The sequence below is a fragment of the Arachis hypogaea genome, chromosome 14 (genome assembly GCF_003086295.3).
Source record: "Arachis hypogaea cultivar Tifrunner chromosome 14, arahy.Tifrunner.gnm2.J5K5, whole genome shotgun sequence".
NCBI classification, from domain to species: domain Eukaryota; kingdom Viridiplantae; phylum Streptophyta; class Magnoliopsida; order Fabales; family Fabaceae; genus Arachis; species Arachis hypogaea.
This window is the reverse complement of record NC_092049.1, coordinates 136,954,769-137,098,947: the sequence shown is the minus strand read 5'-3', so window position 1 is coordinate 137,098,947 and position 144,179 is coordinate 136,954,769. Positions and strand designations below refer to the sequence as shown.

General features: G+C 32.8%; 9 protein-coding genes across 13 annotated transcripts; 3 read left to right on the top strand and 6 right to left on the bottom strand.

The window, feature by feature from the left end:
• Nucleotides 1-5,068: 5,068 nt before the first annotated feature.
• LOC112744473 (probably inactive leucine-rich repeat receptor-like protein kinase At5g48380) lies at nucleotides 5,069-8,118 on the bottom strand. Its single transcript, XM_025794117.3, has 2 exons — nucleotides 7,081-8,118; nucleotides 5,069-6,343 (listed from the first exon to the last, which is right to left on the bottom strand). The coding sequence occupies exons 1-2, from the start codon at nucleotides 7,993-7,995 to the stop codon at nucleotides 5,420-5,422; spliced, it is 1,839 nt and encodes a 612-aa protein (XP_025649902.1). The 5' UTR covers nucleotides 7,996-8,118; the 3' UTR covers nucleotides 5,069-5,419.
• Nucleotides 8,119-48,607: 40,489 nt separating this feature from the next.
• LOC112744472 (uncharacterized) lies at nucleotides 48,608-52,119 on the bottom strand. 2 transcript variants are annotated; one of them, XM_025794116.2, is made up of 4 exons: nucleotides 51,909-52,119; nucleotides 51,059-51,531; nucleotides 49,991-50,597; nucleotides 48,608-49,343 (listed from the first exon to the last, which is right to left on the bottom strand). In XM_025794116.2, the coding sequence occupies exons 1-4, from the start codon at nucleotides 51,993-51,995 to the stop codon at nucleotides 48,879-48,881; spliced, it is 1,632 nt and encodes a 543-aa protein (XP_025649901.1). In that variant the 5' UTR covers nucleotides 51,996-52,119; the 3' UTR covers nucleotides 48,608-48,878. The 2 variants fall into 2 exon arrangements, with proteins under 2 accessions (XP_025649901.1, XP_072071273.1); XM_072215172.1 differs by having other exon boundaries at nucleotides 48,814-49,346.
• Nucleotides 52,120-60,584: 8,465 nt separating this feature from the next.
• On the bottom strand, nucleotides 60,585-65,784 carry LOC112740675 (uncharacterized). The gene is made up of 4 exons (XM_029291903.2): nucleotides 65,521-65,784; nucleotides 64,905-65,383; nucleotides 62,254-62,860; nucleotides 60,585-61,166 (listed from the first exon to the last, which is right to left on the bottom strand). The coding sequence occupies exons 1-4, from the start codon at nucleotides 65,608-65,610 to the stop codon at nucleotides 60,711-60,713; spliced, it is 1,632 nt and encodes a 543-aa protein (XP_029147736.2). The 5' UTR covers nucleotides 65,611-65,784; the 3' UTR covers nucleotides 60,585-60,710.
• Nucleotides 65,785-66,376: 592 nt separating this feature from the next.
• Nucleotides 66,377-68,995, bottom strand: LOC112744471 (uncharacterized). Of its 2 annotated transcripts, none has more exons than XM_025794114.2 (2): nucleotides 68,939-68,995; nucleotides 66,377-68,566 (listed from the first exon to the last, which is right to left on the bottom strand). In XM_025794114.2, the coding sequence occupies exon 2, from the start codon at nucleotides 68,536-68,538 to the stop codon at nucleotides 67,069-67,071; it is 1,470 nt and encodes a 489-aa protein (XP_025649899.2). In that variant the 5' UTR covers nucleotides 68,539-68,566; nucleotides 68,939-68,995; the 3' UTR covers nucleotides 66,377-67,068. The 2 variants fall into 2 exon arrangements, with proteins under 2 accessions (XP_025649899.2, XP_072071263.1); XM_072215162.1 differs by lacking the exon at nucleotides 68,939-68,995 and adding an exon at nucleotides 68,713-68,850.
• An 8,442-nt stretch (nucleotides 68,996-77,437) lies between these two features.
• On the top strand, nucleotides 77,438-84,696 carry LOC112744469 (thioredoxin-like fold domain-containing protein MRL7 homolog, chloroplastic). 2 transcript variants are annotated; one of them, XM_072215161.1, is made up of 6 exons: nucleotides 77,468-78,051; nucleotides 79,464-80,641; nucleotides 82,718-83,675; nucleotides 83,772-83,856; nucleotides 83,952-84,063; nucleotides 84,314-84,696. In XM_072215161.1, the coding sequence occupies exons 3-6, from the start codon at nucleotides 82,813-82,815 to the stop codon at nucleotides 84,418-84,420; spliced, it is 1,167 nt and encodes a 388-aa protein (XP_072071262.1). In that variant the 5' UTR covers nucleotides 77,468-78,051; nucleotides 79,464-80,641; nucleotides 82,718-82,812; the 3' UTR covers nucleotides 84,421-84,696. The 2 variants fall into 2 exon arrangements, with proteins under 2 accessions (XP_025649897.1, XP_072071262.1); XM_025794112.3 differs by lacking the exon at nucleotides 79,464-80,641 and having other exon boundaries at nucleotides 77,438-78,051.
• A 15,283-nt stretch (nucleotides 84,697-99,979) lies between these two features.
• LOC112744467 (uncharacterized) lies at nucleotides 99,980-101,267 on the top strand. The gene is made up of 2 exons (XM_025794110.2): nucleotides 99,980-100,093; nucleotides 100,710-101,267. Exons 1-2 carry the CDS (start codon nucleotides 99,980-99,982, stop codon nucleotides 101,175-101,177), a joined length of 582 nt encoding a protein of 193 aa, XP_025649895.2. The 3' UTR covers nucleotides 101,178-101,267.
• Nucleotides 101,268-103,584: 2,317 nt separating this feature from the next.
• On the top strand, nucleotides 103,585-108,625 carry LOC112744466 (translation factor GUF1 homolog, mitochondrial). Of its 2 annotated transcripts, none has more exons than XM_025794109.3 (12): nucleotides 103,585-104,003; nucleotides 104,445-105,195; nucleotides 105,619-105,775; nucleotides 105,893-105,947; nucleotides 106,161-106,228; nucleotides 106,301-106,405; nucleotides 106,488-106,559; nucleotides 107,128-107,241; nucleotides 107,420-107,560; nucleotides 107,643-107,702; nucleotides 107,901-108,102; nucleotides 108,311-108,625. In XM_025794109.3, exons 1-11 carry the CDS (start codon nucleotides 103,674-103,676, stop codon nucleotides 108,064-108,066), a joined length of 2,019 nt encoding a protein of 672 aa, XP_025649894.1. In that variant the 5' UTR covers nucleotides 103,585-103,673; the 3' UTR covers nucleotides 108,067-108,102; nucleotides 108,311-108,625. The 2 variants fall into 2 exon arrangements, with proteins under 2 accessions (XP_025649894.1, XP_025649893.1); XM_025794108.3 differs by having other exon boundaries at nucleotides 108,307-108,625.
• A 52-nt stretch (nucleotides 108,626-108,677) lies between these two features.
• On the bottom strand, nucleotides 108,678-111,294 carry LOC112744468 (WRKY transcription factor 72A). Its single transcript, XM_025794111.3, has 4 exons — nucleotides 111,074-111,294; nucleotides 110,329-110,799; nucleotides 110,136-110,249; nucleotides 108,678-109,729 (listed from the first exon to the last, which is right to left on the bottom strand). Exons 1-4 carry the CDS (start codon nucleotides 111,122-111,124, stop codon nucleotides 109,007-109,009), a joined length of 1,359 nt encoding a protein of 452 aa, XP_025649896.1. The 5' UTR covers nucleotides 111,125-111,294; the 3' UTR covers nucleotides 108,678-109,006.
• A 21,588-nt stretch (nucleotides 111,295-132,882) lies between these two features.
• Nucleotides 132,883-137,515, bottom strand: LOC112744465 (plant cysteine oxidase 2). Its single transcript, XM_025794107.3, has 5 exons — nucleotides 136,710-137,515; nucleotides 135,102-135,220; nucleotides 134,195-134,354; nucleotides 133,733-133,951; nucleotides 132,883-133,434 (listed from the first exon to the last, which is right to left on the bottom strand). The coding sequence occupies exons 1-5, from the start codon at nucleotides 136,927-136,929 to the stop codon at nucleotides 133,310-133,312; spliced, it is 843 nt and encodes a 280-aa protein (XP_025649892.1). The 5' UTR covers nucleotides 136,930-137,515; the 3' UTR covers nucleotides 132,883-133,309.
• Between the last annotated feature and the right edge of the window lie 6,664 nt (nucleotides 137,516-144,179).

Below are 144,179 nucleotides of genomic sequence, written 5' to 3'. Positions count from 1 at the left end.
TAGTGACTCCAAATTTGATCGGTTCGTTTCGATTTTTTATCTTACGATCCAAATATCAGATCGGACTAATATAAGATTTGGTTCACCAATTTTTTGGTCGAACCAACCGATCCAATTTGATTTTAATAACTATAATTTTTTATAAACTTTTTTAAAAATTTATTATTATTTAATTAATTTAAATACATTTTGTAATTTTGCTAGAAAATCGTAACAACAAATAGTACGATTCCTGAATAAAGAATAAAACTCATTACTCTTGTGGCGCTTTATATAAATTGTGACAAGACATATATGTAATGAAATTTTTAGTTTGGCACAATCTGATAAATATAAAATTTTTTATTTTATTTAATAAAAATCTTATTACAATTTGTTTATTATTTTTCTTAATATGCTTTTAAGTTCTTAACAATTATTAACAAAAAAAATATTGTGGTAGTTCTTAATTTTTCATAAGAATTCTATTAACAAATGTGCTAAATAAGAACAAATAATAAGTATATAGAATATAAAATATTTGTTTTAATTAACCTTTTCTACAACTCTGCTCACCCTTTTTGTCTACTCATTATCTGCAAAATATAAAATATAAAGAAAAATAATGATACAACGCCCTGCAACCATCTTAAACATATAATTTAATAAGTCACCAAAAAAAAAACATATAATTTAATAGAAATTTAATTATTCTCTTGGTGTTTATATATAATTTTACTAAATTTGTATATAGAATTTTACTTTCTTTTAATTGAATTTTTATATAATTTTTTATTTTATAATTAGATTTTTTTATATCAAAAAATTTAAAATTAATAAAATATTTTTTAAAAAATATATATGCTTAAAAATCTAATTAAATTTTTAATTATAAATATTTTTAATTTATAGAAAAATATTAAATTAATTCTAATATTTTTTAGATTAAAAAAATTTAATTATAAATTTGATAAAATTATAAAAATTATAAAAATAATTATCCTTTTAATATATTCAATGTCTTTTGCCTTTTGGGAGAGAAATGCGTCCCTAGCTACATCGTACTAAATAATATTTTTTTTCAACAAAAATATAGTAAAACAACATTTTAAAATAAAAATATCAGTTTTTTAAAAGAAAATAAAAATACTCTTCACTTAGATATTTTCGAAAAATAATTATTTCTTTTTAAAAGATGAAAGAAAGCACGACTGGACCAGCAGTTTCCTTTAATATCACACATGAAGTATTCAAATCTACCAAAAAGTTAAAATAAAATAGAATTTTCATGTTTCTTTTTGGTACAACATCAAGTTTTCATGTGAGAAAAATAAAATCAAGCTAGAATTAATCATTTTATTTCAATTTTCATCCATATTATCATGCGAAACCGATAGTCATCATTATTCCACTCATCAATTATTGAGCCAAAAACATAATTGAAGAGTATGCAACAGAAAAAGTTATCTATTTTTTATTAGTTTACTTTGTTGAGTATTATTATAACAGTAAGTTATATTTTTATGTTTCATATCATAAACAAATATGCTATAAAATAATATAAATAAATTATTCTAATAATTTTTTTAGTATTTAAAATATATTCTTAAATAAAATATATAAAATATAATTGTTTTAATGAATTTACTTAATATGTTATAATTTTAATATCATAAAAAAAGTAAATAAATTTTAAAATAATTTATTTTCATGCATGTACTTATAAAGATTTTTTTGTTATTATAAATATTAAAGTATTTTTATATGATAATACGTATGAGCATTAAGAGAAAAAATATTTAAAAAGAGGAAAAAAGTTTAAATTTTAAAAATTTAAAAAAATTATTTAATAAAAAAATTAAAAATAATATTTATCTCAATTTAAAAATTATTACTTACTTTTGAATTTAATAATTTAATTATTTATCTAAAATAGTTAGTTACTCTATTTTAAAAATAAAATTATATAATATATAATAACTTTAAATACTTAAAACCATCAACTTTGTTAAAAAAAGTTATGTTTGCTCTCTTTTAAATTTGTCCCTGCTTCAAAGAAATCATTTATTCAAAATGAATGACTAATGTTATTTTTATTCTGTTTCTTTTTGTTTTTGGGTTTATATTTTTTTATGAAATTAGATAAAAATCTATTGAATAATTAAAATTTTTGCTGGAACATTTTGGTTTTGTTAAATATAATTTTTTTTAAATGTGTTTCATTTAATTTAACAAAACCAAAATTTTTCAGCACAAATTTTAATTATCCAATAAACTTTTATCTACTAATTTCATGAAAAAATATAAATTCAAAAATAAAAAATATAATAAAAATAATACTAGTGATTAGTTTTAAATAATTTTTTTTAAAAATAAAAAATCTTTATTTTTATTATTATACAAGTTAAATATAAGAATATATATATATATATATATATATAAATAAAAATTTCAGAAACAAAAAAAAAAAAAGATTTGGGTGGTAATACCCTAACTCTTTATTATTATTATTATTATTATTATTATTATTATTATTATGAAAAGATATTATTGTTGTTATTATTATTTTAATTTATTATTTTATGGACCAATTTTTACCAGCTAGATAATATTCACAAAAAATCTAAAGCTAAACGCTTAAGGTTGGCCATGGGTAGGTAGGGTAGGGTTTTGACCTTACCCTAACCCTACCCGCGGGTTGAAAATTCTATTAAAACTCTACCCTACCCTACCTGCGGGTTGAGAATCTCTCAACCCTAACCCTACCCGCACCTTAAAGTTCTAAACCCTACCCTATCCTACCCTACCCGCAGAAATATCAAATTTTTTCAAAGTAAATATAAAATTCAATCATTTCAAATTTTATACATATTAATAACATAAAAAAGTAACAAACTAATGCTCTAAATTACTAAATTAACTAACTAGTTTAGTGGTTGTTCACTTATTGTAAGTCATTACATAAGAGAGGTTGTGGGTTTAACTCTCACTTCCTTTATTATATACCTAATTTTTATAAAATATGTGTTATATTTGAGGTGCGGATAGGGTAGGATAGGGTACACCCTAAACCCGTACCCTACCCTACCCGCAGGTATACCCGGACCATACCCTACCCTACCCGCAGCGGGTAGGGTATCCTACCCTACCCGCAGCGGGTAGGGTATCCTACCCTATTCGAACGGGTTGGACCGAGTTGGATACCCGTAGGTAGGGTATGAATTGCCAGCCCTATAAACGCTTGACAAAACCAATAAAACCCAACAAATAAATTATTATCATTAAAAATAAATTAATCTAATGTAATTAACATTCATGATGTTAACATTTTTTACTCACTCTATTTTAACAAAGAACTTGTCTACAAATATAAAAACAATGCTAACTCGTGTCATCTTTGTTTTAGTGCCACGCCTCTTCAGCAGATGAGGAAAAATTTTATCATCAGCACAGTAGCATTACCCATTTTTTAAATGCAATATACAAGAAGGATAGAATATATTTAGCTCTATATATACTGTTACATTTTTGCGCTCTAGTTATACCCGCTTCATTCTGTAGCGTTAGTGGTTTAATTAATTTTCTATTCGCAGGGTTAAGAAAGTTATCAAATGCTATAGATTTCAATAATGTTTTGTAAACAACTCAAATCAAACAATTATGTAGACAACTATATACATATATAAGAGAGAGAGAAACATGTATGTATAAATATAGTAGAACAGTAGAGATGTGTATCGAGTCAGAGAGATATCTCTCTCCTTTTTTATTAGTTGTCGATAAGAAATGTTATTATAGTATTTCCCTATAATTTTTCTAAAAAATAAACAAATAATGCATACGAGTAAAAATAATTGCATTTCACTTTAGATTGGCTTTTCACTTGATTTTATTCGTCGTTTTTGATAAATTAATACATATATGTCAATGTACCAACTACCAAGTGCTCCATAATTTGAAATTAATTAATTTCAACTAATGAAAATGAAAATAAATCATATTATTGTACTGCGCGTATCATTACAAACATAGACACATATCCAAGCGTTATATAGCTAGAGAATTTGGTTTTTATACCTAGATGGTAACAGTACTAAACAGAAGAGTAAGAGGAACCGTGAAAGTAATGTTTATTAATTACAGTAAAGTATTGTTTTTGTCTCGTTTAAATCGTCATATTGTATCTTCAATGTTATCCTGCCATTAATTACACATCATGAACGCTTTAGTTTGAGTTTTAAAAATTTCTTCTTGAAGTTAGAATACAAATATCTGGGATAGAATCAATGATCTACTCCGAAAAATAGCTCATCAAATGTTGAAACTAATTCCTACAACATTTACATAATTCACTTTTCTAGGGACATAATTGAATCTAAACACAAATAGTGGGTATAATATTAAAATCGAACACATCCAAATAAGACCTAATTGAGAATAAATACATCCAAGTGAGAATAATTGAAAAATATAATCTGATTTGTTAATATAATTGATAGTAGGATAACATTGAATCACTTTTATAAACGTTAAGGATACAAATAGAACGATTTAAACGTTAGGGACACAAATAGAATTTACCCCAAACGTTGGGACAAAAACGATACTTTACTCAATTAATTATTAGAGATGACAAGCTAAGGGGTATTAATTTGTGTGTGTAGTAAACTAGTAGTAATTATTTAGTACATGCTTGTGTTGATCCAATCCTCTCTACTTTATTATAAGAAAGTAAAAAGTAGAAATATGTATTATTGATGTAATTTTTTTCTGAATTATTTTATTATTGTGGATTAAAAATTATATTAAAGTTATGGTAAATTATTGTTGAAATATTCATATAAGTGCGGTTGTTTGGAACATTTGGTTAGAGCGGAATAGCAGAATATTCCAGAGAATAGAGACAAGTGTTGAAGGAGTAAAAATTCTGTCCTTCTTGAGTTACAAGGAATGGTGTAGAGTTGATCCGTTTGGTTGTTGATGGCAATGTCAGAGATGACAACGGATTACAGCTTTTATTTATGTTTATATTTTGTTTTGATTGTCCTTAGTTCTTGGTGCTCCACTTTATTGTGTTGAGCTACCTATGTTCAAAAAAAATATTCATATAAGTAAAAAACATCCTAAGCCAATTAATAGTGAGATTTAAACATACAAATTGGGCAGAGTTGAGAAAGTGGAGGGAACACTAAAGAGAGAGATCCTGAATGTGATGGTGCTATGCCTTCTGAGTTCACTGATGGAGTATTGCAAGATCCAAGAACAAGTTTTACATCAAATGGGGGCCAAAATAAAATAAAATATTATATTATATATTAAAGTAGCTTTTTTTTTTTGGTGACTATATTAAAGTAGCTTAAAATACCTGTTACCCTAGGTTACCGTATTATTTTGTTGAAATTTAAAAAAAAAAAAATTATACACAATACGACAACTATGGTTATAATTCATCACGGTCAGTAGCAGAAAAACTCTCTGATCGCGTGCAAGTGTTAGAATCACCGCAAAGTTCATGTACCTCTTCCCATAGACTGCTCATTTTGTTGTAGACTTGAACCATTGTTGGTCTTTGTTCTGGAAAAGGCTGAACACACTCGCAAGCAATCTTGATGAGCATAAACGCTTCACTTTCAAACCCTTCACCAATAATAAACTTATCAATTGCACTATAAAAACTTGAAGGATTAGGAGATAGATTAGCATTGTTACATGAACTCTCCACCAATTCCTCATATAATTTTCCCGTGACCAACTCAAAAATTACATTACCAAAATCATAAACATCCTTCTTCCCATCCTTGATATAAAACGACATGCCTAGACTCTCATGGTTGTTGGGGTTCAAAAACTTGGCATCTCCAAAATTGGATAACTTGGGTTCAAAATTCTTATCTAGCAAGATACTCCGTGAACAAATATTCAAGTGCACCACATGCAGATTGCATAAATGATGGAGCCAAGATAAGGCTCTAGCCACACCTAGTGCAATGTTAATCCTCTGTGGCCATGTCAATATCATAGCCTCAGTTTCCAAAGGGTGCAACCATTTCGAGAGTCTTCCATTTGAGAAATACGGGTACACCAGAATCCTTTCATCGTTTTCAATGCAGAACCCAAGCAGGGGAACTATGTTTCTGTGTCGGAGCTTACCTAGAATCCTTATTTCTATAAGAACTTGTCTCCCAAATTGTTGAGAATCAGTTAGTTTCTTAATGGCTAGGTGCCAACCGTTAGCCAATGTTCCCTTGTACATTATTCCCATCTTTCCAAACCCAATTGCATTGTTTATAGAAAATCCGTCCGTTGCATCATTTAGTTCTTCAAACTTCATAGTGGATGTTAATCTTTCCAGTAGTAGAGCTATCTGTGAATTCAACTCACAACTATCAATGAAATTATCTAGATAATAAAGCTATAGAAATTCACTTAATTTTTGCATTCATGAAATGTAATGAAAATATAGTAGTCTAGTATATCTCTAAATTCAACCGATAGACCTCAAGTCATTTGGTTTGAGTTGATTCAGTTTATTACTAATCTTAATGTTTGGGTCAGTCAAGCAGCATCAATAATGGGTGTGATCAAATCAATATAAAAGTAAATTAAGACCAAAAGGCAAAATAAAAAAAGCAACATTAACAATCTCCGCCTCAAGTGTGAACTAACACATCGAGCACATCAACTCCCCATCTTCTTGAATACTCCTTTAAAAGAGAACATAAGATGATAAGACACCACATCCAACTCAAAACCTTAAAATAGTAAACTAATAAGTCTCTCATCTTATAAACTTCTCAATCTTCCTTGCTTTCTTCAATGTGAAACTAATTTCATACACTTATCACACTTATAACATTAATAGGGCTGCACTCATGTAGGAAACTAACATGATAAATGTATAAGTAACTAATTTCATTAAGATAAAGAACATAAGTAGAGTTACATAGCTTCCTTGTTTAATTATTGTAAATAATTAAGATTGTCCAATTTCCAAACAAAGTTGAAAGGAAAAAAAGGGAAAGAAGACTACAATATAAAATATACAGATTACAGAGAGAGTAAATAAAGTGTTGAGGAAAAGAAATGGAAGAGAAGGAATACCTTTTGGCTTCCTTTCTCCTGCAATTGAGGCATCTGATCAGCTTCTATTCCGAGCTTTCTCCCTGTGATGATGGAACACACATATTTGACTAGTTCTACACCTTTATTGTGTTTGATCCACTTCAATAATTTTGCCCAGTAACTATTTGAAAGGAAAAAGATGCACGCAAGAAGAAAACTAAACGATGATGCAAAACCAACAAAAAGGCCATCCTTGAAGGATTGGTCCATGATAATAAGCCCTCCTCCTCCGTCGAAGGAGCATGGTTCCAAGGGCCCTCCACAAAGCCCCCTATTCTTAGCATAGCTAACACTTACCGAACCATATGCCAAGTTAGGCACTTCCCCTGACAACCTATTGTTGTCAAAAGACAGTGTTCGAATCCTGGGAAGCGCCGCAAGTTGACCCGGGATTCCACCAGTGAGCATGTTGCCATCAAGCTTGAGAACATTCAGGTAAGTGCAGCTAGCGAGAGATGGTGGAATCTGTCCGCTGAAGTTGTTATTGGAGAGATCAATGGAGACAGCGAAAGGGAGTAATGTATGAATATCAGAGGGGAGAGGTGCCCATAAGCTGTTTGATGAAAGGTCTAAGGCAGTTAATGAAGTGCAATTATGAAGTCCCCGCGGAAACTGGCCCTTCAGCCTCATGTTTGACAGGTCGATTCCTAGCACTCTGTTTTCATTGGGATTCCAGCAACTAACACCCACAAAATTACAAATAACACCTTCGGTTTTGTTGTTGAAGTCCCAGCTAGCTAAGAAATTATATGGATCTTCCAAGGAATCCTTGATGGATTTTAAACAGAATATATCTGTTTCAGTAGCATGAATGCAGAGCAAGATTTGGGTGAAGATGAGAATAGTAATAGTAATTCCCATTCTTGTTTTAGGACTCATACTTCCTTGCTTCATTTTGAAGATTTCAAATGGTCATATTTAGTAGTAACGTAACAAGAAGTTAATTAGTGAAGATTTCATCTTGGTACTCTTTCTTCCTCACAACTACTATATTTTATTATTTTATGAGTTTCCGCATTCTGACTCTTGACTCTTCTTGGTATACTTTATCCCATTCATTTTTTAGTAAATTAAGGAAATATCAATGTTATATGGTTTTTTTTCTAATTTAGATTATGGTTATTTCATTATAAATATCAGTTTCCTTTTTTTGGATGATATGTTCGTAATTTCACGGAATTGTAATTGTGTTTAGTCCGTGTTATTTTTAAGAGTAAAATAATAAATAAATCTTGAAAATTTATATTTTAGATAAATTAATTTTTAAAAATATATTAATAAAATCTTTTATAATAATAAATGTGAATAAATTAGTTTAAATTAAAATTTTTGTCCTAATTATAAGAATTAATTTAAAAATAATATATCTACACTTATTATCTTAAAAAATATTTTTAATTAATTTATTTAAAATATAAATCTTTAAAATTTTATTTGTGAATTTACTCTTTATATTATTTGGTACCTAAACCTTTCGTCAAACTAGTTGATTTGTCTCCAGTAGACTTGAAGTACAGAAGTAGCATGCATCAATTCAATTGATAATTTATGACAGGAGGCAGAATAAGTCCACACATGTAAAACTCACATTCATTGTACATGCAATGTACCATCTCTTGCGTAATTTCATATTTAATTTAACTAACATAACAGAAAATGACGTGACAGTGTGCGAAAAATTCAGTGCTCTTGTCTCATAAAATAGAACATTAAAGAAAGACGAGAGAGATTTTAGAATGCATTTAATTTGTGTCTTTTTTGTATTTTTACTTTTAATTTATAAAATAAAAAATAAAAACACAAATCAAAATATCAAATACACAATTAAAAAAGACAATACATTTGGGCCGGACATTCTAGCTAAACGATTTCCTCTTTTGTGGTCTAAGGCGAAATTTGACCTTTTAGTTTTTGGTCAACAAACCAAATTCGTCTATATACAAGAAACATCCAAATGGATTGGATTGGAGATCAAATTATGATGAAGCTTTACAAAGCAAATCTCGACCTCCTCCTTTTCTCAATCAAAGCCCAATATTGGTTAACTACCAAAAAAGCCCAATATTGGTTGTCCAAAAAAGAATAATTGATCCAATCCATCTAACCTAAAAAAACACAGAAATAAAAATATCAGAAGGAAGGTGAGCAACATATGGAATTTTATCTTTACTTATTTCATATAAATTATTTTTAATTTAAAAAATTTAATTTTAATGTACTATCACTTGTTTTATACAATCGTTCAATTATATTAGTTCTTTCGAATAACTATTCATGTGATTAACATAAAAAATAATTACGTAATTAAATACACATGTAAAATTGTTTTATATTAACGGTGTATTAAAATCAAATTCTTAATTTTTAAAATTTAGATCCTCTAAAATAAAAAAGATAGTAAAATAATAAAGTAAAAAATTAGTCATCATTAATTTTGTAACTTCAATCATATCTAAGTTCCATTATATTAATTTAAAATTGATTAACTCTATACTTTCTCATTTTACCAATTCTCTCGCTTTAAAAAATTTTGAACCTTAATTAATTTTAACACTAAAAATAAAAGGTGTATTAGAATATAAGAAACAAAATCAAAGCTAAGTGATACATATAGTATTTTTCCGGTACAATATAATTGTTATTTTATTAAATTAACTCAGTTTTACAGTTTCGTTTATATTAAAATCAACCTTCAATATTAGTTATTATATATTTATATATGTATAAATATATATATTATTTAATTTATTTTTAATATATATTTTATATTCTAATATATATTTTAGAGAAAGTCTAGAGAATCAGCAGATTTTGTGATTTTTTAACCATTAATTAGCCATCAATGATGTTTTTAATAGTATGAGATTACATCTAATGGTGTAGAATCATTCAATTTCTTTTTGATGGTTAAGTGCTGATCATAATTTAACAAAAATACTGCCCCTAACACTCCTCATATATATTTTAGGTTTATACTGTTAGTAATTAATATTAATAATTATTAATTTTAATAGACACATGCTATAGTTGCAATAATTGATATATATATATATATATAAGGTTGACAAAACACAACGCGTCTTGACTCTGGATATGTAGAGACAGACTGATGGTACTATATATAATCTGTTAATTAAAATTGTAGCATTGACGACTAGGAAAAATGTTAGATGATTAATAATTTTATTTCTTTTCTATATATATTTTTGTTATATTTGAATTAATGCTAACAAAATTTCTATTTAATATTACTAAAAGTGTTGACCCATGTCATTTCCTTTAAACAGTGACATGAATAAAATGCATCTGTTGTGCTAAGCTTTAGAAATAAAGTGGTTATTGAAATGAAGAGAATGGTAGAAACGAAGCGGCAGCGCAAGTATATAAAAAGAAATCCATTATTAATAATAGATGGAGCAAAGCAGCGCAAGTATATAAAAAGAAATCCATTATTAATAATAGATGGAGCAAAGCAAGATAGGTAGGAAGAGAAGAAAGACGAAGCAGGAAGATAGAGATGGAAGTAAAGTATTAGAAGAAAACGATGATTACATGAGTATAATTAAGCAGCAAAGAGTAGCGGCAACCACTATCCTAAGCCGCATTTTATTTAACATTTGAAATCACCGTAACCATCACCATGCTAACAAGCATACATGATACATGCATTTAGTTGGCAGTTGGAGGCCAGTGGCCGTGATGAGGTGGGTGTGGATGTGGTTTGTAGTAACCGTCAGTCTGCTCATTCTCCGCTGGAGGGTGGTGACCGCCGTGTCCACCACCTCCATACGGTGGCTTGTAAGGACGAGGCTGATGGTGTTGTGGTGGCTTGTAGTACCCATTAACCTCAACCTTCTCTACTTGCTCCTCCTGATGGGGTGGCTTCTCGTGTGGTGGTTTTTCATATGGTGGCTTCTCATGTGGTGGCTTCTCAAAGGGTGGCTTGTCGTGTGGTGGTTTCTCGAATGGTGGCTTATGGTATGGAGGCTTCTCATAGGGTGGCTTTTGGAATGGAGGCTTGTCGTGAATAGGTTTAGGGTATTCATCAGCAATGGAGACTGCTGCAAAGAACAATGCAAGTAGCAACACTGCAAGTGTGTATTTGAGAGCCATGTTTGTTTTGGATGCTGAAACCAGGGAGGAGGGAGTGGGGTTTTATAGTGGTTCCATGGACCATGGCATGCATGATGACGTCATGGCACTTGTCATCTCTTCATTCTTTAGTCTCTTAAGTCCAATTGCTAAGATTTTTAGTGGAATTTATTCAGACTTTGACAGAGACGGATGTCTGTTGGGTCATATTTTATCTTATGTAATAACTAAACCTTTGGACTGTTAGGAATAAGCTGCACCAGTCCAAATCTTTGACTATTTTGCTCAAATCATATGTACCAACTTTATTAGAATCATAGGTAAAATTCGTCAAAAGTAATGCATATGCTTTTGTTTTCCGTCGTCCACGAATAATTATTTGTCGCCTCGGCTACGCATCATACCGTTAGTGCCTTCTATTTTTATCTCACAGAATGAATAACATTAGAAAAAGTTCGGAAAAAAATATTTTATTTAAATAATTTTGATAATATTTTGGCAATCACTGTTACTAGACATTTAACATATTAAATATATATGTAAGATAATCCTCCCATGCGAACAAAGTCAATATTTGTTAATTCCTAGTCTTTAAATAAATCCATATATAATCACATCAAAGGATGGCACGTCTTAAAAAAGAAAAAATTAATTGGATGTCATATAATATAATCCTATTTGAAGATGTCTTATTAAGCTAATTAGTATTATTTAGCATTTTTTATGATTTAAAATCTTAATGATATTTTTACTTTTAATTAATATATTCGTTTTTTATTATTAACTTATTACTATTAATTCGACTTCACCTGGTTTTCATAAAAAAGGTAGAAACTCAGGTGAAGTTGATATCTGAGAGCCGTTAAATGATTTGACTGACTTGACTAAATTTTCATCTAATGGCTCTCAGGTATCAACTTCACGTAAAGTCGACTTCATCTGAGTTTTCACCAAATAAAAATTATATTATACTTAATGCATATAGTATAAGGCCAATTCTATAATGCCTATGAGTTGGTGTCTAAATTTTGCCTAACTTACTTTTTGTAGTAAATTTTAATTTTTTTAAAAATTATTTATTGTTATATTTTTTAAATTAAATATTATTTTTTAACTTTTTTTAATAAATAGGCACCACTTTTAAGCACCATAATATTCAGCATAGTATAATATTACAAAATTTTATCACTTTTAATTCTATCAACTTTATTTTGCACAAATAAAAAAAACTTTTACGTTATTGAGAAAAACTTCTTTGTGCCTCTCTGTTTGTAAACCAAAGCAAGAAACAATCTTTGTAGGGCCGCTACCGCCACACTACTTCACAGGATAGCGGTGGCTCTCTCTTTCTTCTTCCACCTTCTTTTCAATGCTTTTTTTTTTGTGACTAAATAGAAAAGAAAAAAAAAAAAAGACAAAACCAAATTAATTGGCTAGGGTCATATCTAAATCTATTAGATGTTGAAACTCACTCCATGGTTGGCTCCAATTCGAGTGAATGTCCGCGACAGAAGCAGCTGCTTTAGCCATACAATCTGCAACACTATTTGCAGTCCTCTGAATTAAAAGAATAGAGACTCTCCAATTCCAATTCATAACCTCCTGTATATGCTTTGCCAAATCTCATTCCGGAATATCCTTACCAAGCATTCTTTGGTTTACCAAGAAAAGAGCTTCTAAACAGTCTGTTTCACAAATAACCTCACGAAATCCACTCTCCCAAACAAGAAGTAAACCTCTCCAAATTGCATACAATTCAGCAAAAAGAACACTGCACACTTCGACTTTCCCAGTGCAACCTTTCAACCAACATCCATCAGGATTGCGAATGATACAACCAAAACCAGCATAGCCAGAAGGAGCAAACCAACTAGCATCACAATTCAATTTAACAGAATAAACTGGAGGTGGAACCCAATGCAAACAAAGTGAAGGAGGAGACAGAGATTGATGCATAGCAAAAATAGTGTGAAACTCCCTTACTGAACTACGAATCAAACTCACCACTTTACTAGCACTCCATGAATCATCTATATTAAATAAGTCATGATTTCTGCTTCTCCAAATCCACCAGATGGTCGAAAAGAAAAGAAAAACATTTTCACTCATTGCACCTCTGTAGAGCCAATCATGTAAATTCGAGTTATCTGAATACAGGCTTAAAAGGTTCCAGACCTCCTTGGCACTAGGGCACTCCCGAAGACAATGAAAAATTGATTCAGAAATATTCTGACGCCGATGACAGGTGCTAGATAAAGCTAAACCACGACCCAAACGAAACTCTGCCGTAGGAACAGCATTATGATGACTGAGCCAAATCAAGAACTTGTACTTCTCAGGAATATGCAGTCGCCATACCCACAACCAATTATCATGCTCATTCCAGTCAAATTTTCTTTTGGCTAGCCAACTGTACCCACTCCTAGCTGAGTAAAGTCTAGAAGATGCCACACCCCACGACCAACCCGAACTCTCTCCAGCATTCAAATCTGGATTATAAGCATTCAAACGCTATTTGACATCTTCTGGAATGATAGAGAAAATATCATGGAGATTCCATTGACCATCTTTTCAAACGTCTCTAATAGTTAAATCAGAGTCAAATATATGTACAAAAGGGACATCTTGAGCAATTGGGCCCTCAATACTCCAATTGTCAAACCAAAAAGATTGATCAAGTGACCCAACGCACCAAGAGAAGGCATCCTTAAGAGCACCAAAAGCCTTTGAGACACTCTTCCAAACATGAGAAGCATTGCAAGGGACAGTGCCATCTAAAACTCCCTCATTCCTCAGATACTTCGCCCTCAATAGAGCAACCCAAGACTTGTCCTGACAATGAAAAAGTTGCCACACCAATTTACCAAGTAAAGATATATTAACACACGCAGGATCTCTAACACCCAGGCCACCAAATTTTTTTTGGAGTGATCACGGTCCTCCAATTAACAAGAGAAAGACCTTTACCATCAACTTGATCCTTCCAAAGGAACTGTTTCATCATAGAAGATAATTTATCGCAAACCTAATTTGGAAAAAAAAGATACCTGCATATGATAGACGGAAATGGATGCTGCAACAGAATTGATCAGGCAAAGTCTCCCTACTTTATTTAGAAGCCGTCCTTTCCAATTAGCTAATCTTCCCCTCACCTTTTCAATCACCGAATGAAAAGAAGCCCTACTGGTACGGGAATGATTAAGGTTAACTCCAAGATATCTTCCTAAGTCCAAAGCAAAACGTATTGAAGAAACACTAGTAAAAATATCCCTTCTACGAGCAGTCACATTTTTAGAACAAAAAGCTTTAGACTTTTCAAGATTCACTTTCATGCCAGATGCCTTGCAAAAAATGTTAAGAGAATGCATGACCATTTGGACCTGACTCTTTGTAGCCTGACAGAAGAGTAAGAGATCATCTGCAAGCATCAAATGAGAAAATTTTGGGCCACCCCTAGTGACAGAAACTGGTTTCCACACACCCTCGACCACCTTATGAGATATATAGCAAGCAAGTCTTTCCATACAAAGCACAAATAAGTAAGGAGACATTGGATCGCCCTGTCTAAGCCCCCTTCTAGGAGCAAAACTATCTAATCTATTCCCATTCCACATAATAGAAAGAGATGATGCACGGACACAAGTCATAATCAAATTAACAGTGATGATTGGAAAACCAAAAGCAATGAGAGTACTCTCCAAAAACCTCCAATCCACCCTATCATAAGCTTTTTCAAGATCAATTTTAAAAGCAAGAGTACCTTTCTTGGATTTTGTGTGCTTCATGAAATTCAGAATTTCTTGGGCCACAATAATATTATCAGGAGCACCACGACCCGGAATAAAACCTCCTTGTAAAGGACTAACAATATCTGGAAGAAAATGCTGATGTCGGTTAGTCAATACTTTGGTGATAATTTTATAAACAACATTACACAAGCTAATAGGCCTGAAATCCTTCATAAAGGTAGGGTTATCAATTTTAGGAATAAGCACAATCAGAGTTTCCATGATGCTAGGATTTAAGAACTCTCCCAAAAAAACACTCCGGACAATATTCCAAATCTCAGTGCCTGCTATCTCCCAATATTCTTTAAAAAAATAAGCTTGAAAGCCATTTGGACCAGGAGCCTTAAAAGGGCTCATACTGAATACTGCTGACTTGACTTCCGCAAAAGAGACAGGGTCAATTAACCTAGCACAAGCCTCAGTGCTTAGAGTGGGCATCGGAACATCCCCTAAACAATCAACCTCAACCTTTTCCGTTGTACCAAAGAGATTCTTGTAAAAAGAGAGGGCTTCTTCCTGGAGAATATCTGGATCAGTAGACCAAGATCCATCTCTAACATATAATCCATGTACTCTATTATGGTTTCTACGCACCAAAGTCTGAAGATGAAAGAATTTAGTGTTTCTATCCCCATACTTGACCTACTGCTCTCTAGATTTCTGGTACCAAAAAAATTCCTCTTGCAACAAAAGCCTATTATAATCTTCCCTCAGTTCAGCTTCTTTAATTCTCAGAGATAACACATCGGTAACCTCTAAACGCCGTTGAATCTGATCAATCTGATATTCCAGCTTATTTTTTCGCACAAAAACATTTCCAAAAATCTTTGAGTTGAAGTCCAAAGAAGCCTGTTGAACCATCTTAAGCATTTCGGTAACGCCTCCAAACTCTTGATTTCAAGCTTTACTAATAACATATTTATAAGAAGGATGTGTTGCTCACGTAGCTTGGAACCTAAAAGGACGTGAACCTTTCACTCTGGGGCTACCATGTCAACGAACTAAAATAGGACAATGATCAGAATGAAGCCTGCTAAGAATTTCAGAATAACCCTCAGGAAACATTGTCATCCACGCCTCATTAACTATAGCTCTATCCAACCTTTTAGCCAAGTCCCTGCCAGCCTGAACTGCTCTATACCAAGTATATCTCCTACCAGTCACTTTAAGATCAAAGAGCTCACAGTCATCTAGAGTAGTAGCTAATAGACTAGCTCTGTGAGAAGAAAAATAAGCACCTGTACTCTCATCTGGTGCCACAATCTCATTAAAATCACCAACGGCCATCCATGGTCTATTATGGCCTGAATTAATAGAACACAAATGATCCCAAAGCATACATCTTTTTTCGAATTGAGGACTCCCATATACTGCACTACAAAGCCAAACTAAGTTACACACACTCACTTTCACTGTGATACATTGGTCAATTTGATCAATAACCACACAAGAAGCATTAGCAATAGAAGATAGAAACTAAATGCCACCCCTGTGTCCTACTGCTTCCTCAATACTAACACAATGAAAACCCAACTTATCCCAAAAATTCTTCAAATTATTAAACATGGTATGAGTCTCAAAGAGAAAGAAGAAAGATGGTTTATATATTCTCACCAAATTTTTGCAATGCACACGGGCCATCTTGTTAGACGCACCCCTCACATTCCAGGCTATGATATTGAAACTATCCATAAAAACAGCAAAAAGGGAGCTCCAATAACAAACCCGAGACTCAACATGATGTCCCTGTCTTCGACGATCCTGCCTTTAATGGACTCTCAAGTTGCAGCCCAATTTTCTCCGTCGAAACTTGCACCATACCCGCCGTCGATGCTCCATCCTTATCTACTGATGAATTCTGCAAAGAGTTTGGGCGAGGACGCTTTGGAACAGTGTCATTTGTTGTCTCACCTTACTGCTGATGATGAACATTATGCCGGGTTCCCGAAGAAGCCACACTAACCGGTTTTCCAATATTGATGCCCCTGCTTAATTTTACTTTGGATCCAGTAGCATGTGTTGTACGTTGGTGATTAGGCCTAGTCCAAGTATTGGTAGCCTTGTTAGGAGTCTTCTTTACTTTTGGTTGGACCTGATGGGTGCTAAGAGAAGGCTTTTGACCCATTTTATACTTTCCTTTCCTAATCACTTGAGTCCAACCTTCCAAATCCTCTTGTTGTGCATGGTCTACATGAACAGCATACAAATCACTCTCCACCAAATTCGAGACAGTAACATTTACAGTCTCATCTCCAAGATTCTTGCCAAAATAAAAACTTGTCTTTTCCACATGTACTGAATTTTTTGAATTTGAGCTTTCTGGCTGCTTTGCTACATCGCTGATCACCTTGGCATTAGTTCCTCCTACTGCATTGCTGTCAGTCTTGCACACCTTCATATCATGACCAAACTTGAGACAGGAGCCACAAATAAGGTGAAGACTTTCATATTCAACCTCATATTCAACACCTTCAACAAGAATCTTCTTAGTCACTGGCAATCCTAAATCTATCTGAACACAGGCTCAAGCATATCGTCCTCTTTCAGCTAATTTTGTTGCCAAATCAACCTTAACGGGAATGCCAACTGCAGCCGCAACACGGAGTATTGCATCTTCTTGGTAGCACCAAATTGGTAATCCGAAAATTCTAATCCACACTAAAGTTGCTCCAAAACAGTTTTCACTTGATCTAAACTCTTGATCCCAAGGCTTCACAGCCACATAATTTTCCTCGATCATCCATGGACCTCCTAAGAGAACCTTTTCTCGCTCCTCAGCTATATTAAACTTCACAAGAAAGTAGTCAAATCCCACGTCCAATAAATCAAAACCTCCCTTAATCCTCCATATCGTTTGGAGTTTATGAAACAATGCAGTGTAGCTATAATGTTTACCTAGCACCTTAATCATTATAGCATCCTTATAAGGTTCTGCCAAGCAATTCTTAGCTTCTTGGGTAAACGTGACACTCGGTGGCAAGAGATCTCCTTGCTTCCCAGAAACTACCGCAATGTTATCTCCCGATAAAGTTTCAACAAGTGAAAAAGTTTTAGCAATCTTGGAACCCACAACTTTGTCCCTGAAAGAAACCTTCAAAGACTTAGAAACCCCTCCCAAAATATGATCATCCTTTTCCCCTGATGCAATCCCTCCCCCGCTCTCCTCCTTATCTCTTCCGCCGACATTATCGGCTGCCTCACCGTGTTTCACCCTTAAAGTCTCTTCCCCGCTCACTCCACCGCTCATCTTCGATTTTCAATGCTCTTTGTAAAGAAAATTAAAATTTTGGAAATAAAAAATATGTAAAATGTAAAATTTTAATAAAATTTAAATTGTAAAATCATAAAATTTTAAGTATACATTTTATAAAATCGATTGATTCATTTAAAATTGTAGTATCAACAAATTTTAAGAATTAAATAAAAAATTTTTAACTATTATGCTCTCACCCCCTCCTCCATTTGTTCTACCTCTATTTCTCTCCTTTACTATTTCTTCCCCTTTTTTCACCCCTCCTCCATCTACTCCAACCTTCTCCATCTCCTTTTATTCCCTTTCTTTTCTCGTCTTGTTCCTCCATTTTCTCCTGTTTTTCAGTCTAGTTTTAATACTTTGTTTGTTTTATGGTTTGGTTATGTATTTTTTATCTTTGTTTAATTTTAATAACCCTTTATAATAAATTTTTCTCCTCTTTATTTTGTGTTGTTTTATTTTCTGTTTCTTTTTTATGAATAGTTATGGTTACGGTTCATCTCTAAATAAATATACCAAAGATAATATTTTGTTTATTGAATATTTTCATATAAAAAAAGATTTTAGATTTATTTAGAAAAGAAATGAATAATATTATGTATTTAATTTTTTTATTAAATTAAATTTAACTAAGTTAAATAATAAAATTTAAAATAATATTAGTTATAACTGATTTTTATCATGTTAGATTAAATTTAATTGAATTTGGTTAATAAAAAAAGTTAGATCTATAGCATTATTTAAAAATAATATCTTATAATATTATTGCACTAGCTACTTTTAATTTTGTGTAGTTTTAGAAATAAACTAGATTATATTTTATCTATGTTTATATATATTAAAATTATATGGAATTGAATATATATTGGATTATATATGATCACTTTCCATCTTAGTTTAATATGGAGAATATATATGTAATTTTCTTCTTTAGATATAAATGTAAATTTCTTTTTGTTATTTGTAAGTGTTGTATGATTATTTTATGAATGAAATATTTGTTCCATAGTAAAAAAAAAAAAAAAAAAATACTCTGATATGGTTGGAAATATATATATATAAACATTTTCTATCTGAAACCTTTCTATCATGGAAAAGTTTTATTTGCATCTATGATTTGGTTAACAGTTGCTGGAAACTATGGGACTTGTTAATGTACTAATAAAAAAAAGGATTTTATAGGGTTTTTATAAATAAATATCTATCTGTAGACAATATTATTCTCTAATACAAGCTTGTTGTAATGATAATCTTGATAAGTATTATTGAACCTTCTTTGTTTAATTTCAAAGAGAGAATACAAAAATATATTTATATTTGAAAAATTAATACGGAATCAATATATGCTCTAAAACATAAATTAAATATTTTCTAAATAAATCTAAGAGGACATGCATAACTGTACGTTTCGTTTCTCTATTTTTATATTTGTCTCCAATTTCTAAAATAAAAAAATTCAAGCACAAATATTTAAAAGTTAAAACAATAATTTGTTGGTAAGATTTTATATATTCGTTTTGTACTATATATATACAAGTCTTATGTCTCACCTAATGGGTAAAATGTCTATACTAGTAGTTGGGTACGAGACAAGATGTAATTAACAAGATCTATATTGAGCAAGAATTTTTTGTCCACGTGCGTTGCTGGTTTGCTCCGCATCCACCTACTAATTATTCTACATTATTCATTCAAATCATTCATTAACTAAAATCTCATCCATCTCTCATATAGTAGAAAACTCCCACACGGAACTCCCAAATAAATTAAGGTAACTCAATAATAGTTTGTTCTCACTTTTTCTTTCTAGAAGTAAAATAGGGAGTCAAACTTTTTCTATTTGTCTAAATTTAAAAAATAAAATAAAAGAATTTTATAATAAAAAAAATTAACTAATGTTAACTGTTTAAAAATTATTTTTTTAACTTTTTTCTTTCGAAAATAGTTAAACAACCAGAAACCCAGTGTCAATTTGCCAAATTCATCAAAAAGGTTGATAGGATGAAAATTTTGAACTCGTCGACTTCGTAAATTTTGGTGTGTTGGGTTATTTTTTTAGGATTATAAGAATATATACAAAAGTAAAAAATTAGAATTTTTAAATACATCTTTTTTTTATTTTGTTATTTATCTTTTATTTAGTTTTTTCTTTTTGTGATTTCTTAAAATAAAGATATTTTTTGTTTTTTTATCACAAAATTTTATTCCTAATTTTATGTTATATTGTGTTGTAATTTTTTGTTTCAAAATTATTTGTTAACTGAAAATTAAGTTTAAAAGGTCTTTTTTTTTTATTCTTTGTAATAATTTGAAAACAACAATGCTAGGAAATCAAGAAGGTACCAGCAAAAAATCAGCCAAATACCTTTAGATGAATCTAAAACCTCTACGTGACTATGTGGATGGTGCTTATGTTAGGTATTAGGATATTTTTTCTACTAAATATCAGAATGTTTCTTTTTCATACTAAATGGATGTTCTTTTATATATTTTATAAATTTTTTTATATACTAAGAATCGGAATTGTTGGAAGTTCCGTGATTCTCGCCCCTATTTCTCCAACGTATCATTCAGAATTTTAATTTAGGGGGAGAAGCAATTAATATCAAATATTATAAATTAAAAATAAATAAAATTAATTAAATATTATAATGGAAAACTCTTTTGACGTTGAAAATTTGTGTTATAATTTATTTTTTTTATATCTAAAATATAATTAGATTTTTATTTATTATATTTCTTAAATTAATCTTTATTAGTTTTATTATTTAAAAAAAATAGGTGGACTACCCACTAGCCCTCCAATCTTTCAACAAGCCAGATGAACTAATATTTCAGGCAAAGTATCAAAAATCAAATTGGTGATCGAATTGATAGAATTAAAAATTTAAAATTTTAATAGTTTAATTGATATTCAATTAAAATTGGTCGATTTTTATCATAAATCAAATGAGTTTAATAATCGATTTTCAGTTAATTCGATTAAACTAGTCGGTTCGATCTAAGTTTTCTCAAAACGATTATTTTAGATTTATTTATTTTGATGGGTCGGAGCGACATCAATTTTAGATAGGTCTCCTCGTGATAAAATTCAGAGTAAAACATGAAAATTTTGATTAAGAATAGAGGAAATAATTATTTTTTGAAACTTAATTGACATAATAATTATAGATATCTGAAGCTTTTCAACTTAATTAATTTTCTTTTCCATGGACAAGTGCTCATTATATTTGCTTAATACCTGACTAATACTAACTTACACCAAGGCAGTAATTTGTTGAGGGATTTAAAATCCGAATAAAATATAATGTATTTGGACGTATAATAATAAGAGGTACATGCATGATGCATGAGTCATTTTCCACTATATGCAGACACTGTAGAGTGATTGAATCGTTTTTCTAATAATGCGGCAAAATGCTTTTCACAACACGCGCTGTGTTGTTGGAATAGCTGCTTTATGTCTCTCATCTATCTTCATCTTCCTTAATGCCAAATGCTTTGCAATATCTTATTTCATTTATAGAGGCAAATTCGTTACTACTTTAAACAAGGATTTAACTTTGATATGTTGAAGGTATAAAATATATTTTACACAATCATCTAATTATAATATTTTTTAAATAATTATATATATGATTAATATAAAAAGTATATATTTTTATTGGTATAATATTGCATAATTAAATATATTTACGTACTAATTTTTTTTTCTTTTTTTTACCAAAAATAGGAGACTCGAATCCACAACGTCTTAACTGAGTATGAAAAGACTATACTATTTGAGCTATAACCCATTGGCATTTACGTACCAATCTCTAACTTTATAATATGATAAGTTTAAACTTAATTGTTCTGAAAATTGAGATAGATACAAACTAAGCTACCAAAGAGTACTATTTCTCATCATAATATTTAATATTCCCATGGAGTGTAGCTTAATAAACTTTTGTTATGGGAAAGTAATGTTATGAATTGGACAAATGTAGAAAGACCGAAGGAGTAACGTTAATTGCATATTTTTAAGTCAATGCATGTCTATTCAAATTACTGGTTAATGTGTAGAATAATTAGAACAAAATAAGTGAGAATTATGACCTAATTAAACGATTATAAGTATCTAAGAATGATACAGGAAGAAGTATTAACTATTACTCCTCATTGACTTGATCTATGATGTTTATATTACGTAAAACAAAATGCGTCTTGGAGTCCGAAGACTAATTTCCTTTCTACCATCAGTAATGCTATAAGAATTGGTACAGTACAATTAATCAATAATATTTAAAAATATTAGCTAAAAATATATAATAATGAACTGCTAAACTAAAAGTATTGAATTACTAGTTAAAAGTACATACTAGTCATTATAAATTAAAGTGGCTGGTCCTATATCCACTGTAATAAGTTACTCCAAATTTAAGTGGCATAGTAGTGCATGAGGTTTAAAATTAATAAATTATGATTATGATGACACATTATCATATATATAAATATCTGTCTCGTTACGCATATATCTCAAAATAATAATAATGATAATAGGACCCAACCCATGTTATAAAAGCTAGCTACGATGTTCCATCACTTCATGCATTCTAATTAGAAAACATAATGATGGACATATAGGACTAGATGAGTTACAACGGACAATCAATGGCAGAATAGTCTTCAATGGCGTCTGATGTTCACACTTGGCCTCTCATGCAGAAACGTGTAAAAGATATAAGAGAAAAGGATAAATAAGTCCCTAACTTTTTATCCTGCAGACATTTTTGTCCCTAACTATTGAAAAATACTTTTAAGTCCTTGACTTTCACAAAATTTGGACGGATCAGTCCCTCCGTCCAAATGCCTCCGTCAGGGACTGATCCGTCTAAGTTTTGTGAAGGTCGGGGATTTAAAAGTATTTTTCAATGGTCAATGACAAAAACGTCTGCGAGACAAAAGGTTAGGGACTTATTTATCCTTTTCTCAAGATATAATGGCAAGAAAGGAAGAAAGGAAATATCTAGCATGTAAAAGATATAATTACAACTATATCCCTTTATCTGGCAGCATGTAGGTTTGCCACAAGATGGCGCCAGTGCAAATATCTAGCTTTGAAAAGCTTTCCCGGAATGTCCAACATTCTTCAACGCTTTTGAGTTCTTCTAGTGAAGATGTACCTACATAATAACCCCTTCATATGAAGGTATATTAGTGTTAGATATATAAATAGACCAAAAGTATTGGAAGATGGAGAAAATATTAAACAAGATGAACAATAGATATATCGAATGTTCAATTTATTAAGTGTGCGGATAATTATTTCAATATTAAGATTTAGGTGAGTAATTTAGAATGTAGTGTATTTTACTTGAACTTAACCAATTTTAAGATTCGTTGTTCATGTTGTTCAAAAATTCATTAAATATTTAGCATAACCCTTTAATAATTGTTAGATGAGGTATGAGTCTTTACTATATACCTAACTTATTAAGATTATATCAACGAGAAAATTCGGTAAATTTTGAAAGAAGTTAAAGTTCAGAGACAGTTTTAGATCTAGTTTTTATTTTCTTAGGTTTTTCTCTCTAGGTTTTAGAATTTTTAATTTTCAATTGATCTTAGCATTGGAACATTGATGAGAAGAGTTATTTCATCATCAAGACTTCGTCATTCTAGTTCGTTTTCTTAACTTGGTTTCATTCTTCCATGTTCTTTGTTTTGTTCAATTTTGTTATTTGAATACTTTTATGATTAATTAATGCAAGGATTATTTCTTTTTAATTCAATTTCAATTCCAATAATTATGTCTTCTTTTAATTCCCTTTCATGTGCTATGGATTTATTATTTACAATGCGTGAGTAGTTTCTTTACTTGATGGGGAGTTGATTAAAAGGAACTCTTGAGTTGGAAGGATTGAAGGAAAAATTTGTAATTGGGTTAAATGTTAGATTTGTCTTCTTTTAAGTGGGTTTTTTTCATAAAAGCAAACATAACGTATCAATGCACATAGATTCTTCATTATTTTCTAATTTGGTTTTTCTTTTCATGAGTAGGTTCCCAAATTCCCAATATTCAATTAAATTAAATACATTCCCTTATTACCCAATGTTCCCATACTTTAGTTGATACACAATTTCTATCTTAAGCTAACCAAAGATTCACTTGTTGGGATTTTTAATTTATTTTTTCTGCTTAAGGCTAGTAATGTGTTATAGAACAAGAGGGGATTAAAAGCTCAAGGGGCTAACAAAGGTGATGTAAAAGGTAGGTTTATTTGGGATAAGTGAGTTAATAACAAATAATGGCCTCAATCATGTGCAAGCATGTGAATATAATAAATATTGGACATATAAGATAAAACAAAATATAGATTACAGTCATAGAGAAGTAAACACACAAGAATGAAATAATTATGGTTAAATAATGTAACCATACATAAAGGCTCAAATCTTTCACAGGTTGTGTATTTTTTAACTCAAATATCATGTTCCAAATACAACTCAAGCAAATTTATCATAAAATTTTTTGAAAAATTAGTGAAATTTTGTTCCAAAGATAGATTTTTAAAAGAAACTTATTGTCTTTTTAATCAAGTAGAACATGCATGCAACTATCCTAACCTACGCAATTTATTCTATTCTATAAAGGAAAAGAAAATCTAACTAAAATATCCTAATTATTGGTGCTAGCGAAGAGAAATTACCTCCGGAAATCAGGTACTGACCGACCTCCCCACACTTAAGGCTTTGCACCGTCCTCGGTGCCATCTGTCAGGAACAGGGGTGGGCTGGTAGCAGTATCTCCATCATCGGGACCGTCATGGCTCCCTGTGCTAGTAAAGGAAGTGGAATCCGGGGTATCTGAGTCTCTGAAGTGTCCCTTGAGTAGCTCCTTGAGGTGTTTGAATCGGTGCTCGTGACATCTTTGCTTTCTGTTCTTGCCGATCCAACCGTTCGATTATCTGCTAGAGCAATTTCTCAGTTGTAGATGCTTGTGGTGTTGAAGAAGGATTATCTTCAACTGGAGCAGTAGGAAGGCTTGTAGTGGCTGCTGAGAGTCTGAGGTATTTTCCGTTAGGGACATACTGATCATCTCGTGGAAGCACGGCTTTGGTGTCCCCAGCTCTGTAGGAGACTCCGGCTGCTGAGACAAGATCTGAGACCAAGGCGGGGAAAGGTAAGTTGCCTGCAATTTGTACGTGTTCCATAGCATTCCGGATATGTCTTGAGAGATTCAGAGGTTGGTCTGTAAGGATGCACCATAGTAGAACAGCCATGTCCGCAGTGAAGGAGGACTCATGAGTGCTCGGAAAGACGTAATGGGACATGATTTGTGCCCATACGTGAGCCTCCAAGGTAAGTGCTGAAGCCAAGATTCCCTTAGGGCGGGTACGGTGGTATCCGTAGATCCAACGGCTGCCAGGTGCTGCGATGATTCCGAGAACGGAGTCCCAGTCAAATTGGTATCTCTGGCGCTGAAGGGCGGCTTCTTGAAAAGCGTCCATTCCTGCTGGAATAGGGGGAAGACTCAGAGCTTGCTGAATGGTCTCTTCTGTGATGGAGACTTGCTTCTGCCGGACATAAACAGACTGCAGGGTCGGCATGTAGAAGTTGGAGTGGAACTCAACTACCCAAGAAAGATTGACCTGCCTTGCCTGTCTCCGTAGGAAACCCCATTGTCTTCGCTCAATTTGCGGCTCAACAAAGGTGGCAATATTGGACGGGAGGATAAGAAGGTATTCATTGTTATAGTTCCTTTCTGCCAAGATAGGGAACATCTGCTCACAGTAGTGATTGAAAAATCGCGCAGCGTCCTTTGCTGGAAATGCTTTCTCCTTTTCATCAACCTTTATTATCATCTTAACTCGTTTTGTTGAGGGCTCAACTGCAGTTGAAGAAGGCTCTGCCACTAATGCTCTTTTAGTTCCTCTTCTTGCTGGTGGTTTGGAAGTTGCTTTCTCCTTTCCTTTCTTGGTGGCCATCCTGAAAGAAGGGAAGAGAAAGAAAATTAAATTTAAAGAGATATACAGCAAGGAAGGAAACGGAAAAGAGGGTGAATGATGCACATCAAAATGTAGATGACATTAACAGATGCTCTCGAGTGCATATGAAAAGCCAACAGTGGAAAATAACTGGTGCATACAAAGACAGGTGGATGCAAGGCGTTTATTGGCATGTCGGAAAAGGGCATGAGTAGCATAGACCAAGCAATACTTTGTAACAAGCCAAAATATTTGTATTGACAATAAAATTCAATTAATATAATAGTAAGGGAAAGTTGTGAAAAGCAAGCATTGAATAGTATAGCATAGAGAAGTGCATAATGCCATATGAGCTTTTTCACAAACACATAGCATGCATGGTGAATAGGGTATAGAAGATATGAAGATGAATATGCAAGCAATCCCTTAAATAGGAGAAAAAAATAAATGTCACACAATTTGCAATAATCCACAAGCATATAATGAGGGATGATGACTCCAAAAAGTTTCTAGCACCCTATAAAAAGGAAAAGAAGAAGAAGAAAATTAAATTAAAAAAATGAAAAGAAAAAGAAAAGAAAAGGAAATAATAATATATATACATAAAATAATAAGAATGATAGAAAAGAGAAGAAGGAAGAAGAAGGTAAAACCTTGTTAATGGTGGTGAGAGAGATAGAGGGTGAAAGATGAGATAGAAAGGGGAAGGGGGAAGGAAGAAATAAGGAGGGAAAAGAAAAATTAGGATTGGGAGGAGGGGAAGATAAGGTATGTGGCAATTTTAGGTTGAGCTGTGCGGCGCATGCGACGCGGCCGCGTGGGGCACGCGTTTGCGTGGGTGCGCTTCCAGGTAAGGGGGCGCGATCGCGTTGGTCACGCGGTCGCGTGACCCATGTTACGCTGTTGGCGCGAGTGCAGCCTCGCTCCAGCACAACTCTCTGTTCAATTTATTTTAATTGCCAAAATTGGGTGACGCGATCGCGTGGGTCACGCGATCGCGTCAGTGTGCGTTATAAAATGGGTGACGCGGCCGCGTCGGCGACGCAGTCGCGTGACAAAGATTGTGCTTCCAGCACCAATCCAGCATCACTCTCGCACAGAATGTTACTGTGCACCCTTTTATGTCGAAAACTCAGGGCACGCGGCCGCGTGGGGCACGCGGTCGCGTGGGAGGCCATGATTCCCATGCGACGCGAACGCGTCAGGGACGCGGTCGCGTGGGTCGATTTGTGCCATTGGCACGCCTCCAGCCACACTCCAGCGTAACTCTCTGTTCATTTATTTTTTTTCTCCACCGCCCTTGCGACGCGGACGCGTCGCTGATGAGATCGCGTCGCGTGGCGAAAAACCCCTTCTTTTTTTTTCTTCTTTTTTTTTTAAAGGAAATATAAAGACATGTAAATGAAAGAGCACAAAAGCACTAATAAAGAGAAGAGTTATTAAAGAAGAAAAACTAAAAGTGAAGAAAAGAACGATCATACCGCGGTGGGTTGTCTCCCACCAAGCACTTTGCTTTAACGTCCGTAAGTTGGACGCTCCACTAGCTCAATCTGCTGCGATGTGGGGATCTTCCAAGCGGAAGATCTCAAGCTCCTTATTTTTCTGCACCTTCTCACCATGGTATAGCTTCAGGCGTTGTCCATTAACCTTAATAAGTTCAGAGCTTGAAGGATGGCTTAGGTGATAAACTCCGTACGGTTCAGCCTTCTCTACTCTGTATGGACCTTCCCATTTTGATCTCAACTTACCGGGCATGAGCCTTAGTCGAGATTTGTAAAGGAGAACAAAATCTCTAGGTTGGAACTCTTTCTTCTTGATGTTTTGATCATGCACAGCTTTCATCTTTTCCTTGTAAATTCTGGAATTCTCATAAGCTTCTAGGCGAAGGTTCTCCAGTTCCTGCAGTTGCAACTTTCTTTCAGCTCCAGCATTCTCAATTCCCATGTTGCACTCCTTAACTGCCCAGAAGGCTCTGTGTTCTATTTCAACTGGGAGATGACAAGCTTTTCCGTAAACCAAGCGGAAGGGGCTCATCCCAATGGGTGTCTTGTATGCTGTTCTGTATGCCCACAGTGCATCTTGTAGCCTGGTGCTCCAGTCTTTTCTATGAGGCTTTACTATCTTTTGCAAGATACGCTTAATTTCTCTGTTTGACACCTCGGCTTGCCCATTAGTTTGGGGATGGTAAGCTGTTGCAACTTTATGGATTATCCCATGCTTCTTCATCAATCATGTTAGTCTCCTGTTACAAAAATGGGTGCCTTGATCGCTCACGATCGCTCGTGGTGATCCAAAGCGACATATAATATGGTTTCTCACAAAGGAAACAACAGTGTTAGCATCATCAGTGCGGGTAGGAATTGCTTCCACCCATTTGGAAACATAATCCACAGCTAACAATATATAAAAATATCCATTAGAATTTGGAAATGGACCCATGAAGTCAATGCCCCAAACATCAAAATTTTCACAGAAGAGCATATATTGTTGAGGCATCTCATCCCTCCTGGATATATTACCAAATTTCTGGCATGAGGGGCAAGATTTACAAAACTCAGCAGCGTCTCTAAAAAGAGTAGGCCACCAGAATCCGCAGTCTAATATCTTTCTAGCTGTTCTTTGAGGGCCAAAATGTCCTCCACTCTCAGATGAGTGACAGGCCTCTAAAATGGACTGGAATTCTGATTGAGGCACACAACGTCTAATTATCTGGTCAGCGCCACATCTCCATAAATATGGGTCATCCTATATATAATATTTAGACTCGCTTTTCAGCTTGTCTCTTTGATGTTTAGAAAAATATGGAGGAAATGTACGGCTAACTAAATAATTAGCGACAGGTGCATACCAAGGGACTACCTCGGATACTACTTGCAGGTTGTCAAAAGGAAAATTATCATTTATAGGAGTAGAATCATCCTTAATATGTTCAAGGCGACTCAAGTGGTCTGCTACTAAATTCTGATTACCACTCTTATCCTTTATTTCTAAATCAAATTCTTGTAACAGCAGTATCCAACGTATAAGTCTTGGTTTGGATTCCTTTTTAGCTAATAGATACTTTAGAGCTGCATGGTCCGAATACACTACTACTCTAGTACCAAGTAAATAAGCTTGAAATTTATCCAGAGCAAAAACAATAGCAAGAAGCTCTTTTTCAGTAGTAGTATAATTGGACTGGGCAGTGTCTAAAGTCTTAGACGCATAGGCAATAACAAAAGGATCCTTACCTTCACGCTGAGCCAGCGCTGCTCCTACTGCATGGTTGGAAGCATCGCACATGATTTCAAACGGCTGGCTCCAGTCTGGTCCTCTCACAATTGGGGCTTGAGTTAGAGCAGTTTTCAGCTTATCAAACGCTTGTTTGCAATCCTCACTGAACTCGAACTCAATATCCTTCTGCAGTAATCTGGATAAGGGAAGTGCCACCTTACTAAAGTCCTTAATAAATCTCCTGTAGAAACCTGCATGGCCAAGAAACGAACGGACTTCCCTCACAGAAGAGGGGTAAGGTAAACTAGAAATAACATTCACCTTTGCTGGGTCTACAGAAATGCCATTATTAGATACCACATGTCCTAATACAATCCCTTGTTTTACCATAAAGTGGCATTTTTCGAAATTCAATACAAGGTTTGTATTAACACATCTATCTAATACTCTAGATAATCCCTCTAAGCAAAGGCTAAAAGAATCACCATAAACGCTAAAATCGTCCATAAAGACTTCCATACAGTCCTCAATAAGATCAGAGAAAAGACTCATCATGCACCTTTGGAAGGTAGCTGGTGCATTGCACAAGCCAAAGGGCATTCTCTTATAAGCATAAGTCCCAAAAGGACATGTAAAAGTAGTCTTTTCCTGATCCTCAGGAGCTATATGAATATGGAAATAACCTGTGTAACCATCTAAAAAGCAATAATGTGATTTACCTGACAGGCGATCCAGCATTTGATCAATGAATGGAAGTGGGTAGTGATCCTTACGGGTAGCTTGGTTGAGACGCCTGTAATCAATGCAGACTCTCCAAGCATTCTGAACTCTAGTTGCTATGAGCTCTCCATGCTCACTCTTCACTAGAGTGACTCCAGATTTCTTGGGCACCACTTGTACTGGGCTTACCCATTCACTGTCTGAAATGGGATATATGATACCTGCTTCCAATAGTCTGGTCACTTCCTTTTTGACAACTTCCAAGATGGTGGGATTCAATCTTCTTTGTGGTTGACGGACAGGTCTTGCTCCCTCTTCTAAAAATATTCTGTGCTCGCATACTTGAGGGTTGATTCCCACTATGTCTGCCAAACTCCACCCAATTACCTTCTTGTGCTTCCTCAATACATCAAGTAACTGCTCTTCTTGTTGAGAAGTCAGTTCCCTTGCAATAATAACCGGAAGCTTCTGCTCATCCTCAAGATAAGCATATTTGAGATGTGGAGGGAGAGGTTTCAATTCTAACTTTTGATCATGGGCGGGCTCTGGATTATCTGGGGCTTGTGAAAATGGCGAAGTGCCCCCATTGTCAGTTAAGAGGGTCTCCACACTTGGACCTTCTTCAGTGTGCCTCTCTTCAAACTCTTCCTTTTGAACTTCAGCCACACTTTCGTCTATGACATCACACTGGAAGATAGAACGATCTTCTGGGGGGTTGTCAATGACTCCATTCCGATTGAAGATTACTATGCGGCCATCTATTTCAAAGGAGTATGTTCCTGAAAAAGCATCCAATTTGAATTTTGATGTCTTCAGGAATGGTCTTCCAAGTAGGATTGATGATGGCTTATCTGAATCATTGTGGGGCATCTCCAAGATATAAAAATCAGTGGGAAATGTGAGCCCTTTAATATTCACCAAAACATCTTTAGCAACTCCAGCCACTGTAATAATGCTTTTATCTGCTAACACAAAATGAGCTGCCGACCTTTTTAAGGGAGGGAGCCTCAAAACATCATATATAGACAAAGGCATTATACTGACACATGCTCATAAATCACACATGCAATCATAAATTACTACACCACCAATAGTACAACTAACTATGCAAGGACCTGGATCACTACATTTTTCAGGTAATCCTCCCATTAAAGCAGATATAGAACTACCTAAAGGAATAGTTTCTAATTCATTAATTTTGTCTTTATGGATACATAAGTCTTTTAGAAACTTTGCATATTTAGGTACCTGCTGAATAACATCAAAAAGGGGAACAGTTACCTCAACCTTTTTAAACATCTCTACCATTTTAGGATCGGGTTCCAGCTGCTTCCTGGGCTTCCTTGCAAGTTGTGGAAATGGAATAGGAGTAGTGTTTTCTGTGGTGCCTGCGCCTTTTGGTGCTTCCTCCTGTGGTTGAGCTGTTTCTTCTTCAGTTATGTTCTATATATCCTCTTCCTCCTCAACATCTTCGATTTCTACCACCTCTTCAGCTGAGGCGTATTCTGGTGAGCGTGGTTCCTCCTGATTCCTCTCCTGCAGTGTGGTTCCGGACCTCAGGGTGATGGCATTAATGCCTCCCTTTGGATTGGGTAATGGTTGAGAGGGGATTCCAGTGGTGCTTGAAGGTTGGTTACTGGAATTTTGTGCTAATCCAAACTGTGTCATAAAATCTTGCAGAGTAGAGGTGAGACCATTCAGACTGGCATTAATACTATTCATGATGTTATTTTCCATGGTCTGTTGTCTTTTCTCAAAAGATTGTAGTAGATCTTCATTAGAAGATAACGAAGAATGAGTAAATTGAGAGGTCTGCTGCTGATTGTTTTGTGGTCCCTGGTTCTGCCTCAAGTGAGGTGCTCTGTAAGGTTGATTTTGCTTCCTGTTGTTGTTATTGTTCCACCTCTGATTTTCCTGATTATCTCTGCCTCCTCTGTTATTGCTGTCCCTCCAATTCTGGTTTGAATTGTCCTGCCATCCATGGTTATTACTTCCACTTTGATTGTACCCTTGGTTGGGGCGGTCATAGAAGTTGTGAGTGGATGCCACCATGTTGTCTTCTTGTTGGAGCTACGGGCATTCATCAGTGTAATGCCTATAATCAGCACAGATTCCGCAAATTCTTTGTGGGATAGTAGTTGGTTTTGCTGTGGTGGAGGAGGTTGAGCTTGTTGAGCTTGTTGATTCAACTGCATTTGCTTCAGCAAGTTAGTCATTTCACAGATGCTTTGAGTTAGAGCAGCAGTCTCTCTACTAGAAGATACTTCTGCAACAGCTTTTGAACGGCCTTGCTTCTGTCTGTGGTTCCTAGTGGATTGAGCTAAATCACTGATCAATTGCCAAGCTTCATCAGTGGTCTTGTACTTCTTCATAGACCCATTGCTGGCACTTTCCAGTGTGGTGAATTAGGATGTAGTTTTTAGAAGATCAAACACCGGACATCCTAAAGGGAATGTACTTACTAGGACTATTGGTAAAAAAACCCTAGCAGAGAAAGAGTACGTACTCAAGGAGAATAAGAGAAGGAGAGAGCGGGGGTGAGCGGTTGAGGATGAAACACGGTGAGGAAGATGGCCATGCCATCGGAAGAGATAAGGGGGAGAGCGTGGGTGGGTGTGTATCCGGTGTTAAGGAGGGTTCTTCTCGAGAGGGGTTAGAAAAGCCATCCAAGGTCTCTTTTAGAGATAAAGTCATTGGTGCAGAAAAGTCTAAGGCCTTTGCATTAGTAGGGTCTTTATCTGGGGATGGTATCGCGACGGTGACAGGTAAGCAGGGTGATTCTCGTCCACCAAGTGTCAGTTTTACCAAGGAGGCAAAGAGCTGTCTAGCTGAACCTTATAAGGAAGCCATCGTGATCAAGGTGCTGGATAAGCATTATGGCTACACGGCTCTCATGCATAAGCTTCGGATATTATGGCGCATCAAATGAGGGTTTGATTTGTTGGATGTGGGGTTTGGATTTTTTTGGTTAAATTTGATATTGCTGCGGATCGTGAGAAAGTCATTCTTGGTGGCCCGTGGTTGATAGACGGTCACTATGTTGCAGTAAAGCCATGGGATGTGGATTTTAGGCCATGCGAAAAATCCTTTGGATCAACGCTGGTATGGATTCGAGTCTCGGGACTTCCAATTTGGTGCTACCAGGAACAAGCAATGTTGCGAATTGCTTCTGCAATAGGGATTCCGGTGAAAGTAGATTTGGCTACTAAGCTTGCAGAAAGAGGAAAATATGCCCGAGCTTGTGTTCAAATTAATCTTGAGTTGCCTGTAATCAAACATATTATAGTGGAGGGTGTGACTTATGAAGTGGAGTACGAGAGTTTACAGTTGATTTGTACTACTTGTGCACAGTATGGGCATGATAAATCGTTGTGCATGGAGAAGGAGTCCTTGGAAGGAAACGGAAATTCCTTTGGTGATGAAAAAAATAATGAAGCTCCGACATTAGTGCCACACAACAATCATGAGATTCAACAAGAGGCTGAATCAGAAGCTCGTGATTTGGGTGAGAATCCTCGTAATTTGGGTGAGAAATTAGGAGTTGTTAAAGGGAAGGATGTAGTTACGGAATCATTGGCTCCTCACGTGCCTGATGGTCATGTTAATGAGGTATGCATGGATGATGGAGAGGGCTGGCAACAAGTGCTGCGTAAGGAAAAATTTACAATGGGCCAGTCATCAGATTTGAAGGACCAAGATGGAAAGCAGCACAAGTTTGGTTCGAGAAGGGTTCCAAGGCCCAATTTGCATGGTGATGGAGGCAAATCAATTGGCATTAGGATGGGGAAGCGAGAAAAACATGAAATTGCGCTATCTCCATCGCGCAGAACTCCTGCACTTCGTGGAATCTCTCTACGGAAGCGTCCTCGGCCTTCCTCCTTGCAGAACTCGCCAGTTGATAAAAATGGTGGCGCAACGGAGGAAACCTTAGTAGATGGAAGCATGGCAGGTGCAGTGTCAGGAGGTCCAAAGGTGGCAATTATTGAGGATCAGAGTGTGCCAATACCGCAGGACAAACCACCTATTGAGGTTGGTGATTCTGTTTAGAGTTTATGTTCTTATTTATTCTGTCCCTATTATTTATGGATAGTTTAAATATGATTGTTTGGAATATTAGGGGTGCTTCTAATAAGTTAGCCCGGGTGCATTGTAAGGAACTTGTTAGGAAATTTAGACCTGTTTTCTTTATTGTGGTTGAAACTCACTCCCCTTTTCAGCAATTAAAATTATTTTGGGAAAGGTTGGGGTATCACTCTGTTGGTATAGTAGAAGCAGAGGGGCATAAGGGAGGTATTTGGTTTCTATCCTCTATGAAGGGTGTTTGCTGTAAGTTCATTGATGCTTTTGATCAGGGTGTTACTGTTGAGGTTCACTTTGATAATTTAATTTGGAGGTGTAGTGGTATTTATGGCAGTCCTCAATTTAATAAAAGGATTCTCCTTTGGGATTATCTTGTTGCACAATCCATGGTTTTTCAAGGACCTTGGATTGTTCTTGGTGATTTTAATGAAGTCAAATTTTCTCATGAATCTAAGGGCTGTCAATTTTCTCATCAAAGAGCCGACATGTTTGCTACTTCATTAGAGGATAGTGGTTTGTTTGATCTGAAGACTATTGGGAGGCGGTTTTCTTGGTACAGGAGAGTGAAAAATTATGTTGACGTGGCAAAAAAGCTTGATCGAGTCTGTATAAATAGTAGTTGGTTATCTATCTTTCCAGAGGCTTATGCAGAAGTTTTAAATAGGCTTCAGTCTGATCATTGCCCTATTCTGGTGCGTTGTAAAGGTCGTCCTCATCCTAAAGGGAATCGACCTTTCCGATTTGTTGCTGCTTGGGCTACTCATCCTGGGTATAGGGATATTGTGAACCAGTCATGGTGGTCTGGTAATAGAGGAATTCATGGCAAGCTTTCGGAAGTACAGAAGAATTCACTAGAGTTTAACTCGAAGATATTTGGTAACATTTTTGTTAAGAAATGTGAATTAGAGCAGCAGATTAATTATTTACAAAAGCGTTTGGAAGTGGTGGATAGTATTTATTTGCGTCAGAAAGAGCAACAGTTGCTTGATGATTATAATAATACTCTAGTGCAAGAAGAGCTCCTATGGTTCCAAAAGTCCAGAGAGCAGTGGGTAAGGTTCGGGGATAGGAATACAAGATTCTTTCATATTCAAACTCTTGTGCGAAGGAAGCATAATAAGATTCATGGCCTTTTTCTCAAGGATGGAGTGTGGGAAACTGATCCAGAAGTTCTGAGTCAAGAAGCAGAGTCTTTCTATAAAAGCTTATTCTGTCATTTGGATGATGTTGATTTGGGTTGTCTTGGTGATGTGCCTCTTCCTTCTCTGAATGAGGAAGCTTTCAATAACCTTACGGCACCAGTTACTATGGAGGAAGTCAAAGCAGCTGTTTTTCACATGAACTCTTTTAAAGCTCCGGGTCCTGATGGGTTTCAAGCTTTCTTCTTCAAAGAATATTGGGAGATCATTGGTCTTGATGTTTGGAAGATGGTTAAGCAGGCATTCTCTGGTGTTCCTCTTGATCCAAGAATTTTGGAGACTTTACTGGTTCTCATTCCAAAGGTTGTATCACCGGTATCTATGAAAGATTTCAGGCCGATTAGTCTCTGCAATGTAGTTTACAAGATCATCACGAAGGTCCTTGTTAATAGGCTTCGTCCTCATCTTGCGGAGATTGTTGGCCCGCTTCAAGGAGGATTTATTCCGGGACGAGGAACTCCTGACAACATCATTATTGCTCAAGAAGTCCTCCACTTTATGAAGAAGACTAAATCAAAGAAAGGCACACTGACCTTTAAGATTGATCTGGAGAAAGCTTATGACAGAGTTGACTGGAGGTTTTTAGCTCATACCCTTAAAAGCTTTGGTTTTCCTATTCCTACACTTAATTTGATTATGAATTGTGTCACTGCTTCTTCCTTATCTATTCTTTGGAATGGGAGTCATCTGAATGGCTTTACTCCTAGCCGAGGTCTTAGACAAGGAGACCCTATGTCACCCTATCTTTTTGTGTTGTGTATGGAGCGATTGGCATGCTTTATTAGTCATCAGGTTGATTTGGGCTTGTGGGAGCCGGTTGCTATTTCTAGAGGGGGACCAAGAATATCCCACTTAATGTTTGCGGATGACTTGCTTCTGTTCTGTAAAGCTACAAAGAGATAAGTGCAAAATGTGATGTTGGTTTTAGAGACTTTTTGCAAAGCATCTGGGATGAAGATTAATGTTGAGAAGTCTAAAGCACTTTGCTCCAAGAATGTCTCTGCAACAAGGAAAGAGGGTTTTACTGGGGTATCCTCTATCAGATTTGTCCAGGACTTGGGCAAGTATCTTGGAGTTACCCTTAGCCATTCTAGGGTGACTCGTTCAGCTTTCAATGGTGTCCTGGATAAGATTCGGAGTAGGCTAGCAAGCTGGAAAGGAAGTTTACTCAATCGGGCTGGTAGGCTCTGCTTGGTTAATTCTGTTGCTGCTGCTATTCCCACGTACCAGATGCAGGTCTCTATTTTTCCCAAAGGAATCATTAGTAAATTGGAGTCTATGATGAGGAATTTTCTTTGGAAAGGACAAGTTGATGGAAGAGGATTGAATCTTGTTAGTTGGAAGGTACTGGTTACTCCAAAAAAATATGGAGGTTTGGGGATTAGAGATCCTTATTGTGTAAATATTGCTCTTCTTGGGAAGCTAGTTTGGACTTTTTTTCCAGCAGCCAAACAAGCTATGGGTCCAACTGTTGGATGCCAAATACCGATCATCTCTATATGACTGTTTTAGTTATCCTAAGAACAAGGACTCTCCTATTTGGAGGTGTCTTTGCAAGGCTTGGGAAGTGTTGAAGGATGGATTTGCTTGGTGTATTGGAGATTTGAACCAGAATTTTTAGTTTTCTAGCTGGAGGAGAGAAGGACGGTTATCTAATGAGATGGATTATATTCACATTTCTAATTCGAATCTCCGGATACAGGATATTTGGTCGGTTGGTAGGTGGCATTTGGATACTCTTTATTCTCCTTTATCTCAAAATTTGAAAGATAATATTCTCTCTTACAATCCAGATGAACAAGCAGGTCCGGAAGTGGGTTGGTATTGGAGTGGGTCTGCTGCCAAAGTCTATAACTCACGCAATGGTTACTTGTGGTTGTGTAAGCAGCTGTTTGGTTGGGAGGAGCGGGAGAATTGGCTTTGGCTTTGGCGTCAGCTTGTTCCGGAAAAGTATAAGTTTTTGGCTTGGTTGTGTCTTAAGGAGGCTCTTCTTACTGCAAGTTTTCGCTTTAGAAGAGGGATGTCGTCATCGGATAGGTGTCCAAGATGTCTTTCTAGCCAGGAATCGGTTTTACATTGTATTCGGGATTGTCCAAAAGCTCAGCTTGTCTGGCATAGGTTGGATATTTCTTGTCATCCTTTGGATTTGAAGAACTGGTTCTTGTATCATAGCAGAGAGCATCCGTTCAAGTTCTTTTCGGGACTTTGGTAGATATGGCGAGCAAGGAATAATGACATCTTTAATCCCCATGAAACTTGGCCTCCGAAAAAAGTGATGATTTGTCTGGCATTAACTTCAGAAAAGGAGCTTAGGAATATTTTTGAATTACAACGTATGTCCCTTCCCTCTACTCTAAATGGTTTTTGGAATCCCCCATCTATTGGTACTTTTAAGATTAATTGTGATGCTAGTTATTTTGGTTCGGGTGATAGTGTTGGTTTTGCTTGTGTTATTAGAGATTGTAATGGGAGCTGGCAAAGGGGGTGTTTGGGAATGATTGAGAGTAATAGTATTCTTCAAGGAGAATTGTTTGCTATTTGGAGAGGATATCTCTTAGCTTGGGATGTGGGTCAACGAGATGTTATTTATGAAACGGATTGTGTGGAAGCATTTAATCTTATTACTCAAGATGGTTTTGGATTTATTGATCCACTGGTGCTCAAAATAAGAGATATCATGCATTGGAATTGGCGGGTTGACTTTCGTTTGATTATGAGAGATGCAAACACGGTGGCAGATACTATAGCAAAGATGGCGATGAAGTTACAACTTTCGCATGTGGAGCTTCTTTCACCTTAGGAGAAGTTTAAGAGTAGTCTTGAATGAGACTGTCCCTCTGTTTAGGCAATTTCTTATTTTGTTTGTTTTGTTTTTCTTTGTTTAATTTATTTCAGTCACAAAAAAAAAAAGTTAACTAATGGCAACTTTTGTCTAATGTATAGAACTTGCGCCTAACCTCCTAATAATAAGATGAAAAATGGGTAATAATATTATAATGTATTGTATTTTTAATGAAAAATAGAGATTCTTCTTTTTCTATAAATTTTAAAACTCTTCACTAATTAATTCTATTTTACTAAAGAAATTCTAATAAAAAATATTATAACCTTACCTTTATAAGTTTATATAGTCTTAAATAAATTACTTTATAATGATTTGATATCATTTTTCTTAACGGGAAAACTAAAAACTATGAGATTAGCGATTTTTATCTATTCTAATTTCTAGCCAACATGTTATGCCAATGTTTATAAATTAAAAAAGTGTAATTTTTAGCTTCTCCAACTTTTAAAATGTGCAATTTTTTTTCTCATTCTTTACTCACACTATATAACATATAAAAATGTTTCGAATGTATTATTATCCCAAATTGATACAAAAAGTGTTGGTCTCTAACCCTGTTGTTTCTTAATATGCACATGTATATCAAATTTAAAGTCAACTTTAATAATAAAACGTATAAAATAATTTATGAAAATAAATAAAAAGATTGGTTATTACGTAAAGTCTACGACCACACATTCAGTTGACAAAAAACCCCTAAACAATTATATAATTGGCCATATTGATTGAGTGTAGCATATATTAGTATTATATAGAATACTCAACATGACGCAAAAGTAAAGAATTCATTTCTTAATTTTGAAAAATGCTTGATAAAGTCTCACTATTCATTAGGTTAAAATGCTACAATTTCTTTAATTTCATCTCATTTTATTAAAAGTCTTATATCTGGTTTCTTTTGTTCTTTAGATGATTTATAAGTATAAAATATTTTTTATTTTATAAACTAACTTTTAAAATTAAATTAACTTATTTAATCTCAATTTTAATATGAAACTAACTCTAATTTTAACGATTTTTCTTTTCACATATACACTTTTATTTTAATATATTTGTCAAGTTTTAAACAAATTAACATTTTAAAATAACTTTCCATTTCTAATATATCGAAATAAAGTAACTATTTTCTTAATATATAACATTCTTATTTTAATTAATGATGATAATTAAGTAAATATATTCTTATTTATTTAGTGATAATTTTGTTTATTGATATAATATAACGTTATATATTTTTAAACTATATCTGTTCTTTTTCTTAACAAGAATGGAGTATTTTTAAATTTTATAAGAATCTTATTAATAGGAGTCCAAATTTTTTTAAAAAAATTACCCCAAAAATATATAAATATTCATAGATCAAAAACAACTTTTCAAACTTCTAATGCATCTTATACGAATAAAACTCTTTTAAAGTGATTAAACTTCTAATACGTTTTTAATTAATTTACCCTTTTAAAGTGATAAAACTCTTTAGGTAAGTAATAATTATCTTTTTCTATATGATACAATAAAAAGTTAAAACCTTGTTATTCAATATATATATATATATATGGCGGTTTACGATTTTAAACCACAACAAAATGATATACTACCCCGTTATTCTGCCAATTCGCGGCGATTCGAATAGCCGCTGGTAAGAGCCGCAATTTTCCTTGTATCTTTTAGGTAGTGTTTAGTAGAGAGATAGAGATTGAAAGAATGAGATTGAGAGACAGAGATTAAGACACCGAGACCAAAATAAATTTTACTATTTTATTTGGTGTAAAGTGATAGATAGAAATTGAAATAAGAATAAAACTCTAATTTAATTTGCACAAAGGATAAAATTATAATTAATTAATTGAAATGAGGGTATTTTAGATATAAAATGTTATTAAAATTTCAGTCTCCGTTTCTAAAAATTTCAGTCTCCTGTGTCCTTACTTTTTAGAGGTATTGAAAAACTGAAATTTTAGGGACAGAGACAAAAATTTTAGTACCAGTCTCTGAGTCAACAAACATAATACTGTGTCTCAGTTGTCAAAACACGAGTCATGGCTATCCAACCTTGTTTGCCAAACTAACTCTCCTGTTAATCTCTTAAGAGCAATAACCACAGCAGGACCATAGATTCCAACAATCACAAATTCATCAGCTATGGTTGGTGTTGCCCTAGACACTGTCCAATTAACACCACCAACCAATCCTGTTGGTTTTAATCCTATTAGTTCTTGCAAGTTTTGCTTCCAAACAAGGCTTCCATCACTTGCTCTTACTGCAAACATTTCACCATTCCATGATGGGAAATAGAGAATTCCATCAACGATTGATGGGGTTGCAGTTATGTCTTTCCCTGCATAGAATTTCCATTTTAGGCTTAAGTTTGAAACGGTTTCACGGCTGATTTTGTGTTCGTTGTTGGCATATCTTCTATTATATATGTCTCCACCATGGTTTATCCAATTTTGTTGCTCCTTTGTGGGAAGCTTAAACTGAAATTACTCAACACTTGTAAACTCAGTTTAATGGAGTAGTAAATAGTAGTATATACTCAAAATTATATTAAGAGAAGAATAAATATATAGAAAATTAATTTTTAATTAGTTAATATTAATTAATTTTCTTAAAATTATCAAAATTTTCAAGTATTTAAAATAGGGGTATTCATGGGTTGGGTGAAACCGGGTTTGATATGATTCAGACTCGACCCGAAATATATACCGGGCCCATTTGTTAGACTTGAACTCGATCCTAAACCCGATGAAACCTACACACTTTCGGGTCACGATTATACTGGGTAAAAATCGGGTGAAAACCAGGCCGTTAACATTACCTTCTTGAAAGCTAATATGTGAAAATATCTAAATTTTCAAGACTCCAACCATTATTTAACATGGTAAAATTCATTTAGAAAAATATAACAAGAACCAACCCTTCCCTAAAATTAAAACACAACTAGGGGTGTAAATTACCGAACCGGACCGAAAATTACCGCAGAACCGAACCGAATTCTACAACAACCGATTGGAAAACCGAAAAAACCGGTTTTTTTGGTTTTTTTCAAACTAAACCGATCGGTTCGGTTCAGTTTTCGGTTGCCTTTGCTAAAACCGAACCGAACCGGACCGAACCGAAGAAGGAGGGTTCAGTGGAGTGTGATTTTACCAAGTTACCCCTTAACCTAGGTATAAAAAGGAAAATCAGAAAAAAAACCTAGCTTTCTTCTTCCTCTTTCTTCTTCAGCCGCGAACCCTGCCTACCCTATACCCACATACCCAGTCTGCCAGTCACCCACACCTCTCTCCCCCATTCTTCGAAGGTTCCATGGTTCCACCTCCGAGCTCCATATTTGAGAGAAGGAGAGGCTGAGGGAGACAGAGAACTCGCCAATCGTCGCTCGAAGCCTCGAGGTCGTTCATCATCGCCGTCGAAGGGTTGCCGTCGCAGGGTCGCCGAGCAACATAGCCAAAGCCGAGCACTCGAGCAGCACTCCAACGTCCAACCAGTCCAGCCGCCGAGCAAGATTCCAGTGGCCGAGCCGCCGAACAACCAGTCCCTCTCCTGCAAAAACCCAAAACGAAACAGAACTATGTCTTCGTCAGAGGTTAGATTTTGTGTTTGGTTATTTGTATTGTTAATTTGTTATGTGAGTTTCTGATTGTATGTTTAGTGATTTGGAAGACTTATTTAAAAATATACAGAGTTAATGAACAGAAAAAATGAAATTCTGGAGTTGTTAGATCTGAGAAAATGTTGCTGTGTTGAATATATACAAATGTTTAGTGATTTGTTTTTTAGTTAATGTTGCTGTGTTGTTTTTGTTAACTACTAGTGAGTCTCTTTGATTGCTCTTTCTTGTTCTTGTGATACTGAATTACTGATCATTGGCTTATTTGTATTGTTATGTGAGTTTCTGATTGTATGTTTAGTGATTTGGAAGACTTATCTAAAAATATACAGAGTTAATGAACATAAAAAATGAAGTTATGGAGTTGTTAGATCTGAGAAAATGTTGCTGTGTTGAATGTGTCTTCTTTTTGGGGGTGAATTAGCAACCTCTTATTCTTGGTGATAATCATAAGTTGCAGGTGATTCCTTCATTTATCATTTGTTTGATTAAGCTGCTAACCATGTGGTGAACTGCCTTTTCATGTTGCCTTTTACATGATAAAGTAAATATTGAGTTTTAGTATATTAGTTAAATGTTACTTAAAGATGCTGAAAAGAGACCATGATATCTAATGCAAATATTGGTCAACTATTTATGACTTTGCCAGTACTATTAAGTGATATGACAGTGATGTATGATGAATAACTAAAATAGTTCGATTGTGTTACCAGCAGTGCTTAAAACTTGTTTTAGGTTTGTACTTGTAGGCATATGATGTGCATAAGCCTTTCTATTATCTAATAATACTTTTTTAACCATTTCTTGGTATTACATAGTTATGCTTATTAAATTCTAAAACTCAAGCAACTTATTATATGAGAAGTGTGGTTAACGGAAACAGAGAAAAAGATTAAAAAAAGAAGGTAGTTTCTTGTTGGAATGGTTATCAGATATCAGTTATCACACATAAAATGTTGGCAGTTTAGATATCACTTAAAAGAGAATGAATTTATTTTAAAAATCTTATGACATTTATTTATCACTTTTTATTTGTGATGGATATCTTTGCATCTCTGTTCTGTCTTACCAAAGGTCTACTTTTTGTTCACTTTTCTGCTTCATCTAGCAGTACTAGTTGCTGATGTTGTATGCATATTTTCTTTAACTCTGCACTTTTGTCAAGTGGATTCATTGGTGGAAGGTATTGGTTTATTTTATATAGAGGTTGTTTATTTTATTGGTGGAAGATATTGATATCAACCAAATTTATTTTCTTTGTTAATATATAACTAATTGAGGAGCTTATTGAAGAGTTTGAGAAACTTGAATTAGGTATGCAAAAAAGAAATTTGTAGTTCCCTTTATGGTTTATGTTTATAATTTATAATCTATATTATGTTTATAATCTATATTGATTTTCTTGTTTTATTTTTGTAGAAATTGCACCAACCGGAGAAGATGAGGATGAGTCTGGTGTGGATTCTGATTAAACATGGTGGCTGTTTGGCTTTTATTTGTTTTAAAGTGAATGTTTCGGTTTAAACTGTGTTTATTGTTGTTGTTTTGCTAGACATTTTTAATTGTCTTTGTTTTATGTTTAATTAAGTTGAATTTGTATTGGATTTGGATGTGATAAACTCTTGTTATTCTAGTTTATTGAAGGTTTTAAATTTAATTTTATGGCATTTTAAATTCAGATAACCAGGTGTAAAAAAACCGAAAAAACTGACCGAACCAAACCGCTGTTGGTTCGGTTCGGTTCGGTTCGGTTGCTCAAGCAGCAGCCAACCGAACGGTTGGCCTCTTTGAACAACCGATCAGGTCGGTTCGGTTGGTTTTCGGTCCAAAACCGAACCGAACCGAGTCGATTACACCCCTAAACACAACCACAATCAATACTAATATTGTCTAATAACACCAAATATTTAAATCAATACAAATAACACAATATTATGCATTAGTCTAAAGTCTTATGTACTTTAAACATAAAACGTTAACTTATAGTCTTATAATTACTAATAACACAAAATATTAAGGTTTACAATACTTAAATTCTACATAAGAATAGTCATCATCCATCACTAATAACACAAAATATTAATTGTGTATGATGACCGGGCCACCGAGCCGAGTTCGGGTGACTCGAGCTATGACACAGACCTGACCCGAAATAATGATCGGGTCTATTTTTGATACCCTTACCCGGCCCTAAATCCGGTGAAATCACACCAAATTAGCCCCTACAAGATTCAGGACCGGACTGGACCATGAACACCCCTAATTTAAAATTTAAGAATTATAATTTAAAATTTAATATTTATGACTTAAAATTTAATTAATATTGACATGAAAATTTGACTTTTTAGTTGAATTTTTATCTAATGGATAAGAACAAAAAATTTTCATAAATCGATGAGAATGAAAATTAATTTAAAGTAATTAAGTATATAGTACAGGAAAATAAATTAAAATTGTAGTATATATCCTTACGTTAAGAGCTTGGGATAATGAAATTGCTAATAGGCAGAAAACAAACAGAGAGATTACAAAGCTGGCCATTTGCTTCAAATAATGATGCAACTCAAATGTAACCGTGAAAGTATTCAAAGTGTTTTCCACCTTTAATGTGCACATATATCGTTATAGGACCTAGACATTGCTTCAATTGATGCATCTAACTCATGCACCAAAGGCCTCCTTTTATAGGCTCCAAAAACAAGCACTATAGTGGCAGCTATCACCACCTATTGGAATTGCCAAATTTCTTCCAAGTACGGTGACTAACTTTCTTTGAATTTTCTTTTATTTGGTTAGTGTAATATTATAAGGTGATTGCTCCCATACCCCCACAAACTTAGCGTATCGTTTCTCTTTTTTTAATTTGACTTTTGTTTTGGATAATATTATGAGAAATTTGTTCTACTCGATCTCAAGATCAGATTGCAGGAATATAATAAAATTAGAAGTGTACCTATATATATAATTAAAAAACTTCAAGAGGCTATAATATAATATATAGTCACATGTCTTTTCTTTTTATAATATCACTAAGTTTCCTTTCTTTCCATCATCAGAAATGAAGGAAGATTATTACTTTGGTGGTGGTGTATTTTGCTTAGACACAAAATGCATAAAGCGAGGTTCCAGAAGTGTGGTTCCCAAAAAACAATCCAAGACTAACATTATACCCATTTCCAAGGTATATACATCCATCACTAATTGACATTCCACCATAAACAGTAGCACCAGTCTCAAAGGACCAAACAATTTCACCACTCTTTACATTAATTGCATAAATAGAACCCTTCCAATCTGGGGAGCCTGCAAAGACAATGTCATTAGCCACACTAACAGGTCCACTGGCACTGGCATTGCTAGGGTTTCCAACCGACCATAGTATTGTGCCACTACTAGCATCCATTGCCACCCAACCACCACTGGTTGTGGTCTTGTCCGAGGGTTTAAGAGTGAAATTTTTGGCATCAGAGTTTGCAATGTTGGTGTATACCATCTTTGTGTCGGTTGCTGCCCCCCAGTATCCGCCTCCTGCAATCCCACCTGGCCCAGCTTCCTACACAAATATACATACAAAATCAAATTAAAGGACGAATTTATTTATCACTCCACCTATATTATCTTAATTAGTATAATCTCTCAAATATATTAGTACTAACAAAGGTGTTTTCTTTATATTTTATTATGTTCAATATATTTTTTTAAAATATGATTTATAAAAAAAATCTTTTTACATTTTTTCTCATAAAATCCTAAAAAAAATATTCAAAATAAAAATACAAACCAAATATTTCTCCTTGTCTTCGACTTCAAAGCCACCACCTGAAAACGGCAGAAGCATGTCCCATCATATGGCTTCCTCACGTGTTCTTCGACCTCTTCGGAGCTACAATTTTTCATGGACTGTGTCCTTCGATTACAATTTGACATGACTCTGCTTCCACCATGCATGGCTCTGGTTAGGGTTTTGCTTGCTGATCAATTTGAGAAAAACGTTCTCACCTACTACTATATAAGGGAGAGAAGGGATTGAGAGTCTAATACGAATGCCACGTTGAACTTCCGTTTGACACATCAACAAACTCCGTTTAACGGAGAAGGGTTCTCCTCACAGTTGGACAGATCTGATCCGTTTTTAAATTTTTCAAGGGTATGATTGTCGTTATCGAATTCTAGGGGTATTTATGTCAGCGTTTTACAAATTCGGGGGCATAATTGGTAATTTACTCTTCTTTTTTATTCAAAGTTAAATTTAATTGTGGACCCACATTTTTTATGGATTAATTGAGTCTACTAAAGTATTAAACTCCTAATCTATATCATACTCTTGTAAGAAAATACAAATTTAGAACCTTAGCTCGTTGAAAAGTAAAACAAAACGAAATTAATAATTTGAAAATTGGTATATGATTTTCGCATAACAAAATAGTTTGATAAATTCACTTTTTCCCAATTTAATATTTCTATTCATTTCATTCAAAAGTTATTTTTTACTTCACATAAAGAAAAAGAGAACCAAACTCTTTTATCATTAGACAATTCGTAAAACGTTAGTTGATTATTCTAAAAAATAATTAATTATGGTTGAAAAGACGCAATTGCTGACTATAAGTCACATTGTTTTGAAGGATAATACCAGCACATGATGACAAACTATAATATGAAACTTATGTATATCATATCATATTTGTCTTAATTCTTATCTTATAATTAATTAACTCTCAAATCTTATAGCTGTCACATGTGTGAGTCAACCCAATAATATTGTTGAAAAGATGATGAGGAGAGATTTTCCTTATCTCTAACCTTTATGCACCAAAAAATAAAGCAGAAGAAAGGTTGTTTAAAACCTACAAATGCTATGAAAACTTAACAAGTTAATGCAACCAAAATCGTACTTAACCCTTAATTCGATTTTAGAAGTTAATGCAAAGAATGAAAGTTGTTTAAAACTTACAAATGCTATGAAAACTTAACAAGTTAATAGTCAAAAATCGTCCTTAAAAGATATTTCAATCTTTATTTTCATCTCCGAAAGATAAATTTAATCAAAATCGTCTTTGAAAGATTTAAAATTAATCACGTTAATCCCTCCGTTCATTCTATCACTAACGGCGTTAAATTAGAGCCCCAACCCAACGATCCAACAACTTTCCTTCTCCTCTACGCGTCTTAGCCTCCATGCCAGTTTCAACAGCTGCTGCCTATTCGTCGATGCCGTTCTTCCAGTAATGGTCTTTATTCCAACTTGGCGGTGTCCATGGAAGAGCACAAAGGAAGACCAACACAAGCAGAGCAGATCGGTACAAGTTGCAGTGGAGGAAGAGACCACGTTCCACCAGAAGCCAGCAGTGATGATTGAGGAAGAACAGAGAGGAGTTAGAGGGCGCAGCGACGGCGATCTCTGCATCATTGGGTGGAGGGTGTTCGGCAAAGCAGGAGCTACCTATTCCCAAAATGACAACCTCTCAATCGGAATCAAATGCTTAACATTAAACTAACCAATATTTTGATTACCAACAATACCAGTCCCTGCAGCATTCTCAGCACGACGTTTCTACTTGTTAATGTCCTCCTTTGTGTGAGGCGCAGGTGCCAAATCAGAAGGCACGGTGGTCTTGTAGCTTTTATGGTTTTCTTTGGTTCCATCTATGGTGGCAACCACCCTGTCACCACCCTTGGGAGACTTGGAACAAAGACCCCCATATATTATATCAAAGTTTCAATCTTTGAGCAACTGGAGTTCTGGGATTGAAATCCCGAAAAATAAAAAATGGGTATAGAGTAGCAAGTGTGTATGTTCATCTAAATCAGGAATCAATAGAGAAGAAGGGTTTCAGTGTTGGTGGCGAAAAGAATAATAGAAAGAGAGGGAAGAGGAGGAGAAAAGGAATTATGAGATTGAAACAAAGAGAAGAACTGCAGGTAAGAACCGGCAACATTGTAGTAGAGGAACGTATAGCGACTGACAGCAATGTGGAATACCTTGCAGGGTGGTGGCGTGGTGGAGCTTCAGGTAGAAGATGAAGAAGCTGTTGAATGTGGGAAGAATGAATGTTGTTTCTTGCTAGGTTTGGGTTTGGGTTGGATTGGAAGCGGGTATGATCCTGATCTGGTTTGAGTTGGGTTGTCAAGCTAACTGCCACGTCAGCAAACTTAACGTCGTTAGTGACAGAATGGACGGATGGACTAACGTGATTAATTTTAAAATTTTCGAGAACGATTTTGATTAAATTTATCTTTCGAGGACGAAAATGAAAATCGAAGTATCTTTCAGGGACAATTTTGACTATTAACTCAAAACTTAACCTACAACAACTATAAAATAAATTGTAATATTTTAACTAAATTCTAACAATTAGTTAACATAGTGAACTTGTTTACCACCTATAGCAATTGTTGATATCTTATTTATAGACAACTTTAGAGTTGAGACACTGATAATTAGTCTTAAATAAAACTATTTAGTTAGATTATTAGAAGATAAAGTTAGACAATCATTAATTAACTTGAGTTAGTTTTAGTGGTAAGCTTACTAGTTTGCTTAAGTAAGGTTGAGGATTTGAATTTCACTTTATACATATAATAATCCATTAGTCAATGACAAATCCTTAAATAAAATTCTAACCCTGATGGATTAGTCTTTGTTTTATCGAGACAAGAGAGATCGTAAAAAAAAATAAGATTAGACTATTCTTGCAAATGTGTATTCAAAGTTGAGATCTTATCAGAATTTCTTGAGCCAATCTTCAATTAATAAATAATGTTTAATGGACTTTGAGATAGACTAATTCGGACCCAAACTATGAGAAATAACTTACTCACAAGATTGACCAAAAATATTTAATACCAAAAAGAGGTTGACCAAAATAATTCATTGATCAATATGATTTAGTGACAAGTACACCACAATAATATTGGCTCTAGCTCTATATATATTGCACCTAAAGTTGAGTCCATGTTATTAATTAAGAAACACTACATAGTACATACCAAGTTCCCGTTATGATTTATTTTATTTTGACACAAAATGCATAAAGAGAGGTTCCAGAAGTGAAGTTGCCAAGATACAATCCAATACCAACCTTATACCCATTACCAACGTATATACATCCATCACTAATTGACATTCCACCAAAAACAGTGGCACCAGTCTCATAAGACCAAACAATTTCACCCCTCTTTGCATCAATTGCATAAATAGGACCCTTCCTATTTGTGGAACCAGCAAACACAATGCCATTAGCCACACTAACAGGCCCACTAGCAGTGGCATTGCTTGGGTTTTCTACTGACCATAATATTGTGCCACTATTAGCATCCATTGCCACCCAACCACCACTAGTTGTGGTCTTGTTCGAGGGTTTAAGAGTGAAATTTTTGGCATCAGAGTTTGCAATGTTGGTGTACACTATCTTTGTGTCTGTTGCTGCCCCCCAGTATCCACCTCCTGAAAGCCCACCTGGCCCAGCTTCCTGCTCACATTTTCCAAAACGCACCACACTCTTTTATTATTGGACTTAGAAGATACATCAAGTTCACATATAACATAATAAATATTTTTGAGAATGCCTGATACTTATTAAAATCTTGATTTATCTATCTATTTTTTTTACCTATATATCTAAGATAATTATGGACTTAAAAATTAATTTTCTTATTAATATTAGTTAATCGTTGCAAGACTTAGTTACTTACTAAAGAAGTGTTGAAGGAGAAAAATAATCAATTAATACCTCTAAAAGAACTAAAACCTTGAAAACAAATTGTTTCATTTAATATTTTTTTATCATTATTTTTCAAAGGAATATAATATTAGACTTTCCCTTGTTAGTTAATAAGAAGATATAAAATTCTACAAAATATAAGGATTATAGTTTAATAATTGTATAGTAGAAACTCAGGTGCAGACGTGCAGTCGATTTTACGTGAAGTTGATAACTCAGAGTCGTTAGATGATTTGACTGATTTGACTAAATTTTTGATTTTTAACTATCAACTTCACGTGAGTTTTCACCTAATTGTATATTTGAACTCGTAACTTTTATTAAGTCACAGAGAATAATTCAAAAATTATTTCAAGAATTTTTTTTCTATAAAAGTTCAATTTTAAATTTGTTACCGTTGACCAAATGATGGTGCCATTGTCCCGGTGCAAAGCCCAAGCAAAACCACTCTTTTGCACAGCAACAACAATATCTTCCTTTCTTCCCTTCACATGAATGGTGATCATCAATGGTGCCTCAGAAAAATCAGCATCTGGATTAGGACCTGGTGGACAATTAGGAGATGAAGATAAATTATTGCACGCAAAGAACCAAACATCATACCCTCCCAATTGATGATACCACTTGATATCACCATTGTCCAAATCCAAAGCAAGAATCGAATTCGAGTGATTCTCCTCTTCAACACACTCGTCCGGGTGTGTTGGCCGTGTCGTTTGGTTGTTCTGTTTCTCTTGACACTGTTCAACACGCAAAGGCGCCGAGTACAAGTTTCCGGTGGCAATGTAAACATGGTTCCTTGCCTCGTCAATAGAAGGACTACTTCCCCACACGGCGGCTCCGGCGTACTCTCCTAGTTTTCCATGGTTATCCGGCAGCATGTAGGTTTGCCACAAGATGGCACCAGTGTAAATATCTAGCTTTGAAAAGCTTCCCCGGAATGTGCAACATTCTTCAACGCTTTTCAGTTCTTCTAGTGAGGATGTACCTACATAAAAACCCCTGGATATAGAGGTAGAATAGTTTTAGATATACAAGTAGTCAGAAATTTACAGTAATTGTCTTCATTTTAATATTTTGATAATTGGTAAAGTCCTTAAATAATAATTTAATTAAATTTATCAAATTATTTAACGATTTTCAATAATTAACTTTGCATGAAGTTAACTATAAGTATGTACCTTAGTTTTCACCTAAAGAAAGAAAAAAGTTTATATAAAAAATTTTAAAAATATTATTTATACATTAAAATTAACTACTAAAATCAGTTATTAATGTATTTGTGTATAAATACATGTGTGATTTAATTTATTTTCAATATATATTTATATTTCAGCATATATTTTATACTGATAACTGAGTTTAGTAACTAATTTTAGTATACATGTAGCATAACTAAAATAATTATACAAATTCACTCTTGAAATTAAGAAGAGATATATATACCAAGTTATATTACCAACCCTTTATAATAAGTTCCGGACATGGTCAAAGTACTTGAATCATGACTATCCAACCTTGTCTGCCAAACTAACTCTCCAGTTAATCTCTTGAGAGCAATAACCACAGCAGGACCATAGATTCCAACAATCACAAATTCATCAGCTATAGTTGGTGTTGCCCTAGCCACTGTCCAATTAACACCACCAACCAACCCTGTTGGTGTTAACCCTGTCAGTTCTTGCAAGTTTTGCTTCCAAATAAGGCTTCCATCACATGCTCTTACTGCAAACATTTCACCATTCCATGATGGAAAATATAGAATTCCATCAAAGATAGATGGGGTTGCAGTTATGTCTTTCCCTGCATAGAATTTCCATTTTAGGCTTAAGCTTGAAACGGTTTCACGGCTGATTTTGTGTTCTTTGTTGGCATATCTTCTATTGTATATGTCTCCACCATGGTTTATCCAATTTTGCTGCTCTTTTGTGGAAAGCTTAAACAGAAATCATTCAATACTTAGCAAACTCAGTTTAATGGAGTAGTAACTAATAGTATATACTCATCAAATTATATTCATAGAGAAGAATAAGAATAAAAAACTAATTTTTTAAAATTATAAAAATTTTCAAGTATTTAAAACTTAAGAATTATAATTTAAAATTTAATATTTAGGACTTAATTTTTTTTATTTAAATTTTTTAAAAAGTTAATTAATATTGACATAAAAATTTGACTTTTTAGTTGTATTTTTATCTAATGGATAAGAACAAAAAAGTTTCATAAATCGATGAGAATGAAAATTAATTTAAAGTAATTAAGTATATAGTACAGGGAAACAAATTAAAATTGTTACATAGTATATATCCTTACATTAAGAGCTTCGGATAATGAAGTTGCTAATAGGCAGAAAACAAACACAGAGATTACAAAGTTGGCCATTTGCTTCGATGATACCATTCACTATGCAAATAATTATGCAACTCAGATGTAACCGTGAAAGTATTATTCAAAGTGTTTTCCTTTTCCACCTCTAATTTGCTCATATATCGTTATAGGACCTAGACATTGCTTCAATTGATGCATCTAACTCATGCACCAAAGGCCTCCTTTTATAGGCTCCAAAAACAAGCACTTTAGTGCCAGCTATCAGCCTATCACCACCTATTGGAAGTGCCAAATTTCTTCCAAGTACGGTGCCTAACTTTCTTTGAATTCTCTTTTATTTGGTTAGTGTAATATATATTATAAAGAGGGTATAATATGAGAGTGTTGTGAGGAATAAATACTGAATTTTAGGTCTATTCTTTAGTATCCGTTAGTTATTACAAATTATAGTAGAAGAGTATTTCATTGTGATTATACTATATTAAAATTACGATTAAATATAGTAGATATTTTCAAAATTTGGTCCGTACTCTTTTTTCAATAATTTTAAATTTTTTTACATTAAATTGAGAATGTTATCCTATTAACTCTGTCTATGTTACACTTGCGGTATATAGTCGGTCCCAAGTCCGAATAAAGAAGGAGGATTGTGTTAGGTCTTCGACAACTAATATAAAAATTGAGTCAAATCTTCATGACATGAATCAAAGATGTTATTACGCTAAAGTTAGGTCGTTGACCGGAAGCAACGCGCTGTATGGCTCGAGGGTCAAAGGAGCAAGAGCCGCTGCATCGGTGCCTGAATGTAGTGTTAAATGAGTAAGGGTTCCCGCGTTTTCGTGAACGGACGAGGGTAAATAAGCTAGTTCACAAAGTAAAAGGTAAATGTTGGAGCGACAGAAGTTTGAGATTTGGGACATGGAACATAGGCACTCTAACAGGAAAATCTATGGAGGTGGTGGACACTATGATAAGGAGGAAGATTAACATTATGTGCCTATAAGAAACAAAATGGGTTGGTGCGAAGACTATGGAGTTGGATACTTCCAGTTTCAAACTTTGGTATACAGGAAAGGTGAAGAATAGGAATGAGGTTGGTATTATTGTGGATAAATAGTGGAAGAAGGACGTAGTGGATGTCAAGAGGGTGGGAGATCGGATCATCTCTATCAAATTTGTGGTGAAGGAAGGTGCTTTTCATGTGATTAGTGCCTATGCATCGCAAGTGGGTTCGGACAAACAACACAAGATAAGGTTTTGGGAGGATCTAGAGAGTTTGGTCCAAGATATACCTTCGGGAGATAAGATTTTCTTAGGAGGAGATTTAAATGGCCATGATGGAAGAGAATTGGCTGGGTATGGAAGTATTCACGGAGGCCAAGGTTTCAGAGTGATCAATGCCGAGGGTAAAACTATTTTAGATTTTCCTCAACATTTGACCTTCTCATCGCAAATACATGTTTTAAAAAGAAAGACGAACATCTTATAACTTATACGAGTGGCATGACAAGCTCTCAAATCGACTTCTTCTTGTTGAGGAGAGTCAACTGGAAATTTTGCATTAATTGTAAAATTATCCCAAAAGAGAGTTTAACAACACAACATAGGATACTCGTCATGGATTTTCGTATAAGACCAAAAACTTTTGAAAAGTCCTATTTTGAACTAATCTCAAATCATATATTTATTTATAGTTTTAATTTCAGAAATTATTTTTATTAAAAATAATCAAAGGCAATTAATTGGATTTGAAATAAATTAAGGTTTTTATCCAAACTCTATACTTATGGATTATTTTCCTATTTATGATTTAAAGTTTTAGAAATTCGAAAATAATGAGGTTTTGCTATTTGAATTAGAATTTTGTCTAATTTTATAATTATTGAATTATTTTCTATATTTAAATTATAAAGTTGGTAGTTATAAAATAATAAGAATTTTATATGATTTGATTTTAGATAATTTATATTTATATCATTTAATACTTTAAGTTTAAAGATAAAGAAAATTAATTATATTACCATGTATTTTCAATTAGAGTTATTTATTAAAAATCAATTAGTATTTTTATGCCACAATAATATTTTAAAGTAACTTTAGAGATTAAATTAGTTTTTCAAATTAATACTCTATACTCCAATTTTATTAAAATTATCTTACTCAAATTAAACCTAAAATCCCCAATTTCATACACAAACCCTAACCCTAATTAAACCACAATTTTTCCTTTACCGCTAATTAAACCCTAAGCCGCCCCCTTCATTAGCAAACAAAAACAACACACACACCAACACAAGCAGCTTCAGCTGAAACAGAAAGGGAAGAGAGGAGAGGGACTCGCGGGAAAAAAGGGAGGGGAGAGTGAGGGCAGCGCCGGCGGGCGTCATTGCCGTCGCGCCATCATGTCGCACAGAGAAGAAAGAGGGAGAGCCGAGGAAGGAGAAGAGAGAGAAGACCGCGTTGCTGCCGCCGTCGTGTCGCCACCAAGAGGAGGAGAAGAGGCTGTTGCTGTCATCGAGCTCGCTGTCGTCCATAGCCGCCGCCGTTTGTGCTCCAACTCGTCGCCACCATTGCGGACCGCCGCTGCCACCGCGCCACTCATCGCCGTCGCGAGGAAGACCAGGACCGAGGGAGAGCCGCGCGAGGAGAAGGAGTCGCCGTCACCGCCGTTCGTGAGAGAGAGACGTGATGTGCGGGAGTTGCCGCTGTGGAGTGTGTTTCCGTTGAGAAGCCATCGTCGCTAGATCCGCCGCTGCCGGAGCTTCTAGCCGAGCCTCTGTCACCGGAGAACGTCACTGCCGCCGAAGAACGTCACTGCCGCTGAAGAACGTCACTGCCGCCGCTGAGATCCCTTGCCGGTAAGGTTTTAAGTTGGTTTTCGTTTCCTTTGAGTTTTCGGGAGCTTTATCATCGCTGCATTTTTGTTACAGCCGTCGTCGCCATAGTTCTGGTCGCTGCTACTGCTCGAGGTGGTTGCTGGGGCTGCCACCAAATCGATTCAGCGACTGCCGCTATTTCGTTTTCTTAGTTCGGTAAGTTTTTATGTTTCGAAAAATCCCTGTGTTAGTATTTTGTTATATTTGGTTATAAACACTACAACAATATAGACTATTTTTTAGGATTATTATGTGTCAAAAAAAATTAAAAATCTTCAAAAAAATAAATTTTGACACTATTTTAACTATAAAAATATGTTAATAAAAGTTTTGTCAAAAATAGTATATTTAACATATAAGTAATTGTAAAAAAAGTTTAAATCTTATTTTGATAAATATTGGCCGTCAAAAATAATTTGTTAGAAAAATTTGAGAATATATTTTTTGTGATACTTATTAACCGTAAAAAATACTATTTATTTTGACACTTATTAACCATAAAAAATTCTCAACAAAAATTTTTAACAAAGAATAAGATGAGATCTTGAAACTAAAGAATAAACTGAGATTTTAAAGATGAAGAATGAGTAATATGATCCAAAACTGAGAGCAGTGTGATGCCAAAATTGACGGAGCTTAACGAAAAAAAGGAATAATGAAGTTGAAAACAAATGAGTGTCAAAATTGAAGAGTAATTTTCTACAATCAAATTATTCATAAAAAAATAGAGAATTTGACATTTGTGATATTTGTCAAAAATATATATTAATTTTTACACTTAACTATGACTATTAAAAAAAATCATGTTAAAATAGCTCTCTTTTCTTGTAGTGAAACTCTGAGGTTTTGGTAACGTAGGGTTGTGTTCTGAACGTTGCATGTCACTTTTAAGTTGTTGTGAGTGCTGTGAAAGTGATTAGGGACTGAGTTTGCGGTTGCTGTTGGTTTCGGGTTGAGCTAAAATGTTTCATTAACGCGTTTTGGGTTATGGTTTCGACGAGTCGAGGTAGGGACTTTTTATACAAACTAATTTATTTTAAATTAGAATTGTTATAAATAGATATGACTTGCTAAATGTATTTCTAGTGATTATGTAAGTCTTATGCATTGTCTGATTTGTCTTGGATGAATATGGTTGTCTATTGAATTAAAATAATAACTGATTTTGTTAAACGGAGGTTTCTGATTATTTTGATTTGAAATGATCTTTAATGTTTGAAAGTTTGAATTTGGTTTTATTAGAAACTGATTTAGTCTTGAACCCATTGAAAGGGGTTGAGGATTGGTTTGGTTAGGACCCGAAAAAGTGACAAAGTCCAAGTTTTAGGGGAGATACTACCGAATTTTCATGAAAATTTAGATTCTATTTTAAAATGTGATTTAGAAAAAGAATGAAATTGAGAGGTTCCACTGCTTGGTTTTTGATATATTCAGAAATAGATGTTTCAAGTTTAATCTGTTTACGAAAAGTTTATGTTAAGATTGATTTAAATATGAAAGAACCTATGTTTTGAAGTTTGATTAAAGAAGTACTTTTGGAAGAGTTTTTAGTAGATTTTAAAAGAAATTGAACTTTGATTAATTAAGTTCGTTTTGCTTTTAAAATACCCTTTAAATTTTGATTTAGTAAGATTAAACAATTCCGGGCCTTTGAGAAGGTCAGCGATTTAAGAATGAAACAGAATTGATTTGGAACTTAGTATTTTAAACATGCTTTGGTTTTTGTTTTAAGTTTCTATCTCTATTGACTTCAAATTAAGTAACTATGATTTTTGGGGATTTATAAAGAATTTAAGAAATGATGTAGGCTATTCTTCTCTAGAGTCTTGAGTCTTTGCCAAGGTTATTAATTGACAACTCTGTTTTAAAATAGTTTAACGGATGATTTAAAAAGCGAAAGATTTGTGTCTTTTCAAAGAGGATCAATTTTAAAGAAAAGTGGATTATGAACTTGGAACAATTGAGATACGAAGATTCTGAATTTTGAAACAAAGATGAGTTTGTTTTCTGGTTTTAAAGAAAAAAAGTGACTTATGCCTTGAAGGATGATTGATTTGATATGAATTGTTAATGAAGTGCGAAAATGATGATGAATAAATGAATATGTGGCTTTTGCACTTCTTTTATCTGAGATACGAATTTTCCTGGGTAAAGTACCGTGGTTTGCCACCATGTGTTCCAGGTTGAGAATCGATACTCTGTTGACCCTACGTCGCAAGGGTGACTGGACACGTATAAATTCCCGGGAATGGTACCCCATTGAGCGATTGATTGATATATATATATATATATATATATATATATATATATATATATATATATATATATATATATATATATATATATATATATATATATATATATATATATCAGCCATAGGACAGGCATTCATCATATGCATCTATGTGACATTGTTTGTGTATGCATATTGTACTTGGTTTGCCTATGTGAATAATTATGTTTAATTGCTAATTACTCTACTTGATGTAACTGCTTGATTGTGCTTGAACATTCCTATTTGTGTTTGTGACTGAAAATTGGTTGGTTTATGGTGGATTGATTGTTGATTGAGTTGTCTGAGAAATTAGCAGCTTTCCCTTTTAGAAAGGATTTCGGATTTTGAATATTAAATCTTTGGTTTTGAAAAGAAACATAAGGCGGTTATTAATCACTGTACTTTAAAAACGGTTTTATTTTCGCAAATTATTCTAGCAATTATGTAACCCTATAGTGAGAATCCTTTCGAAGACGATGTTCTCACTCCTTTACAGGTTTTTCCCTTTTCAGGATATGGGCGACGAAGCTTCAGAAGAGTTATATTCATTTTCTGTTTATTTAACATTATTTTGTATTATCTTAGTTTTTTTTCCCTCGCCTTTATTTCTAGCAATTTTTGCAAGAGGGATAGGAGTTTTGATATGTGAAGTTTGTATATTGGTATGATGTATATATATATATATATATATATATATATATATATATATTATTTGTAAGTATTGTAATCTGTATTGTAACGTATGGATGTATGTTTTGAATATTCGGTTTCAATTTTAAACAGCTTATATTTTAGCGCTAAATATTTTAAGAGTCGTCATAATACCCGAGCTATGAGAGTGGCGCAGCCAGAAGTGTGACTTTTGATAGTTAGGGTGTTACATTTCGCATTGAGCAAAAGTTGAAGAAAAGTCATCATACGAAAAACCCAAGGACGAGGTGGTGGCAGATGAAAGGTAGGAACAAAGAAGCTTCCTAATAAGACGGGTAGGAGAAGAGGCAAAGTGGGATGAGAATTGAAGCGCGGAAGAAATGTGGAGGGAGATAAAGAAGCAAAGTGGGATGAGAATGGAAGCACTGAAGAAATGTGGAGGGAGATGGCAGAAGTTATTAGAAGAATAGCAAAAAGAAAGTTTTGGTGAATCTAAAGGGATAGGACCAAGAGATAAGGAGTCCTGGTGGTTGAATGCGAGTGTACAAGAAAAAGATAAAGATAACAAGGAAGTGCTTTAAAGAGTGGTCTTTATGCCGCAATGCAGATAATTGGAAAAAATATAAGACGGCTAAGAAAGAGACAAAAGTGGCTGTAAGTGAAGTAAGAACAAGAGCATATGAGGGTCTCTATTAGTTTTTGGGAACGAAAGAAGGAGAAAAAGGTATATATAGAATTGCAAAGAGTCGTGAAAGAAGAACGAAAGATTTGGATCAGGTTAAGTGCATAAAGGATAAGGATGGAGAGGTGATGGCTCAAGAGGAGAAGATTAATGACAGGTGGAAGAGCTACTTCCATGAGTTATTTAATGAAGGACATAAGACTCTTCCGAGTCTTGGTCGGTTATGCATAAGGAAAGAAGATCAAAACTCTGACTACTATCGACGGATTCGAGACTTTGAGGTAAAAAAGGCTCTAAAGCAGATGAAAAATGGCTGTGCAGTAAGATCTGATAATATCTCAATTGAGGTTTGGAAGGGCCTTGGAGAAAAAGGCATCAATTGGTTAACCAAGCTTTTTAATGAGATTTAAGGTCAAAGAAGATGCCTAATGAGTGGAGAAAGAGCACTTTGGTACATATCTACAAGAATAAGGGGGATATACAAAGTTGTGAAAACTATAGAGGGATCAAGCTCATGAGTCATACCATGAAGTTATGGGAAAGGGTGATAGAATGGAGGTTGAGAAAAGAGACACAAGTAACAGAGAACTAATTTAGATTTATGTCAGGTAGATCCACCACCGAAGTAATATACCTATTAAGAAGGATGATGGAGAGGTATCGTAATAATAAAAGGGATCTACATATGGTGTTTATTGATTTGAAAAAAGCTCACGATAGTGTGCCAAGGGAGGTCTTATGGAAGATCTTAGAAAAGAAGAGAGTAAGGATCGCATATATTCGTGCAATTTAAGACATGTATGATGGGCCACAACTAGTGTGAAGACTCAAGGTGGTGTAACAGAGAAATTTTCTATTGGTATAAGATTACACCAGGGATCATCCTTAAGCCTATACCTTTTCACATTAGTTTTGGAAGTACTCACAGAGTACATCCAAGAGCCTATGCCATGGTGCATGCTTTTTGTCGATGATATCGTCCTTATAGGAGAGTCAAGGGAAGACCTAAATAAGAAGTTTGATGTATGGAGAGAAGCTCTAGAAGTGTATGGTCTGCGCATAAGCCGTAGCAAAACGAAATATATAGAATGTAAGTTCGGTCTCAGAAGGGAAAACCCTAATATAGAGGTGAAAATTGGAGAAAACATCCTACGAAAAGTTAAAAGTTTTAAGTATCTTGAGTACATCATATAGGATAATAGAGAGATTGAACATGATGTAAATCATAGAATCCAAGCAGGTTGGTCAAAATGGCAGAGTGCATCTGATTTTAAATGTGACAAAAAAGTGCCTTTAAAACTTAAAGGTAAATTCTATCGCACTGCTATAAGACCGGCTATGTTTTATAGTATGGAGTGGTAGGCGGCCAAGGGGAGCACAAACATAAACTAAGTGTGACAGAGATGAAGATGTTGAGATGAATAAGTGGTCATACGCGATTGGATAAAATAAGGAAAAAAGATATAAGGGAGAGAGTTGGAGTAGCACCCATTGTGGAAAAGATGGTAGAATCGTGTCTCAGGTGGTTTGGACATGTGAGAAGAAAATCGACAGAACACCCAGTCAGGAGATAGAGTGGATGAGATGGAAGATGGATAAGGGTGAAAGGCAGAGGAAGACTTAAGAAGACCATCTATGAGATGGTCAAACGAAATCTACATGTGAACAGTCTCTCTGTAGACATGATACATGATAGAACTCAATGACATCGTTTGATTCATGTAGCCGACCCCATCTAGTGGATAAGACTTTGTTGTTGTTACCGTTGTTTTGTTGAGAATGTTATTCTATTATAAACATAATACGTATTTTACTATTTACTGTAAGCATATTATTCATTGTATGGTATTATTTACTTATATAATTACTATGCACTTGTACAAAATTACATGTTCGTATTTACTGATATTCTACATCAATTTTAGTGTGCGAAACGCTTCGACACACGCTCATTATCCAAAACAGATATATATGGATAGAGAAGCTATATAAGCAAACTTAGAGTATCGTTTTCTCTTTTTTTAATTTGACTTTTGTATTGGATAATACTCTGAGAAAATTGTTCTACTCGATCTCAAGATCAAATTGCAGGAATATAATAAAATTAGAAGTGTACCTCTATATATATAATTAAAAAACTTCAAGAGGCTATAATATATAATATATAGTCACACGTCTTTTCTTTTTATAATATATATAATATATAATATATAGATTCAAATCCAACATTGAGTCCATCACTAAGTTTCTTTTTTTTCCATCAAATGATGGAAGATTATTACTTTGGTGGTGATGTATTTTGCTTAGACACAAAATGCATAAAGCGAGGTTCCAGAAGTGTGGTTCCCAAAAAACAATCCAAGACTAACATTATACCCATTTCCAAGGTATATACATCCATCACTAATTGACATTCCACCATAAACAGTAGCACCAGTCTCAAAGGACCAAACAATTTCACCACTCTTTACATTAATTGCATAAATAGAACCCTTCCAATCTGGGGAGCCTGCAAAGACAATGTCATTAGCCACACTAACAGGTCCACTGGCACTGGCATTGCTAGGGTTTCCAACCGACCATAGTATTGTGCCACTACTAGCATCCATTGCCACCCAACCACCACTGGTTGTGGTCTTGTCCGAGGGTTTAAGAGTGAAATTTTTGGCATCAGAGTTTGCAATGTTGGTGTATACCATCTTTGTGTCGGTTGCTGCCCCCCAGTATCCGCCTCCTGCAATCCCACCTGGCCCAGCTTCCTACACAAATATACATACAAAATCAAATTAAAGGACGAATTTATTTATCACTCCACCTATATTATCATAATTAGTATAACTCTCAAATATATTAGTACTAACAAAGGTGTTTTCTTTATATTTTATTATGTTCAATATTTTTTTAAAAATATTATTGATAAAAAAAATCTTTTGACATTTTTTATCATAAAATCCTAAAAAAAATATTCAAAATAAAAGTACAAACCAAATAAGCCTATAATGTGGTTACTTGCTATTTAGCTGATGATTTGGTGATGGATGAAGTTAATCGTTGGTTGATCTCTCTCACTTAAAAATTGATCGTAGTTAAATTGATTATTAAATCAATCGCTAAGAAATAAATCTGTTTAAATAATTTTAGTTACTAACTCTATCATTGTTACAATAACTTCTTGTATTGACTTTTGAGTAAAAAGTGTTTCAGGAAGCCAATAAATTACAGCTCAAATGGCATAGTTTTTCCATATTAATTTAAAAAGTTGCGGGTTTAAGTCTCCTATCTTTGATAAAAAAAAATGTGTTTCATGAATTATTATTATTATTATTATTCAAAAGAATATAAGAATATGTTTTTATCATTACTAAGAGGAGATATATAAAGAGTAATGTTACGTTACATGGTCAATAAATATTATTATTTTTGGTTAATGTTTAATCAGTAATTTTTTGCACTTATATTTATTAAAATTTTGTACACAAAAAATATATAATTTGTACTTATATTTATTAGAATTTTGTAAACATAAATTATTATTGTTTGTACTTAAATTTTTTAAAATTTGCATACATAAATTGATAAATTTTATTTATTAAAAATAATTTAATATTTATAATGGTTAAATAATGACTAACATACTACAAATGATTGATTTTCAAGAATTTATCCAATATAAATCCTTCAAAAAATAATTGCTCACATAGAATGCCTTCTTACAACAAAGATAATAGTTAAAAATTATTGGATTGTTTGATCCATTTGACTAAATATTTTTCAATAGTTATCATATATTCATTTAAGTAGCCGCCACTCCTTAATTAATAATACGAGAATCTTAAAATTTGTTACCGTTGACCAAACGATGTTGCCGTTGTCCCGGTGCAAAGCCCAAGCAAAACCACTCTTTTGCACAGCAACAACAATATCTTCCTTTCTTCCCTTCACATCAATTGTTATCATCATCGGTGCCTCAGAAAAATCAGCATCTGGATTAGGACCTGGAGGACAATTAGGAGATGAAGATACATTGTTACACGCCAAGAACCATACATCATACCCTCCCAATTGATGATACCACTTGATTTCACCATTGTCCAAACCCAAAGCAAGAATCGAATTCGAGTGATTCTCCTCCTCAACGCAATCGTCCGGGTGCGTTGGCCGCGCTGTTAGGTTGTTCTGTTTCTCTTGACACCGGCGAACGCGCAAAGGCGCCGAGTACAAGTTCCCGGTGGCAATGTAGACATGGTTCCTTGCCTCATCAATGGAAGGGCTGCTTCCCCACACGGCGGCTCCAGCGTACTCTCCTAGTTTTCCATGGTTATCCGGCAGCATGTAGGTTTGCCACAAGATGGCACCGGTGTGAATATCTAATTTTGAAAAGCTTCCCCGGAAAGTGCAACATTTTTCAGGACTTAAGCCTTCTTCTAATGATGATGTACCTACATAAAAAGCCCTGCATGGAGAGGAAGGGTAAAAACTCAAGTGAAGCTGATAATCGAAAATTTTTAGATAAAAATTTAGTAAAATTAATTAAATTAATTAAAAATATAAAAATAATTTATATATTAAGGTTATATATATAATGGTAATTTTAGTTAAGTTATAAGAATTTAAAATTTTTAATGTATTGAAGGAATTAAAGTTAATAATTAATGACGTCTTTGTTATAATATATGTAATAAAATTATTTTTTTAAGTTTAAACTGATTAAAAAAATACATAAATAATTATATAAATATTTATTTATTTATTATATATATTTTTTTAAAAAATAATAAAATAACATTTTAATTTTTTTAATCATAAAAATTTTGTTATTATATCATAAAATTATTTTTAAAAAAAAGTTAAATTAATAAAAAAATATGTAGATAATTATATCCTTATCAATATCATGTAAAGAACTTACGCTATCGAATTGTTTTTTTGTTTTTCTAATATTATCGTTTTTTTTTATATAAAATAAGTCAACTTTATTAATAAAATGAACAAAATATTCTGTGATGTAAAAATTTAAAAATATTTAAAGATTATGAGACTCAATTCAATTGACCAAATAAAACCCTAAATAATTATATAGTGGGCCATTTTCATTAAGTGACATATACATATAGAACACTCAACACTCCACACTGACGACTGACGACTGACGACACAAAAATAAAGAATTCTTTTCGTACTTTTATAAGATACAAGAGTGAAGAGTCTCGTTAGTTTAAACTTTAAAGTGCTGCAATTTCTTTCATCTCATTTTATTACTCTTTTTATTTCAATATATTTATCATGTTTTAAACAAATTTAAATTTTAAAATAAATTTTCGTTTCTATTTACAGATTGATTATTTTCAAAACACTCTTAATTTAATTAGTTATGATAACTAAGTAACTATTAGTCTATTAATCATATATTTATTTTTATTTTATTTTACAAGTATGATCGTATATTTATATTTGAGAAATCAATTAGATAAGGAATAATATGTTTCAAATTTTAGATTGCGAAAAATATAATAATTTTTTCTATTAATTCTGTCTAGAAATGCAACATATTATTAGGTATCGTAATTTTTATACAGTTTTTACTTTTTTTGCATAAAATAAATTATGATTTTTTTTATTCGGATATTTTTACTTTATTAATTTATTCTTATTTTTATTGTTTGATTTTTCATTATTATAAATTTATAAATGTTATTTTTTATACGAATATTATATATAGCTTAAATTTTTATGATTCATTTTTTTTATCGGATAATATTTGATGTGTTAAGTATGTAGTTATTTGTACATAAATGAAAATAGAGTATTGGATGCTTGCCTCTTTATTTATAAGTCATGTTAGACTAGTTGATTTTATTTACAACTTTAAAAAGAATTTATTGGCCTAGCACAATTCATATGTATTTATATTTGTTACTAAATCATTCACGATTTATATATTAATGAGTAATTTTGCTAGAAAATCGTAACAACAAATAGTACGGTTCATGAATAAAGAATAAAACTCATTACTCACAAAAAAAAATATTATTTATTACAATTATTCACAAAAAATTGTGGTAGTTTTTAATTTATTATTATTTTTCTTAAATTTTTAATAAAAGAATAAAATCTTATTACAATTTATTTACTATTTTTCATAATAATACGCTTTTAAGTTCTTAACAGTTATTCACACACAAAAAATTGTGGTAGTTTTTATTTTTTCACAAGAATTTTATTAACAGATGTGCTAAATAAGAACAAATAATAAGTATACTAAGAAATAATAAATATATTCACAGGAAAAAGTAAATTTGTTAAATTTTTAAAGGTGGAAATTCAAGTACAGAGATGTAAATATTTTTGAATAAATTTGTATCAATTTTTAACTATATATCAACTTCATATGTAAAATAATAAAAAAGTTGAAAACTTGTTTTGTTATATGAAATCTTACTTTTTCAATCAAACCATCAAAATTGTTAATTATGGTCTAAGAAGGGATATATACAAACCTTTTATAGTAAGTTCCAGACATTGTCAAAACACTTGAGTTATGGCTATCCAACCTTGTTTGCCAAACTAACTCTCCTGTTAATCTCTTAAGAGCAATAACCACAGCAGGACCATAGATTCCAACAATCACAAATTCATCAGCTATGGTTGGTGTTGCCCTAGACACTGTCCAATTAACACCACCAACCAACCCTGTTGGTTTTAATCCTGTTAGTTCTTGCAAGTTTTGCTTCCAAACAAGGCTTCCATCACATGCCCTTACTGCAAAGATTTCACCATTCCATGATGGAAAGTAGAGAGTTCCATCAAAGATTGATGGGGTTGCAGTTATGTCTTTTCCTGCATAGAATTTCCATTTTAGTGTCAAGTTTGAAACGGTTTCAAGGTTGATTTTGTGTTCTTTGTTAGCATATCTTCTGTTGTATATGTCTCCACCATGGTTTATCCAATTTTGTTGCTCCTTTGTGGAAAGCTTAAACTGAAATCATTCAACATGGTAAACTCACTTTAATGGGGTAGTAGCTAGTACTATATGCATAAAAACTTAATTTTAAGTAAGTATATAGTATAATTAAGGATAACAAATTAAATTTGTTACATAGTATATATCCTTACATTAAGAGCTTTGGATGAAAATGAACTTGCTACCAGGCAGAAAACAAACACAGAGATTACAAAGCTGACCATTTGCTTCGACGATACCATTCAATATGCAAATATTATAATAATGCAACTGAGATGTAATCGTGAAACTATTCAAGTGTTTCCACCTTTGCACATATATCCTTATAGGAGGACCTAGAGATATAGTAGCTATATAAACAAACTTAGTATCGTATGCTCTATTTTTCTAGTTTGACTTTGGTTTTCGATAAAATTCTGAGAAAATTGTACTACTCTCATTCTCTCAAGATCAGATTAGCAGGAATATAATAAAACTAGAAGTGGACCTAGAATTAAAAAACAAAAGAAGCTATAATATATAGTCACACGTCTTTGCTTTCTAATATATATATATTTGCTTTCATATATTGTTGTTGGAGCATTTGAAGAGTCATATCATATCATTATCATATATATAAGTATCATTATCACTATTTAAAATTAAAGATTGCATCGCCATCGTGTTATAACTTAAATGGTATAGTCTCCTCATACTCACCCAAGAGGTTGCGGGTTTGTGTTTTCCCATAAATTGCTAACTAAATAATTAAGTTTGATGAGGCAATTAAGTAATAAGTGGTGGCCAATTTGTGCAATAATTAAAGGCAGAGTACCATAAGATGGTTGCATTTATGTAGGTCAGGGTCTTACTTTGCTTCTTGTGAGAACTTCTCTGCATCTTTTTCACTCTGCCCTTTTTTGTGTGTAGTGTTTTTGACACTAACTCATTTTCATATCACTCAGAGAAATGGCAGCTGGATAATTTAGCAAACTTGCTGATTCTTCAAAAAGTTTGACAAAAAGTGTCTAAATAAATAATAAGCTATTTAATTTTTGCAATAAATATCAAAACCTTTGTTTAGGGTGATAACAAAATTCACCCCTGAACATCACATAACAGCATAGGCCAAAAAAAAGAGTAAAGTATCGATTTTGTTCCCAACGTTTAGAGTAAATTCTATTTGTGTTCCTAACGTTTAAATCGTTCTATTTGTATCTCTAACGTTTGTAAAAGTGATTCAATGTTATCCTACCGTCAATTACACATCATGAGCGCTTTAGTTTGAGTTTTAAAAATCTTTTCTTGAAGTTAGAATACAAATGATTGGGATAGAATCAATGATTCCAAAAAATAGCTCATCAAATGTTGAAACTAATTCCTACAACATTTACATAATTCACTTTTCTAGGGACATAATTGAATCTAAACACAAATAGTAGGTATAATATTAAGATCAAACACATCTAAGTGAGACCTAATTGATAATGAATACATCCAAGTGAGAATAATTGAAAAATATAATCTGATTTGTTAGTATAATTGATAGTAGGATAACATTGAATCACTTTTATAAACGTTAAGCATACAAATAAGACGATTTAAACGTTAGGGAAACAAATAGGACTTACCCCAAACGTTGGGGACAAAAACAATAATTTACTCGCAAAAAAAAATCATAAGAGAGAGAGAGAGAGAGTTAACTAAGAAAGAACTTTGTTTCACTCTTCCATAAGAAAATCCCCATCTTCCTCCTCACTCAGATCAAGAGCAGCCATCACCTCATCAAGCGGAACAGAAGGTGCCTCTTCGCCTTCTGTTACTGATAGGTTGAACCACAGTTCAGGATTTTCTTTATAACCCCTTAAGAACTCTTCATAATCCTTGTTCTTCTTGTCTTTTTCAATTTCACCCTTATCATCAACCTCCATGGGAAGTGACTTGAGCTTCCACAACCCAGGCTTCAAGCCCTTCTTCCCACGCTTCTCTTCATAACTCTTATTCACTAAAATTGCTTCAGGAAGAACAAGTCCTTTCGACTTGTACTTGTCCAATTCAATGTCATTAGTGTTAGCAGCATACAGATCATAACCAAGAGCATAATCACCAGGCTTTAAAAGATTTCCCAAATGAGTCTTGATGGAAAATATGGTATCATTCTTACCAAAATCCGATATGCGAGCAACTTGAGCCTCGGCCAGAACATACTTTCTGCCATCAATAGTCGCTTCGGCCGAATTGATAACATCCAAATCCAGCACAATGTACTTAACCAACTGCCGGCTAGTGAGTAAAGACTTGAAGGATGCTCTCCAGTACTGATCAGCATCCAAGAAACAATGCCTCAATGTAAATGGATCAAGCAAAACAATGTTGTTGGTAACCTTGGTGCAAATCACAAGGGGACCAAAATTTCCCATACCAGCAGCAACTTTCTGAGGAAGACATATCAAATCCTCACGACAAATTGGAGCGATTTCAACAGAGAAAGTGTATTTGTAATTGTAGTTGTTACTCTTAGGATCATGAGACACAAGTTGCTTATCGCCGCGGCTGCCCAATCTCACCGGAGAAACTTTCCCCAAAAAATCAACAAACTTAGCACCATGGCTCCAACTAGAGAAAAAGAAATCAATTCCATTATCCACCTCTTTGATCTTTTTAGCCCTACCAGCAGCGTCATGCTTCAGAATCACCTGCTCCAAGTAAAAGAATGTTCGCCTATGTGAAACATGTTGCCTGAGTTGCACAGCTGCAACCCACTGATCAGGGTTACCCTGCACCCTGGAGCAAGATTCACACATTTGCTCCCTTTGAACATATTCAACAACATAAGATTGCTCAAGTATTACTCCATTGATAATCTCCTTCTGAACCTTTAGCTTGACTTTAATCCTTTTCGAATGAGGCTCGGTCCAGATAAACTCAGCATGCACCATCCTCACCTTATTCGAATTCAGATCCTTCTGCAGCTTCTTCAAGCAGAAGGCTAGGAGCTCCTTGGATTCTAATTGGATTTTGATCCAATTTCTTGGTGGCTGTAGGTAGCTATCACATTCAGGGCAATGCTTGAGCTCGAAATGCTTCCGAAGGCCTTCGGTAATGTTGTTTTCGGAGCTCAAGCAATTCACACACATGTTTGCAGCATTTAGCTGCATTCGGATTCCACATTTGCAGCACAAAACAATCATAATGAAACAAATAGAAATTGATTCCCTTCTGTTAACAAAAACAAAAGAAAGAAAACGCATCAGCATGCAATGCAATAGGTACACATAGAATTGCAGTTGTGAAGATTTCGAAGAAGGAAGTTTCAAAATTTTGTATGCGATGAATGCATTGGAAACACAGAATTTTTAGTTTACCAATCAAAACTTGAATCGGAGATTGGAGAATACTTCTAATGTGATGATCATAGTTTTTTTTTTTTATTAAAAGTAAACAAAAACGAGTATTAGTGTATTCCATTCGTAACATGATGCATGTGTGAAAACTAACTAAGAAGCTAATAAAACGAAGAGAAAGACGAATCCTTATTTATTCAATTATGGATTTATTAAAGAAAAGAGCGAACTTGGAAGAGGAACGTACTGTGTAGAAGAAGACGAAGGTGAAGGATGTGGTAACAAGAGCAAAACTCTCGGACTGTATAACATGTTGTAGGGTGGTTCAATGTGAATAGACTATGGGCTTTGATCCCAAAAACATATATGGGCTTCAGGCCCAAAATGGTGCATAAGGTCTTTTGGTAAAAAAAAAATAGGTCAATTTGAAAGTTGAAAATCATAGATTCAACCCGGTTATACAATTAAGTCTTTCGATTATTGGTTCAACTAATGAAATACAAGTTAAATTGAATAACTGATTAACTCAGTCACAATTAAATATAAATATAAAATTATTAAAAATAAATTTAAAATTAGAAATTTAAGAGCATTACTTCACATACACATTAATAATAATAATAATTAAGTATCAATTTGTGGACACAAGTCACATAATTAATAATATAAACATAGATAATAAATTAGTCTCTAATATAAAATATTTTTTCAATTTAAATAAATAAAAAAAATATAACATAATCAGTAAATTAATGATTAATAAACTAATAAAAAATATAAATTCAACTAATTTATAAATTAATCAATCAAATACCATTGTACAGATAGTCCAATATTTATCAATACTTAATATTAAATTAACTCTTATTATTATAATAAATTAGTGTATGTTCTCGTACCTTGTACGGGATAATACATAAAATTATATTAAAATTTTATTAAAAAATTAAATAATATATATAATAATTATTATTATAAATATTTTATAAAGTTATAATTAAAATCAAACTCTTAAAATTTTTAATATTAAAATATTAAAAATAATTAGTATTTATCTTAATCAATTTGAATTTGTTAAGTGATCATCTCACTCGTCCGCTTAAACAACTATTAGGAGTTAGAATCTCGCCTTGTGTATATAGCAATCCATTGGCTAGCGATAAACCCTTAATAAAAGGAGTATCAATACGTGGTTAGACTTGGCAGGAGTTTTCGAATACGCAGGTACCCGACCCGTCTATACCCGGATGAAAAGGGTAATAACTTGACTCGAGTCGGGACAGATTTTGCTTAAGACAGGTATCGTCGGATTTAGGGTGTACCCGCCCCGAATATATACATATAAACACTTTTTAGTAATTAGGATTTGCCTCACATCACACATGATTCATAGTTTCAGTCTATACTCTATAGCCATGCAAGATAAACTCAATCATCCTCACCTAAAATCTTCTTCTTCTCGACTTCTTCACAAAAAAACAGCATAGCTCCTGTTATGTTGTTGCTGAGTCCATCGCCGCTTACCTATTCACAACTCCCATCTTTTTTCACAGCCAGAGACGAACCCACGTTTAATATAGAGGGGGCATTTGCCCCCACAAATTTTTTTGAAAAAAATTAATACTTATATACATATATACCACTTATTATATTATATTTGTCTCAAAATAAAATATAAATAGTTCTTTTGTATTTTATGTTAAAAAATATTTTGTTAAACTTAACACATAATAATAATTATATTGTTAAATTTAATTTAGTATGAAAAATAAATAAATACACTCAAAAATTAGTGATAATTAATTATATTATATTAGTTAATTAATTAATAATTAAATTAAAACTTAGTTTTCTAATTAAATACAACTTAAATTATTAGTGATTTTTTAAAAATTGTTTAAGATAAAAAAATATATTATCTATGTATTAATATACTGTAATTATTTTGGTTAAAAAATTTATTTATACTATAAAAATTATAATAAGTAGATTTGACAATTATAATGTACTGTAATTATTTTGGTTAAAAATTAGTTATACTATGTGTATGAAATTATATTTTTATTATTTTAAATATTATAATAATGATTGTGTGTATATTTCTAGTTCTTATTAATATGTATTAGATAGTTCTAATTTTAAATTTTGAATATATCTAAACCAATTTAGATTGATTAAGTGATCAACTTAGTCGTCCACTTAAATAAGTATTGAGGGTTCGAATTCTGTCTCGTATGTATAGCAACTCGTTGCCGGCCAATTGTAGATTCTTAAATGGAATTCAAATTCATGACGGATTAGTCCTTAACTTGTTGAATATCGTGGGAAGCAAAAAAAATATCTATATCTAAATTTTATTATATTTTTGTCTCCATTACTAAATTTTTCTGGGTCCGTCACTGTTCACAGCTTATGTCATCATCGCTGCTCATCCCATTACCGTCGTTGTTGAGCCCATCGCCACCATTCTCATGCCGAGTTTCTTTTCTCTAGATAAATTTTCCCCTCTCTCTCTCATTGTGAGTCTGTTTTTTTTTTTTTTTTGGCTAAGATAGGTTATTTTATTAAAATGAGAAAAGGTCCAAATTTGGACAACAGACAAAAAGAGATTGGAATAGTTCCACCAGCGTTTAACTGAGAATAAGGCTATTACAATTTTGGGGGAAAAGGCAATTGGCAAATTAGGTCATCCTCTTTCTCTCAGTTATCATTGTCTGTGCAAGCTCCACACTGAGAGATGGTGATCTTCGAATTCCTTCAAATACCAATTCATTTCTTGCTTTCCAAAGTTGCCAGAGTAGATTGGCCACCAGTTCGAGCTTCTCGTTTGGCTCTGCGTTGCTCTTCACCTTCTCCATGGTGTTGACCCACCATCGCCAGCTCTCATTCAACTCTTCTGGAACTTGAACTTGAGCTTTCTGCCAGGCTTCCAGGGAATCGGGACAAGTCAGTAGACAGTGGGTAACTGATTCCTCTTCTTCCTCACACCTTGGGCATTTTGGATTTATGTTCGGAATCCTGGAGTGAAGCTTGCTCCGAACAGGTAGCCCTTCATGCATGAATTTCCATATGAAGTTTTTAACCTTTGGCTGATTTTTAAGCTTCCATATACTTGACCAAACAGATTTATTTCTGCAGATTTCAGGAAGAAAGTCAATTGGAGGATGAAAAAATTGGAAGGCCAACCGGTATCCAGAAGCCACTGAATAACCACCATTTTTCTCCTTCATCCAAGTAACTGAGTCATCTCCTTCATGGATTGTAGTATTAAGAATTGATTCTGCGATGTCTGAGCTGAAAAACTGTCTAATTTTTGTTTGGTTCCACTGTCGAGTTGGTAGGATTAATTCTGAGACTCGAACTGGTGTATAACTTGAATCTGTATTAGTAATTGGAGAAATTGCTAGGAAGTCCTTAACCCATGAATCTTCTTTTATCCGGATCAGATGACCCCTTCCTACTTTCCAGAGAATACCTTTCTCCAGTACTTTCCTGCCATCCAACACACTTCTCCAACCCCAAGATGGGTTATTTCCTGCCTGCGCTTCTAGGAATGTTGAGAATCTGTAATATTTAGCCTTATAAACTTTGGCAATCAGAGAGTTTGGACGTGTTAAGAGTCGCCAACCTTGCTTGGCTAGCATTGCAAGGTTGAAGGCTTTGAGGTCCTTGAAATTTAGCCCTCCCTGACTCCTTGGCCTACATGAAATCTGCCAACCAACCCAGTGCATCCGCTTTTCACAGGCTTTTTGACCCCACCAGAACTGTATCATAGCCTTTTGTAGTTCTTCCAAGAGTGATTCTGGGAGTTTAAAACAGCTTAGAGTGTAGATAGGAACCGCCGATGCCACTGCTTTAATGAGGGTCTCTCTACCACTAGTGGATAGTAAACCCCTTTTCCAATGTTGAAGCTTTTTGTTAACCTTATCTTTTATGTAGTTGAAAGTCGTCCTTTTAGATCTCTGAATCACCGATGGCAAGCCTAAGTACTTATTCTGATTGCCCACATGAGGAACTTGAAGGATGTTCGCTAAGTGATCTCGTAGTGGAATAGGTGTGTTCTTGCTGAAAAACACTGACGATTTGTTTAGATTAACTATTTGGCCACTAACTTCTTCATATGTGTGTAAAATATGGATTAAACTCTGGCAATCTTCTTCTGAAGCTTTGCTGAATAGAATCGAATCATCTGCAAAAAATAGGTGACTCACTCTAGGACATATGTGATTGAGTCTCAGCCCAGTAATTTCCTGCCTCTGTTCTCCTCTGTGGAGCAGATGGGATAAACCCTCTGCGCAAAATAAGAAAAGGTAGGGGGAAAGAGGGTCGCCTTGACGTAGCCCTCTACATGGTTTAAAAAATCCATGAGGTTGTCCATCCACAGTAACAGAATAAGAGACCGTCATCACACATTCTTTGATCCAAGTCAACCATTTGTCGCAAAACCCCAATTTCTGCATCACAGCCCACACAAAAGACCACTCCACTCTGTCGTAGGCCTTACTCATATCTAGTTTCAGGGCAAAATCACATTCGCCGTACGTCTTATTTTTCAGGAAATGCATAAATTCATGCGCTGTTAAAACATTATCACTGATTAGTCTGCCTTTAACAAAAGCACTCTGAGAATCGCTTATCACTCTATTCATGACCAGTTGCAATCTATGCACTAGTATCTTAGATATAATTTTGTAGAAAACGCTACTAAGACTTATAGGACGAATTTGATTCATAGACCTAGCATTATCAACCTTTGGAATAAGACAAATATGAGTATGATTGAACGCCTTTAGAATTTTACCTCCCGAAAAGAAACTTCTTACTGCTAGCATCACATCCTTTTGTATAATCTCCCAGAAAAATTGAAAAAATTTTGCTGTGAATCCATCATCCCCCGGGGCAGAGAACGGGTTGATAGAGAACGTAGCATTCTTGATTTCAGCATCTGAGATAGGCCTGACAAGTGTTCTATTAGTGGCAGCAGTAATTTTTCCTGGAATACCCGCAATTTTCCCTGCTGGATCTCGCGGATTACTTGAGGTAAAGAGTTTAGTAAAATAGTGTTGAGCCATATTTGCAATTCCCTCTGCATCTTCTGCTATGTTGCCCTCTTCATCTTCCAGGTGGTGAATCTTATTTCTTCTATTCCTTGCTTTATACTTGGAATGAAAAAATTTTGTATTTTTATCTCCCCACTTGAGCCACTGTACCCTCGATTTTTCTCTCCAGAACCGTTCTTCTCTTACCAACTCATCCTCCAGCTCTGCTTCCAATATTCGAACATCAATCGGGTCAGCCAGAATTCCTTTACTAGATTCTGCAGCAAGTCTGGTTTTTATGCTTTGGATTCTGATTAGTGAATTCGACGAGGAATTTTTCTGCCATTCTACTAACTTGTGTCTGCAGTGCTTCAATTTTCCAGCAAGCCTGAACATAGGGGAACCCTCCATTTCATGCTTCCAAGCTTGCTTTATGAGGTTAACTACGTCCTCATTCTCGCACCACCTTTCTTGAAATCTGAACCTCCTCTTATTTTTCCTCATTTGTCGTTCCTCACACAATAACAAAGGCCTGTGGTCTGAACCAAAATCTTCCAAATGAGTGACATATGCACTTGGAAATTCTTCTCTCCAGCTCCTACTAACCAACACCCGGTCCAACCTCTCTCTAATTAGATTCCCTCCGAACTGCCTATTGCACCATGTAAATTTTTCTCCTTCATATCCCAAATCCATTAGATTTCCAGAATTAATGAAATCATTAAAGTCCTGGATAGAAGTATTTGATTTGGATCTGCCGCCTTCCTTTTCATGGTGAGTTGTGATTGCATTGAAGTCCCCCATGATTGTCATTTTGTTGCTGCTTATGCCAATTAAATGGATTATTTGATTGAACTGATCTCTTCTTTTTGCTTCATCAGTGTCCAAATACACACCAAAAACCTCCCTTATCGGTTCTTGTTGCTGGCCTCTGCACCTAAAATGGATATAGAAGTTGTCCCAGTTTAGGATTTGCACCTCCACTTCTTCCTTCCATGCCACCACTAATCCACCTGACAATCCTATTGGTTCCACTGTGTAGAAAGAGGGAAACCCAATCTTCCTCAGAACTCCTTCGACTTTCGACATACTATTTTTTGTTTCACATAGAAATAGTATATCGGGGGAATGAGACCTAACGATCCCTTGTATGTTGTGAACTGTCAGGGGTTTCCCCAAACCCCGACAGTTCCACATCATCAGTTTCATCCCTTCTGGGGTGCCATATGTTGGGTGGCACCCTCTCCCAATTCAGCTGGTGTACTGACTTCTTGGCACAACTTTTTACTACTTGCATTATTTTCCTCCTCCTCTGATCTTCTTTTAGACCCCAACACTGAACTGCCTATACCCTTTCTTGCCAGGAGTTTCAAGTTCTGTCTTCTTATTGTCTTCTTACCATTTGTATTATTAGTTTTACTGCTCAAAACCCTGCATTCCTCTGTATTGAGCTGGATTGAATTTTCTGCATCAATAGTACCTTCTTTACCTCTTTTTTCGAATCTTTCCATACTGTCTGCTCCATCCTCCTTTTCTCCTCTTTCCCCCTCCTGAGTTTCTCCCCTCCTTGGAACACTCTCTATTCCTCTAATTTGAGAGTTGCCGTCTTGAACCGATAGACTAGCAAGCCCTCTTATTAGGCTAATAGGAGTTGGTTTTTTGGTCTTGTACCGTTCCTCCTCTGGATTTGCAGCAGCGTTTGGGTTTTGGTTCTCTTTTTTCTTATCCACTCTCCACCCAATCAGCTCAGCCCGAAGCCATGCCCCCCACATCTCCTCTCTAGTTTCACCAGCTACTGAGTCTTTCAGGTAATTGCTGCATGTTCTAACTTCGTGACCGATATATCCACAGTAATGACAAAAATTTCCGATCCTCTCATACCGGAGCTTTAATTCAGTCACTTTATTGTTGTTGCCCGCAATTTTGAGCCATCTTCTTAAGGGTTTTGTGATATCCAGCAAAACCTGAATCTTGAGAATTCTCTCGTCTTTCCCTCGAATCGTGAATAGCTCAACATCTAAGACCCTTCCCAACGCCTCCCCCACCTTCTTTCTCAGATTTTTTGTTTTGCAATGCTCTGGGACTCCCCACAATTGTACCCAGATAGGGACGTGAATGAACTCTTCTTCCTTTATCTGCAGGTCTTCCTCCCATCTTTTCAGGTTCAAAATATAATTCTTAAAGAGCCAAGGTGCTCCCTTTTCGACTCTAATCAGATCTATCTCTTTATCAAAGAAGAATTGAAAAACATTGCCTCCATGATTCAGAACTTTAAAACCATCTGGTTGTCTCCAGATGGCTGTAAGAGCTGCTTCTAGAGTTCCAGAACTAAACCCTCTGTCCGCCAACAATCTTCCAACCAGACTTTTCGAACATTTTTCCACTCCTTCTTGTATATCGTCGTTATCAAATCTCACTACCGTCTCTTCTTCACTCCCTGCTGAAACAGGGTTAGGCAGACCTGAAGGTAACGAGGCAGTAGGCGCTGCCATTGTTGTCCAGATGGACCTAGTGAATAACTCACAAAAATAGGATTTCTCCTAAATCCTAGCAGAGCACTCAACAAACCCTAGACTCAGGGCACAATATCTTCATTGTGAGTCTGTTAAGTTATTCTATTTAAACATTGATATTTAAATTATAAAAAAATTGATTTTCATATTTTATAAAATATAATACTGGCGGTCATTGTAAATATGACGCTACTTAAAATTAAATAAAGTAACATAGATAAAACAAATAAAAAAAATAAAAAATTACTTAATCTTGTATAAAATTTACCTATAAAATTCTGTACCAAAAAATGAATTAATTTTAGTATATTAATAATATAAAATATTTTATATAATCATTCAATTCAATTAGATTTATCTATTTAGGTCATTATTAAAAATAAATTTAAAATACTAACATACAATTACTTTAAATTAAGCAACAATTATCAATACTATATAAAAGACATACTATTTTACTAAGAATGATTGCCATAAGGAATAATTTTTCAATTTTCTATACTAATATTAGAAAGTTTATATAATACTATATAATAATATTATCATTATTAATACTATATGATATCAAAACAAAAAAAAATCACCGTGCTAATATAATATTATTAATATTATATAAATCATCTTTGTATTTATTTTTCTGTGCGTATATAATATTTAATTAACACATTAAGACATATATAATATTTTGTTAATACATATATAATATAAATTGATTTACAAATTATTATTAATTCGTATATAATGTATAATTAAATTTAATGAATTCAATTAGAATAAACAATAAATTATTTATTTTATTTCAAACTTTATAAATGAATAAATTAATTAACTAATATAATAAATTATAATTAATGTAGTAAAATTAATTAAGTAATATATATTATAATAAATTATATTAATATTTAAATATCTAATCAAATCGATTAGTTGATATAATTAAGTCATAGTAATAAATTGTATTGAATGAGTTAAAATAATTAAATCGGAAAACACTCTCCAGAATATGCCACGTCAGCTCCATCATTAAATGCAGACATCCAATTTTTATATAATAGAATAGATAGATAGATAAATTATTATTTATACTTATAAAAAATATAAATACTGACAAATAGAATAATTTACACTAATAAATTAAATAAAATTTAAAATTATGCAAATGTCTTAAATTAATTTTGGTTACAGGTGTGTCTTAAATAGGATGCACACGACCCAGTCTAATCTGCATTCGAAGCATTTTAAACGATAAAGATCCAGACCCGAAATGACCCCAAAAGAAAAATTTGAAATCTGGGAATGGAGTGAAGGCGAAATCGGACACGGTCATCATATACATTATCCAATTAGGACTAGGGCGAGGGTGTACACGCAACAACGCAGCCCTGAAGCTCCCTGTCTCCCTCAGCCATTCAACCTCACTCCCCCAGTCCCCACTCCCCAGTCCGGCAGACCCCACTCCCCACGCTGACCCCTGACCTCGTCTTCTCTCTCACTCCCAGTCTCCCAGCACGCACGACGCACTCCCAGCACGCACCACGCACTCGCACCGTCCTCCCCTCCCCGTCTTCTCAGCCCTCCGTGTCTCACATCAGTCACCGGCGAAGCTTGTCGTTCGACTGACGACGGTGACGACCGACGATTGACGTCCGACGACTGACGACCTACGGTGCTGCCCTGTTTCTCGGTGACCATTGACGCTTCTCTGCTTGGCCCGGTCGTCTTCTTCTTCTCTATTACTGCTCCGTCACTGCTCTGTTCTGCTAGTCCCGCTCCTTCTGCTCCGCTCTCTTCTCCGGTCTTCTTCTCAGGTAAATAATTAATTTTATTGTTTAATTAATATTCTGATTACGAAATAGGGATTTTGATTATCAGAATTTGTGAATTTAGGGATGTGGGTGTTGATTTTGGTTATTAAAATTCTGATTAAGGGTGTGGGTGTTGATTTTTGATTATTAGAACTCTGATTAGGTGTGGGTGTTGATGCTTCCAAACCCAAACGGAGCATATTTCTTAGCTTTTGCTACTGTTTTGAACTGAAGCAGATATTGTTACATAATTTAATTTCTGTTATAATTTCTCCTCTTGATTGCTTTGTCTTTAAATGAAGACTCAAGCTGCAATCTTATTAAAATAAAATTATGCATTTTGCTCAGCTGAAGTCACTCAATTCACGAGCACGAAATAAACTTGTTCTTGACCTTCATTTCAATTCCATTTAAACTTTTTGAGTGTCTCAGTTCAAACTTGTTCATGTTAAACGCCACATATGTAGTTATAATGAAATCTAACTCCCAAAACTATGCTTTTTAATATAGTGAAGGCATGGTTTAAAGATTGGATTCCTGCACTTTTGTTTTGTCTTTTCATATTTTTGGCACAATACATATGCTGGCTGATTTCTCCCACTGTGTTAATATATGGCCGATATGTCATATTATCAGCCACCTCCAAACCCGATCATGCCGATAGACAACCAGCTAAGTTTGGCAGATATAGACACAATCAAAGTAGTTTGAAAAGGAACGGGAGGGGTTGTGCAGTTGGTGCAACATAAATGGACTAATCAGTTTTTTTTCTGATTTGTTCAGTTGATGTGTTATGATTTGTTCTAAATTATTACTTGTTTTTTTTTACTAATTTGTTTAGGTGATTATTGTTCTGTTTAGTTGATTATTGTTTTGTTCTTCATGTTTTATTATAAGGTTTCTGTCTTTCTGATTTGCTGCTGATTATTGTTGAATTTGTTCTTCATGTTTGCTGATTATGTTTTATTTATTGTTAACGGTCCGATTTTCACCTGATATAATTGTGGCCCGAAAGTGTGTAGGTTTCATCAGGTCTAGGGTCGGGTTCGGGTCTAACAAATAGACCCGATATATTTTGGGTCAGGTCTGGGTCACATCAAACCAGGCTTCACCCGGCCCATAAACACCCCTAGTCTTAGAATATCTCTATGTAAATCGAATCAAATCAATTGGATTCGATTTAGTTATAATAGTAGTAAATCGAATCTACTGTATATATGCTGCAGAAATAGTAAATCGAATATCCTTTTATAGAATTGCTTATCATTATGAAAATATTTTTTTCGATCCCATAGAACAAAAGTTCTATATGTTATCCAATAAAACTGGATCATTTCTTTTTGCGAGTATAATTGAAATGGATAAATTAATATACTTCTAACTGGTATAATTTATTCTAAATTTTTTTATTGCAGGTTTTTAATTGTTGTTTTGGAAACATTAAGTTTTTATTATTATCTTTTAAACAAATAATTGTTCGCAGTTGTTCCTAATTATGTAACTGGTAAAATTATGGAGGTGTTTTTTAATTTCCTTATCAAATACACAATATAAATTTATAAGCCCTACCCTTTTGTAAAATTAACTAATATAATTAACCTATCATGAAAAAATTAATTATTCATTCATACTTTAGTTGAATTTTTTTTTGAAAATCGATGGTTAAATCTAAACTCACATATTGTATTTTTCTTATATATAAACATTTTTACAAAACTTATCCATTGATGCTTCCCATTTTTTTTAGTCTTTTTCCACTAATTTCTACTTGGTCCATTCTTTTTAAAATAGTTAAAATATTTTTTCTCATCGTACTAAAAAAAAACGAAAGATGTCTTCATTGTATATGAAAGCTCATTTATAGGAAAAAATGAAGCTAATTTATGTAACTTTTCAAAAATCTTAAAATAATTTAAATTTATAAATTAATTTAACCAAAAAAAAAAGAAGAAAAATTCAAGTGATCCAAAAAAGCATATTAGCTACAATTCTATTAAGCCCAATTATAATAATAAAAAAATGGTGAAAACTCAGGTGAAGTCGACTTTACGTAAAATTGATATCTGAGAGCCGTTAGATGAAAATTTAGTCAAATCAGTCAAATTATCTAACGGCTCTCAGGTATCAACTTCACGTGAAGTTGACTGTACCTGAATTTCCATCTAAAAAAATACATATTAAAAAGCCATGCATGGTTGCCTCTTCCTTTTTTTTTGCTATCGATCCCACCCAGATCCAAGACCCAGCAAAACCACGTTATTAACTGTACTCCCAACCAAAACCCCAACTCTTCTGACTCACCGGGGAACGTCTCTCTCTCACTCCCATTTCTGACTCAAACTCTCTCTTCTCTCTCACTACCACTAGCCCACTAGCGTCTCTCTCAGTCTCACTCGAGTTGTCTTAGTCACTCTCGTCGGCGTCTCGTCGTTCGTCTCGTCTCGTCGCCGGCTACAGAAGCAACTCGTGGGGTCGTCGCCTTCCGTCGCTCGTCGTCTTGTGGTTTCGGGTCCTCGCCGTCGCCGAGTCACCGTGGACCGTGGACGTTTGGTGAATCCCTGCATCATCGCTTCCCCTGTTCTGTCTTTTCCAGGTTTTCATTCTCCCTGTATTTTGAGATGTTGTTGAATTGCTAATCAATTAATTTGCCTTGTTGCTGCTGAATTTGTTGCTGTAAGTTGAATTTGTTGCTGGAAATATCAATGAGCTAATTTTTTGGTTGATGAAAATCATCACTGAGTTGAATTTGTTGCTGATTATTATCACTAAATCTTAATTTGTTGCTGTCTTACTGAAATAATAACTTAGCTAAAATTTTTGTTGCTGTAAATCATCTTTGGATCTAAATTTTTTGTTGCCGAAAATTATCATGGTTGAATTTGTTGTTAAAAATTATCAATGAGTTGAATTTGTTGCTGTAAGAATAGATTTGATTCTTAGTATTGATTGATTTGATTCTTACCTAGGCAGTATTCTTACATAGACAGTTATTGGTCAAGCTCCGAATTTGTATGATGAAGATATAGATGTTGACTTTGAGATCATTCCTTGGACTAATTTTATTTATTGTGTAATGTCTGACAGTGGGTTTTCTAATTACATATCTCTTTTGTCTTTTACATCATAAAACCTTTTTTGCTGTTGCTTCAATAGGGCTGACGTGGGACACAAGAACCATCTAGATAAATATGTTATAAGCAGTCATTGCGCTGAATGAGTTAGAGATAGCTCATTCTATATCCTCTACTTCACTCTCTTTATTCTGCTTCATATACCCCCTTTCTTTGCTGAGAATACAGTGATTTCTTCTTCTACGCAAAGTCTAAGGTTGTTTTTTCCCAGATTATGTGATATTATGTAGCTTTTTCTTTATCATATCACACTATACAAGATACTAAATCTAATTTGTTTGATGACATTTATGTGTTAACACCAGTTTCTTTGATCAACAACTGTTTTGATACCACTGTTATCCAGTTTTATATATATCTTTTTTGATCAGGTCAAAATTATCACTGATTTGGCCTATGAGCTTTTGATTGTGCAGAATATATATATTTTCATCATGTATATTGTTTTTATCTATATTGGTATATGCTTTATGCAGTGTATCTCAGGTTAAATCTATTAGGACCAAAGCAAAACTTGGTTTGTATTATATTATCTCTAAAATTTTCACCTTGCACGCACTCTTATGGGTCAATCGTTTTTTTCGATACATGAAACTTTCAGGGGTGATGTTCCTTTTTTCTTTCCTATCTTATGCTAAATATTTTCTACTGTGTACTGAAAAAGAAATCAATTTGCCTGTAATGCTTTTCTCAAAACATCTTTCAAATTCTACTTATCATCTTTCCCTATAAATCCTAAATGATTTCCTTGCATTCATACCATTCAACCTGAATTCATTGTGTAGTATGTTATAATTTGTGGGAGATGATATGGGTCTTTAGTGTTTCTTCTATCCAGTTTCGGTTTGTGTTTCTCCACTTTAAATTCTTGTTCTTTCCTCTTCTTATGATGGTTTTGGTATCTATTATTTCTATCTCCCTCCAACCCATTTTTGCCTTGATTTCTACATGCAAAAGGTTTCTTCTCTATCAAAAATATCATTGAGTTCTTTATTTAATGTTTGCTCCAGCTCCTCAGAAAAGGGGTTGTTTCCAAAAGAATCCACCTATAATTAAGTTAATTAAATAGAAATAAAATTTTATCTTCAAAATGAACTAAGGGTTCGACATAAAAAAAAAAATTGAACTAAGGGTTTTTAAGATGTTTTTTTAGGCCTTTAATTCTTTATCAATGAATAGACAAAAAATAAAAAAAGACAGCGCTATACATGATTTTCTGCTAGGCGCTCAGAGCACACCAGGTGTTTGATGAAATGCTTTATAGAAGATTCCTCCACGGTCTTTCAAAATTTCAATTAATCACTACTTCTATGAAACTACATGTGCTGTTGCATGCATTGCCCGCTAGTCGGGGATGGGGTTCTTCTGTTTCGTACTCATGTTTGTTTAATTCTGTTTTACTTGGTGAAAAGTTCTTGGAATTTTGTGATTTTAATATGTTCTGTTCTCTTTACGTAGTCGTGCATTAAATGCAGCCAAAGCCTTTGTTTTATGAATTATGATAGTGATACACTTCTCCTTTTCTTCTTTGACACCAGGCTAAGCAGAAACAGGCAGACAGAAGCTTAAAATGTGTTTTCAATGACAACCTTGTGTCCTGCTTGATTGGTTGCTTTACAGTAAAGTAATCAAAATGCTGTATCTCCAAACTAATGTCCTTCTTAGATGCCCTTCTCCTTTTTGTACCACAAAAATGGATGCTTGTTTGCGTCCATTATCATCAGTTAATGTTCAGAATTCTAGTTTAGAATCTAGTCATGCCATTACTCGTTTGGGATTCTTGTTTCATTCACCTGTATCTACCCATTGCACATGGAAGCAGTTATCTTGCTATGCTTCAGGAGAATCTCCTTCAAATACTGAATATGATTGTGAACCTAAACCTGGCTCTAACAAAAGAGCTAGGCCTAAGGCAAGAACACAGTCCTCAAAAGATGTGGCATCTGGCAATGGTAAAATAGGTTCTGCTGATGCCTTCCCTTCAACAATTCCAAGGAAGCCAAGGCGTGGTCGTAGAAGTGAAGCAATGGCAGTGGAAGATTACATACGTGGTTCGCTTGAACGCACATTTGAAACAATTCGGCAGCAAAAATCAGATGTTTTGGAGGATCCAGAAAACATAACGAAGGATAGAGTCCGTGGCAATTCTGAATCCAAAAGCAGTGATGATGATGACGATGATGGTGAAGAGGAGGTGAAGAAGGACAATGAAGAAGAGGAAGATGACGAAGATGATGACGACAGGGTAAAGAATATGGTGATTGAGGAAGAAAGTGAAAACTGGCCAGTGGATGCAGATGTTGGGTGGGGAATCAGAGCTTCTGAGTATTTTGAGCAGCATCCAATCAAGAATGTTGTCGGAGAAGATGGTTATGAAATCGATTGGGAAGGAGAGACTGAAGATTACTGGGTTCAAGAGATCAACTGTTTGGAGTGGGAGAATTTTGCTTTCCATCCCAGCCCATTAATTGTCCTTGTATTTGAACGCTATAACAGGTAAACTCCCCTATTCTAAATGATATAGTGTATTTTCATTCACTAATAAAAAAAAGCATGAAAACCAGCCATTGGTGTTTGAAATTGTTATTCCAGAGCAAGTGATAACTGGAAACTTTTGAAGGAGCTGGAGGAAGCAATCAAAGTATATTGGAACGCCAAAAATCGGTTACCTCCTCGGGTATAGTCAATCTTTTCTCTTATATAGCTAAGCCACAAACTTGCTAGAAGCCTTAAACAGCAGTTCATATAACGCCCTGAATTTTCTGTTTATAGGCTGTTAAGATTGACATTAACATCGAGAGAGACATGGCTTATGCCCTAAAAGTTAAAGAATGTCCTCAAATTTTATTTCTGCGGGGACACAAAGTAGTGTACAGGGAGAAAGGTGAGATCGCTGCTCTTTCTATTCACCTTTTAAACAGAGAAATATTTGTACATTCATTTTACCTTGTACATTGAAGAGATTTATACCTCATTCCATGTATGATGCACGAACGGATACAAATAACATATCTCTCCGAATATACTAGGTCACATACTCACATAGTATTTGTTTGGTTGGCTTCCAAGACAGCATTCTCGTTGTTTTAGGTTTTTCTTTTCATAATGAAACACTGCTCCTGATGCCATTGCAGAACTGAGAAGTGCCGATGAGCTGGTTCAGATGATTGCATTTTTCTATTACAATGCAAAGAAGCCTGCCTGGATTGACGACAAGGCCTTGCCACGCTTTCGTTTTTAATCAAATTTCGGGAATGCCATGTAGTCCTTGTCAACTTGATGGTTGTATTGTCGTTGTTGTGATACAACCAAATCTGCAGCAATATTTTGTTTCACTGTGATCTTGTATTAAGGAGAAGTAATTAACTAAGGTGAGTTTGTGTCTATATTTTCCAATCGATCAAAATTAGAACTGTTTTTTCGTAAGGTGTAATCAAATTTGGGTTATGTTATATAGTTATATAGATGTTTTCAAAATATTAAACATACTAGTTTGCATTGACTATTTCACTTAAAACAGAGAGTGTTTCTCACTGCATTGTTTTCTTTCTGTATAGGGTTTACGTTACTCTCACAATACACTAGTACCCCTTTTTTCATGCCATATGGATACCTTGGGAAATTATATGAAATATTTAGGGTAATTTACACTAATAAACTGAATGCGGTTTAAAATTATGCAGATGTCTTAAATCAATTTTCGTTACACGTATGTCCTAAAATATCTCTATGTAAATCGAATCAATTGTATTCAATTTAGCTATAATAGTAGTAATTCGAATCAATTAGATTCGATTTAGTAAATCGAATTACTCTATTGATATATAGGTTAATATGACCAAAGATGAAAGAAATCTTCTAATGAAATTGAAGAATATCTTCAAGGATTCAACGAGGAGGTTTATGTAGATATTGGACGCATTTGTTCTTCTTAGGTTTATGCATTTGTTTCATCTATTCTGAATATGCTTGTCAACTTCAAAAGTTTAAAATTTCACATTCATATACAATTATGAATTAATCATATCGTTCCAAAATATACAAGCCGTGCATCACTCGGTACTTTACTAGTTTTGTTATAAAAGTCAACACCATTATTTTAGATAGGTTTATGCAAATCTCATATTATTATTAATAAATTAAGCTGGATTCGTATTGTTAAATTTCACGCCACTTCTCAAATTTTGGTGTCCATTTGATATCTTAAAATACATCCTTTTTGTTAGAAATAACTATTGATTTAATAAAATGATATATTAGAAATTAATATGTTCAGACAACTTCTTGTCATTGTTTATATTTATTAACTTTCTGATATGTCACTTTACAATTAATTTTTTCAAAAAAAAAAAAAAAAAAGAGTATGAATTAAATAATTAAGGTTTAGTATATATCACTTAATCTTGCATATGCATGTATACACAGCAAGCAGCTTGGAAAAGGAGAGGGAACATGTGGTGATATATACATATTAATTTTATTAAATAATTATGACGATTTGCGCAACTTGTTGGATAGCATACCAAGCTACAATGATATTAAAATAAAAGCATATATACTTTAGTCAGAAATTGGATCTCGAATTTAGATCTAAAAGTCTTGCTTAAGATACTTATATATATATATATATATATATATACTTGGTTCTTGCAAAGAGCAAGGGTGACACTTTGGAGTTTCACATTCATGGCAGCACCTATACACACCTTCCCCTGCATTCTTTGTTAGACATTCTTTTGTCTTATAATAATATCACCATCTACACCCTCATATGTAAGATTTATTCTTATTCTTCTCATATGATATCACTTTCAATAATTTATTTTCATTTTGAATTTAATTTTTCCTAAATATGCTATACGAATATGAAAAATCAGCTACGAATCAAGTACCATATAAAAATACATATTTAGTATTTATAAAAAAATTAATTATATTATTGTAAAAAAATATTATTATTCGAAATATTCGTTGATTATTCTTGATTTTAGTTGTTAGAAGAAGAGTCAGAGACAGAGTTAGAAGAATGGTTGAACCATGGTGGAGACTTGTCCAATAGAAGAAGGTATGGCTACAAGGAAAACAAGATCAACCCAAAAACAGTTCCAAACTTAAGATTAAAGTGGAAGTTCAATGCAGGAAAAGAAATAACTTCAACACCAGCAATATACAAAGGAACCATTTACATAACTTCTTGGAATGGTTATGTGTATGCAGTGAAAGCTTCAGATGGAATTTAACACTTATTTTAAAACAAGTGAATTATATACACCAATGAGCTATAATTTAAATAATTATAAAAAATATATATAACATATATTAATTAAAATCAATAGTTAAAATTATTGGAATATCAGTATTTTAGGTATATTTAAAAATTTTTCTATAATTTATTCTAATGGATTTATCTATTGAAAGGCATAGGTTAAACTTACAAATTAAAATTTTTTTTATTGAAAATACAAAAAAATTAAGTTTTTAATATATTTATTTTGTATCTATTAAATAAAAAAATTTAAATTTTTTTATTAATGGTAAATTTATCATATACTCTAAAAACACGTATTAGCTAAATCCTGTTCAAATTAAGTGATATCAGTATCAACGAAAATTGATAATACTAGAGTAGAGGCGATCTCATATAATCGTATAAAGACTAATTAGATTTGAAAATATATTTTTTTATTTTTCTTTTTAATATTTTATACTTTTAAAATTTTTATAAAAACATAAAATTAATATATAAAATTCTATTTTTTTAAAAAATTAAAAATAAAAAAACATTGAAAATTCAAATGAAACAGACTTTAAAATTAAATTGCTTTTGGATATCACGAATATTTAATGAATAACTTTTGCCCAACTACTATGGATAAACATATGTTAGACTATTTTTAGATACATGTTAAGGTAAATTATACCAAAATATACTTATTTATAGTAGCTCTACTAGAGTTATACACAAATTAATTGTTCATATAGTATTTGTGTTTGAACATTTTGTCTCTGATATCTTCTATCTTTTATTATATAAAGGAGATATGAAGGGAATTTGGTAAAAATATATATTTTTCTAAAATACCGTTATTATATATAACCTATAAAATAATATATTTTTGTTATTTCAAATACTTGAACCAAAAACTTTTTTATTAGAGTAGACTATTAAATATTTACCATTTAAACCAATATCATATTTATTATTATATATAATTAATTTATAAAAAAAAAAGTAAATTAATAGATATCATTGCCTAATAATAATACACCGGTAGAAATATAAAGACTGTTAATATAAGATTTCACTTGGTCATAAAAAAAATATAAAATTCACAAATTTGTTATATTTTTTAAACAAAAACATAATATATATATTTTTTTCTCAATCCCTTTTGTCACGGAAAATTTTAGAAGGTTAGATTTAACAGTGTTTGAATAGTTTTCTGGAGTGTTTGAGAATACTCTAGATGGTTCCGGAACGTTCTAGAATGTCCTAGAAGGTCCCGGAATACCCTAGAAGGTTCTAGAAGACTCTGGAAGGTCATAGAGTATTCTAGAAGAGTGTAGATGTATATAGAAGTATAAAGAGTGGTATGGAATAATCTAGAAACATTTAGAAAGTTGTGGTAGGATAGATATTTTTAAAGAAGGTTCTAGATGATTAATCTAGGCCATTGATTAGATTTAATCCTAACCATCCATTGAGGAGGTGGATGGCTATAAATAGGAGATGAGAGTTAGTGTGAGTGTGTGAATCATTTGTAACCACACTTGAGCAATAAAGTATTCTTTCACCAAAGCTTCCTTTCTCTTGTGTTCTCTTATATTCTTAGCTTTCTTGCTAAGTATTGAGGGTTAAGCTGACTTGGTCTTAGCTTAAGAGGTTGAGTAAGTCCGAGTGCCGGCACGGTAGCGTTGGAGTGTGTCCAAGGCCGTGACAATTTGGTATCCGAGCAAGGTTCGAGAGGGAGCACAAGTCGCTTGTGGGAATAGCTTCTAGTATCACCATGGAGCATGTTGAGTCTCAAAGGGGAAGGGATACTATTCTTTCTCAATGGGGAGGCAAGAAGGTCCGTTCTTCAAGTGAGCCTAGAGGTAAGGACTCTAACTTCTTAGAAGAAAGAGTTTCTATGTTGGAAAATGTTCTATCCTCTATGGATGAGCGCTTCCAAAGGATAGAACATGACAAGGAGACCCTCGAGGCTCACGTATTAGGAGAACTAGATGCTTTCAAAGAAAGCATGCTCCAAATTGAAGAGAAGCTTGAGAATTCCCTAAAGCTATTTGAGGAAGTTCGAGTTTGGTTCGAGGAGGCGAAATCTCGACCAACCATTATAAGGGAGACGACAAAGATTGATCTCCCCAAGCCAAAGGAGTTCAAGGGCGTAAGGGACGCTCGCGAGGTGGAGAACTTCCTATGGCAAATGGAGAGGTACTTCGAAGGCCAAGGGGTGGTCGAAGAAGCAATAAAGGTACGCACTGCAGCTCTCTACCTTTCTGATAATGCTACTTTGTGGTGGAGGAGAAAGTGCGTAGATATGGAAAAGGGCACTTGCAACATAGCCACATGGGAAGATTTCAAAAGGGAATTGAAAAGACAATTCTTCCCTGAGAATGTGGTTTATGAAGCAAGGAAGAAGTTGAGGGAGTTGAAGCACAAGAGTACGATTAGCGACTACGTAAAGGACTTTACTACTCTCACGCTTCAAATCCCCAACTTAGCATCAGAGGATGGATTGTTCTTCTTCATTGATGGACTCCAACCTTGGGCAAAGCAAGAACTACAAAGAAGGAATGTTAAGGATGTCGATGAAGCCATCGTGGTGGCCGAATCACTCACTGAGTATCATAGGGGAGACTCTAAACCCAAGTCTTCCTCCAAGCCTAGTTCTGCTAAAGGTGGGGGAGACAAGGGGAAGAGCTTCTCAACCAAGAAGGAAGGAAAATACTCTTCAAAGAAAGAGTACGAAGAAAAGAAGAAGGCTTTCGTGCCCAAAGGAGGATGCTTCATGTGCAAGGGACCGCACCAAATGAAGGATTGTCCCAAGCTAGAGACTTTGGCATCTATCGCTGAGGAACGAGAAGCTCAAACTCAAGTAACTGAGTGTGTTGGATCTATCCAACACATAAATGCTGTGAAGACCAAAGAGGCAAGTACTGCAGAAAAGAAAGGCTTGATGTATGTCAAAGCCTTTATCAATGAAAAACCTGTCATGGCTATGATCGACACTGGTGCTACACACAACTTCATCACGCCTGATGAAGCAAGGAGGCTTGGGTTGAAGATTACCGAAAAGAATGGTTAGTTCAAACCCGTGAATACCAAGGGTGAACCCCTTAAGGGAGTAGCAAAAGGGGTTGAGATGACTCTTGGTTCTTGGAAGGGCCTTGTGGATTTCTCAGTAGCACCCATGGACGATTTTAAAATAGTCATCGGACTCGATTTGCAAAGGAAGGCAAATATAATACCTATGCCATACTACGATGTAGTATGCGTCATGGAGAAAGGGTCTCCATGCATGGTCCCTATAGTCTCTAAAGTTGGAGGACCACCGATACTCTCTGCTATGCAACTCAAGAAAGGGTTCAAGAAGGGAGAGATTACATATTTGGCTCTATTACAAGAGGAGTCAACATCTGAAAGAGAAGACGTCCCTCCCAAAATCAAGGAAGTCCTTGAAGAAAATAAGGATGTGATGCCTCCCGAGTTGCCAAAACAACTACCCCCTAGGAGGAAGGTGGACCACAAGATTGAATTGGAGTCAGGAGCAAAGCCGCCCGCCTCAACACCTTATAGGATGGCACCGCCAGAACTTGAGGAGTTGAAGAAGCAACTCAAGGATTTGCTAGATGCTGGGTTCATCCGTCCATCGAAGGCACCTTATGGCGCACCAGTCTTATTCCAAAAGAAGCATGATGGTTCATTGAGGCTATGCATCGACTATCGAGCACTTAACAAGGTAACCATCAAGAACAAATACCCCATTCCTTTGATAGCCGATTTGTTTGATCAACTTGGTAGAGCCAAGTGGTTCTCAAAGCTAGATTTGAGGTCAGGATATCACCAAGTGAGAATTGCCGATGGTGATGAGCCTAAGACCACGTGTGTCACGAGGTATGGAACGTATGAGTGGTTGGTGATGCCTTTTGGCTTGACCAACGCTCCTGCGACCTTCTATACCTTGATGAACGAGATCTTTCGACCTTACCTTGATCGGTTTGTAGTGGTCTACTTGGATGACATTGTTGTCTATAGCAATACTTTGGAGGAACATGTAGAACACTTACGAACCGTGTTCAAGATCTTGCGAGAGAATAACCTATATGTGAAGAAGGAAAAGTGTTCCTTTGCAAGGGACGAAGTCCACTTCTTGGGACACATCATTAAGGGTGGAACTCTCTGCATGGATCAAGGAAAGGTGAAGGCTATCAAAGAGTGGGAGCCGCCAAACAAGGTATCTGAATTGAGGTCATTCCTTGGGTTGGCTAATTACTATCGGAGGTTTATCAAGGGATACTCCGCTAAAGCTGCACCATTAACTGATCTTCTCAAGAAGAATCACTCTTGGGAATGGTCAAAGGAGTGTCAAAAGGCCTTTGATGAGTTGAAGGCTGCTATCACAGAAGGACCAGTACTAGCACTACCCGACTACTCAAAGGTATTTGAAGTCCACACTGATGCTTCTGACTACGCTATTGGAGGAGTTTTGATGCAAGAAGGACATCCTATTGCCTTTGAGAGTCACAAGTTGAATGATACAGAGAGGCGATACACTGTCCAAGAGAAGGAGATGACTGCGGTGGTGCATTGTCTGAGAACTTGGCGTCACTACTTGCTGGGTTCACACTTCATCGTCAAGACAGACAATGTGGCTACAAGCTACTTCCAAACTCAAAAGAAGTTAAGCCCCAAACAAGCTAGGTGGCAAGACTTCTTGGCTGAGTTTGATTTCGAATCTGAATACAAGTCAGGCAAGACTAATGTGGTAGCAGATGCGTTGAGTCGCAAGGCTGAGTTGGCGGCCATTTCTATGGTGGAAGGAGATATTGTGCATACCATCAAGGAAGGGTTGCATCACGACCCATTAGCCAAGAAGTTGGTGGAGTTGGCTAGAGAAGGTAAGACCAAAAGATTTTGGTTAGAAAACGACCTTCTCTACACAAAAGGGAGAAGACTATACGTTCCTAAATGGGAAAATCTGAGAAGGAAGTTAGTAAGAGAATACCACGACACCAAGTGGGCTGGTCACCAAGGTCAGCGAAGGACCTTGGCACTCATTGAATCTTCTTATTATTGGCCCCAAATGAGAGATGAAGTGGAGAGCTATGTGAAGACTTGTCTTGTGTGCCAACAAGATAAGATTGAAAATAAGACACCAAGTGGGTTGTTGGAACCTCTGCCTCTATCAGAGCGACCGTGGAAAAGTGTCTCTCTAGATTTTATCTCTGCCTTACCGAAATCCGAGGGGTTTGGATCTATTCTCGTGGTAGTGGATCGATTTTCGAAGTATGCTACCTTTATACCCGCCCCTACTGATTGCACTGCAGAAGAGGCAGCACGACTATTCTTCAAGAATGTGGTGAAATATTGGGGATTGCCTAAGAGCATCATTAGTGATCGAGATCCACGCTTCACAGGACGACTATGGACAGAGTTGTTCAAACTCCTTGGGTCAGAGCTTCATTTTTCAACAAGCTTCCATCCTCAAACCGATGGGCAGACTGAGAGAGTGAATGCCTTACTCGAGTGTTACTTGAGGCATTTCGTAAGCGCTAATCAGAAAGATTGGACAAAACTCCTCGACATTGCTCAGTTTTCATACAATTTGCAAAGGAGTGAGTCTACAGGGAAGAGTCCATTCGAGATCGTGACTGGACAACAACCGCTTACACCTCACTCTCTTCCTTCCCCTTACTCAGGGAAGAGCCCTGGAGCTTATCATATGATTAAGTCTTGGGAAGAACAAGCAGATGTCACTCGTTCTTACCTCGACAAAGCTGCCAAGAGGATGAAGAAATGGGCAGATAAGAAGAGGAGGCATGCAAGCTATCAAGTGGGAGACAAGGTAATGATCAAACTTCTTCCACAACAATTCAAAGCCTTTCGCAAGGTTCATAAGGGCTTAATCCGCAAATACGAAGGGCCATTTGAGATCATTGGACGTGTTGGGGAGGTTGCTTACAAAGTACAACTCCCTCCCTCTATGAAGATTCACCCGGTCTTCCATGTGAGTATGCTTAAACCATATCATGAAGACCAAGATGAACCGAGTAGAGGTAACTCGAGTCGTGCTCCACCCGTGGTAATTAGATCCTTTGATAAAGAAATTGAAGAGATCCTAGCTAATCGCATCGTGCGACGAAGAGGGGTGCCACCAAGTATCCAATACTTGATCAAGTGGAAAGGGCTCCCGATAACCGAAGCTAGCTGGGAAACTCGCGAAGATCTGTGGCAATTCCAAGAACACCTAGAGCGCTATCATGAACAGAACGCGACGAGGACGTCTGCGCATTAGGTGGGGGAGAATGTCACGGAAAATTTTAGAAGGTTAGATTTAACAGTGTTTGAATAGTTTTCTGGAGTGTTTGAGAATACTCTAGATGGTTCCGGAACGTTCTAGAATGTCCTAGAAGGTCCCGGAATACCCTAGAAGGTTATAGAAGACTCTGGAAGGTCATAGAGTATTCTAGAAGAGTGTAGATGTATATAGAAGTATAAAGAGTGGTATGGAATAATCTAGAAACATTTAGAAAGTTGTGGTAGGATAGATATTTTTAAAGAAGGTTCTAGATGATTAATCTAGGCCATTGATTAGATTTAATCCTAACCATCCATTGAGGAGGTGGATGGCTATAAATAGGAGATGAGAGTTAGTGTGAGTGTGTGAATCATTTGTAACCACACTTGAGCAATAAAGTGTTCTTTCACCAAAGCTTCCTTTCTCTTGTGTTCTCTTATATTCTTAGCTTTCTTGCTAAGTATTGAGGGTTAGGCTGACTTGGTCTTAGCTCAAGAGGTTGAGTAAGTCCGAGTGCCGGCACGGTAGCGTTGGAGTGTGTCCAAGGCCGTGACACTTTGCTCTTATAGGTTGCATTTAATTAGTGTATTTGAGACATATAAACACATATATAAATACACAAAGATATATAGATATATAGATACACAAATTTTATAACGTATTTGATAATAATATACAAAACACATATGTATAAATTAAATGTCAATTTTATGCTCTTTAATATATTTTATCACTATCACAATTAATTAGGGATAAAAATTAGTAATTTTAAAAATAATTATGAATAAACATATTAAATTTTATGTCTTATACATTGTGTTTTCGTGTTTCAACTTTAAGAAACAATACTAAATATATGTATTCTGTGTACCACTATATTTATCTAAATTTGTGTTTTAATAAATAAATAATAATTAGTGTCCATATCTCAGCAAACAAATACAACCATATTTATGTTTCAAATTCAAACAATAATAGATTGTATGCAGCAAGCAGGACCAGGTGGATCAGGAGGACGAGGAACATGGGAGCAGCCACAGATAGAGGTGGTAATATGTACCCTATTCGTAGATATCCAACCCGACTCCACCCGATCGGGTAGGGTATGGTACGAGTCGGGTTTTTGTGCGGGTCGGGTAAGTGCGGGTTGAGTCTCAACCCTATCCGACCAACCCGCACCCTATATATGTATATGTTATATATTTATATAAAAATATATTTTAAGTGGATATTGAACTAAAGACTTCTCACTAAATATAAAAAATCCTTAGTCATTAAAAAAAAAATCATTAATTGATAATTTAATAAACTTTTTTTACATAAAAGTCAGTTCTATTCTAAATTATCATCAAGTTATATAATAACGTTGCATTTTTTTTGTAACACGCGGATAGGATCGGGTACCTGCGAGTTAAGAGCGGGTAGGGTTAGGGTTGAGATATTCTCAACCCGCGGATATGGTAGGGTTGAGTTTATATAAAAATCTCAACCCACAGATAGAGTTAGGATTGACTCCAAACCCTACCCTACCCTACCCATTGCCACCCCTGGCCACAGATGAATTAAGGGTTTACACCAACAACCCCAACACAGATCGCAAAAACTTCACTCTTGTCCCATCCAATGAAATTACGAAAAGTGGCGGATGGTTGGCACTTAATGCTAGTGATGGCAAAGTCCTATGGGCCGTGGCTGATCCAAGTAACATAAATAATCCCATAAGTGGGCCTGTAAGTGTTGCCAACGGTGTCATGTTTGCAGCATCAACAAGCCCAAAAGGCCCAATATATGCCATTGATGCAAAGAGTGGAGAAATCCTATGGTCTTATGAGAATGGTTATGTTGGTGTGGTTGATGGTGTCTCAATTAGTGATGGTTGCATCTATGTTGGTCAGGGACTTAGCTTATTTACTTTCTATAAAGGTTATAACAAAACAGCTGCAACTTCACTCTTTGCTTTCTGTGTTTAAAGGTGTTGGAGACATGGCTATGTTTAAAAAATAATAGTGAAATTGAAAATAAAAATTTTAGTAGTTTTCCTTGAAATGCATATTTAGATAATATATTTCAATTATACAGTCTCATCATGTCTCTATTTATTTATGTTCTGCATTTGCATGTGTTATCAAATATTTATAGGTATTTTTGTATGTACGTATTTGTTCTCTAAGACATAACTTAAATTAAATGTAGCATATATGGTAAAATTGCATATGGATATATTCATCAATGTTCAAAACAATTTACTAGCTACTATATATGCTATTGAATATATCAATAATTTATCTCTTCACAAATAATTTTTGTTTAAAAAAAGATATTTTAATGGAAGGGAAATATTTGCAGAAGAACTAATTTTTGTAGGATTTTTTTTTATTCTAAAATAAAAAAAAAACTTTATATCTCAAAAAAATTATTCAAACTTTAATTTTTCGTATTCCATAAATTAAAGTCTGATTAATTTTTTTGGGGAAATAAAGTTTTTTTTTTTTTATTTTAGAATAGGAAAAAAAATTCATTTTGTATGAATATAATATTAGAGGATAATCGTATGCACAATTACAAAAAACTTTTTCAATAAGTAAGAAGTATTGAAATAGAGTTGATGAAATGAAATTTTATTAGAAATTTGTTTAAAGATATTCTATTATTTTTTTTAAGAATGGTGGCTTGCCTATCGCTTAATTACCTCACCTTATTTCAAAATGGTTATACTACGTGTACACCAAAATCAGCTATTAAAATCAGCAACTAGTTTAAAATACATGTTGAAATACAAATGCACATTGAAAATAAATTAAACTACACATGTATTTATATACAAATATATTGGTGGCTAATTTTAATGGCTGATTTTAGTATACAAATAGCATTTTCCATTTCAAAATGCATACTTTCCAGCTCTACTTATCTAAGATTCATGATTACTTGTGGTTAATAAATGCATAACAAGTATACTATAACTCATTGTGGAAAAAGTAGCATTGATCATTACTCTCTTTCAATAAATAATCAATAAGTATACTAGAAAATCATCAAATTTTTGTAAGCTAAGGATGAGCGAGTGTGCTTCTAAGTTCTAAGAACTACTACTTGGTTGGTCTTCTTTATCAAAATATTGACTTTGGACATTTTCCCCTTATTTCTTTAGCTATATGCTTATGCATTTAGCTAAAAGTTTTTTCTCCATTTTTTTATTACTTTTTAAATAGAGGTAAGAGAATACGAAAAACAATAGTAGGGAAGTGTTAACTAAAAGAATGGAGGAGGAATTTTTTGTAATTATTAATTTGAAAAGTAATTAATTAGTTGAAATTAAAGTAAGTCGGGAACTAAACAGATATTAAGTAGAATTTTTACAAACTTCAAAAGTTGCAAATATATTTATCTGTCCTCATTCTTATGTTATCATTATTATATATTTTTTCTATAGCCAGAGATGAGCCTGCCAACCCTTAAACAAAGTTAGCTTGTAATTAAGTGAAGAAAATGTATAATAACCAAACTTTATATTGTCATTATAGCTAAAGAAAGAAAAGATAGAGGGGAAACTCGAAGTCAATATTAGATTAATTTTTTAAAAATACTATTTGTATACTAAAATCAGCCACTAATATATTTGTGTATAAATACATATATAATTTAATTTATTTTTAATATGTATTTATATTTTAACATATATTTTATACTAGTGACTGACTTTAATAGCTAATTTTAGTATATACATAGCATAGTCTTTAATTTTTTTTGAGGTCTTTTTTGCACGTTTTCATTTAATTTTGTCAGTATTATATAAAGAGTTATGCAACCAATAAATTGTTGGACAAGAAATAAGTAATTTAGCCTATAGGGTAAAATACTTGGCGAGAACACAGCTAATAGTTTTGAAAAGTACATTTGCTGAGAGAAGAATAATTTTTTAAATTTTAATCTCTTCATAATTGTGAAAGGAATGTCTAATAATTTTGGATCATCAAATAATTAAAAAAAAAAAAGAAATATAATAGGATGATTCATGTGATTATGAATCGTCTAACGAACATAGATAGGATAGGATGAGATTAGGTAAATGGTGAGTTTAAGTATAGTAATGAATATGAATGACATATCCAGAAAATTTAACTAGCGGAGAGCAAAAATATACTTAAAAAAAAAAGATATAATATAAAATGAAAAGCCAAATAAACAATAATATTTACAATGAATTCAACTAAATTGTATATATTATTAGTAATACATCAATCTAAGCAAATAATGTTTATCTTAATTTAAAATAAAATTAATATATATGGGATAAAATAAAAAAATTATGGAGTCAAACATATTTCTTTTTGCATATTTGTGTTATATTTTAAAATGGAAAAGTCTAGGGGACCAACAACTTTGTTAAATTCTGGCCAGCATGTAACTAGCAAAGAAAAGTGAGCCATTGGATGAAATCTCACACCATTAAAACCATCATTGATGGCTAGTTGATGGCTACAAATTACAAAAATTGTTAGCCTCCTAGCATTGCTCTTTTAAAATATCAATGGGCATATGTCCCCATTCCCCACACTTAGGCATGTAATAAATGTATAAGTATATATATTTTTTTCTCTCCTTAAAACAAGTCAAAATTATCTTCAATTGCTTATAGGCATTTAGAAAAGTTGGAAATAGGGGTGGCAACAGGGCGGGCAGGGCGGGTTTTTGCTCTACCCGACCCCACCCCGCCGCATAACAACCCGCATAGAATCCGTCCCACTTCTATCCGCGGGTAGTAAAACGTTGAACCCTAACCCGCCCATGTGGGTACCCGCCCCGCCCCTATCCGCCCCTATAATTATTAAAATCCAATAAATAAAATTAAATTTCAAAATTTATATAACTATCATCACATACATAACATAAATTAAAGTAAAATTTTAAATATGATACAATATTATTAATCATTTACTAATTATTTTACATATATTATACATATTATATATTAAAATTATATATATTATATATACAGCGGGGCGGGTATTACCTAAACCCGACACGGTCTCGCCCCCCTCAAGAACCCGCTCCGCTGAAAATCTGCTCCGGTACGGGGCGGATAATTACCCGCTCCGAGCGGGTAGGAGCGGAGTGGGTACCCGCGAGGTAGGTACCCGCGGGTTCGGGTGGTATTGCCATCCCTAGTTGAAAAGGAGGGTGGAAAGCAGATGAGTGTATATAAAAACGGAGTCAATAATGTTAATATAAGTTTTAGATTATTTTTTAAAAGTTTAGACTCTTTAAATATAATAAAGATAATAAAGCTTCTCATTAATAATAATAAAGTAAATGGACTACTAAATATAATATATAATATAGGGACTAGGGTCTATATATGATCTGAAGAAGCATAGAAACTAGAAGAAACATATTCCAATAGAAGAATTGAATAAACATTGAAACTGGATTATATATTTTTGGCACAAGAGAATCCCAATGGTATAAGAGTTATTATTTAAAATATTGATGTGAGGATATATAGTGCGATCATTATACCAATACAGAAAAACACATTATTTTTCACACAAAAAAAAAAAGTTAAATCTAAAGTCAAAATATTGGCACCGAAATAAATAGTAAAAAAATTATTTAAGGTCCTCCGATCCATTGTCTTCTTGATCAAGGCAAACATGATCCATTTTATTTACATGCATGAGCCTCTTGAAAATTAGTTTCCTTAATATATTCATTTCATCTTGGTAAGGATCAGTTGCATGCATGGCGGTATCTAAGTTAAGCACATACTTGGTTTTGTGTTTATTCTTGCTTTGTGTTCATGCAGCATTAGTCTCTTCAAACTCAGATGTATGATACTTCCTCCTATCTCTCTCATGCTCTTTATACAATTTACTATTTCAAATGAAAAAATAAAATTTAAGATTCACCAATATAGCTTGTCACACGATTATTTTCTATTTGCATAAATCGTGTGACGACCAAAATTTTAATTTAGTTTAGTTTTTATTTTATATGATTTTTCTATAAAATAACACGGAAAGACACATGATAAGCTATCAAATAGCTGATGGATGAGTTGGTTTTTGAATTGCTTAAAAATAATTTCTATTTTATAAATTGTGAAAAATGTAATTTTCATATTCATTTCTTGATCTTAGTGTCTACATTCACAAACAGGACTGGTTGAACCATGGCGGAGATTTGTTCAACAGAAGATATGCCAACAAAGAAGATAAGATAAGTCCCAAAACAGCATCAAAACTAAGTTTGAAGTGGAAATTCTATGCAGGAAAAGATATATCAGCAACACCAGCAATATATGAAGATACAATTTATTTTCCATGTTGGAATGGTAACATATATGCAGTGAAAAAAGATGATGGAAAACTTGTTTGGAAGCAAAACTTGAATGAATTGACAGGTTTGAAAGCAACTGGCTTTGTCATGAATGTGAATACCACAGTGTCAAGATCAACTCCTACAATAGCTGGTAATGGTTTATTGATAGTTGGAATGTATGGCCCTGCTATTGTTCTTGGTCTAAACAGAAAAAATGGTAAGCTTGTGTGGTTAACCTATTTGGATCATCATCCTGCGGCACTTATCACCATGTCTGGAACATATTACAAAGGGTTAGTATATGTATGAATTAAAATTCTGTCCATTAAAATTCATATGTACTCTACTTTTTTTCTTTTGAAAGCAATTGTAGTGTCACTTAACTTTTAAATTAAAAATCTTAAGGTTTTATCATATAATATTATAGAAAAAATTTCAAGTGAAGTCTTTACCATAATTATGTGAAATAGAGGTTACTATGTGGCAACATCTTCACTGGAAGAATTTACAACCATTCAGAAATGCTGCATATTTCGAGGAAGCATGGTGAAACTGAATGCCTTCTCCGGTAAAATCATATGGCAAACCTACATGTTGCCGGATAACAATGGCGAGTTAGGAGAGTATGCTGGAGCAGCCATATGGGGGAGCAGCCCCTCCATTGATGCTCAAAGAAACAATGTCTACATTGCCACCGGGAACCTCTACTCTGCGCCGGCACGAATACTTGAGTGCCAAGAAAGGCAGGGCAACATAACAGAGCCTACTGATCCTGATGAGTGCACTGAACCTGAGAACCACTCTAATTCAATCTTGGCCCTTGATTTGGACAATGGGAAGATCAAATGGTACCGGCAGCTAGGAGGGTATGATGTATGGTTTTTTGAATGCCGTAATCCTGCAACTCCTGGCTGCCCTCCTTCTGGTCCTAACCCTGATGCTGATTTTGGTGAGGCACCAATGATGTTGACTGCATATGTCAATGGAAGAAAGAAAGATCTTGTTGTTGCTGTTCAAAAAAGTGGCTTTGCATGGGCTTTGGATCGCAACAATGGCAACCTCATTTGGTTTACGGTAATTTATGATAGTTTTATCTTTATCATACAGGGATTCATGTCAATATTTTGTGGTAAAACCTAGTCTTAGAATTGATGAGTTTAACCATCTAGTGAAACTCTTAAAATCTCCCAAAAGGGTATCTAAGAAAGACAGGATGGGAGATAGGAAAAAAGAAAATTGAGATTGAGATTATCATGTTACTATAGAGCTAGTTACATGAATGATTTTGGTTATTACTCATGTGAAATTATTTTCATGTGAAGATAATAGTTAAGAATCGTTAGATGACAATTTAGTCAGACATGTCAAATTATTTAACATTTTTCATTTATCATCTTCACATAAAGACATTTTCATGTGAGTGGTCATCAATGATTTTTGCACATAATTTCTACAGACAATTCCGGACAACTATATGAATCAACTGAAAATGTATATAGATGTTATGTTTAAGATTGTCTTATAACTGAAGATGTTTTGAATATAAGATTGGTTAAACTGTATGAGCCACACCAGAATATTGAATAACTTACTGAACATTTATGCATATTTTCAATACTTTTACATATAGTGTAGAGTATTAACTAATCAATACAAATATAACATCTTGATGCTTTTGCCCCTTTTGCAGGAAGCTGGCCCAGGTGGAACAATAGGAGGTGGAATATGGGGTGCGGCGACTGACGAAAAGAGAGTTTACACCAACATTGCGAACTTTGACGACAAAAATTTCACTCTTGCACCATCAAACATAACTACAACTAGTGGTGGTTGGGTGGCAATGGATGCAAGTAATGGGAAAATTCTGTGGTCTACTGCTAATCCTAGTAACAGCTCTTCCATTGGACCTGTTAGTGTTGCAAATGGTGTGGTCTTTGCTGGATCAGTAGACAAACAGGGATCAATATATGCAATGAATGCAAATAATGGGAAGATTTTGTGGTCCTATAAAACTGGAGCAAGTGTCTATGGAGGCATGTCCATTAGCAAAGGTTGCATATATGTAGGTCATGGTTTTAATGTTAATCTAGCGTTTGGCCGCTTGTCGGGCGGAACCTTTCTGTTTGCATTTTGTATGAAGCATTATGATACTAAATGATCAATAGTTAAAAGGAAGATAAAAATTATATTATGTACTGTACTATGACTAATGGACACTAAATAAGTTACTAATAAAATGAGCAACAGAAGCAAGTTATATGATAGAATGGCAAGTTGTATTTTGTAGCATTTCTTTTTATGTCTTGCATATGAATTGTTTACTAATATAAGACTCAATAAGTATGTGAATCCCTTCATTTTAAAGTGTATATCGCTTTGACTAAATTTGTACACAAATAGCAAATCAGTACTCGAAAGATGGAGAAGGAAACTCACCACTGTGGCATACTTACACCTTTTACTTGTGGCGCTGGCGACGGAAGAACACTTGGGAACTTTGAATCTTTTGACTGCAGCAAGACATGAAGGTGTGGATGAAACACAGGGTCAGGGAAGGATTGTGGACCTCAGAAAGCACCTCTGTCCCGTTTTCGCTAAAATGAATGTTGATGGCTGTTCATACTAGTATGCTTTTAATGTTGTCAGCACAGCTTATGACAAATTGATAGATGAAGACATAAGGAATGAGAAGCTAATGCAGACGAACATTTTGTAATGTAAGTATGTAACTATCAGTGGGGAAATACTACAAACACCTATAAGGCAAGGTGAAAACAAGGTTGAAAATGAATCAAGAAGAGAACTGGCAATTACTCAGTTATTTTTACCATACTTCTATTGGCGTCTTTTGACAACTATTAATATAATACTCTGAAGCTTCAACGGAGAAAAAACCCAAACCTATTGCAATGTGGATGCTTGTACTGAATTTGTATTATTTTGAATAAGATTGTGATCCATTGAGAATATTATTAACCTCTCAAGTAACATACACGGATACACCTTTATTATTTCTTGATTAGTCTCGGTTTTAATCCTTTTTTTGTTCTCCACGTTATTCTCTAACCCGACGAGCCAACGATTAATTTAACGTAAATCTAAATTTTATTTAAAAATATGTTATTGGCCAATAAATTAATTATTGCATGTATAATTAGAGGTGTTTGTGGTACAGTTTGATTCGGTTTTAAAAAAAAAAGTCATCCGATCTTAACGTTTAATTTATGTGCGGTGCGGTTTGGATTGGATGAACTTTTTTTTAGAAATCCGATCCGATCCGATTACAAGCGGTTTGGATCGGTTTGGATGTGCAATTTTTAAATAAAAAATTAAATACATATAACAAGTCTTAACATCAAATTTTAAATAATCAACAATGACATAACAAGTCTTAACAATATCTTAAAAAGCCAACGATAACATAACAATAGAAATAAAATTATAAGTTAGTTAAAATAAATAAATAATATTTTGAACATAAAATATTTATTAAATAATAATAATATATGAATAATAGAAAAATGTATAACAAATTAAACATGTTATAAGTATATAATCGTAAATATAATAATAAAATAATAATATTATAGTACATTGTGCGGTTTGGATTGGATTGGATCGGTTATGAAAAGTAGATCCGAAATCCGATCCAATCCAGTAGATTGCAAAAAAGGAATCCAATCAAATCCGAATTAGTGCGGTTTTAATCGGTTTTCGGTTTGGATTGAATTGGATGAACGGTTTAATTTAGATCGGTTTGGATTTGAACACCCTATATATAAGTCGAGATTCGAACTCCACACTTATTTAAACGGATAAATGAGCTGACCACTCGACCAAATTGGTTTCAATTTTAATTTTATGTAGGTGAAGTCATATGAACATGACATTTTTTATGTTCAATTTTCAAAATGGGTTTTATATTTGCTTCAATTAAAAAAAGAGAGAATAAAGCATATTTTTTGTCTTTAAAGTTTGATAAAAATTTTAAAAATATTCATAAGTTTTATTTTATTTTAATGTTGTCCCAAAAATTTTTGATTTGTATCAAATATATTTTGGCGGATAATTTTTCAAAAAATTTAAGACCAGTTCAATAATAATTTCATAAGAACAATCCTCATACAAACAAATTAAGCATAATTTTCATACATTATTGTTAGATTGTCTTAAAATTTTTGAAAATTTAACTATTAAAGATATATTTAATACAAATAAAAAAATTTTAAAACAAAATTAAAATAAAATAAAATTTAAAAATATTTTTAAAATTTTAGACAAATTTAGAAACAAAGAAATTTACTTTTTTTTTTTGGTCAAAAGAAATTTACTTTAACAAGAAAAAAATGTCGGCCTACACAACACTTTCAAGTTTCAACCCGTCAGTCTCCTCCCCCCCCCCCCCCCCCCCCCCCTTCTCCAGAAAAAAACGTGATGAAAAACCGTTTTTATATTAAAAGGATTTTGTTTTTGGGCATCAAATGCACACACCCAAGAGTATATTTGTTAAAAGAGCCCAGCCCAATGAGCCCATATAGCAAAACGGCGTCGTAATGAAGTAAACCACAAACACACCAGAATTCAGCTGCGTTCTGCTGCTATGGTTTTTCTCTTTCACCTCTCTTGCTTCTGATTCAGTGACTGAAACCCCGAAATGGGTTACCTGAGCAAAACTTCAAGGACTCTAAGGCAATCAAATTACCTCTCTCTATTACGAAATTCAACCTTTTTCCCATTCAACCCATTAAGCAGCACCACCTTTCATCACCAACAGCGTGCACTCTTGTGTTCTCAGTCGCGGCAACAAAACATTAAGGATAAGAGCGCCATAGATTTGAGCCAGTACCCTCCTGAACTCATTCGAAATTTTTCAATCATTGCGCATGTTGATCATGGCAAGTCTACCCTCGCTGATCGACTCCTTGAACTCACTGCTACCATTAAAAAGGGTCATGGCCAGCCCCAATATCTTGATAAGTTGCAGGTACTAGAAAAAAGAAAAAAAAAAAAAAAAACTTTTTTAGATTTAGCTTTGCTTTTTATGCTGTTAGTATGTTATATGAAGCCAGTGTTGCCCAGTAGTGTGACTATTTTCAATTTGATAAGTGTAATGGGGGATTTTCTGTTGTTTAAATTTGTGATTTTTTTAAATAATGTGTATTTGGTTTTTTGCAGTGTTACGTGAAATGGGTGTTATTCAAAGTTGTGATTTTTTTTTTAAATTTATTTTTTAGTGGAGTATCAATGTAAGCTAAGTAGTCATTGATTAAAAGTGCTATTATTTGAAGAATGTGTAGGGCTGAACTAGGAAGTGGAATGAGTTTATTGAAAAAAAAAATGGAAGTTTTGTAATTTTGGTGGAAGATGTTGTAGGTCTTGATTATTTTTTCGGTATAATCATTCATTGGAGTTTGAAATGTCTTAGGTGGAGAGAGAAAGGGGAATCACAGTTAAAGCACAGACAGCAACAATGTTCTATAAGCACAGGACAAATGGTGATGATCATAGTGAGGGAAAGGATTCACCTAGTTTTTTGCTGAATCTTATTGACACTCCCGGTCATGTGGATTTTAGCTATGAGGTGTCAAGGTCACTAGCAGCTTGTCAAGGCGTACTTTTGGTTGTTGATGCCGCGCAAGGAGTCCAAGCGCAAACTGTTGCTAATTTCTACCTTGCTTTTGAGGCCAACCTGACAATTGTACCTGTAATAAACAAGATTGACCAGCCAACTGCTGATCCTGATCGCGTTAAAGCCCAATTGAAATCAATGTTTGATCTTGACCCTAGTGATGCATTGCTAACATCTGCTAAAACTGGAAAGGGTCTTGAGCAAGTCCTTCCAGCTGTTATAGAGCGCATCCCTCCTCCTCCTGGAAAGAGTGATAGTTCTCTGCGTATGCTTTTACTTGATTCATACTATGATGAATACAAGGGGGTAATATGCCATGTTGCTGTTGTTGATGGTATCCTGCGCAAGGGGGATAAGATTTCATCTGCTGCTACTGGTCAGTCATATGAAGCTTTGGATATTGGTATCATGCATCCTGAGCTTACACCTACTGGAATCTTGCTTACTGGTCAAGTTGGTTATGTTGTAAGTGGCATGCGTTCAACAAAAGAAGCCCGTGTTGGAGATACAATTTACCATACTCGAAACACTGTAGAGCCTCTCCCAGGTATGATTGCTATCCTTTGTCTCTCCACCCATTAATTTGTTATCTCTTTGCAGGGTGGAAACCAGAAAATTACTTGTTCTCTATTGTTCATTCAAGATATTTCGTTGTGAGAGCCATGCATGTATGATATTCTTATAGTCCTTTACTGCATCGCATTTCGATTATCCTGAGCCTTGTAGACTTCATTCTCATTTGTTACTTTCATAGTTAATGAACTTACGGAGAGTAGCCTGATTTCACTTCTTTGCTTGACCATTATTAATTTTCTATGTAGCCAAATAATCAAGCTGATGTGATATTCTATTTATTGTAGTTTCTTCGTAGTTCTCAGTATAATAATATTATTAAATAATATATCCATGGGATCATATCTTTGTCTTAAATGTCTTGTTTGAATTGACATTTGATCATTTTAAACTGTAGGATTTAAACCAGCAAAGCATATGGTTTTCTCTGGTCTTTATCCAGCAGATGGATCTGATTTTGAAGCACTCAACCATGCAATAGAGAGGCTGACATGTAATGATGCCAGTGTCTCTATTACTAAAGAAACTAGCACAGCTCTAGGTTTGGGTTTCAGGTCTGACATCTACTACTAAAAGAGTGGGGGTGGGAGTTCAATTAAGTTGAATTTTGAAACATAGCTAGCTAGCAACATGAAGAATACTTTCTAATGTATCTTTTTGTATTTCATTAGGTGTGGATTTCTGGGCTTACTTCACATGGATGTTTTTCATCAACGGCTTGAACAGGTGACATGCTCCTATGTGGAAAGCAAATGATAAGTTTAAGCTGAATGCTTATGTTTTGCAAAATTTCATTCCTTCGAAGTTTTTAAAATCTATTTATGATTCATATACTTTTTTAATATTATTTGTGTTAGAAGTTGGAATCATCAAGAGTTTTGTGTGCATAAATTTTATAAACTTGATAAATTAATCTAAATGTTATATTTGTGTAAGCAGGAGTATGGAGCTCATGTTATCTCAACTGTTCCTACTGTGCCTTATATATTTGAATATTCTGATGGAAGGTAGATAACAAGGTTGTGTGTCTCTGATTATGTTTCACTATGATATACTAATATTTAAGATGTGCTTTCCAGCAAATTAGAAGTTCAGAATCCTGCTACGTTACCCTCTAATCCCAAGCAACGAGTGACAGCATGTTGGGAACCTACAGTATTAGCTACTATAATCATTCCTAGTGAGTAAGCTCTTTTACAACCCTAAGTATAATTTTTGGTGCTTTTGGAGATAATATTATTTATTTTAATTCGTTGGTGATTTAAGGTATGTGGGACCAGTTATCACCCTTTGCTCTGAGCGTAGGGGTCAGCAGTTGGAGTACTCATTCATTGACAGGTACAGTTTTTTGCCATGGTTGCGTTTCATTGTTATATCAATCCATGAATACATAATGTGAAGTGATTTGCCAAGGATATTAGCTCAAGTCACAAGCTTTTCCTGCGACAAAAGTTGGTACTAGTTTCTAGGGGGTGTCCGAGAGCTGGGTTGGGGTGGGTTAAAGAAGATTTTTCTAAGTTTATTTAGTTAGTAGGTTGTGATGGGTGTTGCAATTTCTTTTCTTTCATCCTAACCAACCGAACCCCTTTATTAGGGAGTTGATTTGGGTGGAATCTATGGCTTTGATATCTTTAATATATATATACACACAAAAACCTTTCATAATTTCATAAAAATGTTAAACCCACCAACCAATCAACATTATTTTACGAACCCAAACCAACCCATGATTTGCTGGTTGGATTATTGAGCCAAAACCCCATGGGTTTGTAAATTAGCCCAAACCGTTGGACACTCCTAGTCCCGTACTAATTTCAACGTTTTGGTGTGTATTTCTTTCAATGAAACACACTTATGAGTTATGAACTTATAATTGATAATGATCGCTTGAGTTTCACTTCCACAGTCAACGGGCATTCATGAAGTATCGCATGCCTTTGAGAGAAATTGTTGTTGACTTCTATAATGAATTGAAGAGCATAACATCAGGCTATGCATCATTCGATTATGAGGATGCAGAGTAAGTACCCTTAACCCTATTCGTTCCCTATAACCGTGTTCATGATCGATGTGATATGCCTACTCCTACTTGCTTGAGACATTAAGGCATCCCTGTACACGGGTCAAATTGTATAAGAAAATAAATTTGTATATTTCAAGTGCATATTTTATAATACGTTTAACTTGCACAATTACAGTTATCAGCAATCTGATCTGGTGAAACTCGATATCCTCTTAAATGGACAACCTGTAGATGCGATGTCAACTATTGTTCATAACATGAAAGCATATCGCGTTGGGCGTGAACTAGTAGAGAAATTGAAGAAAGTCATAGACAGGTCTTTTAATATAAAAATAAGTTTATTTGTATCACACTTTGTTAGTTCAACTTAATCACAAATTTCTCTAAATTTTGAGCAGGCAAATGTTTGAGATAACGATACAAGCTGCCATTGGTTCAAAGATTGTAGCAAGAGAAACGTAAGATTCTGTTTGAAGTATTATTATGATAATGTGTACTTTTGGATTGCCATAAACCATGTAGCTTTTGATATGAAATTGTTAATCTTGATCAAAGTCTTAATTTAATTATCTTCGCCATTTTATTTCCTATAGCATTTATGTTGATGGCTCAAGTCATTTGTTCTGTGTTGCTAAAATACTATACCTTTGTTGTAGGATTTCTGCGATGAGGAAGAATGTTCTTGCAAAGTGTTACGGTGGCGATGTTACTCGAAAGCGAAAGCTGTTGGAAAAGCAAAAGGAAGGAAAGAAGCGAATGAAACGCATTGGCTCCGTTGATATACCGCAGGAAGCGTTCCATGAACTATTGAAGGTTTCATAGTAGACATGTTGGAAGATGGTTGCTTATTCAATAGTGGTAATGACCTCTTCTTTACCTATGTTTTCTATGATTATTTTTCTTTTCAAGACTGGATGAACCTTGCAACGTGAGGCTACATCATAACCATTGTGTCAACAAAATAAGAAAATTGGTTATTAAACACCTTAATTATGGATGAAGTTAATTTAAGTTTCATGATGGTCATTCCCATAGTAATCTTACTAACCGAATTTTTGTTAGGTAGGATTTATAACATGGTGGCTTCACAAATTCGATGCTAAGGATAGTGCTAGGGACAGAGATGATAAAGGCAATTTACGTGGAATGGCTCCTTTGTAGCTTCTAGCTTTTCTAATTGGAGGTTTCTTCAAGGTTTTGTAACACTTTTTAGCTATTATTTTGTTGTTGATATACATGTTACGTGCTCAACAAGCATCAATTTCTTGTTAACATTGTCCATTACTCAAGTCCAAGGATAAAAGGATAGAAATTTACAAGTTAACAATAAATAATGAGTTTCGTGTATATTTTAATGATAATCTTATCATTGATTTTTTCATTGTAATCTTAAATCCTAAACTCTTAATTCTTAATTACTACAATAATGCATGTTAAAATAGGAATATTCGTAACTTAACATATATGGAAGACTTATACCTTTACAGTTACAGTTTACTGCGAATACAGTGATAAAGTAAAAGTAGTTACAAAAAGGGCATGGAATAACCATGTGCATGATGGTTACAACATTATATTTGGTTCCTTCTTTTTGTTCTAAGTCTACTCTTGTGAGTCATATTGTTTGCGACTTTAACTATTAGGAGTTTAGTTATATTGTTCGCGACTCTAGTCATATTGAACCTTGTCTAGTCGTCAGACCATGGTTAAGAGGACAAGAGAGTTAATGATTTGTGTTGGACTTAATTGTTGATGTGATCAACTATGGAAGCATGTCTCCAGCACCAGAACTTGAGGACAACAATCTTTTGAAGTACCCTTCTATTTCTATGTATCCTTTGTTACTTTGATTGAAGGGAATGGAAGATCCCAATTGAGTTGAAGGTATAAGAATCTCTGACCCTTCTTGATTGTTGCAACTTGCTGAATATCCTTGTTGCCCCACAATAGATGAAACTGCAGCAGCTATCACAGAATGAAGACTTGGATCTGTTTTCATTGCTTTTGTTATTGTTTCTGCTAAAAAAGCATCCTTTGGAGGATGAAGAGTTCGGTTCCTCATGCACTCTTCATAAAAATGCTTACCCCAACTTGAAGAGTTTCTCAACATAACTGGCCTTATTATGTGTGTTTTCTCCACAAAAGGAATAGGCATTGTGAAAAGGTTAGCAGAAGAAGTGTTTGAAGGTAATAAAGTGTTTGAAGCAGAAGAAGTGAGGTCTAAAGTTACATTATTGTTTGGTAGGAAGACATTTTTTGTTGCTCTTGATTGATCAAACTGCTGACCGAGACATACACCAGTGTGTAGTGTTGACACATTTTTAAAAAATGAAGAATTGTGACTCTCTGAAGAACCTGAAATAAGCATGGAAGCTGCAGCAGAAGTTGTGGAAGCTATGGCTGATGCTGAAAATGGAAGTGGATGGTTATGTGTTCCTTCGTATGTTGTGATCAAGATGGACAAGTCTTCAGCACATCTTTGCACCTGAAAAAATCATTTCCATGAAATTTGGTTAATCCTAGTCCATATATGTGCCTCCAGAACAACTTCAATTGGACACAAATTCAATGGTGAAATTCAAGAGTTTGAATACTAAAGTAGAAGCGACACCAAAATCCAAGGGTGCGCCTAGTTTGCATTTTCATTTTCAGAAATTTTATTTCTGGTGTTTTCTGATTTTAGGATTTTATGAAAGAAAAAAAACAGTAAAAATAATAAAATCTTGTTTTCTGTTTTCTTCTTCAGTTTTTTTTTTTTTTTCATAAAATTCTAAAAACAGAAAATACTGAAAATGAAAACGCATAACTAAACGCATCCTTGGAGTGATAAAGTATATATCAACAAGGTAAAATTATTTCGATATCAAAATTAGTTTTTGCGGCGGACGTACCTGTTTCCTAACCGGACATGCCGGTGCGACCGTGCAACGATAGTATGCTCGTGGACATGGATTTCCTTTTGCTATTTTCTGTCCATATTTTCTCCATTGGCATCCATCATTCATCTGCTTGAAAAGCATACCACTTTCTAAATTAGAACAAGAAAAAAGAATGGAAAAAGAATATATATCAATTGATACTAACCGTAGGAGAATCACATCTAGCTCTAACAGAAACTCTGGCTCTCTTAGCAGGCATTTGATCTGAACTTCCATCATTTGAACTATTTTTCACTTTCACTTGATGTTTCTGTGTTATTGATGACAAAGTTTCCTCTGCCGATTCCTTTGGCAGCACACATTTAGAGTCTAATCCAAGAGTTAAACATGGTTTTTCAAACTCTTCATTTTCTTTATTAACCTTGTTTTTGGAGTTGTTTCCAATTCTTGCAACATCTTTGTTATGCTTACTTGGATTCCTTCCAAGGCAAAGTGAAACAAGTTCATGCTCCTCTTCAGTTTCATCACCAATTGTGTTAGTAGCTGAATCACTCACAACTTCTTTGAATGCTTTTTTTGTAAGGATATCAAAGAATTGGAGTTGAAGAGAGTGATAATTCTCTTCTACTCTTTCTGTGATCATCTTCAACCTACCATTTTCTTCTTTCACCTCACCCTAGATTTCATAAGATCATATAATTTTTCTTAAAAAATGAATTCAATATACAAAGAAACTCAATTTCTAATTTTCATTGTCAATTAAGTTGAAAAGCCATTTTTCTCAAGGTATATATAGTAGTTTAATTAGCACAAAATTTAAGGAAAGTTTGTTCTTGCTAATATTTCATTTAAAGCTAAGATGATTCAATATAATCTCTTGCACTCAATTTAATGAATCTTGATCATAAATACAAATTATTTGAAAGAAGCTAGTGTTGGAATCAACATACCTTTGTAACAGAATCTTCAAAACTAATGGAACTTACTCTCTTCTCTTCCATTATTGTTATGTCTCTAGTAGTAGACCTCTCTTCCAATTTCACATAATAACCTTATTATATATATAATTATAATGCCATTGATACAACATACATACACTACCCTCTTTTATGGCATAAACAAATAATTTTCTAGCTCATCTATCTACCTCCCATTACTCAGCCATACCGTTATTGTCAACACCTATTGCTAAATTAATTTTTGGGATATTTTTTAATGTTATTATTATATAGTTTAATTAATGATATAATGTCAGGAATCTAAAGTCATTAATGAGGTTGACAGGGAGAAGAAAATTCATGAATTTTGGCAAACAAGTTGTACATTCCTTAGTACTATAGTCTATATAGACTGTAGTGTTGTTATTTGATTCTTTGTAACATACATCACATGGCTATATGTACGTAGTCAACAATCTTAATCCATTGAGATATATATATATATATATATATTGTTTTGCCTATTAATTATTTTTTAAGAAAGTAAAAGGAAGAAGTTGCATAATACATGTATGTGAAAAAATTGAAAATAAAAATAATTTTTTTTAAAAAAAATAAATATAAAAAATATTTTTACAAATTAATCAGTCTCACAGATTTTTTTTTTTATGAAAACTTATCTCCAAAGTAGAAAAAGAAAAAAAGAAGAAGTATATTTTCTGTGAATATATTCAGATTCAATATATTAATATAATATCTAGATATATCACGTATTGATTTTATATTTATTTAGTTTAATATTAGATTAATTTTATTATAATTAGATTATATCATTGACTTATACGTAGATACTAATTGTTCAATCTCGCATAATATTTGAATATTTATCAAATTTACTTTTGAATTATTATCACAAATTCTAGGTGAATTCTACCCAACTCCCTCTAAAATAACATGTAAGTTACCCTTTATGATGTGTCACATTTTAATTGGTCATTACTTAACTATAGTTGGGTTATTTTGTAATTTATTATTTGAGATGGGTAATTGTATAATTTCTTAAAATATTAAAATTCTTCCCCGTTAATTGAAGCACGTTCTCACGCAATCTCTTTCTACATTGCATCATTTCTTAACGGGTCGTTGAATTCCCATGGCTCGTAACTTCCCTGTTCTTCCTTTTTTTTTTTTTTTTTTTTTTGCCATGAATCACTCCTTACCAACATCAACATTATTAATGGTTAGTTCAGTTATTAAATTTTTTCATTAAAAAAATATATCTTTATTTAATTACAAGATAGAATATATATTCATATTTAAAATATAATATAATAAAATAAATCTATTTAAAATACTTAAAAGTATAATTAAAATCATGAATGTATAAATATAATAATAAAATTTGTACTCTAAACAAGTAAACATATTTTTTATCATACATAAATTATTTAAAAAATAAATATATTATTAAAATTAATAATACAAATTTAAAATAATAAAATCTAACTTTTTTACCGTATTTTTTATAATATTTTTATTCTTTTAATTTACAATTTATTAGTACTTTATTATTTAATTAATGATTAAATAAATTATTTTTATAAAAAATTATTTTTTGTATTATCTTATAGAAGAGACCAATATAGTAGTTTAAAAAATAAAGTAAAAATAAAATTTTAAATAAAAAATATTTAATATTAAAATTTTTAAATACAAAAATAATATGTATAAATATTTAAAAGATAAATATAAAATATATGCTTAAAATAAATAAAACAGATAAAATGGGAGTACTCATGAAAAATAAATAATTATTTTTGTCTCCTTTATTTATTTTAAACATGTATTTCATATTTATATCCTGAATATCTATATAATTTGTTTTTGTATTTAAAAATTTTAATATTAACTATTTTTTATTTAAAATATCATTTTTACATTAATTTTTAAATTGGTATATTAGTCTCTTCTTTAAGATTATACAAAAAATATTTTTCATGAAAATAATTTGTTTAATCATTAATTAAATAATAAAATATTAATAAATTAAAAATTAAAAGAATAAAAATACTATAAAAATTACTTGTAAGAAAGTTGAATTTTATCATTTTAAATTTGTGTTATTAATTTTAACAATTTATATTTTTTTAAATAATTTATGTATGATAAAAGATATGTTTACTTGTTTAGAGTACAAATTTTATTATTATATTTGTATATTTCTGATTTTAATTATACTTTTAAGTACTCTGAATAAATTTATTATATTATATTATATTATATTATATTATATTTTACATATGAATATATATTCCATATATTAATTTTAATGAAAAAAATTTAATAACCAAACTAATCATTAATTATATTGGTAAGGAGTGATCCATGGCAAAAAAAAAAAAAAAAAAAAGAGAGATTGAGTGAGAGGACATGAGATAGCAATGAAGTCGGTATTGGGGAAGAACGAAGAAGTTACAAGCCATGAGAATTCAACGACTCGTTAAGGAATGATGCACTGTAGAAAGAGATTGCGTGAAAGGCGGGTAGAATTTTAATATTTTAAGAAATTATACAATTACCCATCTCAAATAATAAATTACAAAATAACCCAACTATAGTTAAGTAATAAACAATTAAAATGTGACACATCATAAACGGTAACTTACATGTTATTTTAGAGGGGGTAAGGTAGAATTCACCTAAATTCTAACATTACCATGATATATCAACTATGGTGAATGTCTTTTACACTTAGATAATTTTTTTTTTTTTTACATAGACAAGTTTATCATATAGGAGTACTCTGTAGTCTAATATGTTCTATCTCAATTTTATCCATTACATATATCTATTATTATTATTATTATTATTATTATTATTATTATTATTATTATTATTAAATTCAACTATATTTTTTTCTACTTTTTATGCATTTTTTTTCTTCAACTAATTTTTTTGTGCCAATAAACCGTTCAATTAATTTAGTTAAATTTAGTTACTAAAATATCTTCACCACGCAGCATCACTTATTATTAAATAAGCTAGAATGACTCTCAATGGGATCAGCATCTTATTTATAAATAAATAAATCAACATGAATATCATTTTAAAAATAACCACATTATTCGGGAATAAAAATATACACTTCTAATGTGACCTTAAACTTTCGTTGTGTGCTGTGCTGTCCACTGCCATTGACCCGCTTTCCATGTGAATAATGCAACATCTAGTAGACAACTAAAATAAGAAAATGAAAAAAGATTAATATAAGTTTAAATTTAAAATAAAAATAAGAAAAAAATAATCAGTCACTTAATGTTTCTTATTATTAAAATATGCCATAAGTGTTTGCATTTACATGTACAAGTTTATTATAAAATTGGTATTAGTTATTATGTTATGTTGTGTTGTTGCATGTAACATATACATGCGTGCAGTCTGATACTTTAATATTATAATGTTATTAATAAAATAAACCACAACTCCAAGATATGGTTATACTATCCATATATAGTTAGTTAAAAGCGCAAATAAAAATGTCCATATGAGAGTCTGAATGACAAATTGAGAGTCTAAATGATAAATCAACTTTTCACAACTTGAAAATTAGTAATAATGTTTTTTAACATATAATGTATTGAATTTATTATCAATATCATCTTCCAAATGATTGTTGCTGGATTAATTAATATAGCATATGATGATATGATATGATGAAGTCAATATGTTAATAAAAATTTATATATCCATGGACCAGGCATGATAATGTAATAAGATATATTTATTCGTGTCATTTATTTAGTCATTCGGTAATTCGAGTTAGTAAGGTTTGGTTACAACTTAGAATAAAATAAATTAAGATTCCACTCCTCTATTTCACTACCATAATTATTGGAAGCTCGCGGTCACATAAAAAGCTATGATTGAGAATCACATTAGCCCCTAAATAACTATATATATAGGTGCCTCTTCTTGGAGCCTTTTAGATTTTTGTATTACTCTAATATGTTAATAACTTTATTTTTTGATGAATCGACAAACTTTTTCATTTTGCGATTATTAACTAATAAAATTATTTCTAAAAATTTAAATTAATAAAAAGAGGTACATAATTGATATCTCTAATACCTCTAATACGATTTTTTTTACAAGAACTTCTTTTAAATTCGTAAAATTTTTTACATAAACTTTTTATTTTTATTTTTATTTGTTTTATATTAAAAAAGATTTTTTAAAATTAATATAGACCGAACTTTAGATTTTTAATCATAAAAATTTTAATATAATATTATAATTTTTTTAATTTAAATTAATAAAAAATATATAATAGTTATATATCTCTTATCATCATCAAACAAAAAAAACTTGAATATCATGCTTGCAAAATAGGAAAACTTTAGTAATTAAATTACAAAGTCTGAGAGTTATATATTCAAACACAACAGAAACATGCATAGTTATAATAAAAGGTTAGCGTATATTTTATGTTTAGCTAATCCCTATGATTAAAGATAGACTTTAGTAATCTCGATGGTACTGCAATAATTAAGTTCATTACAAAATCAATAAAGATTCAACTTATAACTACACAAGAATACTCTTTATTAATTAAGCTAATAATTTATAGTATATCTGAAGAGACCTTGAAGGGATCTATGAATATATATAATAATATACATATAATTTGAATGGTTGTTAAATTGCGTCACCTTAGAGTCATAGATAATTGGCTGGCCAAGCGACTTTTACATGCAAGTTGAGCTTATTTTAGGGAATTAGGTCAACGTTTAGATATTCCTAGCTTATAATTTAATTTCATTTTGAATAATCGAATGGACATGTGATTTGAGGTGTAACCGTGTCCTCATTTATGTTTTCATAATACAAAGTTTGAACTTTGGTGAAATAAATAGTCATGAATACATATATATAGGGTTAATGCTAGGTAGATAAACAATTAGGCGATAATTAATTAATATTAAATAAGGCAAGTTATGATTGTTTTTGTTTGATTTTCTTTGGTTATCAAACATTTTCGATAGGGTAATGCTAGGTAGAAAAAAAAAACAGTCAGAACTTGCCTTATTTAGTATTAATTAATTATCGCAACAATTAATGAATGCTAAATAAAGTAAGTTATGACTGTTTTTGGCTGATTTTTTTTTGTTACCAAATATTTCCGTTTTCGATATATATATATATGGGGTTCTGCTAGAGATGAATGTTAAGGAAATCTTATTTTCTTTATAAAATTTCATGATTTCTTAAAAAATATACGGGTCAACTCTTAAGTAGTCAATCAATTTTTTTAATTATAAAATTACTTTTTTTAACCTTCATTATTTTTGGAGAATTTAGGGTTAATTAGAGTTGGAATTTAATGAAGATATAGAATTTAAGATTTATAGTTTAAATTTAGGATTTAAAAAATAAAATAAAAAATAGCTGATTTTATCTGAAAATTTTTTAGTTTTTAGTTGAACTATTTTTAATGTATTGAAAAGGTTTTTATGTTTTTTATTGAATTTTATTTTTCTTTAACCAGAAGATAAATTAAACATTATTTAGTATAACTATATTCAGTTTCCTTATTCTCCCTTGGCGTGGCTTTTAAAATATAAATTTTCTCGGTGCACTATTTTACAAAATTATTGTTGAATAATCTATTAGGGAGGAAATTATTACACTAAAAAACCAAAATTTATCTATCACACTTGTCCATATAACAAATAGCTTTATCTAAATCAACATATAAAAAATATTCAAGCTAAGAAGAATGAATACGATGAAAAATCAAGCAACGAAAGTTTTCGAGAGAAATAGAAAATCAGAAACAGAGAGAAAAAGAGAGTGATATTGATTGAGAATAATGTACTACTATTTTATAGTTAAAATTTGGTGACAAAAAACTAAAATAAAAAAAATTATTAAATAATAGTTTAATTTGAATGAGCCAATTTTTATTTTTTGGATGTTGAGCTGTTATTATTTTTTACATTTTTCCTCAAATTGAGAGAGGGCTTTAAAGTTATTAGAATATAATTAGGATCAATTAATAAATATTTAGAATGTTAGAAACAAGAAACTAAATTGAAAGAAGGATTTGTGTATTATTGAGTATATTCAAGTTGTCTACTCGAGTTGTCTAGAATAATACAATATAAAAGGGTATTTATAGATACTAAGAGAATCGTAATAATAAAGACGTAATCTCCTATAATAAATATTTAGATATGCTAAATAATACTAATTGATCCTAATTGATCCTAATTATATTCTAACATCCCCCCTCAAACTCAAGTGACAACTTGAGTTTGAAATTATTTAAAACAACGAATTAAAGAGAAAAAAATGCATAAACTCTCTAAAACTGGTGCAGACGGAACTGCCAGAAGGAAGCGCAGACGGAACTGCCGCTTGTCTGAAGGAAGTGCAGACGAAACTACCGCTTGTCTGAAGGAAGCGCAGACGGAACTGCCGGAAAGAAACGCAGACGGAACTGCCACAAAGAAACACAGACAAAACGCAGACAGAACTGCCACGAGAAAATGCAGACGGAACTGCCACGAGAGAACACAAACGGAACTGCTATGAGAGAACGCAGATGGAATTGCCACGAGAGAATGCAGACGGAACTGCCGAAAGAGAGCGAAAACTATATGATTTCTTCATGAGAATAGGTAAGCAGCGGATGACAATGGTATTTGATCATTCAACTCGAAAAAAAACACAAGACAGAGAAAATAGACTAATCGGTGAAGTGAAAAAAACATTAAAGGAGTGACAAAAGGGAAAGAAGAATGACATAGAAAAAAAATGCAAAAGCTACGGTGATTTCACCGCAAGGAAAATAATCTATTCTCTTCAAGGAGGATGTCATGGCTCTGATACCATGTTAGAAACAAGAGACTAAATTGAAAGAAGGATTTGTGTATTATTGAGTATATTCAAGTTGTCTACTCAAGTTGTCTGGAATGATACAATATAAAAGGATATTTATAGATACTAAGAAAATCGTAATAATAAAGACGTAATCTCCTATAATAAATATTTAGATATGCTAAATAATACTAATTGATCCTAATTGATCCTAATTATATTCTAACAAAAGCCACGCTCGATTTGTCACAAAACTTGGAAAACAAAATGATTGAGAGAGCTTTAGTGAAGATATTAACTACTTGGTCTACTGGAAGATTGGAGATAACTAGCTTTCCAACAGTCACTTAGTCTCTTACAAAATAAAGGTCTAGCTCAAAATGCGTGTTTGAATTTGCTACGCAAGATAGGATTGGTTGCAAGCATACAAGCACTTTGATTATTACAATAAATGGTAGGAGAAATTGCTATTGCTATGAATAACTCTTTTAACAGGTTTTGAAGCCAAGCAAGTTCATATTGTGCTACAACTAATGCTCAAAATTCTGTCTCTATGCTAGATCGACTGACTACGTGTTGTTTGTTGCTTTTTTATGCTATCAAATTATTGTCTAAATAAACACAATAGCCAGTGATTGATTTTCGATCTTCACAATCTGCTCCCCAATCAGCATCAGCAAAGGAGAGAAGTCTAAAGTTAGTACAACTGTTAAACACTAAATCTTGATCAACTGTACCTTTTATGTATCTGAGGATTCGTTTGATAGCTCTCTAATGATTGATAGTTGGGTTATGCATATAATGGCAGACCTTACTCGCTGAATATGTGAGATTTGATCTTATAAGAGTCAAGTATTCTAATGCTCCATCTATGGACCTATGCAACTTGGAATCATCAAATGAGTCAGAATCATGTAAATTTAGTTTTGAAGAGGATACCATTAGGGTTGGCATTGCATTAACCATTAACATGTTAGTACGAGTTAAAAGATTAATAATATACTTTCTGTGTGTTAAAATAAGTTGCTGGTTATTAATAAATGTAACTTCTAAGCCAAGAAAATAACTAAATTAACCAAGATTCTTGAGAGAGAAAATAGAGTTTAGTTTGTCAATGAGAAACTGTAACTCTTAAGGATTATTCTCTATTAATGAAATGTCATCAACATAAACACATAGTAGAGTAATAGAATTTGATGTATGTCTTACAAATAATGAGAAATCTGTTTTAGTATTGTGAAAATCAAACTGTTGCAAGGTGGCTGATAAAGTTAGAAACCAAGATCTTGGTGCTTGTTTGAGGCCATATATGACTTTCTTAAGGATACAAATTAGTTGAGTGTTAGATGCTGAGAAACCTTGAGGTTATTCCATCAAGACTGTTTCATGCAATTCTCCATTAAAAAATGCATTGTCAAAATAAAATTAGCGCATTTGCCAACCCTCAGACAGTGCTAAAGAAATCACAACTCTAATAGTTTGTGGTTTAATCACAGGAGAAAAGGTTTGATCAAAATCTATTCTTTCTCTTTGAAGAAAGCCTTTTGTCACTAACATGGCTTTATATTCAACTAGAATGAGACCCGCGCGATGCGCGGGTAGTAAATTAATGATAGTATATAATAAATATTAAAAATGACTATATTTTGTATAATTAAATTAAATATGTGTAAACTAAAGTTAAATTTAAAAGGTGTTTTGTTTAAAATAATTTGTAGTACAAAAGATTTGGATGTTAGAGTTATACAAAGTGACATTTTTATTTGGTGGTTTGATTTTATATTTATTTTTATTGATGGACTTAGTCTTCTTATGTGGCGCTCGTCCTCCTTTTTCTTTATTGGTTATTGTTAGAGTTGTTGGTTTCTTCTTTATGTCGTAGATTCTTGTGAAAGCATGTTCTTTATAAATTGTTGAGTTGTATGCAATTTTTATTGTGTTGTTTGTTCCATCTTTGAATGTATGTTCTTCTTCCGAAGATGTGTCTTGAATTTGTATGGTTTTCTTTCTCCTTAATCTCTTGATGTGCATGCAGTTTTCCAATGACATCTACAATAAAAAGAACAACAACATGTAGAATTTTTTTTAAATAAGTTATTTTTAATAAGAATAATTGAAATAGTATAGAGTGAAATTACCTGTTAATATTTTTCTTTGACCCACTCTATCAGACAATGTGTTAGGTGATGCAAATTCAAAATAGTGTTGGAAAATGTTTAATTTAAAAATACAATTCAAAAATACAATAAATATGTTTGTTTTATACCTTTTCATCTAATATAATCATTTCTAAGCAAAGAAACCCTTCTTCATTTGTGGGTGTTAATTAGGGGTGCACATGGGTCGGGTGAAGCCGGGTTCGCCGTGACCCGAACCCGACCCTAAATAATGACCGGGTCTATTTATGAGACCCTTACCCGGCCCTAGACCCGATAAAATCGTGTTACTTTCGGGCCACACTTAAGCCGGGTCTAGACCGGGTGAAGCCCGGGTCTTGATCAACTTTATCACGATATCACCAAAAATTAGATTCTACATCTTTTGAACCTCTAAATTTTAGAAAATAATTATTCCATAACATTGCAATATTCACATAATAATAATTTAGAATTTAATAATAATAATTTAAAGTTTCATAATAATAATTATGTCAATTACACACTAAACATTCAAAGTTCAAAAGACAATTAAAACAAAGTTAACAACCAACACAAGATTAACATAATAATAATAATTTATAGTGTCATACCAACCAATAACAACAAAATATTAAGTAGCAAACAATTACAGAATAAAATTCATTTGATTCGTAGCTTGATCTCAAGGTTAGTTGTGAACTTGATTCTTGTTGTGTGGATGTGTTAGTAACATCTGCAAAACATAAAAATTAGTCTCTCAAGATTATCATATGAATTAAATTAAATAATAAAAAAAGAATAAAGACATCATAAAGTAATTACCATTAACAATTTTGTCACTACTGTCAAATTGATCAAACTCAAGTTCTTCAAATATCTGCTTAGAAAGATACAACCAACTTTGAGTGCAAATTAAAGCTTCTGCCATTTTTGGTGACAAAGAGATACGATAAAGATCAACCACACGCCAACCAGTACTAAAGCATGATTTAGATGCAACAGTTGAAACTGGAATACCAAAGACATCACGGACTATGGGAGAAAGAATTCTATATTTTGATCCATTTAATTTCCACCAAGCCAATATATCAAAATTCTCATCTTCGACGTCCACAGGATCTTCGGCCAGATATTTCTCAACATCAGATTTGCTATCTGCATTAGCTTTTTCTTTCTTTTGTTTTTTTCACAAATTCACTCTATTTGCAGCAACATACTTAGCACTAGATTGACTACTATCTTTATCATCCAAAACAGCTTTAGAGGAACTGCCACCATCATCAAGAACTTTATCATCTACAATTTCTTTTGAATAAAATTTGTACAATGTCTCCAATGTAAATTTCACAAAATTAGTCATACTAGTAGCCACTTCCTTATCATATACATCCTCCAAACACCAAGAAAGATAATCAAGTTTGTATCGAGGATCTAAAACAACGGCAACAAGTATCAAAGGATTAAACTTGTCAAGTGGTCCCTCATATTTATCGTATTTAGCCTTCATAGAGCATGCCATAGTTCCCAATAATTCAGAATTGTTGTGGCTCCAAGATGTTAGTTGAGAATTTATAGATGCAATTTCATGAAAGCATTTGTTTAAAGTAACATGTAAAGAAGATGAGAAACACAAAGTAATCTCATAGAAGATTCTCAAAAAATCAATGAATAGCCTAGCATGTTGCCAATCAAGTGCCGTGAGTGGACCAACTTTCTTTTTACCCCCACTATCCTCTCCAAACCATCTAAAAAAATCAGTTTCTTGATAATAAAGTCTATCAAAAGTTTTTTCAATTTTTTTAGCATGTTCCAACATTAGATAGGTGAAATTCCATCTAGTTGGAACATCTAAACAAGCAAGACTTTTAGACTATCAACTCAGCCTCAATGCATTTTTTAAATTTTTTAATTCTTTGGGGAGAAGATCTAACATACCTAACAGCATTCCGAATGCTTTCAATGGAGGCATGTTGCTCTTTAATTCCTTCATTCACTATCAAGTTGAGAACATGAGCACAACACCTCATTTGCAAATATTTTTCTCCGCACACCAATCCACCCCTTGCAGCTAATTTTCTTTGAAGGTAAGTGATAACCCCATCATTTGAAGATGCATTGTCTAATGTGATTGTGAAGACCTTTTCAATTCCCCACTCTCTCAAACATGTCTCAATTTCTCTCCCTATTGTTTCTCCCTTGTGGTTCTCAATGAGAATTCTCTTTTGTAGCTTCCATTCGTCATCAACGAAATGTGCAGTTAGGCTCATGTAGCTAAGATTTTGATTTGATGTCCAACAATCTAATGTCAAACAAACTCGAGCACATGACTTTGCCAACCAAGCTTTAAGTTTTTTTTTTTTCATCTAAAGAAAGTTGAAAGCAATCTATTGACATTGTCATCCTGGATGGTACAGTGAATCTTGGTTCAAATCGATTAATCATTTTGCGAAACCCAATCCCTTCGACCACTTTAAAAGGGTGTTCATCAAGGATAATAAACTCAGCCATTGACTTTGAAAGTTTTGCTGGCTTCACCTTCTTTACCAACCTTAGGCATATAGCCATAAAGTATCTCATTTTTACTTGCTTTTGTAAATATCCACTTGTGAGAAATTCTCAAGTGTTTACTCAAAGAATTTGTGCCATGTCTAGTTGGATGACATAGATATACTTTTTGACAGTGATTACATTTGGCCTTGTGCTCTTCATTGGTCTCGCTAAATGGAAGCTGTTTAAAATGCGTCCACATATAAGACTTTTTTCCCTTGCGAGTAGCCTGCTGTCCCTCGTTAGCTTGCTGTCCCTCGATAGCAGCAACCTCATGCTCTATGTCCATGGCTTTGTTGTCCTCATTACTTTGGACTGCAATACAACTAGGATCTCCTCCTCCCATTTGTGTTTATCTAAACATAAAAAAGATTCATATAACAATATAATGATATATCTAAAAAAAACTAAACATACTTAAACAACTGATCATAAATTTAATATATCTAAATAAAACTGAGTATACTTAAACAAGTGTTCAGTCTCATCATTTAACAATAACAAATGCAAAGAGAATTAAATGTTTAATTTACTAATCCAAAAAAGAAAAATAAAACAAATAAGAAAGATTCATAAGTATGCCAGTCTCATTCTTATTATTGTAAGACTTAAGTGAAGTAAGGCATAGAGCCATAGATAATAATTGAAGGTAGGTTGAAATGCACGTGAGGATAGAGGCAGAGCAGCTAGCATTACTCAATACTCACCAAAACATTACTCACAATAACATAAAGTGTACAAACCAGAAAATTCAATTTTTAAATAACAATCAAATTTAAAGTGGAAGAGATCAATTATAATTATTAGTAGTGCAAATTATAAAACTAAAATTATTGTTCTTACTTCCAATAATTTGCTAAGACAGCCAATAATTATAATTGCAAATTATTATTCCTACTCCCAATTCTTCTCAATTGTTAAATTCCTATCTCTAATCAATAACTTCTTCCTACTTTCGTCTAGCTTGTAACTCTCATATTGAAGTACTCAAAATACAAACCAAAAAATTAAACACAAAAAAATCAATTATGTTAGTTTTTCTCAAAATTAAACCAATTATGGCAAGAAAAATATCAACAATTTCATTAGTTCTTCCAAAAAATTAACAAAACAAACAAAATAGGTGAAATATTAGCACCCAATAGGCTAGTAGTTGCAAGAAAAAAAATGAAAATCAATGGTTTTTAGCAAAAACAAATTACCTGCTCTGCGTCTTGCGATGAACACTGCATTGGTGAGAACTCTAAGTCTCTGAGAGGTGTTTGACGATCAGCAGTTGTGGTGGTTGATCGGACTTGGTGGAGAAAGAGGAAGAAGGTGAAAAAAGGGACAGTGAAAAAATTAAAGAAGATTGGTATTGAAGGAGAGAGTGAGGTAAGATTAAGAAGCACAAATGGCATGGAGGTGTGAAGGAGGAGCTCTCCGCTGGCCGTTGGGGCTACGGCGCTGTGCCTTAGGGAAAGTGGGAAACGAGTTTGAGTGAGAGAGAGTATGTTGTGTGCTGTGCCCTAGCCCCTGAATATTGTGGGCTGTGAAATGTGAAGCCTGAAGAGTGAAATTGTGGGTGTGGACATTAAACACAAAGGCAAGAAACAATAAAACATAATGCATATTCTTTTATTTTTTTTTACTGCACGCCTACACGGGTCCAATGGGCCGGGACCGGGTGATCCGAGACTTGGCCCGAACCCGATTTAATAAATAACTGGAGCCATCTATTGAAATCTTGGGTCTGACCGGGCCATAACAAACCAGACCAAATTAGCCCTGAAGTCACCGGGCCTGGTCCTGGTCTTCGGGTCGGATCGGGTCTTGTGCACCCCTAGTGTTAATGTCTTCCATAGACGAACTACACAAACTTTGATAAATCAATTGTCTGTTTGTTTGGTAATATTACATTTCTTATACTAAATTTAATATTATTTGAAGAAATGGTGATAAGAGACTTATATAAGTAGTTCAAATAGTATAGAATTTGAATATTTGTAACGTAAAATTTATTATGATTAATAGATTATTATGACATTTGTAATATAGATGTTTATTACATTTAATGAGTTATTTATAAAAATTAATAAATTAATTATTGGAGTTATAAATTTATGTATTGTTTATAACGATAAAATATAATAATATAGAGATATGAATTCTTGTACGTTATAAATTTGGTTAGATACTATTAATTTTTAATTATTGTCATTGGTAATTTTACAGCCTAATTTACATATATTTCTATTACTTGTATATTTTTTGTATATTTTATTTTTTTGCTGATTTGAAAATAATAGTTGATTTGGCAAAAAATAAGTGGTTGATTCTAAAGTTTTGCCAAGTAAGAGATGTTGCTTACATGACATTAGTAGGAGGAGAAAGATATCTTAAAAGTAATGTGGGTAAACTTATCCATCTATTTTTATATATTAAAAGTTATATCTAATTGGGTGGCCATGTGGATTCTTTTTTACAGCAAACACCCATTTACTACCGATGTAGTAGCATTTGAGATAGGGATCTATCTAGAAGGTAAGGTGTAAGATTGTTGTGAGGCTGATGGTGTATTTGCAGCTAGTGTAATAGGAGGAATGAGAGAAGTAGGTGCTGGTATAGAAGATGTAGAAGGTGAAGATGAGATAAGTGATTCTAATTGAAAGCTTGGAACAAAAATAAATTAGTGATTAAAGTAAATATCTCTAAAAGATTCAGAAGTAGAATTAGTAATAGTTTTAGTAAAATGAGTTGAGTATCGAAACTTGCCTTCGTAAAAAATAACATTACGAGATAAATAGAATTTACCATCAGAAAAAAGATATTTGTAGCCTTTATGTTGAGGATTATATCCTAAAAATAAATATAGATGTGATCTATAATCAAACTTGTGTTTGTTGTAAGGTCGTAAAAAAGGATAGCAAGTTAAGGCCGTCAAAATGGGCCAAACCCATCGGACCACCGTTTACCTATTTAAATAGGCGGCCTTTACCTCTAAAATTAAGCCCGTTTTAATTTTGGGCTAAACGGGCTGAGCCCGATTAACCCGAAAAAATGACGGGTTAAACGGGCTAGCCCGCGGACTAAATGAGTGGCTCGTTTATTTCTTTTTTACATTTTTTTCAAAAAAAAATAATACTTTTAGCTAATATTTCTCCCGATCCGACTTGAAAACCCGACCCATTAACTAAAAAAAATTATTTGTTAAAGATTTTTTACTTAAAAGTGATCATTTTTACCAAAATATTTTTCAAAAAAAAAAATAAAAGTATAAACGGGCTGGCCCATTTAACCCATGGGACTGATCATAAACAGTCCGGACTGAAAAATTATGGCCTGCGAATGAAACGGGTTTAAACGGTCCAACCCATTTAATCCACGGGATTAACGGGTCGGACCTAAATGGGCCGGACTAGCCCGTTTGACAACCCTATAGCAAGTACACCCAAATACACTCATAGCATGGTATTTAGTTGTAAAAGCATTAGATAGAATCATAGCTATGGTTGTAACTTAAGGGCTCTGATACTATATCAAAAATATTTAAAAAGAATGAATATGATGAAGAACCAAGCAATGAAGGTTTTCGAGAGAAGCAAGAAATTAGGAATAGAGAGAAAAAGAAAGTGATATTGACTGATTATATAATTTGTAAAAAAAATGAAAAATTGTGAAGAAAGAAAGAGAGAAAAATGAATGAAGAATATAGAAGAGAAAAAGAAAAAGAAGAATGAGATAAATAAAATTCAAAAGAAAGAAAAGAAGCCGGCGGGGAATAAAAAATACAAGTATTTATTATGTATATAATTTACAACAATAGTGTTTAATAAAAATGTTGCATCCACACATCTACTATTTTCCTTACAAGCGATGGTATCTCTGCTCCGAGATTCTTCACATGTCTTGTTTCCAACACTCCAATCGAACACCGCAAGGAGCCTCTTAAATGGTAGATTCTCGAAGTGGTCCTTCGAAAACGTGTAGTTGTCATTCTTGACGACAACGGAATAGTCACAGTAAAAATAGGTCACTACTTGAATTGTGACCGTTTCAGTAGGAATATCCAGCTCACAGCACCTGTTGTCGGGACAATGTCTGTCATCGATTTTCATACTCATGTTATGACATTTTGTTACGCACCCCATTATATAACCGCTGGTGTTGCTGTAGATAGTAAAATAGCCGTAAGTACTGCAGCTAACACCTATGAATTGGTTGTCTTTGCTTGAAATGATGAAAGAAAGACTAGTTGTGATTGTGCTGGAAGAGCTAAAACTAATGGAATTACCATAGCTACTATCATAACGAATTTTGATGGCAGAAGTCAATATATCTACTTGTCCTTGGGAGACGTTTATGGTTATAGCTGGCTTATTGTCCCATATTAAACTGGAAATAGTACTGTTGCAAGTAAGTTTAAAGGATTCTTCTAAGAAACAGGTAGCACTGGTATATGAATTTTCTATGCCAAATGGATATGAAATTTGAATACCATAACACTCATTTTGGTATCCATCAAAAGATATATGATTATTATAAGTATCATTTATAGCTACTACTTCTACTAGTACATGGACTAATATAACAACAACAAATAACATGCCTATCCCTCTCATCATAAGTAGTGAAGGTGTGAGAGAAAGTGAGATCACAAGCAAAACAAGAAGAGAGAATGAAAAAGCAAAAAAATAGTGTGAGCAAAAAAGAGTTGTGAGCAAGAGAGAGAATTTGAGAGAGTTTCAGGATGATTTGGTATAGCTCACAGAGTTGTGAGTGTGATTTTGGTGTAGCTCAGAGAGTTGTGAACAAGAGAGAGAGTTTGAGTTGAAACACTCTTGATAAGAGTATATATATATATGCATTTGTTCTCTTCGGTGAAACAAAAAATTTCAATAAGAGGGGGCCACCAAAAGAAGTAAAGAACCATAAGTCTTTAGCTGAACTATGATCATCAAATTTATCCAAATAGTATTGACAAGAGAGAGTTGTGTGTACATTTCTAGTGCATGATCCGTGCAATGCACAAAAAAAGTTATATTAACCTACTTTTATGATTTAATATAATACAGGGCATATATACATTACAATAACATACACTATCCTCCATATTTTTTTTACAAATGTGTCACACTCAATTGCATACTTTACATTAAATTATAAAATTAAATAAACGAATACCTCCACTTATAAATGAGAACAACGAATTTTTTTATAGTTAACTTGAGATAAAACAATCACCTCGTTTATGAATTGCTCAACTTGGTTAGCATTAACTATTTTGGACTTCTTGATAGCAACAACTGTGTCATTTTCTAAAATTTCTTTGTAAACTGTGTCATAACCTCCCCTGCCAATGATTAAGTTCTCGTCATAGTTGTGGTGGCCTTCTTCAAATTTTCAGCAGCAAAAATTTTAGTAGTATGGGAGGATTCTTCTATTGCAGAGAGTTGTAACAAAAGAAGACCACCAATTTGCTTAAAAAAAAAATTTTGTAGTTTACTGAGTTTTCTGTTTTAGTATGTTAAGTATAACAAAATAGTCCCCCACAAAAATAGCTATGAATCCTGCATTTGCACCTGCGCATAATATGTTGGACACAATTCTTCAATGATTTTTCTTTTCAAAATGTAATTATTAACCATCTTATATCATCCTATCTTATCTTTAAGTGATGTTACATGTACACTAAAATTAGTGAATGACCCGTATAATGCACGAAAAATGCTCAGCACAAGAATTAAAAAATATGTTATGAATAAATAACATAATTCTATAATCAAATTTCATATTATTTTAAATACTATAACAAATGATTGTGTGTATATTTTTAGTGCATGACCCGTGCAATGCAAGAAAAATGCTAAATCAATCCACTTCTGAGTTAATATAATACAGGCCACACGTACATCACAATAACACACGCTATTCTCCATATTTTTATTACAAATGTGTCATACTCAATTGCACACTTCACATTAAATCACCAAATTAAATAAACGAATACCTCCACTTATAAATGAGAATAACGAATTTCTTTATGGTTAACTTGAGACAAAACAATCACCTCGTTTATGAATTGCTCAACTAGGCCAGCATTAACTATTTGGACTTCTTGATAACAACAACTGTGTTATTCTCTAAAACTCCTTTGTAAACTGTGTCATAACCTCCCCTACCAATGATTAACTTCTCGTCATAATTGTGGTGGCCTTCTTCAATTTTAAGGCAGCAAAAATTTTAGTAGTATGGGAGGATTCTTCTGTTGCAGAGAGTTATTGTAACAAAAGAAGACCACCGTTTTGCTTAAAAAAATTTTCTTGTAGTTTCATGAGTTTTCTGTTTTAGTATGTTAAGTATAACAAAATAATCCTCACAAAAATAGCTATGTATCCTGCATTTGCACCTGCGCGTAATGTGTTGGACACAATTCTTCAATGATTTTTCTTTTCAAAATGTAATTACTAACCATCTTATATCATCATATCTTATCTTTAAGTGATGTTACATGTACACTAAAATTAGTGAATGACCCGTATAATGCACGAAAAATGCTCAGCACGAGAATTAAAAAATGTGTTATGAATAAATAACATAATTTTATAATCAAATTTCATATTATTTTAAATACTATAACAAGTGATTGTGTGTACATTTTTAGTGCATGACCCGTGCAATGCAAGAAAAATGCTAAATCAACCCACTTCGGAGTTAATATAATACAGGCCACATGTACATCACAATAACACACGCTATTCTCCATATTTTTATTACAAATGTGTCACACTCAATTGCACACTTCATATTAAATCACCAAATTAAATAAACGAATACCTCCACTTATAAATGAGAACAACGAATTTCTTTATAGTTAACTTGAGATAAAACAATCACCTCGTTTATGAATTGCTCAACTTGATTAGCATTAACTATTTTGGACTTCTTGATAGCAACAACTGTGTCATTCTCTAAAACTCCTTTATAAACTGTGTCATAACCTCCCCTGCCAATGATTAAGTTCTCGTCATAGTTGTGGTGGCCTTCTTCAATTTTAAGGTAGCAAAAATTTGAGTAATATGGAAGAATTCTTCTCTTGCAGAAAGTTGTTGTAGCAAAAGAAGACCACCGTTTTGCTTAAAAAACTTTTCTTGTAGTTTGATGACTTTTCTGTTTTAGTATGTTAAGTATAACAAAATAATCCCCACAAAAATAACTATGAATCCTGCATTTGCACCTGTGCGTAATGTGTTGTACACAATTCTTCAATGATTTTTCTTTTTAAAATGTAATTATTAATCATCTTATATTATTATATCTTATCTTTAAGTGATGTTACATGTACACAAAAATTAGTGAATGACTTGTATAATGCACAAAAATGTTCAGCACGAGAATTAAAAAATGTATTATGAATAAATAACATAATTTTATAATCAAATTTAATATTATTATTTTAAATATTATAACAAGTGATTGTCTTTACATTTTTAGTGCATGACCCGTGCAATGCAAGGAAAATGCTAAATCAACCCACTTCTGAGTTAATATAATAAAGGCCACACGTACATCACAATACCACACACTATTCTCCATATTTTTATTACAAATGTATCGCACATAATTGCAGGCTTCACATTAAATCACTAAATTAAATAAACGGAGACCTCTACTTATAAATGAGAACAACGAATTTTTTTATGGTTAACTTGAGACAAAACCATCACTTCGTTTATGAATTGCTCAATTTGGTCAGCATTAACTATTTTGGACTTCTTAATAGCAACAATGGTGTCATTCTCTAAAACTCCTTTGTAAACTATGTCATAACCTCCCCTGCTAATGATTAAGTTCTCGTCATAGTTGTGGTGGCCTTCTTCAATTTTTCGGCAGCAAAAATTTGAGTAGTATGGGAGGATTTTTCTCTTGCAGAGAGTTGTTGTAGAAAAATAAGACCACTGTTTTGCTTAAAAAACTTTTCTTATAGTATGATGAGTTTTCTGTTTTAGTATATTAAGTATAACAAAATAGTCCCCAAAAAAATAACTATGAATCCTGCATTTGCACCTGCACGTAATGTGTTGTACACAATTCTTCAATAATCTTTCTTTTTAAAATGTAATTATTAACCATCTTATATTATCATATCAGCATGAGAATTAAAAAATGTATTATGAATAAATAACATAATACTATAATCAAATTAAATTTTATTTTAAATACTATAACAAATGATTGTGTGTATATTTTTAATGCATGATCCGTGTAACGCAAGGAAAATGGTAGACTGCATAATGACCTATGAAAGTTGAATTTGCCTCACAAAATCAAACTATTTATCTGAAAAATTTTTTATGGCCGGCTATTTAAAAAATTATCACCTTTTATTATACTATCCTGCTTTTGGATATTTTTATATTTTATTTTTTAATAATTAATAAAATATAACCTCTATCTTTAAAAAAAATATTGTAAACTAAGAATTTTCATAAAACTATGACAGGATTGACCCTACATTGTGTATTTTCTTGTGATATATTGAAGTGAGAAATTATTTAGCTTAATATATTTTCCTGAATACTCTTTTAACTATTTAACACAGATATAATTATATTCTTTAAGGTTTTAAGACATTTCAAAATTTATGTTTTGCTCCATTTAGTATTTAGATGCTATATCATTAGTCTTTTTTTTTTTTTTTTTGGGTGACTAGATGCTATATCATTAGCCTAATTGTTTTAAACACATACCACAAAATTCTAAATTTATAAATAGTTAAAATAACAAAAAATAAAATAAAAGGTAATAACAAGCTAACTGTGGTGCACTGCTTTATATATTGGGCCTAAACTAGGTAGTTGTTAAGTCTTGGATTTCGCCTTAAAACAGCCACAAGTAATGTTCTAACCCAAAAATCAAAATTAATTGAGAAAATATGGGAGAAAAATTATTTAAGGGTGAGCTAAAGTGAGATTTAAATTTTTATTGGATCCAAATCCGTTTTGGTAAGACTAAAAAAACTATCGAACGATTTTGTTTTTCTGTTTTGGCGGGTAGTGTTGCTGCAAGTGGTTGTACGGTACAAGGCATGCAAATGTAAATTGACTAAACTTTGGTTCAGGTGAGTGAAAATGCCAATTTTATACAATGAAAACATTATAGCACAAATTTTTCTTTTATGATTTATACAACTGAAATTATCAGTAATATTAAAAAATAATTAAGGGTATTTTTTAAAAAAATTACATACATAAAAAATTAATCATTAAATTAACCAATATATATATTAATTTATACATTTTCTTTAACAAAATAATTTATCACTAAACTAATCAAACTTGCTATAATAGAATAACTAAACTTACAATACTCAGAAAAATCAAATATGTTTACAAAAAATATTAAAAATAAATTATAAAATACTAAATATATATTTCTATACACTATAACTATTTTTTGGTATACGTATCTCCTAAGCTATCTAAATATTAGACTTTAAAAAATAAAGACATTTTGAATAATTGATTAAAATAAAAGTAATTTCAAAGAATATGATTAGTTGTCCGTTTAGACAGCTTCAAAAGTTATTTTTTAAAAAAATTTTGACTTATGAAAATTTAAAAAATTTTGACTTATGAAAAATAGTAATATTAATGTCTGATGTAATTTTTAAAATAAAATTATAATTTTTTAAAAAGTTATTTAAGTGCTTTTAAAATAAAATTATAATTTTTTAAAAAGTTATTTAAGTACTCATAGAGAAGTTAAAAAAAATGACTTCTCTTATAATAAAAAAATTTTTATCATAATTTTTTTTAAAAATAAAAATTAAACACAAAATAACTTATTTGTAAACTACTTTTAATATAAGTGTTTATTGTTTAAACTATTTTTTGAAAATAAGCTTAATTAAGATATTTATCTACACTGGACCAAATTATTATACTATCGTACCTTATCAAATATAAAAAATAAAATTATCAATTTCTCATTACTTTTTTTTCATTAATTGCTCAAATACTACAATATTTTATTCTCTCAAATGTAACTAAAAAACCAGAAATACATAACTAAAATATAAGTAAATATTAACCACTAATTTGACAACTAAAAAAGAACAAACAACTAACAACGACAAAGATTTTTTCTGATATAGTTGTTGGATTTTGTTCTTTTCTATTCGTCAAATCCAAATACCAAGAAAATAGTGCTATGAACCATAAAGAACAACAGTTTGCTAAATAATAATTTAAAAAAAAAAACACCAAAGCACTGACATTGCACTAAACACAACACCATCCATTGCCATTAACAGTAGAAGAAGAAGAAGAAGCATATACTAATTAAAATAAGTAAAAACAACTGACCCTTTTTAGCACTAGACACTACTACCCTTTTAAGCTCTAAACCATATTCAAAAAAGTAAAAATAAAATGAAATGACTAAAGCGAAAAACTAGCTCAATTTGCATCTGCACTTTCATTCTTGCCTTCATTTTCCAGTGCAGCATCATGTTTTATCCTTTTCCTGTCTTTGGTATATGTACACACTAAATTGTAGAAGATTGAAGACACCACCCTTCATTCATTCACCTAGAAAAACCTTAAAAAAGGGACTAATTAGTCTAGAAAAGGATTTTTTTCACTAGAGGATATGATAAAGGGTGGCATCAAATGATGAAACATTGAAGCAGATTCTACTTTCTTCAGCTCTCTACAATCATAGGGCCACTGTACATTTGTCCAACAACTTTGACATTATCAGGTTTGTCCTTCTCTTGAAGCCATTCATAGTTATTGCTTTCATCTTCTGGTATGGATAATCCATCAACTGAAATTTCAAAAATGTTCAATAAAAAGATGTTAGGTTAAGAGATATCAACTACAAAAGCATGCACATGCAAATAACACTGAAATATATGTCAACACAGAATAGGAAGACGCCTAAAAGGACAATCTGGTGCAATCTTGAGGTCACACGGAGACAATTCAACCGATGCTCCAAGACTCGGTGCAATAATATCTCTTCTCTTTCGAGTAATGCGACACTTTGTGCAAATTATTGATGTTGTGTGATGACCAATGAGTACTACGACTTTAGTGGGAACATAATCAACATATTAACATACCTGAAAAGTTGGAAAAAGGGAAGTCTAGATAGTATGTGCAGTGCCTGCCTTGAGGATCATTGTATGGAGGACCAAGAACATCAAGAACCGCGCAAGCCGTCACAGCCGTGAAGCAATGCATGTTGCCGCCGTCGGCAGGATAAAGGATGGCAGGGTTACAAGGAGCAGTAAAATCAGCATCAATCTTGACTTTGGCTAATCTCATCTCAGGAGTCTGGGCTGCCATAATTGGAACATGAAAATTATTGATCAGTATTCACTAGTAGCATCAATGTCTTGGTTCATTGTTACCAACATCAAACAGGAAAACAGTATACCCTTCAAATATGGATAAATGTTTTTTTTTTTAAATCTGATTAAAGGGTGTCTTTGTGCCAAAAAGAAAATTGATATAAATAAATAATTTGTGAAAAGACTAAGTAGAAGATTAAGAAAAGACATAAATAGGAAAAGACTCACTACCTGAAGGCTTGAAAATGGTTGGCATATGAGGAGGCATGTCAACGACCCAATCATAAGATTTGATGTGCATTGTACCAAAAAGAAGCTTACTGAAAACCGTCATTCCAGGATGATTATGAAGAGGAATCACCCCAGAGGCTGGCAAGCAAAATATTCCCATCTGCAATACAAATCCATTCTTCTTTTTCAATAATAATAATAATAATAATAATAATAATAATAATAATAATAATAATAATGATGATGATAAAGTTACACCAACACATCAACGTAACAGTAATAAAAGAAGTTATATGCACCATTTTTGTGTATATTTTTTTTCTTTTTACATTTTCTACTTTTGATATTAAAAGCGATTGATAAGAAAGAGAGAGAAAAAAAGATAAAAAGGTGGTGCAAAATATTCATTACCTAGGTCTTGGTATACATCTAAATAGTGTTCTAAAAATATTCATAGCCACACACCTAATATTTTATATAAATTTTATTATTGAAAATTAAAATAAAAGGATATAAATATTCCTGAAAGTCTGAAACATGGGATAAATTTACTCAGAAATAAGGCTAATTTTTTTACATTCGGGTGATTTTAAGGTAAAATACAAGAATATTTGATCTTTCTGATGTTTTACACTGTTCATTGACATTTGGTAATAAAAATATTTTTTAATTATAAAAAGACAAATTCATTGATATTTGTAAAAAAAAAAATTTATTATGAAAAGACAAATTGTGATTGACATTTTGTAAAGGCCCAGAACAGTGTATAACACATGATTTGGATCAGTTTTGGAAAATTCAATCCTAATAATCCAGTATTAGAAAAAAAAAAATCTTCCAGAAATAATGCAAGTATTTTTCGTATTTCTCTTAGCATGAAAAGAGTTCAAGGCTATAGCTTACTAACCGAGAATTTTTCACACTCATAAATGTGCAGGTATGTAATTGTTGGTGTTCCTTGAACACTGTTGACAGTGAAATATGGCATGTCAGGCTTCAATCCAACATCTTCTGGTGTTATTGCATCTGCCAAAAAGAAAATAAAATTATAACCAAATTTAACTGGTTTGAATGAGAGATAATAATATAAAAGAAAAAACATATGAAAACTTAGAACAATTCTAGCCATTGCTGTACATGTAACCAATGTGGTCCAAGTTACTGTGTCTGATTGTGTACCTGTGAATTTGATTGCAGATAACTACAGAGTAGTGAAATAACCAATAGCTATATCTAGGTTCAGATAAACATAAACATATATATATATATATATATATATGGTGAATACTACAATAAAATTTTTATAATTATCTTCATGTAAAAATATTTCTTTTTGACCTTTGAATAATGGATTATATTGTTAAATTTTGATATTTATAAAAGTATTATTTTTATTTAAAATATGACTAAATAAATAAGTTACACTAAACATTTTTATAAAAAAATTTTTTTGCCATCTTCATTTGAGTAGTTGCCTCTATATATATATATCCAACAGTTATTATATTTTTATTTTGACATCCAAAATGTGCATGATTCATATACTTAAATGAAGTGTTTTTAAGGCCTTGGACTTCAAGTCAACGACCAATTTATTCCTTCACCTATTTAACAGTCACCATAAAAAATTTAAATTATATTATTATAAAAAGCATTCAACTTGCTATCATATTCATATCATGCCTATAATAGCGATTTTCAATTGTTACAAAAACAGCTAACATGACCCATTTTTACCACTAAAGGACAACCCTAATTTAGGGATATAATACATCCAAATTAGACAACAATTATTTACCAAAGATGTCCAATGAAAATGAGACACCCGGTTGGTGGGAAATAAAAAAAGCACAGATATTTTACTTGATTACCCAAAATACATGATTGAAAAGAATTTAATGGATTAGATTTATGCTATAGCCTATATGCTTATATGCTAATGCTAATGCTAATGCTAATGGTCCCCTTCATAAACATACATGAGACTCAAGATTTCAACATCATATAGTAAGCTGGAAACAGCAATGTGTGAGTATATTTATAATATTGGGGAACATCAAGCTTTTTTAATTTATATTTATTTGATAACTCCAAAATCAAAAACCTTATAATAATAATAATAATAATAATAATAATAATAATAATAATAATAATAATAATAAATACCATGTATGCATGCAAATGGCACGTAAGACAGAAACAAAGGCACCATCATTAGCATGGAAAAGATCACAAAACCCCACCACCCAAAAACATTAATGAAGTCCCATGAGGAAAAAAACAAAAGAGATTTAAGATATCAAAGTTTGAATTATATCACACTAGAACTAGAAGCATGCGTCTGCATGCCCAAGTTGGGGAAAACGACTCAGAAAAACAACACACAACCCAATAAATTAAAAAACAGAAAGAAAAAACACACACACAAATTCACAAACACCTACAAGGCATAAATAAATAAAAAATCACACGTGCAATACGTTCAATACAACAAATTCCTTTCTTCGGCAGATACCTAAAACGGAACGAAGGTTCTCAATTTGGGATGGTGGAGGAACGATGCCAGGTCCGCCATTGGCGAAAACTTGGTAGCAAGTATCGAAGAGCTTCTCCCCCGGCGACAACGACATCATCATCTTCCTCGAACGTTGTCGTCGATTCTTCCTTGATTTGCTGTTCGTGATTGTCTCTCTCTGCACCTCACTCCCTTTAGATAAGTTCTTCCCAATCCCCATTCGCAATTCCAAGTTCCAACCCAACCCAAACAAGGTGTTTCAGAAATGCAAAACAGAAACAGAACAGAGCAAGATTAAAAAAGTGAACTTTGGAACGGAAACGGACGTAATCCGAGGTGAATTGAATTGAACAATGTGGAGAATGTGATTATCGGAAATGGGTATGGAAGAAAATTGGGAAATGAAAAATGCAAAAAACAGAGACCCCTATGAAGGAAGGTAAACAATAATAACAAAAAAAAAACAGAGTAAAACAGGGGAAGTGAGTGAGATAAAATAAAATAAAAAATAAAAAGGGGGTAGATAGATACTAGATATTAAGTAAGAATCATCTTAGGACTTAGGAGGGTTTAGTAGAAGGGTGAAAAAAAGGATTAGGAAAAGTTTAACATTGGAGAGTGAGAAGAGAAGAGAGGAATAATGGGATAAGGGTAAATTGTTTGTTTGTGAAATGATGTTGTGTTGATATAAAAGAGAAGAGAAGAGAGAGAGAAATGGTAGTTTGGTGAATGTGGGAAGTGTTAAAGAGAAGAAAACCAGGGGCCATGGGGATTGTGGTATTCAGTGGGCTATTCATATTCAAACAGCGGATTACTATTATCATAATCAATTTATCATCTTCTAAATCTTCTATTCTATATACACTTTCATATTTGCATTTGGTACCTTTTCCTCTTTTCTCGTTTGAACCTTTTTTTCCCCATACTTCTTTTGCTTTTTCCCCTATTTGGGCATTTTTTTTTAACAAGGGTATCAAATAAAAAATAATTTAATTTTAATACGCTTTTAACATAAAATAATTTTATACATGCATATAATTACATAACGTGATATTAACAAAAATAATTATTTTTTATATTAAATAAAAAAACGAATATATTTGTATAATTATGTAAAATATTTTACATTATCAATATATCAAAATTAAACATATGACAAAAAATTGATAATTGAGAATTTTATAGTTTTATACACCTCACTTTTAAATATTATTTATTAAATAAAAAGTATTGTATTTTTTATTAACTAAATGAGTCTTAATTTTTTTAATAATTTAAATTTAAAATTTAAGATTTATAATTTAGTATTTAAAATTTAAGATTTAGAATTTTTTTTAACTTTAACATATGAAATTATTATATTATTAATTATTCAACTAATACTTGAAGTTAAACAAGGAAAAGTGTATTTCAGAATATACAAGTATTTATTAAATTTTATATTTTTATAAGGGTATAAATGGTATTATAAGTTTATAAATAAATTGTTTAGAATTCAATTTAAACACAATATTCTAAATTCAAATAAAATACATAAAAAAATCATTTCATATATTAGATGAACATATAATTAGATCCGTCATGCAATTATATACGATAAAATGTAATTTATCTTCTAATTATCGAGAAAGATCGGAATTATTACTTTTTAATTATATACCACTTGAATTTTGTCATTATTAAGAAAGACAAAATCATGTACTATAATTTAGAGAAAACATCACCCAAAAAAAAAAAAAATTTAAACAAGCACAACGAATTTTTAACTTTTCATATTAAATAATAAATTAACGGCCTACATGCACTAGTCGTATTTTTAATATAATTAAATTTTAAAAGCTTGGTTTATATAATTTAAATACAATTTTTTTAGTGACCAATTTAAATACAATTGATCATTGTTGTTAATTAACTATTTAACTCTATGAAAAAAGATCTTTTAAAATGACAATATTAATAAAGTAATAAAGTAATACTTTAATTACTTTTAAATTTATAATATTTATTATTTATAAATTTCACTATTTTAATTTAATAATAATTAATAGTATATTTTTTTAAAAAAAAAACAACTTTAAAAAATCCGAATCCTAACTCTATATTCATGGTCCTTAATACTGCTCTTTTATATTTTCAAATTCTATTGAAAGGAAAACTTGACTTAAATGGACTCCAATGTTTTATTCAAATCCAATGCTTTATAATTTTTGTAGTTATCTCTTTCTTCGTATAACGTGATTGTAAATTGGTACATGCATGTGTTACTTGTTCTTTTAATTTATTTTGTGACATTATTGGTTTGAGAAATATTATTAGTAGTCAATTCAATTGTGTAACCCAAAAAATATGTCTATTCACCTGAGGGAAAAAATGACCATTAGCCATCTCGAGACAACACTAGATTTTTATATATAATCCCAAATTATCGTCTTCTAATTTTTAGCATATTTGTCATTTCTTTTGTATATTATTCAAATTTTTAAATTTATTAGAATATTCATTCAGATATCATCAGTTTTATCCTTGAAGTTCTTGCACCAATGTATGATAACCCTCGTTTACACAAACATAGACATGCAGGTGGATGGAATTTTTTTTTTTCCTAAAAAAAATCATTTGATAACTACTGGGGGGATTCTTCATTGAAGATAATAAGATAACCGGGAACTTAAATTAAAAGGATATATATTTTTCCTAAAATATATTTTAAAAGCATTTGTTAATAATATGATGATAAAAATTAAGATTTTGGATATAATCAAAATTCTTTTTAAAGAAATTTCATTTTTATGGTTTAAATCAAGAACTTAAAAGAAAATCTCGTGGTTTTTTTTTTCTCTTTTTTATTCGAAGTTAATAGAGGGAAATTAAAAAGAAAAAAAAAAGTCATTTTCAGTCAACTCAACATCGAAAAATATTGAAAGTGATTTGCTAATTAGCAAAAAAAGCCATGACCAATTAATGGCCGCTGGCTGTGTAAAAGGCAACACTAGACTTTTAAGATGGAGTAGAATTCTAACGGTTTTTTTTTTCAGAAATTAAAAAAAAATTATATTTAAACTTTAATTCCACAAATACGATATTTTTTTTGGTATAAAGCAACTTCGCCGCACTCTCGGGCGAATTCTCTTTAACTTTTTTGAAATCCGTATTTTTAATCTATTTTAATTCATTATCATCATCTCCAAATAACATATAAATCTACAAACAGTATATAGAATACACAAAAATATATACAGACAACAATCATGGTTTTTTTTAAGAATTTTTTTAATTATAAATTAAAAAAATAAGCCATATTTAATAATGGCAACCATTATCATCGTCTCAAAAAATACACAGGTATATCGGAATAAGCCATATTTAACAAAGATTTTTTTAATTATAAATCGTATTTTATATAAATAAATTTTTTCAAAATAAAATATAAATATGACTTATTCCGATGTACCTGTGTATTTTTTGAGACGATGATAATGGTTGTCATTGTTAAATATGGCTTATTTTTTTTTTATTTATAATTAAAAAAATCTTTGAAGAAGCTATGGTTATTGTTTATGTATTTTTGTATACTCCTATATACTATTTGTAGATTTATATGCTATTTGGAGATGATGATAATAGATAAAAAATACGGATTTCAAAAAAAAGTTGAAAGGAGTTCGCAGGGTTAGGCGAACTCTATAATTTTTATAGAGTTCGCCGAAAGTGGGGCGAACTTTCTTTATACAAAAAAAATCGTATTTGTGGAATTAAAGTTTAAAAATGGTTTCTAGAAAAATATAAAAAAAAAATTTATTTCTAAAAAATATCCGAATTCTAACACATTATATATATCTTATTTTGGCTCTTCAAAATAAAGTTAAGGTACTAACACATTAATATTTTTTTAATAATGATATATATGACAGAAAATAACAGGCTTATTTTAAGTTTATAGAAATATATAATTCTTCTAATACTAATTATAATTGATTACTCTATATTTAAGACTTAAACTCAAGCCAAGGCTACGAATGTGTCATTTAAATTTGAATACTCTAGCTAGCTTCAATTATCAAATTTTGGAATGCCATTTTGATGCAATAAATAATGTTAGCATCTCTCTCTCTCTCTCTCTCTCTCTCTCTCTGATTTTTGGATTTTTATAACTAATTGATAAGTCCTTTAATTTTATGGATGAGAAACTTTTTATTTGTCACACCAGAAGCACTATGTACATGGGGGTACCCCATAGGCCATAATGAGATGTCATCTCTATGCTTTCCACTCCAAGACTTTCATAATTCACAAGAACGCTTATAACCATTTCTAGACGACTTTGGAACATACAAGAAGTTTCATGCACAGTGAAATCAAAATTTAATTAATCTGTTAGCCATTATAATTTTATTAAATTTACAACTAAATTCTTATATATATATATATATATATATATATATATATATATATATATATATATATATATTATGAAATTAACAATAATATAAAAATTTAACTGAAAAAATATATAAATTTAATTATAAATTTAATAAAATTATAAAAATTAATAAATTAATTAAATATTAAATAAATAATAAAATGAATAACTTAGTAACAAAATAAATAATAAACAGATGGGTCCATCACCAATATATAACATCAATTATTGATCTCAAGAAGATGGTTGTCGTTATGAGTGTGGAACTAAAATTTTGAAAATAAAATAGGATAACATACTAAAAATAAGACATAAAAAATAAAATATAAAATTAATATTTTATATTTTATTTAATAATAAATTAAATATAAAAAATAAATTTATTTTTATACAAAAAAAATTAAAAAATATATAATAATAAAAATTATAATTAAAAATAATAAAAATAATAAAAAATAAATTATATTTGTATTAATAATTTATATTTTTTATTAAAAATAATATAATATATTAATTTAATATTTTAAAATATAATATTTATATTTATATTTTATCTGTTAAATATAATTTTATATTTTTATTTTATATTTCACCATCAAACTTAACATTTTACTCTCTATGGAGCACGAGTATTTTTTCAATTTCGCTACGTTTATACTCTTTATAATAAAATATTATTTTTACATAGTAATTGTTTTAATAATTAAACATGTATTTTTATTAATAAAAATAAATATATAATTAATTAATAATAGTTATATTTTTATACAGATATCAAAAATATCTATTATATGAATAATATTTTTTAATAAATGATGTTAATTAATCTTTTAATAAATAAATATTTTATCTTAATTTTTTAAATTTTAAAACTAAAATAAAAAAATTGACTTAAATTGACTTATATTATAATATGAATTTTTTTTTAATAACACAACTCTTAACTTGATTATTTTGATACAATACGATGACTTCATTATAAAAATCGATCAAATATTAGTGCAACTAATTTAGTAACAGTTTTTATTTATAATTTATAAAAAATTTAAGGATAAATCACATAAACAATATAAATGTCTCTCAATATTATACTAAAATTTCAAAATTCAAAACATTACATGTTCCTTTTTTAAAATCAGATCTATATAAATTGAAGTTAGAAAATTCAATTTATAAGTTAAGTGTACAATGTAAATTGAATTAGATGAAATCGATTTACCTAATAAATAATTAAATCAAATGAGTTAGATTCGATCGATTTGCTAAGATTATCAATAAATCGAAATAACTTGAGTCGATTTTTAAGGAGGAAGAATTAATAAGTAAAAATGTAAAAAAAAAAAAATTATGCATGCTATTTTAATTTACTGTTTGAAATAATAAAAAAAAAATCGAGTCTACTTAATTTGAATTACTATAATATCCAACATACAGGTGATATAAATCAAATTGATATAAAGAATTGGTTCCTATATAAAAATGATCAAAGCGTTATGGATTCATTAGAGTAGAAGTCACAATAATTAGTAATGATAATCTTTTACTTCTGGTACACTATAGAGGGTCGATTAAGAAAAAATACGTTTTGGAATTAAATTTACTGACAAGCCTCGCGAGATGGACCAGGCCAGCAATATGCAAGTTTGACATGATCCTATCTTCTAAAAGCATATCATGATATACCTTCTCATGCTCGTGATATATCAGTGGACATGACAATGAAATAATTCTCTTAGAATCATAACATTTTATAAGACAAAAATCACCTAAAACGGATAATTTTAATAAAAAATAATTTAACCTACCAAAATTAAATTCAATTATATCGGAACATAATTAATTTAGTATTTACGACGGAAAGCTAAACTCTTTAATTTATAACTAAAGTTGTAGTATCTTTATTAATCTAACATTTGATCATTTAGTTTCTTAGATAAATTCAATCATTCTAAATTCTTACTAATATTCTACTACCTAATTAATCCAATACTTAAAATTCAAATTAATTTAAATTAAATTCTAACAAAATTTTTAACCTCGTTAAACTTCTAACAATAAAAACTCATAAACCCTAACCGTTGTTAAATCTACTCGTCAACATACTTAGAAATTCCTTATCCAGCATTTATTTGTGATTTCAATCTTCTAACATATTAATACCTATAAATTAATACTCTAACTACTATTTGAAGTTTAAAGATTTTAATAATTTTAACAATCAAGTTTTAAGCGAATTAATATCATAACAATTCTTTATTTTTTAAAGAAAATAAAAAAAATTCAAATTTTATTTACTAACCTCTTCATGTTCGCTACAGCAATATAGACGACTCCATCCAACCAATAGATTCGATTTGGGTCGTCTTTCATTTTCGTAGTATTACTCTGAAAGAGCCTAACAGCGGAAACAACACAAATATCCAACACAAGAACAATATGGAAGCACTCACAACACAATATGGCAGCAACTATAACAAGCAAATATAGCAAGTAACGCAATAACAAGAATACACCGAAATTTTAACGTGGAAAACTCCCTCAATGTGAGAGGTAAAAATCACCGGTCGTCCAGACCAATGAAATAGCTCCACTATAATCAAATGAGGTACAAGAGAGTCTCAAACAAAGCACAAAAACGTGCATATAACCAGCCAAAACATCAAATCACCAAAGCTTATAAATGAGAAGCAAGAAGATGAAATATACCCAAAAAAATAGAGCTGCTGTCAAAGCCAATTTCTTCCTCTGCAGACATTCAATTAAAATCTTCACCGTTTAGAATGAAGAACAAGATATGAAGAATCTACAGTCCAAATTTCACGTCGATCCAACGGTGAAAAATTGAGAAATTGCTGTTCTGTGTAAAAATGGAAAACTTAATTTCTCTCAGTGCAGACTTCCAATCAACATCTCCACCATCCAGAATGAAGAACAAGATGAGAGAAACACACAGTTCAAATTTCAAGTCGATCCAATGGTGAACTAATGAGAAACTGTCATTTGAAGTTTACTACTTTGGATAAAAACGAAAATTATGTTTTCCCTCTTCT

Coding starts and splice junctions, on each gene's coding strand:
- LOC112744473 (XM_025794117.3), bottom strand. CDS start 7,995: ATGAAGCAAGGAAGTATGAGTCCTAAAACAAGAATGGGAATTACTATT. Junction 6,344..7,080: donor AGGAGAAAGGAAGCCAAAAG/GTATTCCTTCTC, acceptor TTGAATTCACAG/ATAGCTCTACTACTGGAAAG.
- LOC112744472 (XM_072215172.1), bottom strand. CDS start 51,995: ATGGTATCATCGAAGCAAATGGCCAACTTTGTAATCTCTGTGTTTGTT. Junction 51,532..51,908: donor CATTATCCGAAGCTCTTAAT/GTAAGGATATAT, acceptor TTTCTGTTTAAG/CTTTCCACAAAAGAGCAGCA. Junction 50,598..51,058: donor TCCGGAACTTATTATAAAGG/GTTGGTAATATA, acceptor CTCTATATCCAG/GGGTTTTTATGTAGGTACAT.
- LOC112740675 (XM_029291903.2), bottom strand. CDS start 65,610: ATGGTATCGTCGAAGCAAATGGTCAGCTTTGTAATCTCTGTGTTTGTT. Junction 62,861..64,904: donor TCTGGAACTTACTATAAAAG/GTTTGTATATAT, acceptor CTCTCCATGCAG/GGCTTTTTATGTAGGTACAT. Junction 61,167..62,253: donor GCAACATCGTTTGGTCAACG/GTAACAAATTTT, acceptor ATATTTGTGTAG/GAAGCTGGGCCAGGTGGGAT.
- LOC112744471 (XM_025794114.2), bottom strand. CDS start 68,538: ATGATTGTTTTGTGCTGCAAATGTGGAATCCGAATGCAGCTAAATGCT.
- LOC112744469 (XM_025794112.3), top strand. CDS start 82,813: ATGCTGTATCTCCAAACTAATGTCCTTCTTAGATGCCCTTCTCCTTTT. Junction 83,676..83,771: donor GTATTTGAACGCTATAACAG/GTAAACTCCCCT, acceptor TTGTTATTCCAG/AGCAAGTGATAACTGGAAAC. Junction 84,064..84,313: donor AGTAGTGTACAGGGAGAAAG/GTGAGATCGCTG, acceptor ATGCCATTGCAG/AACTGAGAAGTGCCGATGAG.
- LOC112744467 (XM_025794110.2), top strand. CDS start 99,980: ATGATGTTGACTGCATATGTCAATGGAAGAAAGAAAGATCTTGTTGTT. Junction 100,094..100,709: donor GCAACCTCATTTGGTTTACG/GTAATTTATGAT, acceptor CCCCTTTTGCAG/GAAGCTGGCCCAGGTGGAAC.
- LOC112744466 (XM_025794109.3), top strand. CDS start 103,674: ATGGGTTACCTGAGCAAAACTTCAAGGACTCTAAGGCAATCAAATTAC. Junction 105,196..105,618: donor CACTGTAGAGCCTCTCCCAG/GTATGATTGCTA, acceptor TTTAAACTGTAG/GATTTAAACCAGCAAAGCAT. Junction 107,561..107,642: donor TTGAAGAAAGTCATAGACAG/GTCTTTTAATAT, acceptor AATTTTGAGCAG/GCAAATGTTTGAGATAACGA.
- LOC112744468 (XM_025794111.3), bottom strand. CDS start 111,124: ATGGAAGAGAAGAGAGTAAGTTCCATTAGTTTTGAAGATTCTGTTACA. Junction 110,800..111,073: donor TTGAAGATTCTGTTACAAAG/GTATGTTGATTC, acceptor TATGAAATCTAG/GGTGAGGTGAAAGAAGAAAA. Junction 109,730..110,135: donor CATGTCCGGTTAGGAAACAG/GTACGTCCGCCG, acceptor TGATTTTTTCAG/GTGCAAAGATGTGCTGAAGA.
- LOC112744465 (XM_025794107.3), bottom strand. CDS start 136,929: ATGGGGATTGGGAAGAACTTATCTAAAGGGAGTGAGGTGCAGAGAGAG. Junction 135,221..136,709: donor GAACCTTCGTTCCGTTTTAG/GTATCTGCCGAA, acceptor TCTTTTTGGCAG/ATGCAATAACACCAGAAGAT. Junction 133,952..134,194: donor AACCATTTTCAAGCCTTCAG/GTAGTGAGTCTT, acceptor CAATTATGGCAG/CCCAGACTCCTGAGATGAGA.